This window comes from Ruditapes philippinarum, unplaced genomic scaffold, assembly GCF_026571515.1.
Source record: "Ruditapes philippinarum isolate M1 unplaced genomic scaffold, ASM2657151v2 ctg1717_1_1_1_1, whole genome shotgun sequence".
NCBI lineage: Eukaryota > Metazoa > Mollusca > Bivalvia > Venerida > Veneridae > Ruditapes > Ruditapes philippinarum.
The window spans coordinates 57,320-201,498 of NW_026854300.1; the positions used below are offsets into that span (position 1 = coordinate 57,320).

General features: G+C 32.4%; 4 protein-coding genes and 4 non-coding genes across 9 annotated transcripts; 2 read left to right on the top strand and 6 right to left on the bottom strand.

The window, feature by feature from the left end:
* The first annotated feature begins 1,464 nt into the window (after positions 1–1,464).
* LOC132739735 (monocarboxylate transporter 12-like) lies at positions 1,465–19,020 on the top strand. Its single transcript, XM_060727522.1, has 7 exons — positions 1,465–1,550; positions 7,396–7,702; positions 10,753–10,869; positions 12,363–12,506; positions 13,125–13,389; positions 15,349–16,067; positions 16,650–19,020. The coding sequence occupies exons 2-7, from the start codon at positions 7,453–7,455 to the stop codon at positions 16,811–16,813; spliced, it is 1,659 nt and encodes a 552-aa protein (XP_060583505.1). The 5' UTR covers positions 1,465–1,550; positions 7,396–7,452; the 3' UTR covers positions 16,814–19,020.
* A 5,661-nt stretch (positions 19,021–24,681) lies between these two features.
* Positions 24,682–28,239, bottom strand: LOC132739737 (MORN repeat-containing protein 5-like). The gene is made up of 5 exons (XM_060727524.1): positions 28,124–28,239; positions 27,337–27,484; positions 26,669–26,780; positions 25,981–26,112; positions 24,682–25,089 (listed from the first exon to the last, which is right to left on the bottom strand). The coding sequence occupies exons 1-5, from the start codon at positions 28,168–28,170 to the stop codon at positions 25,004–25,006; spliced, it is 525 nt and encodes a 174-aa protein (XP_060583507.1). The 5' UTR covers positions 28,171–28,239; the 3' UTR covers positions 24,682–25,003.
* On the top strand, positions 28,225–49,450 carry LOC132739736 (mannan endo-1,4-beta-mannosidase-like). Its single transcript, XM_060727523.1, has 7 exons — positions 28,225–28,550; positions 29,440–29,610; positions 30,230–30,379; positions 33,508–33,656; positions 47,023–47,205; positions 48,066–48,216; positions 49,179–49,450. Exons 1-7 carry the CDS (start codon positions 28,304–28,306, stop codon positions 49,358–49,360), a joined length of 1,233 nt encoding a protein of 410 aa, XP_060583506.1. The 5' UTR covers positions 28,225–28,303; the 3' UTR covers positions 49,361–49,450.
* Positions 38,052–38,123, bottom strand: Trnam-cau (transfer RNA methionine (anticodon CAU)). The gene has a single exon. It is a non-coding gene; the product is annotated as a tRNA-Met (tRNA).
* Trnam-cau (transfer RNA methionine (anticodon CAU)) lies at positions 39,417–39,488 on the bottom strand. Its single transcript has one exon. It is a non-coding gene; the product is annotated as a tRNA-Met (tRNA).
* Positions 41,546–41,617, bottom strand: Trnam-cau (transfer RNA methionine (anticodon CAU)). Its single transcript has one exon. It is a non-coding gene; the product is annotated as a tRNA-Met (tRNA).
* On the bottom strand, positions 42,925–42,996 carry Trnam-cau (transfer RNA methionine (anticodon CAU)). The gene has a single exon. It is a non-coding gene; the product is annotated as a tRNA-Met (tRNA).
* A 5,721-nt stretch (positions 49,451–55,171) lies between the features above and the next one.
* On the bottom strand, positions 55,172–102,047 carry LOC132739738 (neurofilament medium polypeptide-like). 2 transcript variants are annotated; one of them, XM_060727526.1, is made up of 13 exons: positions 101,932–102,047; positions 100,949–101,557; positions 83,229–83,415; positions 79,137–79,232; positions 74,221–74,382; positions 73,237–73,362; positions 72,067–72,287; positions 66,867–70,288; positions 62,989–63,140; positions 62,109–62,138; positions 60,770–60,874; positions 58,820–58,936; positions 55,172–58,235 (listed from the first exon to the last, which is right to left on the bottom strand). In XM_060727526.1, the coding sequence occupies exons 2-13, from the start codon at positions 101,518–101,520 to the stop codon at positions 58,197–58,199; spliced, it is 5,229 nt and encodes a 1,742-aa protein (XP_060583509.1). In that variant the 5' UTR covers positions 101,521–101,557; positions 101,932–102,047; the 3' UTR covers positions 55,172–58,196. The 2 variants fall into 2 exon arrangements, with proteins under 2 accessions (XP_060583509.1, XP_060583510.1); XM_060727527.1 differs by lacking the exon at positions 62,109–62,138.
* Between the last annotated feature and the right edge of the window lie 42,132 nt (positions 102,048–144,179).

Consider the following 144,179-nt stretch of genomic DNA (forward strand, 5'->3'; position numbering starts at 1 on the left):
GTGAGTATGGTACCTCTTTAGATGATTTAAAGCCGTAGGCCTACTTAACTTCCTTCTAGGGCAACACTAAATTTATAAAATTGGTTATAAACAGGAGTACAAGTAGAGGAGCCAGATTCAGATTTATCTTAAGAAATTTTCATTGAAAATAGCTTAGTAAAGTTCTAAGAAACAAAATCGTTCATTGTATGCATAAATGTTGCCGATGTTTAATCATCGTTCATTTATAATATCCTTCAGAGCCTATATTATAATTGATTGACAAGTACGTCCATATATACATGATGTTGACGTGCGCTTGATTGATTGTAGCACTTAATTTATGAATTTCAATCTAAACTCCAAACAAAGTTTATTGACTTTGAAACGGGCAATAATTGACAGGACAATTTCACCTGGAATAGACTATATGATGATTTTATGATGCAATAAAATATATGGACTCGGCCGATTGGACGGGGGAGCTATGCTGTTATTGCAGAAAAAATAAAACAACCAAGAATAAAATTTATATTATACTTGAAATAAAATTAATGATGACGAATAACATAATTGCAATTTTGTTACTAAACATTGCTTTGTATGTCCACTGATGAAAAATAAGCTGTTTTATGTCGACTGCTACTAGTTACTTTGTTTAAGGGTATTAATTATCAATGGTGCAAAGGGAAGTTACTCTTGTGATGATAAAATTAATTTCTTCTGAAAATAACAAAAGGGCAACTGGCCCAAGGAAGATACTTTTGGGATTAAAATCTATTTTTTTGTGAGAATTGATGTCTTACATGATCAGTTGTCTCTCCCGGCTGAGTCAGAATTCACGTGAGATTATTTAGTACTTAGTCTATTACTTACAGAGAAAATTACTGAATAGTTATCCAGGGAAAGCTGGTTTGGTGGACTGACAATCGGAATAATTTAAGTTTATCAGGGTTATATGTATTGATTTACCATCATTTATATAATTTGATACAGTAGACTGTGTACACATATTTTCAGCTAATAAAGTTTATGTCTCTATATTTTCCCTATTCCTGTAAACAAAATCCTCACCACCAGTGCAAACAAGAATTAAGAAAAATCAAAAGAGAAACAACAAACACACAAAAGCTAATCTAGCAGGACAACACGCTCGAATATTCTCAGTGATTGATAGTAAAACAAGATTCTTGATAATTTATACTAAGGAATTTTAATACTTTGTAAGACATACTGTATGATTATGACTATGTACAGTACAGTGCAGTATTAGTCATATTTCATTGAAACTCCACGCAGTTCAGAATTATGAGTATTGGAAAGTGACTTTTAATACACGAATACCATCAGTAGCTTTTTTTAAAAAAAAAAAATAGATAGGAATCCAGTAACTTTTTGTACAACATTTACAGTACCAATTCTGGGACTCGACTTACCAAAAGATTGACTTTGAAAGATGGAATGAATTTGGTGGTTTTATGCCTAAAACAGATGAGCACGGATGGATCGCATGTAAACATTTTTTTCTGCAACAACATTATTTTAAATCAAGTTAACATGCATTATATACAGTGAGTAGAATTTTTCATATTATTTAAGTAAGGTAAATTGTTATCATTTAAAATATGTCTACTTTGTCTCCATATAAACCATTTATTTACAATATTCAATAATGATGAAAACCAGGAATTTCAAGGTGATTATTTAGGACATGCAAGAGCGTAGCCAGATGATGTCTGTGTAGGGTCTACAGTAACTATTCATGATTTATGGATGTTATCGCCAGTCATTATTTCATTGATTAAATATAAAGACAAATCTTATCATTTATATACAATTAGAGTCTATTAACAGATTAAGGAAACTACAAATCCAAAGAATTAATCATAAAATGAAAAGTGTATTTATATTATCCAGTTGTCAGAGACATAGATAACAGAGATAGGCAACTACCTAAGTACCACACGTGCTTGCTAAACTTAAAACTTGTAGCAAGTAAAACTAATCAGGGGCGGATACAGAACATGGTTTCCTGGGGGGGCTGACATATGGGTGGAAGAATTTGACAAACATAATGTAACAAACGAAAATTGAAGATTGGGGCTCTTGTTCATGTGAAAAAAAAAGATGTGTTTTATAGCTCATCTTTGTGGTTGGCAATGTACTTTGCCCTGATATATGAGTAAACTAATTTTTTCTTGTAAATATTTAGATGATATATGGAATTAATTAAAGTATATGTAACTGGGGTGGGCCTGGGAGGGGTGTCCCCTCCCATAGACCGAGAAAATTTTGAAAAATATAGGTTGAAAATGGTGTTATTTCCTTGACTTTCTAGTTCTGTTTATGGTTACCTTTAATTTTGGATGGTTTTACAAAACACTGTATTTTGTATAGGTAAGTGTTTGTAGAGTCTTTCAAAAAGAATTCCCCTGGTGTTTTATTTTTGAGTACATGTAGTGAGCATTTACAAAACAACAGCACACTTACCAATGTATGCACAACTGTTTTAAAAAATAAGTTCAAACACTTGATCAATTTACTCATCTAAATAATAGATGATTTTCCAAAGTAAAGAGATATTAAAATACTGCCTTCCTAATGTACAAAAAAATAATTTAAAACAAATTTTAAACACTAGTATTCAATAAGAATTTTTTCCATCAATTAATCCATTTTGGATGCTAAACAGGTCAGTACAATTTAAATTTCATTTAAAAATATATTAAAGTGCCATAAAAAGTTATTAAAAGCTAATGACCAATTATTTCATCTTATACTGTGCTCCTCTTAGCTCACGGTACTTAACACTTTAAAACAGTAAAGAACACAAACAATAAACTTACACTACAAAAACTGTCAGAAACTAAATCATTTAGTCATTTTTCTGCTATATGACACAAGGAAAAAACAATATATTCAATCAAAATAAGTTTTAATTTGTCAGATGTAGACCGTGTGTCGGCCATTTTGAAAACAGTGTGTCATCATTTAACTCGCGGTAATGGTGTTTTATTTCAGTTTTTTCATGTTTCAGTTAAAAAATTTTATGTTATTTTGCATAATTTTAAATAATAAAAGAATTTTTACATTGTAACTCAAAATTTTTTCTTTCAACAAACAAGAACATTTAGAAAATGATGATTGTTTCAGACGTATGCACAAATTTAATGGACTATTGTTGTTTTTTGCAGAAGTTTGAAAATGTTGTTCAGTTTTACGTAAAAATCTATAGATTTAAATTATTTTGCACAAAAACTTTGTTGTTAAGGTGTTTTAATAAAATATGTCAATTCTGACCAATTTTAACACTGGTCACATGAAAATATGCCATTACCGTGAGATAAGTGATGACGCGGAATTAGTGATGTTGAGTATAATAAAAAATCTTAGTAAAACTAGTTATTAAAACGCGATTCATTTAATATAATCTTGAAAAACTCTCCATCTTTTTAATTTACAAATAATAATTTCAATTTCTTAATTATAGGGCTTACACAAACGAAATGGCAAAACAAAGATAGTGAACTATGGTGTACAATATAACACATCTATTTTTGCCACTGTCTGTGACTATTAATTTCATTAGACCTTTGGAAAGTAATAAACCAATCAATTATGCAGTTTAAACATTGAAGTTATTCATTGCATGTTGATAGCCAAGCTCCCAGGCAGGAGATTAACAACTGGATGACAGCAATTAATGTTTTGATAAGGGAGTACATTACAGCCAATAAAGTTTGAAACTGACAAAACTATATTCCAGCCCAGCTGGTAAACGTATCTTTGGGCTGACCTGGGGGGACTGCAGCCCTGAAGCCCGGGCCTGAATCCGCCACTGACTAATTAAACCAGATATCAAAATCAGGAAAATAATACATTTTTTGAAAGCTTATGCATTTGTCTATGGCTGCAGCAGGTAAAAATATAAATTTACAGTTCCCATTTAAATAAATTTAATGATACATCAATTTTTAAAGAGAACTACTTAATAATTTTTGTTACAAAGTTATTCATATGCCGAAAAACTGGCTCATTGGGTATGTTCTGCTATGTTTTCCCAATTGAAAGGCATGGTAAGTTACCAACATTTTAACATGCAGTAATAGATATAAAAGATTTACCTTTTCAAATGGTATATAATAATATTAAAGGATCAAATGTACATCCATTAAGTTTTATTTGCTACAAAATGCCATATTTTTCACTTTTTTTATAGGCATGAGTGATATTTCAATGGAGTATAATAGGAGCTGCTTATGTCTGTTATGTATGTCTCTAATATTATCTAGGATATCATCAAAATTAGCCCAACAAATTGTGCCTCTAGCGTCAAAATTAGCCCTGCCCCGGGGTCATAGGTTTTCCTTTTATGTATGTTACATAAAAACTTAAAAATAGTCTTCTAGAAATTGACAAAGGCTACAGCAGAAGTTAGATATTTTGCATGAAACATTGTGTAGTGAACCTCTAGCAAGATTGTTTAAATTATAGCCCTGGTGTCAAAACTGCCCCCGCCATGGGGGGGGGGGTCATTGATATTCACTATGTACATACAGTACATTAAAAAAATTTAAAAATCTTATTGTCTGAAGGTACAAGACTTAGAGCTTTGACATTTTGTATATAATATCATCTATGGGTCAGCTACCAAAGTTGTTAAAATTATGCCTCTTAGTGTTTTTAAAATTGCCCTGCCCCAGAGGCAATAGTTTTCCTTATACATGTATGCATATAGTAAAAACTTGAAAATCTTCTTCTCCAAATTGACAAAGGCTAGAGGTTAGATATTTGGCCTGAGACTTTGTGTATGAACTCTACCAAGATTGTTCAAATCATAGCCCTGGTGTTAAAATTTGCCCCTCCTCGGGGTCATTGATTTTCACTATGTACATATAGTAAAAATTTAAAAATCATCTTGTCTGAAGGTACAATTTAGGCTTAGAGCTTTGACCTTTGCTTTATTATATTATCCATAGGTCCTCTACCAAAGTTGTTCAGATTTTGCCCCTGGTGTCAAAATTGGCCCTACCTTGGGGCATTGATTTTCATTATGTACACATTGTAAAAACAGAAGCTTAGAAATCAAATGTTTTCTGAATTTGAGAAAAGCTAAAGCTTAGATATTTGACATGAAATGTTGTTTGGTGGACCTGTATCAAGATTGTTTGAATTAAACCCTTTGGTCAAAATATTGCCTTGCCCAAGTGACCTACTTTCTTGTCCTTTGATGTACAGCCATGAAATTTGGACTATGTGCACAGTTTTAGTTGTAAAATTGAACTTTGATAGCAGTTGACCTAGATTTTGATGATGTGACCTACTTTCTTGTCCTTTGATGTGCAGCTATGAAATTTGAACCATGTGCACAGATTAAAATGTAAAGTGACCTTCGATATCAGCTGGCCTAGTAGATTTGGCAAAGTATCTTACTGTGCTGTCCTTTGATGTACAGTCATGGAATTTTGGCCATGTGAAATTTGACCTTCACCAACAAATTCACTGAGACTCAACTGCATTGATAGATTCCTACTCTGATCTTTTATTTGAATATAATAGATTAAACCACTAATTAGATAGGTCAGTGATATATGCATTAATTTATGGCAATCTTCAATTGTATAGAAACAAAAAATTTTGTTCCTACATTGCTATTTAGTTTTGTATTAATGCGGTGGCAATAGTATTTTTCCCAAATACAATCTTGTTCATCCTCATTTTCTGCAGTAAAATCTTTTGAAATAAAAAGTTAATTCAGCTCAACTTGACCATGAAAATCTGAGCATAATGTCACTTCAAGTTTTGAGATGGGTCGTCTCCGGTCAAAAACTATGTCACAAGAGCTAAAAATAGAAAAGGCTTGTTAACACTCTAATGGCTGCAGTTTTGATCCAAATTTCCTGGAAATAAGTCAGAAATGTTGTTTTGATGATTTTTAGGTGAAGTTTGAATATAGGTCATCTGCGGTCAAAAACTAGGTCACAGGAGCTAAAAATAGAAAAAGCTTGTCAATACTCTAGTGGCTGCAGTTTTGATTCAAATATTCTGGAATTTTAATGTCAGGAAGGTTGTTTTGATGATTTCTAGGTCTAGTTTAAAGATGGGTCATGTCAGGTCAAAAACTAGGTCACAGGAGCTAAAAATAGAAAAATCTTGTTAACACTCTAGTGGCTGCAGTTTTGATTCAAATATTCTGGGTTTGTCAGGAAGGTTGTTTTGATGATTTCTAGGTCTAGTGTAAAGATGGGTCATGTCCAGTAAAAAACTAGGTCACAGGAGCTAAAAGTAGAAAAATCTTGTTAATACTCTAGTGGCTGCAGTTTTGATTCCAATATTCTGGAAATTTGTCAAGATATTTTGTTTTGATGATTTCTAGGTCAAGTTTAAAGATGGGTCGTGTCCAGTAAAAAACTAGGTCACAGGAGCTAAAAATAGAAAAATCTTGTTAATACTCTAGTGGCTGCAGTTTTGATTCCAATATTCTGGAAATTTGTCAGGGAGGTTGTTTTGATGATTTCTAGGTTAAAGTGACATGGCCATCCAAGGGTATAAATATAGTGAGTGAACGGTACGTAAAAGTCAAAATAAGTTTTTATTTTGTCATAATTCCTTTTAATTTAATAATGAAGTTTGCATAAACAATGAATAACTCACAGATCCAAATGAAATTTATGTAAATACCAGTAAGAATTTACCTATAACACTTAGTTTCTAAAAAGAGTGGGGCAGTCTTTTTAAATTTTGGACTGATTTTTAATTTTACCATTAACATATTCCAATATCAACTGTTGGTCAATCACCATTTTGACAGTCAATCTTTTGAAATAAAAAGTAAATTCAGCTCAACTTGACCATGAAAATCTGAGCATAATGTCACTTCAAGTTTTGAGATGGGTCGTCTCCGGTCAAAAACTATGTCACAAGAGCTAAAAATAGAAAAGGCTTGTTAACACTCTAATGGCTGCAGTTTTGATCCAAATTTCCTGGAAATAAGTCAGAAATGTTGTTTTGATGATTTTTAGGTGAAGTTTGAATATAGGTCATCTGCGGTCAAAAACTAGGTCACAGGAGCTAAAAATAGACAAATCTTGTTAACACTCTAGTGGCTACAGTTTTGATCCAAATTTCCTGGAAATTGGTCAGGAAGGTTGTTTGATGATTTCTAGGTCAAGTTTGAATATGGGTTGTCTCCAGTCAAAAACTAGGTCACATTGCCGAAATATGGAAAAACCTTTTTAACTCACTAGAGGTCACATTTTTGACTCAATTGTCATTAAACTTGGCTAGGATGCTTGTCTAAGACATTGCTAAATGATTGCTTGGATGGGGTTGATGGGTCAGGGGAGCGATCCAGGGCCATCATGGCCCTCTTGTTTCATGTAATTATAACTATGCATGTATTTTCCTTATTTTCAGGATGATTTTTGCGAGGAATAAATAAATATCATCTCATTGAATGTAAGCGAGGCAAGCATGGTTGAAGGAAACAACTCAATGAATGATGCTGCTACAGATTGTGATGAAACCACATCAAAAGATTTGGATGGCACATCTTTTACAGTGGATGATAAGTCAACCAATCAGCAGTTAAAGGAGGAGTCATGTAACCAAGCCTGTCTTCCAGATCAGCCAATTGTTGTTGAGGAGGAAGTTCAAAAGGCACCAGATGGAGGCTGGGGATGGTTCATTGTTGTTGGGGCCTGTTTAGTTCATTTCATTATGGGTAATTAGTGATTTCTTTTTTGTGTCGCCTCTACAGGGATCACTTCTCCGTCGTCTGTCTGTCTGTCCGTCTGTCTGTCCGTCTGTCCGTCACAAAACTTGTCCGGACTACTCCTCATAAACTACTGGTGCAATTTCATCCAAACTTTACAGGAATGATCAGTACCAAGTCTAGTTGTGCATATTGTCAGCATTTTCCGGTTCAATGATTTTTGTCAGAGTTATGGCCCTTTAATAATTTTTATTTTTAAAGTTTGTCCGGACTACTTCTCTTATACCACTAATGCAATTTCAATGAAACTTTACAGGATTGATCTGTAGCTCAAAGTCCTTGCGCATATTGCACAGGTTTCCGGTTGAATGATTTTTGGCCTAGTTATGGCCCTTTGATAAAAAAGGTGTTTTTTTCTGTGTGTTGCCAGATACACAAAAGCTTGTCTGGACTACTCCTCATGAACTACTGGTGCAATTTCATCCAAACTTTACAGGAATGATCAGTACCAAAACTAGTTGTGCATTTTGTCAGAATTTTCAGGTTCAGTGATTTTTGTCAGAGTTATGGCCCTTTAATAATTTTTATTTTTAAAGTTTGTCCGGACTACTTCTCTTATACCACTAATGCAATTTCAATGAAACTTTACAGGATTGATCTGTAGCTCAAGTCCTTGCGCATATTGCACGGGTTTTCTGGTTGAATGATTTTTGGCAGAGTTATGGCCCTTTGATAAAAAGGTGTTTTTTTCTGTGTGTTGCCAGATACACAAAAGCTTGTCCCCACTACTCCTCATAAACTACTGGTGCAATTTCATCCAAACTTTACAGGAATGATCAGTACCAAGTCTAGTTGTGCACTGTCCGTCTGTCTGTCCGTCTGTCACAAAACTTGTCCCAACATGAAATTGGCCATTATGAGGCGACACATGTGATCACTGATCGCTCTTGTTTTCATTATTTAACATACAATCATGTAACTGTTGTACAAGATAAGAGGGGCTTTTCTTATCACTTGGCATTCAGTAACGCTTGGTTTAGGTACTGGGTATAGCTTATTTCTTTTAAAATTGGCCCCGCCCGGGGGTCATTGATTTTCCTTATTTGTACATAGTAAAAACTTAAAAAATCTTCTTTTAAAAAACCCAAATAGCTAGAGCTTAGCTATTAAGCATGAAACATCTTCTAGTGGGTGTCTACCAAGTTTGTTACCTGGCGTCAAAATTGGCCCCACCCCAGGGGGTCATAGTTTTTCCCTTTATGTATGTAGTAAAAACTTTAAAAAAAATCTTCTTTTAAAAAACCTTTAGAGCTAGAGTTAAGATATTTAGCATGTAACATCCTCTAATGGGTGTCTACTATTTTTGTTCAAATAAGGGCCCTGGGGTTAAAATTGGCCCCACCCGGGATCATTGATTTTTTCTTATATGAATAATTATTATAAGTACATGTATAACTAAAAAAAATCTTCTGTTAAAAAACCCAAAAAGCTAGAGTTTAGGTATTAAGCATGTATTATCTTCTAGTGAGTGTCTAACAAGTTTGTTTAAATAAAAGCCCTGGGGACAAAATTGGCCCCGCCCAGAGGGGCGGGGGTCATTGTTTTTCCCTATATGTGTATAGTAAAAACTTAAAAAATCTTCTTAGAGTTAGAGCTTAGATATTTAGCATGAAACATCTTCTATGGGTGTGTACCAAGTTTGTTCAAATAAAAGCCATTGGGCTAAAATTGGCCCAGCCTGGGGCCTATATACAGGTGAGTGATTTCAGGGCCATCATGGCCCTCTTGTTTTATGACAGCCACAGTTATATGAAGACAGCTTGAATAAAATTAAATAAATTTAGAATTTCCATTTCGGGTTTGTAATCCAGGGGCCCGTCTTATCAACGGTCGTACGACCGTTTTTATCGTACGATTGTCGTACGTCGATCCTACGATTTTGGCGGTGTCTTATCAAACGTATTTTGTTCACGATAAACCTGTTGTTTAACATTGATGTAAATAATTTAACGAAAATCTTCTCAGCAAAACAGTCCAACTAGTATATATTCCACTACTAGACAGTCAGATTTATTTGTGTACTATGCTAATCGACATCGCAAAAAATAGCATTTTCATTGATTAAAATGATATTCATCTGCGTAATTTGGGATTGTGCATTTATTGACAATTCTATAAGCCAACGCTACTTTTAAACTTGAATGTGTTGTAATTTGTTGGATATTTTTAAAAAAATAAAAATATTTCTTTCTTTTACAACGCTAGTTTTAAGCTGTTATGAAACTACTTATTGTAAGGTTTGTCGTGAAATTCTGTGTCAGAGATTGAATGTCAGCATTGTATTTCCTGCGATCAGAAAATACAAAAATAATTTGAGTAAAAACATGAACGCTGCCTTTTGACATCCCTTTTTCTTAAAGTATATATCAGTGTAAGAAATTAGGATTTGAATCAACCTAAGGCTGGTTGGACTACCAGATTGGAATATTCACTAGCCCAAAAGACATTTCACTAGCACGATTCATTTGTTCAAAACAGTTGTTGATATTGCCTCTGAAAATACAGTAAACTGGTCGGGCTTGTTACTGTGAAAAGTTGGTAGCCCGAGGAGAAATTTAGTAGTCAGGGGCTATTGGACTACTGCTAATTTCGAACACTGATATATGCAAATGTCATTAATATAATTAAAGGATGTTTCTTGCAGGTAGAAATTTGGAAAACATACGATCAGTTTGAGATTTTTTTTTTTTATTCTGAAAGCATTTGAGCCGCGTCACGACAAAACCAACATAGTGGGTTTGCGACCAGCATGGATCCAGGCCAGCTTGCACATCCGCGATGTCTGATCAGGATCCATGCTATTCGCTATCAGTTTCTCTACTTATAATAAAGTTGGTTGACTGCGCGGATGCGCAGGCTGGTCTGAATCCATGCTGGTTGCCAACGCATTATGTTGGTTTTGTCATGACGTGGCTCATTTTATGATTTCGGCTTAATGAAACCATAGTGTTTAGGAAACAGACTTTCCTATATTTGATTTCTTTACTTTTTTGTTTCAGGTGGATTTGAACGCTCAAATGGGGTTTTATATCTTCAACTAAAATCAAGGTATGATCACAGTGCTACAGCAACATCCTGGGTACTGTCATTGTTCTCCACTCTCAGGCTAGCCGTGGGTAATTATCTCTAAAAATTACAGTAAAAACCCTCAATTAAGACCACTACCGGGGCTGGACCAAAGTGGTCTTAATTGAGGGTTGGTCTTATTTGTGGATATTCTTATTGCTTACACACTTGACAATTATCTATTTTAGTCATTTTGTATGAACCAACGGTAAGTATCATAACCTGCAAAAACAATATAAAAGAATGTTATAATGTTACCTCTGATGGGAAGAAAACAGATATCTGAAGAAATTTAATATAAAATTCTCTTTGGTCTGATTTCATTATTAATTATTATATTGTGATGTAAATAATTTGCCCATCAAGTAAGAAATTAATTCTTCATTAAAAAATGTGCTTAAAGCAAGATTAAACCTCTCTAAAATTTTATTTTCTCACCTTATTTTATACAATATCCCAATAATAACAGTTTTTCGACACCTTGTAAAATTAAGTGTAATGCCTAAGAGCATTCAAGCAGATAATAACAACCAAACATCTAGGTAGGTGTTGACTTTAATGTCAGTGGTCTCAATAATGGGGTCACATAAAGAACAAAACAAAGAATTGGGACTGAATCTGGTGGTCTTAAAAGTGGATAAGTGAGGTGGTCTTAATTCTGGAACATGTAACCATTGACGTAAAGAACAAAAAATTACGTTCTTTAAAAAAAATGGTCTTAATAGTGAGGTGGTCTTAATTCCAGGGTGGTCTTGAGTAGGGATTCTACTGTATGTGACAGGCCTCAATATGTCATTACTGGCATTACATAACTTTGAATATATAGAGATAGGCCTACAATGTTGGGTTATTATCTCAAAATAGTCAGCCAGAACATACCTTGCTGATATTTCCCTTAAGATGATAAATTGGTTTTGTCCAGATTGAAAGATGGATAAGTCCATTTAAGATTTTTAGTGTGCCAGCAGTTTAAATTAGTACAGATCAGAATATTTAATCATTTTTAAAATTTTCTTGGAATTTATGGAAATCAGCATTTTAAAATGGCTATAAACTATTGTTATCATCATATACATATATTTTAAACACACTTTATTAGATCTATTAATGTTTATTTTATGTTGCTTATATGTTAAAGTGATTTTTTTTAGATGGGAGATTCAGTACACAAGGGGGTCCCTGGCAGAGTGGTTAATAATGTTGGCTTCAAACCACTTGCACCTAACTGCTGTGGATTCGAATCCATAAAGGGACTTTGGATTGCAGATGGCTGCACTAATGTGCTCGTTCCTGCCTGAAATAATGCACGTAAGGGCACCTTAGGTCCGTTCCTTCACCAGTAAAGCTGGAGGGTAGCCATATGATCTATATAGCATTGGTGCAATGTAAAACCCAACAAAAAAACATTACACACACAAAAAAAACATTCAGTACACATTACATAATACAGTTCAAGCTGTAACAACAACATAAGAATAGATATCAAAAGATATTTAGCATTAAAAGAAAGGATAAAATTTACATTGTAATGTTTAAATTTCAGGTCCTATTGCAAGTGCACTTTGTAACAAATATTCTTGTCGGACGGTTGTCATGATGGGAGCAACTATTTCTTCTCTTGGTGTTTTAATCTCGGCTTTTGTTCCTGATTTACCTTACCTATATTTTACCTATGGTGTGCTTGGAGGTAAGTAACATTTTCAGTTTGAGTACTGTAAGCACAGAAATTTCACCAGGGATTAAATTTTGTTAATTTTGCACATTAAAGATTTTGCCAAATAAGTAATCCCTAAGATCTTAGTATCAAAAAAATTCTACAGGACTGAATGAAGAAATTTTGCAAATATTTTTAACTTCAATAATTAGTCGGAAATGTTGAAATTTGAGAATTTTGTGAAATTTTGGCCATCATGAAAATTTCTGATTCTACAGTATTCAAGACAGTATTCAAGTCTTAATGGAATTATTCCACTGTCCCTGGCATTCAAAGTATTGCATTTATAATTGGTTAAAACTTTGTGTGAAATTTCTTCATACTTACATAAAGATTGTGATGTACTTTTGTGTATATGATTATATATATTTTAACATTTAACTTTTGTATTTATTGACAATTGATTTGATTGATTAAACAATAATGCTAAATTTAAAGTAATTTGCCCCACATCTCCTCAATTTATATTAAAACCATAGTTGAATATTTCTATGTCCTTCAGGGTTTGTACTCTCAGTGCCTGAAAGGGCTTGAATGGACCCTCGTTAAGCTTAGAATACATACATTCCATGTCCTTAATTCTTATTTCAGGAGTTGGCCGTGCTTTTACCTACACTCCAAGCTTGATCATTGTTGGATATTATTTCAACAAGAGGCGGGGCATTGCTGTGGGTCTTTCTACCTCAGGCGTTGGCTTTGGTAGTTTTCTGCTTCCACCAATCATGGAGATAATGTTTGACTACTATGGGTTTATTGGCACGTTTATTATACTCTCTGCTGTGATGAGTCATTTCTTTATACCGGGTGCTCTTTTTAGACCGTTAGATCTGCATAGGAGGTTCATGGAAAATGACAGGTTTGTAACAGAATTATCAAATTAATGTACATACATTTAACATTCAAAAAACACAAACATGATTTATATTTAAACCAAGGTAAGATGATATTTGTTAGATTTTGGGGTGAATATGGAAAATATTGCGCTAACAAATGATAATTTTTTAATAATTTAAAAATCAAGAATGAAAAAACATATACGAGGTATGTTCAAAAAGTTCGTGGATTTTTGCTGTCATTTTTTACTTGGTTCATAAAAACACCCTTAGTGGATATGAATCGAAAGAGTGTTTTTATTTTCAAAAGTAAGATTTACTTTTATTGTTAACTTTTATTTCCTTTACGAGTTTTGTGCACTTTAATAACCATGGCAACGCAACATCGGCGCACGCCGAAATTTTCATATAATGTTTAAATATAAACAAATGTTGGAACAAATTAAATGATTGTTTTATGAAGTTAAATACAAGTTATCATCTATTAATATTTAAATGACATAAATCTGACATTTGGCGTTGTTTGAACGTTGAATAGCTGAACAAACAAGTTTTGAGCAGCAGTAGACAGACGGGTAAGTTGGGAAGTTTAAACCCCGTTTAAAAACTAGAAATTCGCTCTTTCGGAAATTTTTACCAATAAATGTGGTATACTCCTTTATATTTTTATAAGGTGATTAAATTAACGAAAAACAATGAGTTGTCGAGCAAGTCTCTTGGTTTCAGGTCGCGCAAGCGATTCAAATACGACAAATACATGCTCACAGACAGAAAGGGCGAATAATTTTAGCGGCAAATTGTCGGGACGTTTGTAACGTTAATTGCAAAAGATCTACAGAAGTTCAGGCATTATGACAGTTTTGCGAGATGTCCGACATGTTTAATTTCTGCATCGGGTCTATGCATTCAATTCTGACAAAACAATTTAATTTAATTAAAATAATATTTTATTTCATTCATCAGGATATATGCGTATTTACAATAAATACTTGTAGTTATTATTTGTATTTCCTGTATTTACCCTGGTCCGTTTGATAATTAATGCTAGCCGGTGTTCAGTAGATTTACCGCATAGAATAATTGTCAGTTGATAAAATATTTTCTTTATCATCGATAATCATATTGTTTAAAGATCGGACGAGGGCGGTTTCAAATTGATACTATCAATCAACAATTGAATTAACTTAATAACACTGTCCGTTTAGTGTCTAAATTACTCAAAAATCCCGATAAAGAGCGGAAAGTATGCGGCACTCGGACCTTTATACGGAGAATGGAGCGAATAGATGACCACTTTATATCTCGGGTCATCATCGCAAACAGAAAAATGGTTTTGGTATATGATCCGCAGATATTGAACACTAAAAAGAGTACTTTCAGAAACAATGACGCTGGTAAAATGTTTCATTTATATTGCGACGTCACGAACGTCATTTTGTTTCATTATCAGCGTGCGCCGGATTGTGCACCCCTTGTGATTTGTAACTGTCACAGAATGATTATTTGTAAACATATTGTATTGATTTTTTCAATGTTTATTAAGGACATATTTTCATATATGTCTCTTGTGAAATCATATACGCAAATTAAAAGATGTGAACAGTAGAGCCGCAGTCCACGTACTTTTTGAACAGCCCTCGTACAAGTACATATAAATTGACCTTACGGTAATAGACCCTCCTCCCCCTTCCATCCCCCAAGAAAGGTAAAGAAAAATAAGAAACAAAAATGCCATAACCTACTTAGATTAGATTTGCCCTGCTTTAAACCATTCCATTCCTAGTTTAATTAATAATCAATGTAAAAATACAAAATTTGAGCTACATTATACCAAAATATTTTTACAGTATTCAGCCTGGTCAGTGTGAACGGACAAAAACAGGCTGCCATTATACTAGCGTCATAGGTTATTCACTTGCTGTTCCTGCAGGTAAATGGTAATTCAGTGAAATAATACTGTTTCTTTTGTTTTTTTCCCCCAGACAAAAAGATGCAAGGACAGAAGAAACTGGAGAAAACTTACTGACAGGTGTCACCCAGGCAACAAGAACGCAAAATCTGCTGTCGTCACAGTCGGCAGCTAAAATGTCTTCATCATTGGAGTTGACGGCAAATGTAAAAATAGAATCACAGAAAACTTCACTTTTTCAAAGAAAATTATCAAAAGTGAAGCTAGCGATAAAAGGAACTGATAGACCGAAAGATAAAAATGGAGAAAAAAGGAAACTTTTGGATTTATCGCTGTTTAGAAATTTTGCATTTAGTGCCTTATGTATACAGTTGTTTTTGTTTACCCTTTCTTTTAATTCGACTTTTGTATTTTTACCTGCCCTCGCAGAGGAAAAGGGTGTCGACAGATTACAAGGTGCTTATTTAATCTCAATATTGGGTATATTTGATGGAATAGCAAGAATAGTGATGTCATCTGTGCTAGATTTAAAACGCGTAAAACCATTCCGTTTAATTATATACAATTGCGTCATGTTTGTTGTGGCGATCGTTTCACTTTTATTGCCTTCGATGACAAGTTTTTGGCAGTTTGCCATAATCAGTGGACTCTATGGTGTACTATCTGGGACATATATTGCCCAGAAGTCAGTGGTAGTGGTGGATATTTTAGGAGTGGAGCATTTATCAAGTGCATTTGGATTGCTTCTGATGTTTCAGGGTCTCAGTGGGCTGGTTGGTCCAACTGTAGGAGGTAAGCAGATAAATCTAAATTAATGTGCTTTTTGTGCTCCATGAAATTTTTCTGTGGATTCGTTCTAGTTTGTATTTAATATTTAATTGTCATTAAGTCTGTGGATAAAATGAGCTTTTTTGAAATGGATCAGAAATTTTAAACCTACAACAGCATTGATTGGTTCTAAGCTTATGACCTTGACTGTTTAACACATATGGGCCATTGAATTTTATTTTGTTTTTGCACAGGGACCTATAGTGATCCCTTGTATGGATAAGATATTTTTAGTAATAAAACAATTATGACGTTAATTTGTTATTCTAGTAAGAGACATACTTATGTATTTAGATTTCATATAGGAATGAAATCAATTAGAAATTTTAACATTTTGATTGCAATCTAATATCCTGCGTATATGTACATGTACTTCCTTAATTGATTGAAAATTTTTGACTTTCAATTTAACAAGATGGAAAAGTAGTTTGACTTGCCTGTAATTCAAGAGCCCTAAGGTTTTGGGTAGCATTTTTGCCATGAGCTGACAAGCAAAGAAATGAAACGAATTTTAAAAAATAATAATAAAGAACAATTTTATTGCAGGTTTACTAAAGGATTTCCTAGGAACGTATGACATGGCGTTTTATTTTGGTTCAATTGGTATTGTGGCAGGGGGATTTACAATGGCAGTAGGAAATATTTGGCTTTATAAACAGAAGAAATTGAAGGAGAAACAAGACAAACAAGAAGCAAATGGAGAACACTGATCAAAGGGAGAAAACTCTGTATTTGATCTCATTATAATCATAATTAGGTCTTGAGTAGTTTCCCTTGATTTTTACAAATTGCAACAATTTTATTAATGATTTGAATTCTGAACATTTTTAGGTTTATTCTTTTATTGGAAAATATGAAATACAGTCAAACATGTAAGATCACCCTAGTATATATACATGGTATATACAACCTATAAATAATGACCATATTTCTGATCTGAAAAAAAACCTGTCTCATTTCTTTCTCATGAACTTTGTCTTGAATTTAAAGGCACTTGAGAAATTATAGAATAGTTATGACAAATAAAGTCTACAAAAATGTTAAACAAAATAGGAAATTTTACATGTATTTATGACTCTTTTGTGATCACTGACACCATACATCCATTTACACATGTGAACATTACTTAATTGGAGACAACCTAGCCAGGAACTTCTTTGAAAAATCAAAACAACAAAAACATTCTTTAAAGCAGAAATTGGGTGGTATCAGCATATAAGTGTATAATTTTTAGCTCGACTATTCGATAAGAATAAGTAGAGCTATTGCAGTCACCCGAGCGTCGGCGTCCGCGTCGGCGTAACCACTTTTGTTAAAGTTTTTGTAATAGTTCAAATATTTTCAAAGTCCATAGACATATGGCTTTGAAACTTTGCACACTTGTTCACCATCATGACTCCAACCTGTAGACAGGAGGAGGTAACTCTATCAAGCATTTTGACAGAATTATGCCCCTTTTTCGACTTAGAATTTACGTTAAAGTTTTTGTAATAGTTCAAATATTTTCAAAGTCCATTGACATATGGCTTTGAAACTTTGCACACTTGTTCACCATCATGACCCAACCTGTAGACAAGAGTAGGTAACTCTATCAAGCATTTTGACAGAATAATGCCCCTTTTTCGACTTAGAATTTACGTTAAAGTTTTTGTAATAGTTCAAATATTTTCAAAGTCCATTGACATATGGCTTTGAAACTTTGCACACTTGTTCAACATCATGACCCCAACCTGTAAACAGGAGGAGGTAACTCTATCAAGCATTTTGACAGAATTATGCCCCTTTTTCGACTTAGAATTTACGTTAAAGTTTTTGTAATAGTTCAAATATTTTCAAAGTCCATTGACATATGGCTTTGAAACTTTGCACACTTGTTCACCATCATGACCCCAACCTGTAAACAGGAGGAGGTAACTGTATCAAGCATTTTTTTTACTATCAAGCACTAAGAATAGTCGAGCATTGCTGTCCTACCGACAGCTCTTGTTTAAAGTCTACTTATTGAAAAATGTTAAGAGTTTGATAAAATTTCAAAGGAATGATCTTTTGGTAATCTACTGAGATTGTTGAAATAATTATCTTTTGTGATATTGGCCACAAGGGCTGTTGGGTTTTTCAAAGAAGACATATACATGTAGCTATCATACTCGCCCTGGTGTCGGTATTGGCACTTGCACTTTGGTTAAGTTTTTGCGTGCAAGTATCTTCCAAAACTACCAAAAGAAATGGGTTGAAACTTCAATCTTATTTTGGAGCAAAAAAGGAGGTCACTGACCAAGGTCCATAATTTTGACATGAATATTGACAAGAATATTGTGGCCCTTTTTGAAGTAATACATGTATAGGACCATCATGACCCTCTTGTTCTTTCTTTAGTTAAAGAAAATCAAGGCAAAATCAGGGTATTTTTTTTATATTATGAGGTTTAAAAGTAGTTTTCTAAGTGTTTATTTTTTGTTTTATTTTTTTGTTTTGTTTTTGTTTTGTAAATGACAAAAGTCAGTGATTAGTGCTATGTTAATTATATATATGTAAAGTGATATTTTTTATGAAATAAAATTGTTACAATAGGTAAAAGCTTCATGCCCCCAGTTGAGCCAACAATGTTTAAAGTGTATTAAAACAATATATCTGCTGCTGTTAATGAAATTAATTGTTTGAATTTTGAAAAAAGAATAATTCCAAAATACCTGTACGAAAGAAATATCTTGATTAACTTCGTTTGAAGCAAATGACGCATGCACTAAATTATTAGGTAAATGAACACACCCCTACTTCTATAGCAATATAACATTTTGTTCTGGATCATTTTATTCTTTTTTTTACGTATAATATCAGTGTTGTGAAATAACAGAGACATTCAATTTCACAATTTTTTTTGCAGAATTCACCATAAAAGTATGAGAGTTGAACAACATAATTTTATCATTAACAAATTTTATGAAAATATTTCATTAGATATAGAAGCACCCATAGCTATGTACCCCTGAAAAGATCATAACTTTAAAAATATGTGATATTTGTATAAGAAATGTACAAATATACATATATTTTATTCACAATGTGTATATTGTTTAACATGTTTTATGCAACTTTGTGCTGAATTTTGACTTTCAAGCACCATATCTGCAACCAGTTACTTTAATACTGAGTGATAGTCATTTTTTGTAAATTTTGACATATTCAGGTATATATGAGCCACGTCATGACAAAACCAACATAATGGTTTTGCGACCAGCATGGATCCAGACCAGCCTGCGCATCCTGCAGTCTGATCAGGATCCATGCTGTTTGCTATCAGTGTCTTTATTGTTATATTGTCTGTAAGCGAACAGCATGGATCCTGATCAGACTGCGCCTGCGCGGACGCGCAGGCTGGTCTGGATCCATGCTGGTCGCAAACCCATTATGTTGGTTTTATCGTGACGCGGCTCATATTTTGTTCAGTGTAAGCGCCTAAATGCTGCCTAAAATGACATTATTTGTTCACTTAACAATAATTGTCTATTGTTTAAAACATTTTTTATAATTTTCATGAAATTTAGCAAAAATCTGGGGGCATGCTGCTTTAGAATTGTTGTAGAATTGAATCAAGTATGTGTTCAGACATTTAAATCTTTGTTAATATTATTAATATGTTATATTATGTATTTAAGATTGATATTGTTCCTCATGATTTATTTCTTATCTGATCTGATTTGTTGAAGATGAATATTATTTTAAGCCTTGTTGTTAATCCTAATAACCTGCCGAATAGATGGATCTGTGGTTTAAGATACATGTTTTAATCTCATACCCGTGCCGCAGTTGCGACTCCGGTAAAAACTGTATTGCAATGACATGCATATATTTTGACATGACATATTTTGCGTTATGTAATATTAATCTGACACTATATGTGAACTTCAATGAAAAAGTGTGCATGCATGTATTTAAATGTGACTTCATTTGCATTGTACAAACTTATCGCAAAAATGCGCTAAATATGAATGTCATGCTATATATGCGCATCAATGAAAAAGAGATTCTTTTTCACTTTAAACAGTTCTTATTTTTGATATGTGATAAACAGAATATTGCATCCGTGTAGCTTCATTACTAAATTTATTGAACTTGTTGGATAAGATAATATTATGCCCGCAAAAAGACTTGCATAAAACAATTTTATTCAACTCCTTCAATAAATGCAGTATTGAATACACTCATTCAATATCCTCTGTTAGTGATAAAAAAATGTTAAAGCATAATCTTATTGTCGTAAATGATTATTGTTTGTTGTTTTTCTAAAATATTGTATTAAGACTTTTTAAAACAGACTATTATATATGTTTTTTATACAAATATGTATTGTATATTTACAAGAACATCTTCCCCCAAAAACATTTAATGATTTTATGATATGCCAAAGACAAAAAAACAAAAACTGTCTCACATTGATCTGTTATGTTTTTTTTTTATATTATTTTACTATAGGGTTATACATAACTTGTAATATTTCACATAGACATGTATTAAACTTATTTAGGCAAGTGCTGTAAAGGGAGCCTAGGAATGACTTTAATGTTAGTCTATATCCAGTGAACACCACTAATTATGATATCGCTTACAACGGTATACCGCTAATAAAGAACCTGTTCCGGCGGTTCAATCTTACTTTCAAATTGGCTGCCTCTAGGATATAATGATATTCAATATATTGATTTTAATTTGGCAGTTACCAGAATATCATTAAAAGCATGTTTACTGTAATATTTTATAGTTTATACAACATTATTTTAGTTAGATTGTGTTGGAAGCTATAAGCATATTTAAACACTTCCAAATCTGTTCCTTGAACCAACCAGTGCCAAGCAATGAGTGTAAAGATTCTTGTTCATGGAACGACTGCTTGATCATAATGGGATTTGAACCCACGAGGCAAAAAACTGGTTTGACTTGTTAAGCACTTGGCCATGCAGCCACTGCGGTCTTTATATGACGATTATGATATAATTTGATATGTACATGCATGGAAAAGCTCTGAAAGAAAGCAAATTTGAATATTAAACGAGCCATTTTTATATTTAATTTCGTAGGTAAAGAAATGCTCATTTAAGAGTATGTTACATTGAAAACAATCACATCTTGTGATTATTGATTATTATTCTATATAATAGAATTGATATTCAAAAAAAGTGCTAGAATTAGGTAAAATAAAGTTGTTGAATAATGCAGTGTATTAAATTATGTAAACGTGAATATACCTGTCTATATGTCCAGTTGTTGCACAGGAGCTTGAAATTCTATTGATAATCACTCTCAAGTCTGATTAAACAAAAAAGCCATACCTATTAATAAAATTTTAATATATAGGCATGGATTTTTTTAAATCGGACTTTTAGAGCTATTATTGATAGAATTTCAAGCTCCTGTGGTTGTAGTAAATTTCATGCATTTTGTGATCTCATTTTTTAAAGTATAAAATATTCTACAAATCTACAAATGTATTTCTCATTCCGACTAGACTTTAGTATTTTTATTTATGTACATGTATACTTTTTTCTGTCGACTTAAAATATCATCATGCTTTTGTATAGGTGTTAATTAATCAAGATGGAGAAACTCAGCAGAGAAAATAAACTCACTGAGAATTTCATTTTGGGCAAAGAAAAATTATTCTGAACCGTGATCCTACTGGAAGAAATAGTTTTTTGGTATATTTTATGAAAAAGTAGCATACAGTGTTTAAGGTACATGTAATTAGATTGACTGTAAGAAAGTAAATATTTATTTTTTTTGTATATTTGAATCTATTTCATTTTATTTACATTAGAGAATTTTAGGATCTTATTTTATTTAATAATAATTATAGTAAACTCCCTACAAGTAATTTCTGGAAATTAAGATAATTGGTTATTTTGCCAGGTGTCCCAAAGGTTTGTACCTACAAATAAAGAGCTAGCAAACTTATTTCCCATTATTTTTCCAACTTCTAGCCAATTTTTTTCAACACCATCATACTTCCATGTATACTTAAGTAATATGACTTAACAGGCCTGTTTGTCAAGCTCATTATTGTGACAAAAGTTTTTTGAAACATATCATGTTATTTTTAAATTTACTTTGATTTTCAGCTCACATGACCAGGGTGAGCTTTTATGATCACAATTTATTGTCTGTTGTCAGTGTGCATGGTGAGTATGTATCCATGTAACTATTTATACTGGTCTTATTATTATATAATGATCATAATAATGTTATTGCAGTAAAACTTGTTCTTGCCATAGCATTAACCAAGTCATCAACTTTTGTTGGAAACAGTAGTTTCCAATGGTACTATTGTCAGTCTTACTGGTGAATAGTTTATTGTATATACAGTTAGTAGAATGATAATAACATAAATTTTCATTATATATTGTATTTGGATTTTACAATTTTTTTTAAAGTGTGAATTGGATTTTAATTATATTTATGATTCACATAGAAATGTTGATTATTTATGATATTTGTTTTACATTTTTTTGGAGAATGAAGCTATTGTTTTAACCCCCTTATCAAAATCTGTATTGATTAAGTTTTTAACTTAACTGAATATAATGTGTTGTATATGTGGTCATGTGTTTTCTAAAAAAAAATTCTAATTTGCTTTACCACTTAGCCAGTGGTAATATTATTATACACAAATAGCTCAAATATTTATGGTCCACTAATCAAAATGACTGTCAGAGCTGTAAAAAGACATTTCTTAAAATGATATTTCCCTGTCTAAGGTTTGCATCATTTTCTGAATAAAAGCAGTACTATAAATAAAGATTTATTATAATGCTTTTACTGAGAAAATGCTTAACTAATGCAATTGTCCTTGACAACTGGACAGATTTTGATCTGTATGTTTAGTTTTATCAGTCACAATACTTGTTCACAATAAAGATAGGTTTTGTTTGTTTGTTTTGGGTTTTACGTCATATCGACACAGTATAGGTCATATAGCGACGTTCCAGCTTTACTGGTGGAGGAAGTCCTCATGTGCTCTTCCGTGCATTATTACAGGCACGAACGGGCACCTGAGTAGAACCACCGACGTTCCGTAAGCTAGTTGGATAGCTTCCTCACATGAAAGAATCCAAAGTCCCTGTCGGGATTTGAACCCACAGCGGTGAGGGGCAAGTGGTTTGAAGTCAACAACCTGTTGAAGTATATATTACCCAGGATATTTTATAAATTACAGAGGGTATACCCTCCAAACTTAACACAATCTAAGATCAATCATTCTAGCATGGCCGTTGACTGTTAATATTGCATTTTCACAAGGTGATGGTACATATTTCACAAACATTTATGTCAAATATACAAATAAAGTGTTGTTATTTTGGTATTGTTATTGCATTATTATAAATCTAGAAAGGAATTGTTTGAAAATATATATTTATATGATATTTACTATACATTTTTTTTTGGTGCAGAATTGAATAAATTTACTTAAAGATTTTCATATGTATTATGTTGTACTAATTAGTGGCACATGAGTAAAACCATTAAACCTTTGTAAGGTAGCTTAAATTTAGATTTGTCAAAGAAAAGGATTAAATGCATTTGAGTGATTCAAACCTTCAGCAGTAAGAGGCAAGTGATTTGAATTCAAGTCAGCCATGTTAACCATTTTGTACTAATGGTACCGGTGTGGAACATGCCACAACTTATGGTTTAGGATTCTAATTTATTTTTCAATTTTATATTCCTGGCTTCAAGGAAAGTAATGATTGGGTAAAGATGGTTTATACATAATTTATTTTAGTTTGTCTAGCAAGCTATAAGCTTGAAGACAAACTTTCGAATCTGTTCCTGGAACCATCCAGTACTGAGCAATGAGTGTAAAGTTTCTTGCTCAAGGAAACAATGACTTGCTCTGGTCGAGATTTGAACCCATGCAGCTAATGATTATTAGATTACTAGTCCAATGTGTTAACAACTCAGTCAAGCCGCCACCTAAGTTAAGGTTAATGTCAAACAATTAACATATTTATCTTAGCTTGATTGCCAAACAAGTTCTTGCAACTTATATTAATCACTTTCTGGAAATAACCAGTACAGGTATCAAATGAGGAATCATGATCGTGACCCAAGTAGGGTTTGAACCCACAATCTCTGGGCTGAGAGCAGACAATTGAATGACTCAAAGTCCCCCTCTCCCCTTTTCAAAGAGTAATGATTAACCCAAAACCTGCAGAATTTCTTGAATGGACTTCGTTGTTTCAGTTTCATTTTTGGAATTGCCCATTATCAATTTTAGGGATACCAAAATGATTATTTAGGAGCCAATAGTGTATAGCCTGAATTCTTGGAAATGTTCATTATCAATTTTGGGATATCAAGATGAAAACTAAACAGGCAATAGTATATAGCCTGGATTTTTGGATTTGTCCATCATCGATTTTGGTGAAATCAAATGGCCAACATTATTGAGCCTGGCCAGACTGCTTGGGTGTGCAAGATGGCATGGCTCTGTACTGATGGCAAAGGCTCGTCACTTGGTTCGAGCAGGTGAAGGGTTAAACAGGCTTATAAATCTCGGAAACTAAAAAGAAAAGCTAAGATAGCGTAGGCATTTCTTACATTTTTATTTACAAAAAAAAAAAGAAAATGAAAACAGTTTATACCACAGGTATGGTAAAATAATATAAAACATGAATTCTTAAATCATATGAATATTTAACCATTTGTAGTCTTGTAAATTACTTAACTGTCTCAAAACGTTTATTTATACATTTAAATTTTTAATATGAAACATTTTTACCATGGAAGATTTGTCTATAATCATTGTAGTGTAATTGGGAGATAGAAATGTTCTGAGGTGTATTCTAACATAATAAAGGGAATGACTGAAAATGAGGATATAAAATAATGATTGCACACAATATCTATCACACTACGGCTTGTTGCTTAAATCCTACGTATTCGTCCCATCCTTTACGGCAAGTTTTTACAATCCAGTTATGTTCATCATCATCTAGAAAAGAACAAATGGAATCATGTGTGTGTGTGTTTCAAAAGATATATTTATATACTTGTAATATGCATAAGGTTTAAAGCATAATGTCTCCAATTTTATGAAATTTTTATGAAAATACAAAAATATTGTTCCACTTTGTAAAAATATTATTAAGCACTGTGATGGAAAAACTGGCCACCTGTGTTTAGCAAATTTTATATCTTTATAATAACAGTATCGATTTTTGCCAAAGTATGACTTCACAATTCAAAATTCAAGGCAATTGTAAATTTACTGGAGGACATTGATTGAAGGACAAATTATTATCAATAAACAGTAAACTTGCCCCCAACCCTGCTGGAACCAAAAGTGATTGGCATGTGTCACCAATATAGAGCCAGGCCAGCGTGCACTTCACTGCAGTCTGACCGGACAATATACTGTTGGTAGCTCAATTTTTGTACTTTGACTTTGAAATAGATAATAGTTCTTATATTTTGAATGTACTGTTACAAATTTAAAGCTGTGCAAATCCAGCAGATTGGGGATAATTAATTAAATAACTGGAAAATGTTTGTTTGTTTAATTGGGTTTTACGTCACACTGACACATTATAGGTCATATGGCGACGTTCCAGCTTTACTGGTGGAGGAAGACCTCAGGTGCATTATTTCAGGCACAAATGGGCACCTGAGTAGAACCACTGACGTTCCGTAAGCTAGCTGGATAGCTTCCTCACATGAAAGAATCCAAAGTCCCTGACGGGATTCAAACCCACAGCGGTGAGGGGCAAGTGGTTTGACTTTGAAGTCAACAACCTTTAAACCACTTGGCCATGGACACCCAAACTGGGAAATGAAATATCCTAAAATAATACAAAATCAAGATAACTGTTCAAGATAAACTAACCTGCATTTCTGAGGAATTTTTGGTTATAATCAACAACAACTCTTGTCTTTGGATCGTAGAAACCATCGCCACAATCATAGCAGCCTTCTGGTATATCACGAGGGGGAACACGATTGGTCAACTGAGAACGACCTAAAAAAAACAAATGTCGTAAATTAAAGAAAACAAAATTAATCTACAACTTGAACAATTTCAAATTTGCAGAAGGGAGATTACTCTTTTAGTTCTTTTGCACCTTGCAAACAAAATTATGGCCCCTGCTACTAAGATTTATTGCTGTTGTTTTTCTCTCCAAATATATATTGTTTCATAAACTCTTGCAGAATTTTCCAGGAAAATGAACATTTTATACTTTAGAAGAATTCTTTGTCAGCATAAGATGTAGAAGTTAACCTTTTTTAATAAAAAGAAGCACCTTGAAAATTAAGTTGATGTTTTTTTTAAACCTGAATCTGCCGAAATTGAAATTATTACTGTTGCAATCAAGCAAACTTCTGAGTTCTTTGTCTCCTGATTAAAGTTAATTTCTCATTTGACCAGGTTTTATTATAACTGTTGATAGCTGAATATTTGTATTTTTGAAATCCCATCAACTTTGAATGTAATGTTCCAAATTCAAAGATTAAGGTGAATCCATTTAAAAAATTCAGCAGATTAATGTTGGATGGTAATAAATTTAAAACTGTACCTGCTGGCTTGAGTCCATTTTTAATCTCTGTGTAAAATCTTCTGTCATAACCATCACAATATTCCCAATTCTCCTCTTCATATGGTAATCCATCAGAAAATGTGTATTTACCCTAGAAAAACATGGATACTATCAGCCTTAGGAAGTTTTAACTTAGCTCATCATTTGATGCATTATTTCATTTATAAATGTATGGCGTTTAATGAAAAAAAATCAATCTTGAATAATAACTTGGTAGATCTAGTAAATACATATTTGAAAGAAATTATTACTTTATTGAAATTAAGTCCTATCTTTATTTAGTAAAAATAATGCACTTATTAACCAGTGATGAGTCTGTTTACTGGAACTTACCAGTACTGGTGTCAAATGAGGGAACATGCTTGTGACAATGTTCAAGACTATTTCTCTTAGTTAAAGTCAGTCTTGATTGCTCGTGAATATCGGGTAGACAGATGTAAGGCTCGAACACATGACACCAGGGTTTAGAAACAGACACCTTAACCAATAGGCCCTCACTCTCTTATCATATTACTATTGTTAATCATTCTTACTGCTCAATATTTAATGCTAATCTGTATAAAAAGGATTAGAAAATGTTCATATTTTAAGACATGATCCATTAAACTTTTATTGTTATATGGTATAAGATATTTTCCTTGAAGTACCTCTATAGCTAATCCTTTTTCCCAAGTTGCCTCGTACTTGCTTCCATTTGGGAAATACAGTGTTCCTTTTCCATGGAACATTCCATCTTTCATTTCTCCTTCATATCTGGTCTCAGTCGGAAAGGTATATTTACTATTTCCTTCCAACCTGAAAAAAAACAATGTAACAGTATTACAATTTGATATGATATTCAATTACATATGGTTACCATCCACTTTAACGGCTGACAGCTTTGCGTGCACATTTTTATGACAATTTTGTCGGAAAATATAATTCACTAGTTCAACAAAGGTCCTAGAGTTAAATTGCACTGGCTTGCACATTGCACAAATTGCACATCAAGTGAGGGAGAAACTGTGGTTCGGGGGAGAAGCCCCAGATATGAAGCAGATTAGCAAAGGAATTAAAAACAAAAATGAATGGCATTACAAATTTGCAAATGATAGCACCCTTGCCTTAAATATTTTTGTCCCAGCCTATATTAACCATGCTAGTAACAGGAATTTCCGGTCTATTAATAAGTCTTTCATTTGAGCATACATATAAAATAATTGTTTTGGAAATGAAAAACAAAAATCATAAATAAATAAATCCTCTCTGAATCATATTAAAAATGACAATAGTTTGATGGTGGGTGGGGAATGAAAACAATGCAACGTTTATGTTTTTATATCAAAATTATGAAACACTTTAAAAGAAATATTTGCATGTTTAATTCTCTATGTATAACTTATTCGAAATTATATAAAATCACTGTTTAAAAAGCTTTGCAGAACGAAAACTAACCTTCCATTTTTACGATCCCCTTCGTAGGAGCTTCCTGTGTACTCCATTTTGGTTTACAGGTTGGCATAGTAACCACGTGACAGATATCACATGACAGCTATTAATAGAAATGGGGAAGTAAACAAACGAACCATGTGCCATTTAAAGTAATTATAGATCTACACTCAAATAGTGATTATAATGGCTAAATTAATTGATTTCTTTTGTTTCCTTTTATTAAACTATAGTGGTAAAATACAAGGACAGAAATATTTATCAGTAAACGGAACAAACCTGATGTTGAATGGCGAAAAGGTGTTTTTATCAGGAATGAACCAAGCTTGGTACAAATATGGGAGCGATTTCGGAAACAAAAGTTACATAAATTCGAAACCACATCTTATTCATACCTTAGATGCATTGAAAGAGAATGGCGGAAACTCGATAAGTATGATTTATAATAATTGTGCAATTAACAATAAAAGAATTTTATTTCTTAATAAATTTGATTACAGTATAATATATAGATCTAGATTAAGATGTTTATTAACGTGGGTAATTAAGAGCAGGGATGTTCAATGTTTGCCAGTGTAAAGAATGTTACTATTGCCATTAAATTTGCAATGAAAACTTGTACAATTTGCAGAATTGTATCAGAAATATTCATCGCCTATCTTTATCCCTGGTTTAATCATTTATATATAAGCAAAGCTTTAACAATGTACGTTGTTCGACTTTGTTTATGAAGTTTTATTTTACTAAGACAGCAAGATAAAACTTGATAACGATTGTTAGATAAGAAATTTATAGACAGTTACAGGAGGTCGACATGGTTTCCATGGTGACCGTGATAGCCCGATAATAGTACGCACCCGTTAGTAATTTTACTCGATCTAGCTAGAGTCACGTACGTATTTTATATCGTTTAAATAGGTCTGGCGCAAGTTCCTCTCTAGAAATTCCACATTTTCCTACATATTTATTCATGAGAAAAAAGACCAAGATACTAGTCTACTTCAAAAAATTTATTCTGAATAAAAATATGCTTTGATGATTTTAGTTTGAGAGTCCAACTCATTCGTACGACTTCTGTGTTTTACGGATGAATATTAGAATTAATACATTTACCAACAAGAAAACTGTCTCTTAGAAGACCTGTTAAACACGTTCTTTGATGGTCGCTGGTCAGTGTTCACGGAAAGCATTTGAATGTACGTTTTTTTTTGTATTTGTACTGGAGAAATAGCCATTCGATGTATATGTATATAATATTCATATAAGTTACCTACATTTAGATGTTAATATTATTAGAATTTATGAAATTTCATTTGTTTAAGGAATGTGGGTTCATACGTCTGGTGGAAACACGCCAGCATTTAACGCAACAGGTCACGTGACGGGACCAGGGCCAAATACAACACGTGACTTGCTCGATTTTGTTCGTGAAGCTCAGAGCAGAAACATTCTTGTAACTTTTTCATTATGGAACGCTGCCGCTCTTTCATCAGGTATGTTCTAATTTCTTATTTTTTACCTACTTTTAAATCGTCGATCATTCTCATATAAAATTATATGTTATTCATTGCTGCTGATTCCAAACGTTGAAAGTTTCGAGTTTTTTTTAAATCGAAATCGACACTTACTGGCACAACTTAACACTTTTCTAGATTTCTTGCCTGCATATAAGCGTATTTTATCTGGGACAAACAGTGACCCTTTGTACCAGATTGGTGGTTGTGTTGGTAGTTTTCACTCCGGATCACGGCAGTAAGCCACTTTGAATTTACCAGAACACAGTTCAACCAACGCATCGTTCCTGTGCAGGCTGTCAAGCAGTTTACCAGTACTAGTTGCCTTCACGTTCACAAGAGATACGATGCAAATGACCTTAGAAAAGATTTCATGATCAATCACAACGAAAGTGACCTGCACCGTCCGGGAATCGAACCTGGGTTGCCCGATTCACAGTCCAATGCTGTACCCGGATTTTATAACGTGATGATTAATATAGATTAATTTATTTTCCTCATTATTATGTTTGTAAATTTTATTTCGTCAGATTTTCCAGCAGTTCACATTTATACATGTATGTGTCTATATAAGGTGTCAAAACTTGAAATTTTACAGGGTCGCCATTGATGGGGTTACTAAAAGACGAGTCTATTTTACAGTCTTACATCACGAACGCTCTGGTTCCCATTGTGCGTGCGCTGAAGCCACAAAGAGGACTGGCTATTTGGGAGATAATTAACGAACCGGAGGGATCCATGCTAATGGGTGGGTTTATTATGATATATAGCGTCCAGGCTTAGATCCTACTCTAAAGCAGTGTTTGTTTGATTTCCTGTTACCCACTAATGCTGCACGCTTAGGCCTTCAGATGAAGAAAATAGGTGATTAAAAAATTAAAATGTAAACGAAAATTTAATGTATTTAGGCTTTAAGAAAAATACAAATATTTATGTTTTTAAATTAGGATTTAATTTACTGTACGATTATCACAAAATTTTCACCCATTGAATTCCAACGGAATCAATTGTATTTTTTTGTTGTTGATATTTTGACACATTTAAGGTAAGTTATATGGAATGTAAGCTTACATGTCTGACAATGTTTTAAGTTATTAAAATTTCTTGTAAATAATAATTATAAATGCAGTTCGAATAATCGGGAGCTGTGCTGCTATAAATTATGACATTATAAACATCACTGGGTGTGGCGCCGTTATATGTTGCAACGCTGCTTAATGTCACACTTGCCGCTAAATGTCGCAACCCTCGCTAAATACCGCAAAATCTTCTGGCAATGAATGACGCAATAGTAAGTTAAATGTCGAACGATTTTCCTTTGCCGTTAAATGTCGCAGCACTGCCGTTAAATGTCGCAAGATGTATAGTCATGGTGCAATTAAGTTAGTTAGTGGTATCAAATTACAATAAACATTGAGAAATTGTTTATATATATATATGTTTAGTAACTCTGGGACATAAAGGAATTTTCTCGATCAATCTGCCGACTCAAGATGAAAAATGCATTTTAAGTGGACTGATCTACAAATGGCACAATTTGAAAACAAATTAAATGTTTCAAGTATTGTTTAAAAAGATAATCGAAACGTTTTCTTATAAAATATTTCTTGAACGAAATATATATGTTTATCACGTTCTACGTGGTTAATATGACATTTATATGATGAATTTCTAATATCTTGTTCTGGAACATCTTCTGATCAACACCTCATGGTTTGTTATCACACATGATGCTTATATTTATGATGTTGCATTCTTTCCATCTTAGACCAATTCTCTTTAAAAGTCCTTTTTTTGTTTGAAAGTAAAATGTAAAAAAAACGAAAACATGGATTAAAGTATATAGTGTGCAACTGATCAACATGCTATGTATATTGCTTTGTTGACTTTTTGCAAGTTTGTAACTTGATTAGTGTCCATCTACTTGCCACTCACCGCTGTGGTTGCACGAATCCCGCTAGGATTCAGGATTGTGAGGATGCTATCCGGCCAGCAAGCTGACAGAACGTCGATGGTTCTACTTTGATTCCAGTTGGAACACTGGGGGGCATCAGAGATCTTCCCCACAAGTAAAGCTTCAAAGTCGCTTTATGACTACTGTGTTGGTGTGACATTTTCATGTCTAAAAATTAAAAGGGACTTTGTAAGTAAGGTTACTAAGTAGAAGTTAAAAAAATTATTAGGAAAAATATATTTGTTCTTTGTATAAAAAATAACAATTAGGAGTTTCACAACAGGTTAATATATAGGTATTTGGAGCTTTTTAAGAAACAAAACACTTAAAGAGAAAGTTGCCATTTTATCAGAGATTTTCGACCATGCGACCACATACATGCATAGAGGTCATGTACGGGAAGTGACCGTGCGACCACATACACGCACCACAGGATTCCCCCTTCTCTTACGAGAAAGGGACAAAGAGCTGTCCGCCCTTTTATTAAGGCAGACTGAAAATATGCCATTTCCTTATTGATAAGGAGGCATAATTTTAATCGATATGTCTTTAATTGGTTTATATACAACATTATATAGTTACGCTTAACAAGTAGGTGATCAGTTTTCGTCCTTTTAAATCAGCTATGAAATTTTAAAAAGATCATATGTGATTTATTAGAAAATTTTGAGTTTACAGATGTTTCTACTTTTCATTTTATGTATGTAAAATAATTATTTTATTTTTTCGAAACATGAACGTTTCAAATACGTTTTAAATGAATTAAATATGGAGATATGTTTCACACTTTGTTGCTAATATTAACCTTGAGGCATTCATTAAAATACTATAGTCTATGGTGGCCGGTTTCTGCCTTTTCGTTTCTATGTGTCTCCGCCCCTCAAAAGTCGAATGCGAAGACAGGAAGACACGGTATTATGCCCACTTACGGAGTCTTCGCCATCGATTTTGAGGACGCCGACACGGAGACACTATACATTTAGGCGAAATAAGGATATTTAATAGACAAAGACACGAAATCGTCTTCTGTAGAAATATCGTGTCGGCGGGAATAAATCTTCGTATTGGCGCCCTATATGTGTTGTATCGTCGTGTTTTCGCCGGCGGAGACAGGATAATTGGCTTATTTATCGAGTCTTCGACATGATGTTATCGCTCGAATCCACGACATTTGGATTGCTAAATGAAAAAAAAACGTACATGTGCGCTCTAGTACCAAGGGGTTCTATGGCATAAATTATGGTCGTCATTTTTTAATACCGATTAAGACGACTTCAATTTCAACCAATTATTTTGTCAATTTTAACCCATTATTTTGTACATCACAGCAAATCCTGTCCTTTCTGATCCAGATCACTTACATAACGTTTATTTATATAATACCAATTGTTAATCATGAAATTAGATATTGCGACATTTGACGAGAGTCTTTTGACATTTAACTGTAAGTGAAATTGGTGCGACATTAAAATTTTAACGTCATCACTGCGACATTTAACGGCAAAATATATTTCGAGCCATTTAGCGGCGGTTGCGACATTTAGCGACAATAACGCGATTTTTAGGGGCAAGTGCGACATTTGGCGCCGTTGCAACAGATAACGGCACCACACACTGGGTATGTAGTAGGTTTTGTAAGGACATGATTGCAATTTTTTGTCTTCGTGCTGGACTAATGTGCTGTGAAGGTGGAAAAAAATGTTCAATTAATATCCCGAAGAAATTAAAGTACCAAGGGCATAAATTGTCGGTCACTGCCTTAATTTGACTTCAACTGCCGTAACTTAACGTTGTTTGCTTATTTACACCTTTGATTTTCGTAATTGAAAAATATATTTCAGTTATGAGTTACTCCATTTACAATAACACAAAGAAGTGCTCCATAAGTACCATGAACTAATCGCGTAAATATTTTTTTTTAGAAAAAGAAGACAAAACAGAACCTTGTTTCGATACATCAACGATACATCTGTTAGACTTTGCTGACTGGACAAAACAAAGCATTCCACTGAAAAACTTTCTTAGATTTATTGGACTCCAGGCTAGTGCAATACACAGCGAAGACACAAAGGTTTGTATGTTTAAATAGAGCGTTCTTATGGTATGGCTTTATGACTATACAAAAAATGAATATATACAATTTAAAGATATAATTATAATATGCTTATCTTTGCGTAATTTGTTGTTGTTTTTTTTGTGCAAAACTTTATTGAAATCTGGGAAATTCTTTCGGAATTTGTCTAATTTGAATAAAAATGCACAAAGTATGTTCAGGAATCCACATTTCCCATGCTAGTAATTTTAAGGACCCGGGACCTTCAAAATACCGTTACGCATGTCTACCGGGCTGTCCGGCCGCTAACACATCTTCACTAAATAGTAAACAGTTCTGAACTTTGACGGATAGTAAAGATGAAGCTTAAAATATTTAAGACAACAACAACAACAACAAAGGTCCCGCGAAGAAATATTTTCAAAATACCCAAAAAGTCTTAGCAGAGCGAGGTTTCGATCCTCGGACCTCTGGGTTATGGGCCCAGCACGCTTCCACTGCGCCATTCTGCTCTTGATACCGTACAGCAAAATCGATAAATTTTATTGATAACTGACCATTATTGATTTTTGATTTGCCTCATAGCTAGTACTGTCAAACAATATGGTATTATGTCAATTTTTATTTATAAGTATAATCGATTATCTTATTGTCCCCCGCCTTTTCGAAGAAAAAAGGGGGATATAGTAATAGGCTCCGTCCGTCTGTCCGTCCGTCACACTTTTGTGTCCAGTCCATAACTTTGTCATTTTTTTAAGGTATTAGCACCATAATATGCACTATAAGGAACTATAAAATTGTCAACATATCATTTCATTTATCAAAGGAATCTGAAATAACTTGGCACAAATGTTTGTTATAATAAGTCGATGTGTCATGCCCAACAACCAGACCCCTATCTCCAGGGTCAAGGTCGCACTTGCTCATTCAAGTCAAGGTCCGGTCCATAACTTTCTTATCTTTGAAGGCATTTTGTAAATACTTGCCACAATTGTTCACAATAATGAGACGATGTGTCATGCGCAACAACCGGTCACCTACTTCCAAGGTCAAGGTCACACTTGGAGGTCAAAGATTAACAAAGTCTATTACAGGGTATATTTTGTGTCCGGTCCATAACTTTTTCATTTATCAATGGAATCTGAAATAACTTGGCACAAATGTTTGTTATAATAAGTCGATGTGTCATGCCCAACAACCAGACCCCTACCTCCAGGGTCAAGGTCGCACTTGCTCATTCAAGGTCAACATTGTCTATTTGAGGATATATGTTGTGTCCGGTCCATAACTTTCTTATCTTTGAAGGCATTTTGTAAATACTTGCCACAATTGTTCACAATAATGAGACAATGTGTCATGCGCAACAACTGGTCAACTACCTCCAAGGTCAAGGTCACACTTGGAGGTCAAAGATAAACATAGTCTATTACAGGGTATATTTTGTGTCCGTTCCATAACTTTTTTATAGATCAAAGGATTTTGTAAATACTTGCCACAAATATTCACTATAGTAAGACAATGTGTCATGCGCAACATCTGCATCCCTACCTCCCAAGTTCACACTTAGAGGTCAAAAGTTTACGTATTCTGTTTTAGGGTATATTTTGTACTTTTTCAGGATTTTGAAAAAACTAGGCACAAATAGTTACAATAATAAGACAAAATGTCAGATACAACACCTGCACCCCTACCTCCTAGGTCAAGGTCAATGTCACACTTAGAGGTCAAAGGTTTACAGAGTCTGTTATATGGTTTATTTTGTGTCCCTTCTATAACTTCTTCATAGATCAAGGGATTTTGAAAATACTTGGCACAAATAGTCACAATGATAAGATAATATGTCATGCATAACGCATGTGTCCTTACCTCCAAGGTCAAGGTCACACATAGAGGTCAAACATTTACATACTCTGTAATGGGCTATATTTTGTGTCCAGTCCATAACCTGGGATTTTAGAAATACCTTGCACAAATAATCACAATAATAAGATGATATGTCAGGTGCAAAACATTGGCCCCCTACCTCCAAGGTCACACTTAGAGGTCAAAGATTGACATAGTCTGTTATAGGGTATATTTTGTGTCCGATCTATAACTTCTACATAGTTCAAGGGATTTTGAAATGACTTAGCACAGATAATAATATTAATTAGATGATATGTCATACACTACACCAGTTCATCACCCCTACCTTTAAGGTCAAGGTCACCCTTAGAGGTCAAAGGTTAACATGATAGAATTTTACATTCCGTGTTTCATTTTAGTTGTATTTCTTTAATAAATTCATTGTTGCATTTGTAGATCTAGCATTGATCATAATTTTTGAATGAAAGTCCTGACAGCCATACCTCAATCTTTTGAAATAGCGCTGCGCAATTTTATGCTTCATATAAAACTTCCCCGAGGCGGGGGACGTTGGTAACTCTGTTACAAATTATTGTTTATATTGCTTTAAACACTAAACAAGTGGTTAGTTTATTCAATTCTAATCATTAATATGATTAAATTCTTAAACTGACTTTTCCACTACCACTACCAAGACATTTGGAGCTCAACTCCAAATGAATTGTATATTTGGTAATATCAGCATAATTATAATCTTATATATATGAATAAAACCTAATGCAAGCCTTTTTGTACAAAAGATGCGAATCGTTGTCCGTAAAATAAATAAATAGATAAATAAATTTATAAATAAATAATTTATTTTTTAAATAAATGAATAAATTGAATGAATGAATGAATGAATGAATGAATGAATAAATTAATTAATTCATTCATTCATTCATTCATTCATTCATTTATTCATTCATTCATTCATTCATTCATTAGTAAAAGCAGAGTGAGAGGACGGTCATGGGTCCAGCAAAGACAAATTAGAGATTTTATCCGCCTAGATATGTATATATGTGTGTATACATGTATATATAATATATACTTTTTAGCTAGCCATTATGATGCTACTTAGATAATAATGTTTTATTTTTTATGTTCTTTAAAGATTTATATAAAGATAGTCTGCTAAGGGTGATTGTTATTTCGTATAATTTTATTCCTGTAAGTTGTATTATTTTCAGTTTATAAACTTTGTGAGCACTGAAGTTCACTTGAGACGGAAATTAAAATTATTGCTCCAGTAAGACCTTGATGGCCCGTGTGCGGAACAAACAAAATATGAAACAGTTTTTTTTTAAATTTTAATTGTACCTGTCATTAAATTTCCTTATTCAACATGTATATTAACAAGTTAGTGTATTAAGCATGTGAATTTACGACTGTGAAAAAACTTAGCAGAGCGAGGTTTCGATCCTCGGTTATGGGCCCAGCACGCTTCCACTGCGCCACTCTGCTCTTGATAACGGATGGTAAAATCGATAAATTTTATTGATAACTGATCATTATTGATTTTTGATTTGCCTCAATGCTAGTATACTGTCTAACAAGATGGTATTATGTCAATTTTTATTTATCAGTATAATCGATTTTCTTATTTATATTGCTTTTAACACTAAACAAGTGGTTAGTTTATTCAATTTTAATCATTAATATGATTAAATTCTTAAACTGACTTTTCCAACTACCACTACCAAGACATTTGGAGCTCAAAACGTCTTAAAATCCAAATGAATTGTATATTTGGTAATATCAGCATATAATCTTATCATATATATCAATAAAACCTAATGCAAGCGTTTTGGAACAAAAGATGCGAATCGTTGACCGTAAAATAAATAAATATAAATAAATAAATAAATAAATAAATAAATAAATAAATAAATGAATGAATGAATGAATGAATGAATGAATGAATGAATGAATGAATGAATGAATGAATGAATAAAAGCAGAGTGATGACTTGAGGGTCATGGGCCCAGCAAAGAAGATCTATTTAATATAAATATACGTCATTTCCCTTGTTTTGTCTGATTTTATTTTTATGAATAATAAATGCTAAAGGCCAAAAACTACGGCAAATACAAATTAGCGTTTTTAATTATATACGACAAATGTAGATTTTACCCACCTAGATACATGTATATACATATATATATTGTATATACATTGTAGCTGGCCATAATGATGCTACTTAAATAATAATGTTTTATTTTTAATTTTCTTTAAAGATTTTTTGATATAGTCTGCTATGGGTGATTGCTATTTCGTTTTATTTCATTCCTGTAAGTTGTATTATTTTAAGTTTGTCAATTTTGTGAGCACTGAAGTTCAGTTGAGACGGAAATTAAAATTATTGCTCCAGTAAGACTTTGATGATCCCCGTGTGCGAACAAACAAGATATGAAACATTATTTTTTTATTTTAATTGTACCTGTCATTAAATTTCCTTATTCAACATTTACTCTAACAAGGTGGTGTGTGTTTTCAGCATGTGAATTTAACGACTGGCAAAAAACTTAGCAGAGCGAGGTTTCGATCCTCGGACCTCTGGGTTATGGGCCCAGCACGCTTCCACTGCGCCACTCTGCTCTTGATACCGGATGGTAAAATCGATAAATTTTATTGATAACTGATCATTATTGATTTTTGATTTGCCTTAAAGCTATCACTGTCAAACAATATACATTATGTCAATTTTTATTTATGAATTGGTTAGTTCATTCAATTTTAAATATCTATATAGTTAAATTCTTAAACTGACTTTTCCAACTACCACTACCAAGACATTTGGAGCTCAAAACGTCTTAAAATCCAAATGAATTGTATATTTGGTAATATCAGCATATAATCTTATCTTATAATACTGCACGTTTGTAACGTCATTTTTCATTGGATAATCGTGACGTTTATATAGTTTTATATACACGGCTGCTGTCGATTCATGAAGAAATCTTCCTTTTTTTCTCTAAAAATGATGCCTGTTGTATTATAAATACGTTATAAAGATTGTTGACAGGTTATATGGCCGTATATAAACGGCTGTTTGTAATATAACCCTCGCCTAACGGCTCAGGTTATATTTACAAATAGCCGTTTATATGGTGCCATATAACCTGTCAACGATCTTTATAACTAATAATATACATGTATATCAATAAAACCTCATGCAGGCCTTTTAAAACAAAAGGTGCGAATCGTTGACCGTAAATATATAAATAAATAAATAAATAAATAATTAATAAATAAATAAATAAATAAATAAATGAATAAATAAATGAATAAATGAATGAATGAATGAATGAATGAATGAAAGCAGAGTGAGGACTTCAGGGTCATGGGCCCAGCAAAGAAGATCTATTTTAGATATATACGTCATTTCCCTTGTTTTGTCTGATTATATTTTTATGAATAATAAACGCGGAAGGCCAAAAACTACGGCAAATACAAATTAGCGTTTTTAATTATATACGACAAATAAGAGATTTTACCCACCTAGATACATGTATGTATATATTGTATATACATTGTAGCTGGCCATAGTGATGCTACTTAAATAATAATGTTTTATTTTGTATTTTCTTTAAAGATTCTTTGATATAGTCTGCTATGGGTGGTTGCTATTTCGTATTATTTCATTCCTGTAAGTTGTATTATTTTCAGTTTATAAATTTTGTGAGCACTGAAGTTCAGTTGAGACGGAAATTAAAATTATTGCTCCAGTAAGACTTTGATGACCCGTGTGCGAACAAACAAGATAATGAAACAGTTTTATTTTTTCATTATAAATGTCCCTGTCATTAAATTTCCTTATTCAACATGTACTCTAACAAGGTGGTGTGTGTATTATATAGGAATGTGAATTTAACGACTGGGAAAAAAACTTAGCAGAGCGAGGTTTCGATCCTCGGACCTCTGGGTTATGGGCCCAGCACGCTTCCACTGCGCCACTCTGCTCTTGATACCAGTTATTAAAATCGATTTATCATATTGATAATTAAAATCGATTTATGATATTGATAACCGATCATATTTATTTTTGACTTGCCTTAAAGCTATATTAAACAATATGTCAATTTTTATTTATCAGTAAAACTTATCTTATTATATATATTGTTTTAAACACTACACATGTAATAAGTTCATAACCCTGCTGAAACTACCACTTTTGTATTATAACTTTCCAACTACCTCTTTTGTTCTATAACTTATCCAACTACCACTTTTGTACTATCCATTAAATAGAGGATATTGAATGAGTGTATGTTCAATACTGAATTTAGTGCACGAGTTGAATAAAATTATTTTCTGCGAGCCTCTGGCGAGCATAATATTATTTTATTCAACGAGTGCAATAAATTCAGTAATGAACTTACACGAATTTAATATTCTATTTATCACAAACCCAAAATAAAGACCGTTTAAAGTGAAATAAGAGTCATTTTTCATTGACGCTCCTATAGTTTAAAGCTAACATATAGCGCGTCTTTACACTATGTTTGTATAACGCTAATGACGTCACGTCAAAATATATGCACGGCCGTGCAATACCATATTTACGGAGTTGCAAAATCGGCACGGGTGTGTGATGAAGGCACATTAAACACATTTTTACTTCTTAAGAAAGGGCAAACATGATTTTTACAACATTTAGATAATGGTTTTAGAGCATGTTAGATGCTTGTTACCAGAAGAATGTAGCTGCAATTCATAAAAGTAACAAAATGTAAACAAAGTAGTAGTTTGACTTCCATGTAAAATATTCAATTACTGTAATTATTTTATAACCCAATAGCAACAGAAGAAAAAAGGTCAGGTAATTGGCCAATCTGTTTGGAAACTAGAAAAGTACAGCAAAAATAAAAAGCTTTTTAGAAATAGAAATAAAACATTTCTGGTGCATAATGGGCCTTTAACAATTTTGGATATATCAAGATGAAAATTTGAAGTTGGTCGGTCAACAGTATAGAGCCTATACTGCACGGATGTTCCGGCTGATCAGGCGCAATGCTGGCAGAAAAATCCTATCATTGTCTGTTTTAGTAGGGATAGGATAATATACTGAATATATAGATTTGATAATTGGTCTTCAATGGTTAGTCGATATATAGATCCCATGTACAAAATAATATGCCTGGGTCTTCAAATATACATATATTTTAAATACCAGGATTATGCGAACATTTTTTAACGAAACAAATGCCGAAAACTTTGCCTTCTTGTCAAAATATTGAATCATGTCACTAATTTTTAGTATTTTCTAACTAGTGCAGTTGTAGAGAATATTTTAAGAATTTGACGAAGCTATGGCGAATGTGAGATAACCATTGGAATCAAACGAGAGCAGCATGACCCATATATTTATCTTAAATAAGCAATATCATAGAAACTCGATAATTTCTTACCACATTATCTTTTTTTTGTTCCTTACCAATTGATGTATCCATCATGTCCATGTGCTCTGCTCGGAGGATCTATAATGAACGATTGGACTTAGTGTACTTGATGGAAGTACATGTACATACATTTTTATGTGGAGCTCAAAATATCTAAATAAATTGTTTAATTTGTTCATTATAGCACATAAACTTCTCACATATATCAATAAAACCTAATACAAGCGTTTTAAAAAAAAACAAACGAAACGTTATAAACCATAAATTATTTAATTAATTAATTAATTAATTAATTAATTAATTAATTAATTAATTAATTAATTAATTAATTAATTAATTAATTTATTTATTTATTTATTTATTTATTTATTTATTTATTAATAGATATTAAAGCTTTTTTAATACAGTCTGCTACGGGTTGTTGCTATTTCATATCATTTCATACCTGTAAGTTGGATTATATTCATTTTACATTTTAAGACCGAAATTTTTAGTCGCAGTGTGCGAACAGACAAAAGATTTAAAACGGCTATTTCAATGATATTCGTCATTTAAAATCCCTTAACTCTTATAGTGATTTGTGTGTTAAGCATGTGAATTTAACGATTGAAAAAAACATAGCAGAGCGAGGTTTCGATCCTCGGACCTCTGGGTTATGGGCCCAGCACGCTTCCACTGCGCCACTCTGCTTTCATACCTTATTTGGGCATGTAGAACTATTTATTGACAATCGTAGTTTGGCCTACTTCACATGAAATCCAATATCGATTTTACTACTAAAATGATCAATGATAACTATGTTTGATGTTTTGCCATAGGCTAAATATAGCTTCAAAGTTACTAAATATGCAGATGTTATGAATGTTAAACGATCTTAAATGTTTTCAAAATTTGTGTAAAGAAATTTTCACTGTCTTTTGTACCTTTAATTCTTTTTCTTTCTTTTTTTTTTTCTCTCTTTTCCCTCTTCAGTTTAATACTGAGCCATTATCTTTTGTTAAATATGTTTTAGGACCACTGTTGAAACATTTAACATAATAGGGGCTTAATTATTAAAAAAAAAAAAAATCAGCAGTTTCTACAGGTATAATAAGGGAGAGAGTGAGGACATGAACGTCAGGCAATACTTAAATTTAATTCTAGCAGTGTTTAAGGAATATCCAAATTATTTTACTTCCTTTAATTTTTGTTTGCAAATAACTGCCAATATCATCAGAATGTTTTTTTTGTTGTTGTTGTTTTTTTTTCGCGCGAAAAGCATCGAGCTACTTGACCTCATCCTTCAAATTCAAATTGTTATCATTATTTTGCGCTTAAAATGTATACATGTACTGATAATTGACTATACATGTAGGACATACTTTCATTGATTTGTTTAAATATTTTTTCACAAGACACACTATTGAAAAAGTGTAATCGAAGTATACGTGGCTGCGAAAATGATTAAAATAAATAAATAAATAAATAAATAAAAGAAAAGAATTAATAAATCACTACAAAATATTAGCAGAGCGAGATTTCGATCCTCGGACCTCTGGGTTATGGGCCAAGCACGCTTCCACAGCGCCACTCTTGTATGTGCGTGCAACTCTTGTTTATTGTTTCTCGTATGCTAATTATTTCTTGTATTAAAAATGAAATTGATTTCAAAATATTCTTCACGCAGGTTCAAACTCAAACCGTGCGCTGACACATTTGTATGATAAAATTCCACTAGTCCAACTTACGAATTCAACATAATAAAAATATTAGCAGAGCGAGGTTTCGCTCCTCGGACCTCTGGGTTATGGGCCCAGCACGATTCCACTGCGCCACTCTGCTTGTATGTGCGTGCAACTCTTGTTTATTGTTTCTCGTATGCTAATTATATCTTGAATTAAATATGAAATTGATTTCAAAATATTCTTTACGCGGGTTCAAACTTAAACCGTGCGCTGACACATTTGTATGATAAAATTCCACTGGTCTAACTAACTAATTAAACAGAATAAAAATATTAGCAGAGCGAGGTTTCGATCCTCGGACCTCTGGGTTATGGGCCCAGCACGCTTCCACTGCGCCACTCTGCTTGTATGCGCTTGCCACTCCTGTTGATTGTTTCTTTTATGGTTATTTTTTTCATTTAAACATGTACAAAAAGAAAATTGATCACAAAATATTCTTCACGCGCACTGAAACTCAAACCGTGCGCTGACACATTTGTATAATAATATTCCACAAACATTAAACAAAGGACCTGCATTTCAAGCCGTCGGGCTCACGCACCCTAGTATTACGTCTTTGTTAACTAACTGCCTTCTTTATAGGGCCACTCTCCTCGGCATTAGTCAGGACAACGGCAGCTGGTCCGCAGTACAAGTTCTGATCTTTTTGCGCCACTTCAAGTCTTCAGATTTTCTGCCTCTGCCGATGCCCCCCCCCCCCCGCCTTCTTAGCGACGTGCACGCTCCAAGGGGAAGTGAAAAGTTGCATGTACAACTTTTTATTGAAACTCATATGTTAGCCGACTTCATATGTACGCAAACTAACATTTTTATATAGAATCGTTGACCTCTCAACTTTATTTAAAATAGCATTATTATTATTATTATTATTATTATTATTATTATTATTATTATTATTATTTCAAAATTTAGATTACCCATTCTACTGTATGGCATGATTTTCTCAACCTGTTTTGTTACCTTTGTATGGTTATATTAACATAAAAATAATCTAGATAGCATTTATGTAACGCTCATTCTCAATTAAACACAGCATTTGATGTTCCACTGGGTAGCTCTTATACGAAGGTTTTTCTTGAGGTCAAAATGTCGTTAGATAGGTGGCTGCCACTTTGTCTAATAGGGACACTCTTAGTTTTACATTTCTATCTGTTATTTTTCTTTTACAAGTACCATTAATGCCCTAAAATGTAACATACGTTACTGTCGCCACCTAGAATTTTCAACTTTGAAATTGTGTTTCAGAAAAATAAGTTCCAGAATAAACGAAACATGTGCAATTAGTCATTGCTGTGTGTATATGCACTTTGATTATTGGTAAACATTATATTTGACTGTTAAAATCTCATTGGTATAATGGATGATCAAATGTCGCAATGAAATTTTTGAGAATGTGAACATGACAAATATTATAAAACAATATTTGAAGATTTCATTTAAATGACTGTACATTTATTAAGATAGCCTCTGTTTAGAAAAACACATAAGTAATCATATTTTACAAAATCTGCTGTTTTCCAAGAGATAAGTAAGACAGGTAACAGCTATGCTGTACATTTTTGTTTTGGAAAAATTTTTACATCATTTTGTAAAACACATTTTTGTCAAAAAAGTAATGTGGAAAGAGGTCATGAAATTTCCATATTTTGATTGCTATGGAAGAGTATTAAAAGTTATAGAAGTAATTTGCTTGCCCCAATCCAAAAATTAAAAAAAAAAAAATAATAATCCTTATTTTATATCTATTTTTATGTGTTTTTTTTAAGTTTCAGAAATCTTGGATGAGGTTTTAGTCAATTGGCTGAAATCAATACATTTTGTGAACAGTTTATTGTTATTTTGTTATCATAATATATGTCTTGAAACATAATAAACACTTACATTGTAGGTAAAAGCTGCAAATTTTTTTTTTCATATATATTCCTTACCCCTACCCCCACTTTTGGGGGGGCAATTTAGTGGGAGGGGGTATTCACATAAAAATGCTTATAATTTGAAAACTTGATGGTAAATGTCTTTGAAAAGTTGCAATTGAATAAGTTAAATAGAGTACTTTGATAAAATATTAAGCTTGATCAGGTTCCTAAATATACCCATTACAGGTATCTTACCTTAATGTGTGTAACTCTGATATATTAACCACAAATTATGGCGGCTTAAACGCTCTTGTGTCATTTTTAACCCATTTTCATTGTAAAAATGAAACATACGTTACAGAAACATACGTTATCAACGTTTTAAAGTAAGTTTATCAAAAGGGAAATTGAAGTCAGAAAGCACGTATTACATCAACATTAACTTCTATTTGACATTAGTAAGTAAATTTTGTTAACTTTGGTCGTGTTTTTACTTGTTTAAGTAACCACAGTGAAACAAACGTTACTTTTATCAAACAGACTTTATATTGTTTACACATGCATATATAAAAACATAAAATCGCATTTTTATGACAATAGAATGATGTGCATTTGATTCCTAAATAAAAAAGTCGATTTTACATGTAAGTTTAAATTCCGTGATAAAGTTCATAAATGAGCGAGTGTGAAACATACGTTACTCCAACTTACAATTCAACAATTTTTGAAAATTAAAGATAAAGTTGGGATTAGCATGCCTGTTAGTAACGGTTACCTTGTATAAGATGTAAGAAGACACAAAATTGTTTTTACAAAGGAAAGATATGTTAATAATATGTTGATGTACCAGCAGAAATGTTAAAAATATAGTACAAGATATTGATGTTCTCAGCAACAACTAATTCGTTTCTTCAAAGAGCTTATTGGCCGTATTTCATTCTAATATATATAATAATGTTAAAATAATATCCATAAATATAAATTATTTTACAAAAAAAAAATTGTTTTCTCAACCTTTACTTGCATTTGAATAAAATGAAACATACGTGACATCCTATATGGGGATAAATATCGAACTGCTTAGAACTAAATTTTCCAAATATTAAGAAAGTGGAAAGTTGAATGTTTTGAAAAAAATTGCTTATACAAAATTTGTGTATGCATTCAACCTCTCATATATTTTATATGATATATATCTTTTGAATGAAGACATAAAATAATCATTTCCAAAATTGACTATTTTTGCTTTCTACGAATATTTAACTTTGAAGAAATTGACTGAAAATCAGCAAGGTACCCAACTTCTTTGAATTTTCCTGGGTTAGAAAGTCCCTCTAGATAGATAATTTACAGATTTTGATATATTTTACAGACATTTGTTATTAATATGCAGCCAATATGTTACATTATTAGATCTGAAATCTACGTTACCGAAAAAATACAGTGTCATTACCGAAATAAATGCCATCCTGTTATATCATAGTTTCTTGTTCAAAATATTTTTGGCAAACTTGCAAAATACCCTAAACTTTTACTTCAGCGATAAAAAATGACACAATTCCAACATCAAATTTTTAATATTTTTCAACCTCAAATGCTTTATTTTATTGAGAATGGGCGTACAAGACAAGACAAATCAAGTCCAAAGATAAATCAAATACCTATGTGCGTTGTTCAAAATATTGTCATTCATTGTATAATTGTATGTTTATCACTTTGAATAGCTGTTCATTATCAAATGTTGTTGATCTTTCATAACCTAAAGTTGATCTTTCATAACCTTAAGATTATTATATGTATTGGTTTTTGAATTAGATCTGAAGATCTGAAATGTCCTTTGTTTCTTTCTGATTTAGCGTGTTTGATGATGTGCCAACTGCTAAATTTTGCTTCAAAGTAACAAAATACAAATTTTATTTCAGAGTAACAAAATACAAATTTTATTTTAGAGTAACATCATACAAATGTATACATTAAATGGTTAAACTGAAACTCCTTAATATTTTACAAAATTCTTACCAAATTTTTACCCCTTCTGTCACTGTATGAAAGTACAGCTTGCTACTTTTGATTTTAATTAGCTTATAGTTTCATGTGCACATGTATACAGAAATGAAATAAGATAGTAAAAAATATTCTTCACGCGGATGGAAATTCTTAAGGTTCTTTGTACCAGTGAAATTCAACAACTTTCACGCTCCTGGTGGAAAAATCACGGTCGTTAATATTTTGATCTTCATTCTGCAGGCAAGAAATATATCCTTCACTGCAAGTTGGACACCCGGCATAGCTTGAATATATTGTTTCATTTCTCGCTCTATCCCCCACTCTCTCAAATACTCTTAAAGATACGCTTAAATTGTAAATTGTGAAGAAATTCACTCTTTCTATAATAGATAAATTGCTTCAGCAAGAGTTTAATCGCCTTGCGTCGGCGTCATTTAAATATCTCAATATCTTATTGAATCCTTTTCAGTGTAAATATACATTTCCGTATATATTTATCTCGTTGCAGGCTCTGGTCACAGTAGGGTCTTGGACCTACAAGTCAATTACAAACGCTCTAGACCGGCGGAACTTCTACTCGGACCACTGTCTGCAGCTAGCGAGTGATGGACAACAGGGAGCCCATCTGGACCTTTATCAAATACACACATACGATACGTTGTTTATATACCTACCTCACGATCCATTTATGGTAAGAGCTTTTGTAAACACTTTCCATCCTAAATATCTTAAATGGACTTGTCCATCTTTCAATCCGGACAAAACCATTCATCATTGTTAGGGAAAGTATGGACCGATTTCAAAATATACATGTACTGACTGAATAGCAAACAGACCATGATCAGACGTCAAAGATGTGTAGGGTATAGATTATAATTTGGTGCATTTATAGAATCTGTTGCCAGCAGCAGGCTAAATGTTAAACAAAATCTTAAAGCATTTTACATGTAATTAAGGCACATATAGATAATGTACGTTTTTTTACGGTTACACTATGTTAAAAGTCTCAGACAGCGAAATCTTGTATGCATCGAGCCCTGCCTTTTAAATCAATAGAAAAAGCCGCAATATTGTCAGCATAATTTTAGGAGTCTGTGAGGTATTAATATTCACAATGTATAAATGCTCAGAAAGCAAATCCCCTTAATTGAGTGTGCGTATTACTTTCTGAAACAAAAATATACTTTGTATGGAATAGAATGGACAACCCAAGAACTGTTTTCCATGTTAACTTACTGACTTGTTTGTATTTCATTTAATAATATATAGATATAAACAGTTTTACAAAAATGTGTTTTATTTTTTAATAATATGTATAATTTAATCAGGTTTGAAAATGAATTTGTAAATTTAGTTGATTTTTCAATGGGTATTAACTTATTTCTTTGGCTATAAATTTAACACATAATCATTCGGAAATAAATACATTTACATGCACATGTATATGTTACAGAAATTTGAAAGTCACATAAAAACTGACCAGAATTCTTCCATCTTCAACTATGATTTTGTGAATAAATAACATAATAACATAATCTAATTATTACACAGGTTAATGCAGACGTTTATAAACTGAATAAACCTGTTATAATTGGTGAATTTAGTCAAAAGAAAGGAGGCATGATGACGTCACCTGAACAATTTACATGGGCTTATAACCACGGGTATAGTGGGGCGTGGTCATGGAGCGCAATAGATTCAGGTATGTTCACCGTCAGAAGTTGAGCAAGTGTCTCAAATAAATAAATAGATTGATTTTCAGATTTTTTTACGTAACTGTCAATTGCAGCCTCGGCCATCGTATCTCCGGTAAAGAACGAGAAAGGAGGCACGGGTGAAATGAGTAATGTTTGTCGTTCATCTGTCTCTCCATACAGCACGATAAATGCGCTCGTTTTTGTTTTGGTGTCAAACGGTCAGACAAACAGCTGGGGAAATTTTCAAATCGCAGCCGATTTTAGCAGCGATTGTATCAAAGCGGTGCATTTACCAGGGCTTTGAAAAACCAAAAGGCCCGCTATCACCAACGATAGAGGGGTCGTACAAATGAAGCTGCAATTGACTAATGCATAAGCAAATATAAAGAGCAGATTATTATGGTGGCTGATTTGGTACGCTTTTGTGCGCCTAGCTGGCGCTAACGACAACACGACAAAACGCCAAACGGCGCGTTGTCGGACTTTGGTCTTGTTTGGACTTTGGTCACTGGCTCCAATCCTTCGATTTGAACTGAGCGACAATGTAACATCGCGACTACACGCCGCACGACAACGTGCAGTTTGGTGTGCATCGTTAGCGACATGACGACAAGACCAAAGTCCGACAACGCGCCGTTTGGCGCTTTGTCGTGTTGTCGCTAGCGCCAACTAGACGCACAAAAGCGTACCAAATCATCCACCATAGATTATCCATGTAGACATCTGATTGGTTCTTTTAATCAAGCCTTTATCAGACACTGTGCGGACAATTTCAAATGTAAATTTTATAGAATTAGTCATTCATTCAAGATGTAGCAATTAGTTAAAATTGTTGCGCACATTAATTATTTAATTTTTACAGGATGCACTAAAATGAATGAAACATCATTATAGTAAATGTTTTTTAATTACTTACATATATACATTTATAAAATTGCCAAATATAAATTACATGTACCTGTTTCAGATTCCGCTGCAGACACATTAGCCGTCCAAGAGACTGGTTTACGTTCGTTAAAAGACAAAAACGACCAGTCTAAAGGTGGGCGTGTCAATATAATCATACAGGAAAAGGAAGTGACGAAAACGTTGCTATATATAGCATTTGGATATATTGCATTGACGTTAGATATTATATTTTGTCTTTAACTCTTTTTATTTATGATGATAAAATTTTAGATATTTTAAGAAAAAATATAAATGCGCTGATACTGATTTTTTTTAAATTAAATATTTTTACGTGATTATATAATTGCATTGATGAAATAAAGATATGTTTTTTAACTAAAATAATATTGGGTTGTCCTTTGATTTTATCATTTAATGAATGAAAGAGTATCATTTATTTACCATAAGCTAATAATAAGGATCATACCAGATAAAATCAGTATACGTTTGCTGACACTATGTTTCACTCACTGAGATATTTCATAGTAAAGTCTGTCAGAGCAAACGATTCTTTCCAATCCAAGAATAATGTGCTTTTTTCTACAGACGATAATCGTACATGTCGAGTCGATACTGCTTCGTCCTGGTTATTTTAAGGAATTAGTAGATTCAGACAAGAGGTGGGCGTTGACTTAGTGGCTATAAGGTGTCGGTCTTGAAATTTGTTCATTTTTAAAAATAGAAGAAATCTACCATATTGAAAAAATGGAACAGGATTAATGTCAAATGTAAATTTAAGAAATCCATGGTTTGTAACCAGTATAAAGAACCTTATTAAAGACATCTTTTAAGGACTCGATAACAAATGTATTTTAAGTAACTCTTTGCTGTGACTATATCAGACATTTAGGGTAAAATATAATTATTATTCATTTGTTGGCAATAAAGAAAAACGTTTATTTATTTATTGGCGAGACATTTGAAATGTTATCTCGAGACATTTGAAATATTACCTCAGTTGATGTATCATAAGTGCCATATAATTTTAAAGATTCTTACCAATGGCTTTTAGTACTGCAGAACCTTTTAGGGTAATGGGTACTAAATTTTATCCAATAATTTTAAACCATAAGAGTATTGTAAATTGGTTTTAGTTTATATGAGCCACGACAAAACCAACATAGTGCGTTTGCGACCAGCATGGATGCAGACCAGCCTGCGCATCCGCGCAGTCTGATCAGGATCCATGCTGTTCGCTTACCAACTCTATTACAGGTGGAGAAACTGACAGCGAACACCATGGATCCTGATCAGACTGCGCGGATGCGCAGTCTTGTCTGGATCCATGCTGGTTGCAAACACACTATGTTGGTTTTGTCGTGACGCGGCTCATTTTATTATTAAGATAGTGTTTGTATTTTAAGTATTTGTATTTTATGCCCACGAAATTTTATAGCAAAATTTTTAAAAGCTTTTTAGGATGTCGGGTTTAATGTCACATGTTAAAATATGTGTATAAAATGGTCTTTTGTGTATGAGATATATTAAATGAGGATCAAATTAAATGTCTTAAGAATTGTAGTCAGCTTGTAAACTCTTTAGATGGAAATTATGCAATGCATAATTTTTTAGGACCCCGCCGCCAAAAAGTGAAGAGTAGGGGATTTTATTACTATCTCTGTCCGTGTACCTTTGGGTGTTAGAAAATATTTACTTTGTGTCAAAAATATTTTCTTAAAGGGACATCACATTAGGTACAATTTTAAGTAGGCGTAATACATCATTATACCCCAGAAACGAAGTTTGGGGATATATAGGAGTCCACGGTGGTCGGTCGCTCGGTCCAGCGGTCCGTTGCATTTTCCTTGTCCGGGGCATAACTTGAAGACTAATGGTTGGGATTCAATACAATTTCATACAATGGTCAAGCACATTGAGAGGATGTGCAGTGCACAAAAACGATAACTATATCTAAAGTAATTACAGAGTTATTGTCCTTTGTTACTTTTTCTTGTTCGATGAATTACTTGAAAACTACTGGTTGGAATTCAAAACAACTTCATACATTAGTCAAGCACAATAAGGGGAAGGAAGTGCAGTGCACAAGAACGGTAACTCTATCTAAAGTAATTTCAGAGTTATTGACCTTTGTTACTTTTCCATTACTTTCTTTTGTCCGAACCATTACTTGAAGTTTAATGGTTGGAATTCAATATAATTTCATAAAATGGTCAAACACATTGAGAGGTAGTGCAATGCACAAGAACCATAACTCCATCTTGACTAATTACATAGTTATTGCCCTTTGTTATTTTTCCTTGTCCAGAGCATAACTTGAAAACTACTTGCTGGAATTCAAAACAACTTCATACAATGGTCAAGCACAATAAGAGAAAGTGCAGTGCACAAGAACGATAACTCCATCTAAAGTAATTACAGAGTTATTACCCTTTGTTACTTTTCCATTGCTTTTTTATCTTTAATTGCCCACAACCATAACTCTGTTTCAGTTATTTTGCAAGGTATTCTGTTACTAGTAACTTCCTCATTTCCGAAGCATCCTTGCGGCGGTATTAATCACATGTAGTGATAGTTCTAGGTTTTGTTTTATAAAAAGATTTTCTTTCGAAAATTTTAAAATCTCTATTTTTTTTTTCTTCAAAAAAATTGGCACAATTATTTAAGCAGTTAACATCCAGTACCAGTATTGCATTATCATGGCGATAAGGGACTTTACTGGAAAAATAGTAAATAATGAAACAATAAGCTTAACAATACAACAATTATCAGAAATATAAACAAATCTGGGTATGAATCGATCAATCTTCTTATACTTGCAGGGTAGTCATATTGTTTCCTGAAACAAGTTTATTGATAACACTTAATGTTTCGGTAAAATTTCCTATTTTGTGAAATTAAATTTACACGTATAGTTTAAGCATCTTGAAAGAACAAAAAAATGTGGAGCTTCCGGGGATGATAAAATGATAAGCAGAACTCAACATGATCGATTTGTCCTGGCTAAGACACGTCCGTGGCCGAGTGGTCAAGTCCTTTACTTCAAACCACCTCACTTTGTTTGAATCCGGTAGAGACTATGAATTCTTTAATGTAAGGAAGCTTTAATTCTAGCTATGCTGGTGGTTCTACTCAGGTGCCCACTTGGGCTCTGTACGTCATGATTTTAGAGTTATTGCTCTTTGTTCATTATAATACTTTATTTTTACCGGACTTATTCTCCTACACTTTAAAAGCTATTACCTTGAAACTTCATAGGATGATAGATCTCGTGGAGAAGAAGAGCAGTGCACAAGAACTTGTACTCTGCACTTCATGATTTTTGAGTTATTGACCTTTGATTATTTTCTTACTTAATAGGCTTGTTCACACTATAACTTTGATTGACTCCAAATTTAGTATGTAAGCTTTTTTCATTGACCTGAAGTGCAGTTAAGAATCCACCACATAGTCCACCATTTGATCTGTCAGTGTAAAAGTTTTCCATTGTATTTTTGATAATATAACAGTTTTATTAATCCTGATGTAACATTGTTACAATCAGTTCAAATGCCTCTAAAGTTAAAGGTACATGGACATTGTAAGAGCAGTGTTTATAAATAACTTATATTTAAGAAGAAAATGCCTAAGTGACAGATAAACTGTTTACAAGGCGACAAATCCGACTCGCGGAGTCCTAGTTTATTCTACTTATAAAATATATTTAATTGTAAGACTATAAACAAAAAATATCTTTTTAATAATGACACTCGTCCGCGCGTAAAATATCAAAACAAAATTAAAAAAAAAACTAAACAAACAAAAAACAAGTTTAATTTCTTTAAATTTCAATGATTTTGGTCATGTGATCAAATGAAACCCACATTCGTTGTCAGTCCAAGAAAATGTTTTAGTGCTCGCCGGAGGCTTGTTTTATTACAATTTCTCGAACTGTCGTTATAAAAGCTTATTTAAGGCAACTCATGTGTGATCCTATATATCACAAGTATCTTTATTTATGTGTCTGATCACTTACGAATAGAAAACACTAACTTTATTTGAGTGTTTTTCATATGTTTAAACATTAAAATACCGGCAAATACCGGTAAATGGAAGGCAAATAGTCCGTGAATTTACCGGAAGTCAATGCGCACGACCGAAAAAGGTCTTCATCAAGTGCGACACGTTTGTTGTTATTTTTCACCAAACATTTTTCGAATGAATTATACCATTGCGGTAAAATTTGCTACGACATGCGTTTTTGATTATGTATAATTACAAATGGTAAAAATACTTCGACCTTTTCATTTTGAGGACTTTTCGCTGATCCATGGTCCAGAACTTATACATGTACATGTAGTTGATTTAACGCTTAACTCATTAAATTCGAACATAATTGTGCTTGGAAATGAAGTTCGACTTCAAATGAATGTTACTGTTGGTGACCTACTCTTTGCATCTTTCAAGTTATTGCCGCCAATTAAGACTTAAGACTTATAAAATTGTGTGGTTTTGACATTGAATATGTAATATTGAATATGTATTGATATGTGCATAGAAAATGTCTTATTGGTTGATGCTTAAATACTAGGTTTCTACTAGGGTTTTTTTTAGATTTTTTTAACACAAGCATTGTTTGAACATATTAATCGGTTTGCTTTTGGAAAGCGTAACACTCAATATTTGTCTCGAAAGCATAAAATGTAGTTCTAAGATTTATTATTGTCAGTTTCTCAATAAAACTATTTCAGATTTCTTTTAATTGTGTAAGATCTAAGGCAAGAATATTTTAAGAGAAAAAATGAAGCATGTTTTACATCGGGATGCATAGTCGTTTCTGTTCACCTACAAATTATCATGCAACATATAGTTTAGTATGTGGTTTCAAGGAAATGCCAATTTTGTGATAGCTGTGTTTAAGGTGTAACAAATTGTTCACACAAGGGTTTGTTTCCCTTTTTTTAATTAAAATGAGCCCACATATTCTTTTACTTTTATTTTTCGCTCTTCAATGCTTTTATTTTTCGCTCTTCAATGAATGTTCCATAATCGCTGCCATATAGTATCCGAGTATGTTGCTTAATGCTAAAGGTACCCTGTCTTAAAATGAAATGCTGGATACTACTTAAACCGGTGCTAGAGGGCGTGAACAGTAGCACGAATTTAGCACTGTCGTCCACGAAAAGGCCCAATATCAGATAAACTTGCGTTTTAGTTAACTAGTGGTTCCTATATTCATAATATGTGTATTAATCCAATATCTTTTATCTGCTTTTATTAATTACTGAAGTAATTGTTTGATTTGCAATATAATATTATATTCTTTAACAAGTACTTGTAACAAAAGTTTTGATGTTCTTTTTTTATGCATTTTTATTTTTATTTCTATATTATACTTCATGAGCAATGTTTGCAATGTAACAAAATCCTTGACGTTCTGTCTATGTACTTTTATTTCTATATTTATACTTCGTGAACGGTGTTCGCCATAATTTTAGGTTATTCTAACATGTTTTATTCATTTACTTGTATGTGTTATATTTGTTATCAAGTTATTTAGTTTATAAGTCAGTTTTGATGTATTGTATACCCGACTTATATATTATTTGACTTCACGAGTCAAGTTTTCCATCCTTTTCCACTTTTAAACTTTACATTTTATCGCAGAGCATAGTTGTTATTTTCATTCCTTATTACTGTGGCTAACCATCTTGAAGTAAATGTGAAATTAGATCTTAAGAACCATTGCGCTATTTTATTAATTGTAAACCTTTAAAGATATATAAATACGCGTATAACAGACGCTGTTAAAAGTCGCAACTTTTCGGCCATTTCCGTCAATCTTCGGATAAGGGCTATGGATAATCGGCGAGTTATTCCGAATGATACTATATGGAATTCTTAGTATGGGATAGAGTATATATGGGATAGAGTATATACATACACTGTTCTGTTCAGTTTCACCTGTTAAGATAATCTGATTTTGTAAAAGTAAATGGATATTTTTTAATTTTTTTATAGTCGGCCATTTTTCCCTGCAAAAACAATAATTCGTAGAAAAAGAAAACACACTGCAACATTTAAAGCATTTTATTACCGTAAAGTTAGGGAAAAATGGTTTTTAAGAAAATGTCAAATTATTCCAAAATGTTTCAGTAAACAGCAGTCAAAGACATTTAGGCTGAGAAGAAAAATATCAAGGAAAGTGAGTGTAAGAAAAGTAGTTTGCTGTTTGTACAGGCAGATAAAATATCACTATCGTCCAAACCATGTAAAGTATATATAGCATTAAATTAATATAAACTCATATATTCTGCCTCGGTTGTTAAAAAAGCAATTAATTGTTAACATAACATTTCTTCAGCTGCTGTTGTCAAATCATGTTTAGTTTTTATACTAATATGTCTCCAAATGTTCTTAGGGCAGACAAAATGTTATTTTTTTATATATATATATATATTACATATATATAATTTTTGTTATTGGTAGGAACATATTTTCAATACATATTGAAATAGATAGGTTGTGCCTTGTAAAAGATAGCTGTGCACACTATATCTAGTAATACAATAAAAGGCGAAGTCTACACCACTTGGGAAATATTCGAATTGAAATTCAAGGTGCATTGACAACATTATCTAACTGCATCTGTCTGTAGCAACCCAATTATTCCCCTTGTGGCTGATGCGACAATGAAAACAACGTAATATTTAATATATCTAACACAAAAAGAACGTCTGCTATGAGACATTAATATCACCAGCAACAGCAACATTAAAAACATATTTTAACAGTACTTAAAGCATAGAAATGGTAAAACTCCGTTTGCATATGCACAACACCACTAAATTGGTTCAATATCACATGGGTTGTTGTAAAAATGTCAGTGCGTCTGTTATCACACAGAATATAATTGAAAGCGTCTGTTGATTCCGACGACCTCCTGTTTTCTTCGCCCGCACTGTAAAACAATTCTAGGGAAAACTAAATATTGAGTTTTTTGTTGTTGATGTTGTTTTTTTCACATCTATTTTTAGATCTGCGTAAGAAGCAACGTTAAGCTACTGTAAAATTTATGGCGGACTACTTTTATACATATACGTCATATAAAACATAAATAAAATACATTTGTAATTTAAAAATCCTAAATTTGTTAAGTGATTTTACTAAATACACACATATATGTTCTTGATTTAAACAACATGTACATAAAAGTCTTTATGGTGAGTATAATGTTGTAATTATCATACTATATTTGAATTTAGAATGTGATATGTAAAACTCGTAAGATGATTGGTAGTTATTTTAAGAATATGATGACGTGCAATAAGATGGTGGAAGTTCGCATCATCTCTGAAATACCGCTGTTTACCCCGAAATCGAAAGAGATCGAAAGACATCATGCACGAGATAATTGATTAGCATATACAATACCATGATGAGTTAAAATTTATAGGGGTAGTGAAATGTAACCATACACTTCCCATATCATGAAAAAAACGGTATATTGTCTAACGTTGTAAAAATATTTTTAAAAAATGGCCGCCGTTTCGAATTTGTTGTCCTTGCAGAATATGTATTTGCCCGTACAATTTCCCACCAAGAATTAATATAGTTTATCTTAAATTCTAAATATTTTTTTTTAAAATATGGACATATTTTTTTAAAATATGGACAGAAACATTAAATATTTTATTATAAAGTTCTGGAGTTCTATTTTTAGAATCGATATATGGTCAGCGTATGGTTAAAAATCATGGTAATGTTTATGGTATAACTCATTTATCTCGTGTATATCTACAGAAATGTCAAAGGACATAAGCTATTTTTAGATCGATGCCAGACGATAAAAAAGCAACGATATTAATAAAAAATATATTTAAACGAAAAATATTAATAATAAGCAAAGCAAAACAATAAATAAACTATATAATACGGAAAAAAATGATAAAGATGTATGAAAAATGAACAAAACTCAAAGCAATGCCTGCTCAAAATATAGTCTCATGTATATGCCTATCACAACCAGTGGTAAAATCTAACAAATACTGGAATTCTGGCATGAATTAACACAGCATGGTTTTCACGGGTTTTCATCTTTACAACCTTGCATAGTTTTCACCTTCCTCTCCTCTCTACTAACACAGATAGATATGTATTTTTTTTGCCATCCCTCAAAAATATGTTATCAGGCCAGTTTTTGACCGATATAGATTACATGTATAGTCAACACAGTTGAACGCGCGAAACCCGTGCAAAATCCATGAGTTGTTAATCAATGACCATTCAGTTTCGTTGCCGTTCTCTCAATGAATAACATGAACGTATGAATAAATGCGTAAACAATTTGAATATCCTCATTAAATATAACAAATAACAAACATTTTAATCTATTCTACTCTAATATCTAACGTGTGGGTAATTTCCAATTATATATACGTATATCTTTTAGAAAAGTGATATATTCAGTTCTAAATTATTTATTTGAAAAAAGAATCACCCTTCAAATATTTACTCCAATAAAACACATTCTAGAACAGGCTTTCTCATTACAGAGTGTAACCTCTGTTACAAACTTGCGTATTTTATGATATATATGTAGGCAATATCATATATCTATATAGAGCATATAATACTCAAGTTTACGAAGCCCATGTGCTATAATTTACTTATCGCATTCATTCTCCTGCAATAATTAATTTATCACATACATAGAACTAGCATGATAATCTCACACGGTGTATTAAACATGTATATATAATGCGTGCACCTTTTGATAAATAAATCATTTGATTAAAATATGTGTATAATAATGTTTAAACCTATGCCGTCACCATTTGTTGTTGTTGTTGTTTCATTTAAGTGACCAAGTTAATTTTCCTCTTTTTCAAAATTCATTTTTATTCCATTATTCCTCTCATTCGTTTAGTCATTAATTGAAGTATCTTTTATATTCAAATTTGTTTTTTTCCATGGATAGATATGATAATATTCTTTGGTATGTTTTTGTAACGTATGTTACGTTTTTTTCCTAAAAAATGCTGTACACGATTTAGAAACAGTTACTATGGCAACAGTCAATTAGTCAGGTTGGACGTTTTTAGTGGTACAATGTCTTCTGGACGTGGCTTGCTTTGTCCTGGAAATTAGAAATAATAAACGTTACTAAAATTACATATATTTTTCAAAGTAACGTATTTTAATGCATTTACACATATAACGAAGGCAACAAAACTGTCACATAGTGCAAGAATACTGTTTAGCCCAAAACTGTAAATCATAATATTTCATCGGTTAACGATATTTTTTAAAAGCATCAACATTGTTTAAAAGTAACGTATTTCATTGCATTGACACATATAATGGAGGTAACAAAACTGTCACAAAGGGCAAGAATAATGTTAAAACCCGAGAACTGGAAACCACTCAGAAATCGTTTGACCTTCATAAAATACATTAATAAAATATTTTAACGGATAAAGATATTTTTTTCAAAATTCTCATATTATGTTACGTACAAGGATATTTAAAATTAAAGAGCGTTACCGATAAAGCGAGTGAATAAAGAAAACCCATTCATTTCAGAATTTTTTTTAGAAAATGGACAAGAAGCTCCAAAAGTCGAAACTCTACATTAAAATAGTCGTAATATACTATAAGACTAATAAAGTATATATTTGTTTATGATGTTAGATTTATTTTGCATAAGTAAACAAAAGTTACCTCGTCTTTGTCATTGATGATAGTTGTTGTTACTTGTGAACCCTCTCCCCAGTTGTCTTCATCTCTGAACACAAGGTCATTAAGTCCTGCCTCTGATGCAGAGCCGCGGGCCAAGATCTGAAACAACAAGGTGGAATACAGGCTTATGTACGAAATGCATAGAATAGAAATATTATGAATGGAATAGAATAGAGTTGAATAAATAGTATAATTAGAATGAATAGAATATCATATCATAATATGAATGGAATAGAATAGAATAATATGAATAGAATATCATATAATAAATATGAATAGAATAGAATAGACATTGTAATCAAAATAAACCCATTGCATCAGAATACATCCTTTAAGGGCCATATTTTGTCACTCATATTATGATATTCTGATATTCATTGTAAACCTTGATATAATGGTCACCTATTAATAGCAGTATATACGAATTATCTTGTAACGAACACGTTACTATCATTTTTAAATGAAAAGTAGATTTTAAGATATAACAGGAAATGTTGATCAAATCTTATTACCTAAATATTTGCGAGTAAATCATAGGGACAATATTTCTACATCTTTTTATTTATAACCGAAATATCAATTCATTTTGTAAATTTTGCTTCCTTTTGAAATTTATAGACAGACTTCTCACAATGATTACCTCCCTTGACATATTGTACTGTAATGATAAGGGGAGATCACTGCGTAGGGCATTGTTTATCAAGGTAGAGTTACGTTTATTTTGTCATTGTTACTCCTGAACGTTTTAATTCCCGGCATGCTGCATTTTCACTAACTTCTAACAGACGGAGAACAAAACTTAGTGTTTTGTATAAGATATTCTGAAGATTTTGTTTAAAATTTTCACAGAAAATATGAAGCAAGTATGAAACAAGAATGAAAAGAACAACGTTCAAGGAACCCCCTTTAATATGTTCATGGAACCCCCTTTAATACGTTCATTGAACCCCCTAAAATATTAAGACAAATACAACCCTCGGTACATGAACAATAAAACAAATGTCACCATCTAAAGGATTTCACATCTAAATGCATTATAACTATTTAACCGAAATATGATATTTAAAAAATATGATCTGCAAATGTCAAAATCTGAAACAGTTCGTAGTCTTGGTGTATTTATATATCTTGCAGACGTGAAAACAGAAGCACTTTTACGTTCCATTTTATGATTTACGAGACACCTTGACATTATTAAAGTGAAGGTCACTTCGTTTGATCAGATTAAAATACCTCAAGAGTTCTCTATAGCCAGATATGAAATGAGTTTGAGAAATAAAGAAAATAAAGAAAACTTCTAGCAGATGAGAAAACGTGGGCGACTTATCAAACTATCTCTGAATTGTACATATTTGATAGCAAGCTAATGGCATCCATGCAGCTGGGGGAAAATGTTATTTCTATGGAAATACGTAAATTTCGTAACAGTAATCGATATTAGGTGTCTATCAGAGTAACTTGATGTTTTACTGCACAATATGGAAAGATGGAAAGATGTCCCCCCCCCCCTAAAAATAAATAAATAAAAAAAAAAAAAAAAATAAATAAAAAATAAATAAATAAAAAAAATGGACAAATGTAAAGTAAAAAAAGTTTGACACAGCGACAAATCTTTCAAATATAAATTACAAAGAAAACAAATAAACGAAAAAGAGTACAGTCATGCCGTTAGGAGAAGAAACAAGTGGTTTATAGTCAATGTGCCGATAGGTTATGGACACAGCATCGACGATTTTGGACATAGATCATTCAGATGTTTCCCCTTTTTAAATCTTATATGACTGAAGTCATTTTTGGACAAACATTTACATCACTCAGATATTTTCCCAGTCAATTTATCTTTTTGAATTATATTGTTTTAAAGTCATTGATATAATAGAAATATATAAAATATCTGCATCTCCGGAAATGTTCGTAAATGCTCGTACATACCTTTACTTTCTTTCCAGCCTTCAAGGTAAAGTTACGGAAGTTGTATGTGTACGACCTGTTGCCATCAACAACACGTTTCAGTTTCCATCCGTCGAGGTTGACGTCCTGTAAATAACAAAATGTCGTCTGTTAATTGTCGTCTGCATAATTCAGTCTGCTTAATCTCAAAGAGTAACGAACGCGCAGATATTTGTTTCAATGTGTTCAATTATTAACAAAAAGAATTTATATGCAATTTTAACAACTTGGTGGAGACAAATTTTCCTTTGTTTTCAAACTTTATGGATCATTTACATGACCGACATATGTATTTAACTGTCTGTATGGGTAGCGAGCTGGTCTGAAATACACGGAACGTACCCAGAGAAACAATAATTAACGAAATATTTCTATACCAGTAAATCAAATTGCAAATATGAATTGGTTTGGAAAACAATTTTGCATGTTATTAAGATTATTTGGTGTTTTATGGTTGCTCGTAAAAAGAAATCTATCAAAATGCATGGAACATGTGATGAAGTGGTGATCATTTGTTTGTCCCATATGGAACCTGTATAACCACGAGACAGATATGGTATTTTTTAGGATAACATCAAAGTAGTTCAAATAGTTCGCATTGTGTAAATATTTTATCACTAAAATACATGTTTTTGTTTCATCTTTTAATCAATATTAATACAAATAAGGAATCTTCCAGTACATGTGTTAGTTTTATTGAATTACAGTCGATAATACGTCAAAATGATGGTGAAATATTCATGCGATGATTTTTGCTGAATCGGCAGTTATATTTTAAGAGAAGACAGTGAATTACTCTTGTATTTATTGATTAGAATTAACATGAGCTACCACAAGTGCCGACGGCCCTTTACCGAGTCATGACCATGTTATACTTGATTTATATTAAGAATAAATATAGAATTGAATAAATCAAACGAACAAAAATAATGAAATAAAGTTCGCTTGTTTTTCTTTCAACATCTTGAGAGCATGATCGGGCATAAGCCCAATATTATGAATTTATAGATTTAAATTTATATTAACATTTCATTCTCAAACAAACGAGATGCATTTTGCCGTATTGGCGACTTAAATACAACCACCAATTTTAATTTTTATAATTAATAAGCACTTTTTCAAAAACTGATATGCACAAATTACAAGCTTAGAAAAAAAACGTTGTCAAACATTGCAGGAAAAAAACAACAACGCCTTTTATATTAGCTAATGATACTTTTTTTTCACTAGTTAAATGATATTTAGTATGATAACGGGTGAAATGAGCTATGTCACGTGTTGATTTAAGATGAAAGCACTCGTTAATAACACCAAATCTCACCACGCCCTCGGACTTTTTCCCTTTAGCATCCTATAATCATGATAAATAATGCGAAAGATGTGAAACTATTATTATATCCGAAATCTAATGACATTTCGTGAAATAGTGATAATATTTTCGGACAAGTTATTGGTCACTAGCTCTCGTTTTGATAGGGAAATATATCAATATTACGACTTGTAAAGAAGTAGGGAGGGTGGCAGGGGAGACTGCGGTGCTTGCCATTTGATAAAAAAAGAATAAAATAAACTGCATTGTTTGCCACTTGGCCAAAACGAGTAATAAAACTGCATTGTTTGTCATTTGATCAAAAAAGTATATAAAAAAACTGAATCGTTTTTCATTCGACCAAAAATACGTTGCTTGTCAATTTGCCGAAAAAAACTGTGTTGCTATTTGGTCAAAAATAAAGCAAAAGAAGAAAAGAGAACGCTTGTCTTTTTTGAAAAAAAGCGTTTTTGAAAGTAAATTTCATTTATTCCTCAGATAAAGGAATTGTATTGTGTTTTACATGAACAATATTTACAACATTTTTCCAAATTCAGATTTCCTTGTTAAATATTCATCTTTTCACATAGCATGGATTATCTCCCCTGACTGCCATTTTAGGGTCATATTACTCGACAAAAATCTCACGCATTAGAAATGATAAAAAATCAGTTTTAAAATATTGGCCAAAGACATTTATGAATGATACTTGCTTTCAGGGATAGACTTCAAAATTCATTATAATCGCTTTAAAAATGTAAATGGCACCGGTTTCTAAAGAAAACTTCAAACGAACTTTAATACGATTTGTGTCTAAAAATAGAGTTATCTAAAAAATAGACTTATCTAAAAATAGAATTATTTAAAAATAGAATTAATCAATTCCACCTACCCGTCTGTTTGGTCCGGATGATGTGTTTTCAAGCATGATAAATTTGCCTTTGGGATCGACTTCACTGATGGCAATGGGGCCAGTTGACGTCCTCTGGTAGGTGGTTTTGGCAGATACTTCGCCTCTCATCATTTTCATGCTAACTTGGGAATCTATAAACAGACATAAAATTTTAATTCAATCTAATAATATTTCTCCTTTTTAAGGAGTTTTTTTTTAATATATACCATAATTTGTTATAGAGAACAAGAACAATTATTAAAGATGTTGAAAGAATTAAAGAAAAATGTTCAAACAAGTGTGTATTCAGATGGACAGACGGTCGAAATATAAAATATAATCAAATGTAATTAACGAACTGATAAAATATTTAAATAATCATTGTATTCCGTTAATGACAGGCAAAACTAAATTTAACGTTAAAAATATATATCTTCAAAACAAAAAGGAAAAACAACTTTTATTCTCATCTAACAGCAGTATTAAACTTCATTTGCGTGTTTTCTCAGATATCTGAAAATGTCCTCACAAAAATTGTAATGTTAACTAAACAAAATGGCATTTATAATACTTTAGTTGTTGTTGTTTTTGTCAGAATAATACGGGAATTTACTAGCAATGCATTTATTTTAAATATTAATATTATTACGATATGTAATTTAATATATAACGATATTCAACTTAAGGTTTCTCATCTATCAATTCTTCTTTAAAATTTGACAATAAATCGTCACTTTCCGTTGCTAAAAACTATTCTTTTCGCAATTTTTTTCTTTTCTTTTTTTTAAAGCTTTATCAGACTCGCTGAAAAAGATGTCAAATTTTCACAAAATTATGATGGTATATAACATTTGAATAAAAATGTGGCCATTTTTAATGTAACTAGTTTTAATAATAAAAAAACATGCATATAATTATTTACTGCACTTCCTGTACAAACAATATACAATGTATATATGAAGGTATAATGTAATAAGTAAATCACATGCAAATATCAGGTTTTTTTTAACTTTTGTTATATTCAAGTAATACTGTTACAATTTGTTAGGGTTAATTAGGAGTTTTAGTTTTGTTTAATTTTTAGTTCACAGACCAATCTGACTCAACTTCAGATCTACTACTTTTTTTTATGTAGATCTGATGACGACCGTATATGTTTCGCCGGATTTCCCGAGAAAACTATATTTAGCCATGCAATCAAACCGACTTTTACACAGGAATTAGAAGTATCAAAATACCGTTATCTGTGAAAGTTAAACAAATTGTTATTTTTTGTTAGAAAAAAATGTTTGAAGTTATTTGTAATAAATTAACTTGAAATAATAGAGTCAATCTTAATGGACAAGATTGTTTTGCCAGTTTATCTGTCGGCTATATGGACAATGCCATGTTTGTTCTCGAAATCATGAAATTTACCTACTAAGTACTGGTTTTCCTAGGGTTAAAATTAATAACCACATCGTTCAAAAATTATGAAAGCTCGCCGATGATTAGCTGTGTGAAAAGTCACCAGAAATAATTTCGTATTTGGTCACGGTCAGATCTAAAAGCGGAGCGTTATTTAGAGCTGATTTTAATCAGATTGTTCACTTGCATAGGTAGAAAACAAAGAACATGAAGATCATGATTTTTTATCAACACTCTTTCTTCATTAGCGAAAGGTTTGTATTAAAAACACCACACTTTAGAAAATAAAATAAAATACAGTTAAAATGATGTATTTTTGCAAGTTTATCAGAATAGTCCCTAATCTTGCAAAAATAACGTAAAAAGTTTGTTTAGAAATGTTAAAAAAATACAACTCAGTCCCTTACATGTTTACCTTTTCCAAACTTGTTATATCTTAATATTATAAAGTCTATGAAACATGGTCAAATTAAAAGAATATTGTTCGCCAATTTTTATAAAAAAAGAACTCCTAGAAATTGTAATCAATCCGACCTGATTTTTCTCCTCGCCCAATTGACGGGCTTGGACTCGATATTTCCGAAGCAAAGGTAAACATACAATGTTGGACTATTTTGAAATGAAAGCATGTTATTTTAAGATGCCGTGACAGTGATTCGTGTATCCTACCAGGTTTAGACGGTGGTTCTTGCTCAATTTCTACTTCTGTAAAATTTAAATTTGTTTTGATAACATGACAACTTTTACTTCTTTTGAAGCAATTGCAATTCACGTAAAACCCATGCATTTTAATAGCATTGTAACCTCACAAACATAACAAAGAATTCAGCATGCACGATCTTGGAATAAATAAATTCTTTAACCAAAACTAAATGACGATGTCTCTAAAAAATTCTATTGAAATATGGTTTCTGATATATATTTTTCTTCCGGATTATATGAAATAATGACGTATACAATGACGTCATATGTACGCACCCCCTCTGCTCTCGTAACCACTGACAACTTCAGAGAGCATTTCTCCGCCGTGACTTTGAGTATTGACAACTTGTTCTACAACTTTCTTCAACCCAACCCTGTATGATCGATGAAAGAGAAAAGAAAAGAAGCGGAAATAAATAAAATGATGAAACAGAACAGATACGAACAAACAATAAAATGATAAAGGCAGTTTCTGCATAAAGGGATGGCCACAGTTTCATTTTTCAGTTTGTCGTCTTCGTTGGATGACCAGGCAAGCATGCGTAAAACCAAATGCATAAAAATGAAATATGCTTTTCATAAAAATGGAATATGCGTCAGCTAATGTATTCCCTTATACAACTATTTATATTAGGTCAATGAACTGGAATCAGAAGCCGCTATTTGCACACACAAACAAGTCAAACAATCTGTAAAAATGATAAAAATAAAAGTATTTGAAACGATGTAATCAGTAAAATAGATGATCAGCTTAAAAACGCATGGTTTCGGAAAACAGTATAGGAGAAGTTTTCATTTTCCGCGCTTAACTAGCAGTTATAGACCTAGGATTTTTCTATTCAAGGAAACAAATTTTTGTAAACCACGCTATACTTGGTACATGTATTTTTCTTTCCAAAATAGCCCACGGCAAATATATCTAGGTATATTTCATATAACATCACATCATAAAGAACATTCAGAAAATATACTTCTGCAGAATTTGGTCTAGGTATTGTGTTGGTTTTTTTTTATTTTGTCAAGAAAAAGAGAGAAAACTAATTTCTAGGTTGAGAAGAAACTATAAACAAATAGAAAACAAACTAAAATACTAACAATATAAAACAAACAACATACATGTATTGAATGGAGCAGCATATCACGATAATGTAAACTTTACCCAAAAATTCATTTTTTATTTAAACACATCTTGGTGTAATTTTAATAAATAAAGAAATATAAATATTTATCTTTCTTTTACAGAGATCTGTAACCGTAAGGATCTTTCGTGGGTGTGAAATAGCTACTCCAGTCAAGTTTATAATCAAACTAACAAAACAAAACAATCCAGAAAACAAAAGAAAATATTGTGATGAATAAATAAATAAGATTTAAATTTGTCATGGAACTGACAATAAAATAGTAGCTTGAGGAAAACGTGAAATTGAAATCGCAAAATTGAAAGTTTGTAGTTTATTTAAATTACCTAATACAAAATCAAAATTCATCCATTTTCATTTGTTTTCTTTTCTAACCTTAGCAACTTAAACAAAAAAATATCATAACAATATGATACAAAATACTATACTATGACATAATATATCAAAACAAAATATAACGTAAAACGTTGACAGTTTGACAAAATGAAAAATAAACGGAATGTGTACACTTTTTCAAATAAACGAAAAAAATACAATGTGGCGCAACAATAAGCCATTCAAACAGCAGACGACAGCAAGATTTGTAGGCAGAACAACATCCATACGACAACCAACAATATCGACACGTACCGTCACCGTTTAGAAGTGCTTTCTCAATTTTCTCAACGGTTGTTTCAGTCTTAGAATCAACGTCGGTTTTTTCTTCTTCCACGCCATTGATCTTTGGCTCTTCTGTCTGCTTTGGCACAGTCTTATCGTCTGCATCTTCACTGACTTCTTTTGATTCTGGCTTCACATCAATATCTGTGCCTTCTGATTCACCGTTAACTAATTTTGAGCCTTCCTTACCAGAATCTTTTGATTGTTCGGTATCAATTATTTTACTGTCTGATTTTAAATCTGCAGTTTCCTTCATTTCGCTATCACTTGAACTAATTTCTGTTTGTTTTATATCTTCCACACTTTTTGACATTGATTGTTCGTCTTGCTTAACATCTTTATCACTTTTTACCGATTCTGTTTCAGATTTTTCAGACTGAATTTTGGAATCAATTTTTGACTCATCCGATTTCGGGCTACTTACATCTTTATTTTCTGGAATATCAGATGTTGGTGATGGCGATGGTGCCTTCTCTTTTGAAATTTCTTCGACTGTTATTTCATCGTCTTTTTTAACAACAGTTTCCACATTCACAGAATGTGATTCACTTAGCTCAGAATAAGATTTTTCCTCTGAAATTTCCTTAACAACTTTTTCTTGTGTTTCATCTGTTTCTGTTTTACTTTCAATTTCAGGTTCTTTATCTGATACAGATGAAGATACGGACACAGGTTCCTCTTTAGAAGATACTTGTTCTTTATATTCGTCTTTTATGTCTGTTGTATCTGATTTCAAAGAATCTGGTTCGTGTACTTTTAAAGATACAGCTTCTTTAGATTCATCGCTTTCAGTTTTACTCAACGACTCACTAATTTCGTCTTTTTTATTTTCATCTACGACTTCAGACTTTTCATTTGTTTCATGAGAAACTGCCTCTGTAGTTTCTTTGGTAGTTTCAATAGTGTCCGATTTTACAGATTCTGTCTTACTCTCTTTGGTGGAAACGATTTCTTCGTCAACTTTTGAGTCTGATTCACTTTTGTCAGTTTTAGTTTCAGTTATATCAGCTTCTTGTTTATCGGTAGGCGTTTCGGATATTGGTAAAATGGATTCTTGTTTTGAACTTTCAGCGGGAATTTCTTTTATATCGTCAGTTTTTTCAATAGTGTCTGGTCTTACAGATTCTGATTCACTTTGTTTAGAAGAAACTTCTTCAGAAATTTCTTTTATATCTATCTTTTCTGGTTCATTTTCGGTAGTTTTATTTTCATCTTCTGGTTTGTCTATCTTTTCAATTATGGTTTCATTGACAACGGTTGAGCTCGATTCATTAAGACTTGATTCAGTTTTAATATCTTTTGTATCAATATTAGTCTCGGCACTTACTTGTTGCTCTACAGGCTGTACATCTTTTATGTCTGACTGTTTCTGCTCCCCCTGCGTCACTTCTTCTATGGGACTCTGCATTTCTACAGGAGGATCTAAAGGGCTTTGTTGCTTGCTTTCTGGTTGTTCTCCAGCTGTTTCTTCTTGTAAGTTCTCCTCTTTTTGCTCTGCAAGCTGTGCATCTCCTGTATCGGATTCCTTCTGTGAAAGCTCTTCTTGAACTGTTTCGGAGGATATTTGGTCTTCCGATGCAACGCCTAAAGGGGTATCCTGTGAGCCTTTAGTTTCATCTGTTGCTGACTCAGAAACAGTTATTTGCTCTTCACTTTTTGTCGAATCTGTGATAACAGTAATACTTTCCTCTTTTTGTTCCATGACATCTTCTTCAGCTATAGGCCTTTCAGGCAGTTCCTTGGTAGGAGATGTCTCAACAATGGCAGTATCAGTTTTATCAGGCTTTTCAATAACTTCTGATTTTACTACGGTTTCTAAAAGTTTATCTTCAGTTTTTTCTGTAATAATTTCAGTTTTTTCATTTGTTAAGGGAATGTCAGTGGGTGTTTTAACTTTATCGTCAGATTTTGTATCTAATTTCGATTCAGTTTTGTCCTCAGAAGCACTTGTTGTAATACTTTGATCAGTTAATTCAATTTGTGTATCTTTTTTATCTGATGTTTCATCAGTGTCCTTTGAGGATAACGATTCGTCTTGTAATGCCGATTCACACTTTACATCTGTAGCCTTTTCATCAACGTGAGATTTTTGTGCTGTCTCTGAAGATTCGGTCGACTGTTTTTCATCTTTCTTGTCCTCAGATGCAGGGATTGACTCAGATACACTTTCGGTAGACTTAAGTTCAGTTTCAATTTTAACTTGATCATCATTTTTAATAGTTTCTTCTGTTTTATTGCTAGATTTATCTTCTTCAATAGTTTTCTTCTCTTCTTCAGATTTTTCAATTTCTTCTTTAGGAGGTACAGATTCTTCACCTTTATCTAATACCGGTTGTTCATCTGACTCGATTTCTTTTATGTCTTTCTCTTTACTTACATCCGCTTCAGTTCTTATTTCTTCTATATCTTTTTCAGGCTCGCTCTGTAACTGAACACTTTCTTCTACTTTTGAAACTTCAGATTCAATAACTTGTTCCTCAATTACAGTTTTATCTAACACAGGTTGCTCATCTGATTTAATTTCTTCAATGTCTTTATCTTTACTTACATCATCAGTCTTAATTTCTTTGATATCTTTCTCAGATTCGCTTTCTACTTTAACACTCTCTTCTACTTTTGAAACTTCAGATACAATGATTTGTTCCTCAACTTCACTTACCGATTGAACAGGTTTTGAATCAGTTTTTAGTTCAGTTGGTTCGCTTTTAATTTCTTCTTTAACTTCAGTTTCTAACTCAGATGATATGCTTTTATAATCTGAAGGAAGTTTTTCATCGTCACTCTTACCTGTATGAGCATCGATTTCAGTTTTGCTATCTTCTTCTTTTGATGTTTCTTTTTCTGGTGATTGTATTTCATCATCATCAGGGGACTTAACAGCACTGTCTATTTGATCATTTGCCATTTTTTCGATTTTCTTAATTTCTTCCTTAACAATAACTACGTGATCAACAGGGGGGTCAATTTCAACATTATCGGTATCAGGTTTTGATTCTGATTCTTTAACGTCTTCGATTTGCTCATTACTTGTTGTGTCTAGTTTTTTAACGGTTTCTAATTCAGGTTTAGTGTCATTAGTGTCGGGTTTACTGTCTGAAGTCACTTTAATTTCGCTATCGTCTGCAACCTCAGTAAGGACTTCACCTTCTGGTGACTCCTCGTGATCTGACATTGTTATAGAGCTTGCAGCATCAGTGTCAGGACTAGCTTCCCGAGGTTCAGGAACGCTAGACACAGGTCGAACAATTTCACATGATGTTACTGGTTCTTCAACTTTCGATACGACCTCATCTTTTGTTGCTTTTTCTGATTTTTCTTGGTCAGTACGCCCATATGAAGGCCTGAATGCATCTCGGTACATTATCAAACTTGCACGAGACCTCCAATCCACCCTGTTAACAAACAGCTGACTTATTTTTAACACTTTATGACTCTGACAAAACTAAACATTTCTGCGTTTAGAGAGGATATCAATTAGTTTCATGTCGTAAGAGTCGTCTAACAGATCTTCAAAGTCATGCTTGTGACGTAATCTTAAGACATATTGTATGAAGGGCACCGTGATATCATTAATCTTTGAGGTATTTAAACATACAGTTTACATGTGAGACTATCATGTTTGTTTCTTTAGATCTACAAACTTAAAATCTACAGTACACTTTACAGAAGGATAAACCATGTAGTGACATATACAACGATTTTGAAAGTTTTTGATAAAAATTCATTTGAAATGGAAATTTCATCTTGAAGTTGAATAATCTATACATGGTTTCTCCACTGAGCAAACTATAACGTTTGAAAGCATTCATAGATCCGTATTTGGCTTCAAATTGAAGATAAATTATATGAAGTGCTCATGAACTGGGCATTTCCGTCTTGGCTTAACTTTTTTTTGTTGGAAATTTAAAAATTCTGTGAATCATCATTTTTTCATATGGAATTTGTTTTTTTATAATTCGTTTAATCCAAAGCAAATGAACTTAATTTCTTAACATGAATTTAAAATAAACGTGATTTATACGAAGCCAAATATAGGTCTTGAACACTTTCATTGCATCCTGAAAAGGAAAGAATCTTTAGAAATGATAACATTTCGTGCTGACCTGAAAACAGTGGTTGAATTTTACAATGACCTATGACGAACAATAAATATTCGAGTTAAGAGTAAATATAAAATTCAGACAAAGAAGCTTTGAAGAGAGCGGACGTAAAGAATTAAAGAAAACTAAATAAATTGCTATCTAAGTATTACTACACCAGAAAGAAGTGCGATTCGGGGATTCAGCAGTGTTATTATGGGGGTAATTATTTTAGCAGTTTTGACGCCGGAAAGTAATGAGATTAATTATATGTACGGGAAACAGTATGATCGTTATTAGATAACTTAACAGCACATTTACAACACTGAAGACACAATGGACCGCGGCAGTATCACATTAGGTAAAACAATGTACCAAAATTGATCAGGATCTAGCCAGATTGTGTGAAATTCTATTACTGGCCAAAATATATTGCGCAGATCAATGACCGCGGAGAATCGGGTCTAATGTTATTCATTTGATACTTCACGCTTTTAAAGTATGGTGTTATGTTATTATAGGTTTATACTAAAGATCGTTTTATTTTTTGTTAATACTATGTACAGCATCCCTAGAGAGTTACCGTTCTTGGCGTGTTTTTACTGTAAAAGCGTATCAATACAGATATTGATTAAACTTCAACCAATTCTTAGATTACGAAATTGTAATAAATAAATGCTTTGCTTATTTAAGCGTAAAACAAAATATATTGTATTTGCTAAACAGACTTTTAGACGAATTTGTCAATTTTGGTAGATTGTTAACCTTTAAAATAGGCATTGAACCCTGTTTTGCCGCGAAAACATGTTTATATTACCATAAATATTTACGCAATACATCAAAATGTTTTTGTTTTGTTTGTATGGCAAGGGTGTAAAACTTATTGCGAATGTAAGCGCACAACTTATAAAATTTGAATAGTCTAGCTAGAATTACAATAAAAACCTATCTGGTATTTTAATTATTTCGCCTCTTTATCGGCATCTTCGCTTTCCTTTTTAGGATTATCTTTTGGCTCTTCTTTAGCCGTATCTTTAATTTCTACGGGCCTATCGCGAATCACGGTTTTTTCTTCAATTCTTCGAACCGACCTGTTTTCCTCGCCTTCCAGCAGCTTCCTGTATGCGCAGATCTCGAGTTCCAACGAGAGTTTGGCATCCATGAGCGTTTGAAGTTCGGTAAGGATGCCTTCCATTTCTGTTCGTAGTTTGGAAATCTCTTCTCTAAGTTGGGTACACTCCATCATATGGTCAGTATCCTTGGTTTCGAGCTCGCGCAATACTTCACTGTACTGCTTCTCGAGTTGTGCATTCTGGGGGAAAAAGTAAATGTGTGCTAAAATTAGATTTTTATTCACAGACATTGCATTATGGGGAAAATAAAATAAACGCGCGAAAAGCAGTAATCTAAACTGATCTTTTATCTTTTGCTGCCTAGCAAAACGGAATATTTGTGTTTGTCACTAAATATAGATTTCAAACATTTCAAATGACAGACATTGCGTGAAAAGCATTCTGCACGTATCTCGGATGTTAAGAAACGAGCTCTCTCCATTATAAAATCAATAGACGACAAAGTATTCAGTTTGCAGACGACATTTTAAGTAAATGTTACATTTATCAGAATAAAGAACTATAATTCTGATCAAAATGTCAGCACTGTTCAATCAATCTGTAAAGCACAGTAATACTTGTCATAGATATTGGGAATTATTTGCTTTTCCAAATACAAGAACGTTGAATAATGATCCCGAGGCAATAATAGAATTCAATAAGAAACTGATTTTCTTATTAGATATACACATTGTCTGTAAATAACATAGAACAATTGTTCCTTCTGTGATTATTTGTATGTTTTACAAGTCTTGTATCTAAAAGCAAAATTTGAAAAGACTTGATATATCCAAAAAGACAGCAAAGGGTATGGCAAGTTTTTAAACTTATTTTTGTTGATCGATTTTAAATTACATGTATGTGAGTTTCGGGCTTATCAGTTAACTCTCAAGCCCCCGTAAAGGTCTAATCATGCAGTTCTTATGTCATTTAAGGAACAGTTGTCACCACCTCAGTAAAACTCAAAACCACGATTCTTAGGACGAAAGACATTTGCAAATAAACAAATGCAGGCAGATCTATTGCCCGTTTCTATGCAGAACGGTAAGTCATAAAATACGGACAGGTACTTTAATACGGACAGGTACGGCGCATATCACTTTCAGTATTTTGAATTTCTATGATGATATTATATGATCTTTTACTTACCCTAGCCTCGAGGTCGGCAAGTTTTCCTCGCATGTCTGACATTTGTTTTGTTAATTTCTTGTTCTCTTCTCGCACGTGGGTCACTTCCATGTTCTGCTTGGTGGCCCCAGTTCTGAATTCTTGTATCTATTTGTTAAAGAATAAATATTTTTATTTTATTATATTTTTCTCCTCGCCAGTTTGGTTCAGGTAACTTCAACAAGAATGTCAGTTAGATGTAACTTTTGTTGTTTTTGTTTTTTTGTTTTTTTTGCCTATCTCAATATGGTTTAAGATAACTCATAGAAATCTCGTTTTAAACCTCGTGTTTGTTTGTTTGTTGTTTTTTCGGAATATGTCTGATGATTAATTGACATTCTTGTTACTGTTTCTATAGTAACAAATTTCAGTAAAAAAAAGAAAAATGATAATCTGGCGAGTGTTTCATATTTTGGAGAAGTAATGTTACAAGTGATTAGGAAAAATATATTTCTTTATGTCAGTGGCAGACGATATTTTAAAGCAAACATATTGCCCTGTCATTGACGTGTGTAGGCCTGTTACCAGTGATACGGTTTAAGTAACGGTTCATCTTTTTAGATACGGAAAGCCAAGGATAATGTTTCTATTATTTCTTTTATAACAAATCTGTTTAAAAACCGAGTTTTATTTCAAATGTTATCGCTTAGAAGGCCTCTGAGGAAATAGAGCTTTAGTTTTATGTTTAAGTGGAATTAACTTAATGTATGGTCGTTAGTATTTAGTTCAATCCTCTTTTTGATTTAATTTGTTTATTGTCTGTGACCTCACATATAAAGTTTTAAAAAACACCTTGATGTTTTAGAGATGTCTACAGATGAAAGATTCAGTTTAAACAAAGTATGATGCAGAGATTATAATAGTTGAAAATCATGACGTCATACCTTGGAACTCAGATAATTGAATAATGGCGTCATGCTTTGAAATTTCAAAGAAGTATATAGATAAAAAGTTATGACGTCATACCTTGAGGTTGTAGAAACCTTCCATGTCTCCTCTAAGTTGGTCGACCTTGGAGTCGTATTCTTGTTGGATGTCACGGATGGCCTGGGCAAGTTCACTCTTCCAGAATTCACGGTTCTCGGCGGTTGTGTCTCTGTAAGCGAGGGCGGCAAGTTCTTTAAGTTCCTACAGGAAAAACAAAGGCAAATAAAACACTTTGTTAGAAATGTTATTATTAAATATTCAGTACTAAATTGGCAATTTCTTTCTGAACAATTAAATATTTCTAGAGTGTGTTTAGAATGACAATAGTCTAACATGAGACGGCTGTAGATGGTAGATGGTATCATAATAGAGTAGATCTATAGATCTATCTTTTTCTTGCAGAAACAATATTTTTCTTGTAAAGTAAATTTAATTATATTGTTAGTTCAAAATGGCATGTGTCATTTCTGACTATATTTTGTGGTACATTGTATATACATGTATGTATTTGTAAAAAAAAATCTAGACGCTCTAGCCTGATGGATAACGCGTCTGCTTTAGTGCTTCATGGCAATGTCGTCTGCTTCCTAACATTTTAGTATGATAGTTAAGAGACTAATGCGTCACATAATTGTTTAATACTAGTAGGTTTAATTAAAATAATGAAAGTTAAATGTAAGTTTCCATAGAAAATTATTACACCATCTGCGAAGTAATGGTAACTGTATTATTAGAAAGTTTCTTTGTCCTCAAAAATAAAACGTCAAGTTTTCCCAATTGGACCAAAGAACAACTGTTCTGTTTATTAAAAAAAATCAAAAAGTCTTGCTGAATTGGCTGGAACTATTTTCATCGCGCAAGGTTATTCAATCTCAGAGGAAATAAAATTCACCGTTATGATTGCCTTTATCACTTCATGCAGATAAGCTGAAGGCAAAATAATTGCAATAATAACATCGTCTGCAGCAAATGCATAATTTAAAACAAAGATAATTTATATATGTATTTAAGTAGTCCATTATTTTCCGCAACGCAAATTTTGTACTTCACAAGTCTATAATTATTAGGAGTGGTAACAGTGTCGTCTGCAAGTGACCTTACGTAATTTCATTCAGCAGACGAGACTTTTGTTAATCTAAAAATAGTTCCTTTCAGAGAATCTATTTCTGATATATTTTCTAGAATTCCTAAGGACACTCTCCTTGATTTTGTCACGTTGCTATTGGTCACCAAATGAATTCGTGTTGAGTATCTGAATAAATATAGCAGATTTGAAAATGTCAAATCTAAATATGAATTCACTGCTAATAAAACGTCTGTATACTATGACATATTTCATATTTAATTTCATTTCCGAAAAACACAAATACATTTGTGAAATACTGGCTTTTTTCTGCCATAGATTGCAAGCATTGTGAGAATCAAAACCTCTAGTACAGTAATTATCTACACGAAAAACAGTTTTTGACATATAAATTCTTCTTGCGATCATACAAGTACAAAATGACAAAGCGCAAAATCATGTCTGCAGAAAGAAATTTAAAAAAAATAGATGAGTTATATGATAGTGCCTATATATAACCCTTATGTACGTTTTACTAGCAGTAGATATTTAACTTTGTTCAAACGTATTCAACATTTTCCTTATAGAAGAGCATGCATAAAAAAGTACTTTAAATATTCATCCGAACTCGGCACCACAAATTTTAATTCGTCTGCTTGCGTGCAATGTTATAACATTTGCAAACTCAAATGTTCGTCTGCTATTAAGTCGGCCGTAAAATTCGACAAGCAAACGCTCAATATCATTAATGTTTGAGTTAATATTGCAGCCATTGAATGTCGTAATACATTTTCAGCTTCTTTGCGGATAGCAATGTTATCAAGTCACGCACAACGCCAATATAAAATTGTCCCAAAGAATCATTTATTAATTAGTATAAGCGTACGTAATGAGCTTTTTGCTTGTTAAGAGTTGTCACCCTTGATGATCTATTTTTAGTATCATTTGTAAAAGAACGATAACCGTATTACTGCAGTGACTATAAATGACTATAATGACATATCGGTAGTACAAACGTTAATTTTAATCAAACTAATAGTGAGTTAGAATAATATGCAAACATTTTGAATTGCTTGTGATGTTACAAAAAAAAATTTGACATATTCCTATTGAGATTATGACGTCATTTTAAGCTATCATTCTAAATCTTTGAGTTCGAAGTAAGTACCAGCATTACTGAAAGCGTCTCATATTCATGAGTGTATATGATTTTGAAATTCGGTTTTAGTTGGTAGAAAAATATGCAAATATGCAATTTTGCATTTTCCATGTTCTTGCCTCACAGATAAGGTGAAAAATATGCCAATATTTCTTCAATTTGTCTTGCAGCCTGTTATCACGGTGATAAATTATGTGAGCCGTGTTACATTGTGATTAATACACGACAATTCTACTGAGGTTTATTTGTTATAAATCACGTTCGAAGATCAAACGTTGCGTTTATTGCCAATTCATTCAGTTTCCGCTTTGCGATTTGTCTGGCATACGCATCTAATTATGCAGTCTGATAATATACCAAGTCAGAATTGGTTCCCCGCACAATTATTGCACATTGTCAGGATGTGGCAAATATGTATCATTTTGAAGACAAATGCAGAAGGCGTAGAATACACAAACAAAAATGGACTTCTTTAAAAATACTTGATGAAATTGAATAATTTTACGAACTATTTCTGAAATAAACGGCTACGTACGGGAACGGTCGATGGAAATTTTTTTCCTATACCCGGATGCCTGTCATAGGAACGCAAGAACATGAAGATAATTCAAAGTTTGAAGACATTATTGCAACATAGTACCACAATACCCAAAAAGTAGTGCGGGTGTTAAATGTAATTATCTTAAGGTGTAGAGAAGCTTTATCCTAGATAACAGGATTCGGTGAATCATTGGTGCTAATGTTCGTCTGCCTATTACCATTGTCATTCCGAAACGCATTTTAATTTAGAATAATGTAACGCTCTAATGATATTTTTCGTCTGTTCCTTAATTCGTCTAACACGTGGTTTCGCGAGAATCAATATGGTGCTGATGCTATTTCGTCTGCCTACAAAATTATGACTGACTCTTATCGTCTGCAAACAAACGCGCTTCATTTGGAAAAAAAATAACACAAAAGGTACCACAGATAGAAGTGTATTCCTACAAATTGACAATAAAAGAAACACTAAGATATCTGTGTTTTACAATGTCAGACGAATTCTTTAATAAAACTGTCTGGAATAAGATTATTGACGTAGCAAAAAGACCATACTGTACAGAGCTTGTTTATGTCTTAACGTGGGCGTTCTCTTCTCTTGTTAAATAAAGTTACTTAGTAAATTTATTCTAAATTATGAAGCTATCTTTGCTTAGAAAGAAAACTAAATGTCAATATATTTTCTTGTAAAATATCGTGTTGAATTTTAACAAGATTAAACAAGTGTGTAAGATACGGCATTGTTTGGCATAAGCACATACATGATTGCAAAGCGTTTGACTGAGTTAGATCTCATACTTCCGGTAGATCTCATACTTCCGGTTAAAATGACATAGATTGCTTTTCTACTTATCGCCTCTAATTAAGTTTATTTTTTAATAAGAAAAGGAAGACACCACAGTAAAACAGATGAAAAGCCCAGAAATCTGGAATCAATCAAATTGCCGGACTACAAAAAATAATCTTGTCTGATTAATCAGTATGTATACATGTATTACTATGCATGTATCCACCCAAATTATTAAAGTTTTTTTCAAAGAAAGAGTTCATTTTAGAAATTCCATTCATGTATGATATCCTATTCCAGAATAATTAAATTCGTTCTGTAATCAATAATCTATACATCCTAATAAAGTAATGATCCGGGTATTGACCTTGAAAGACATCAAGCGTCTGCATGACACAGAATCAATCAGTGAGAAACCTCTGATTCACGCGACGTTTGCAATATTGAGTGGATGTAATGTCACGAAACGAATAAAAATGATAGCGACATTTCTACTCATGTATACAGCTATAATTATGACAAGCCGCTGAATACTGAATGAATCGATTCCAGAAATACGGCGAAAAAAAACATTCAACAAGTTTCCAACATAATAAATAAACTCCCGTCGGGGTTTTACTTCTGGATTATTCAATAGGGATCGATCATGCAATGAACCCATAAATCGAATGAAAAGCACTTTTACAAGCTCAAATGACTGTACATAGATTGTAAAAGTGCCGAAGCGTTTCGCTCTCTGAATTATAAAAGAGGCAAAAGTAATGAAAACTAAAACAAGAGCGTTGCCATAGCATTTGCATACAGGACGTTATTTTCTAGATAATGAATTACGTTTTAAAACTGCCACAGTCTTATCCTGGATGTCTGGTAAAGACGTTAATAAAAGGAAAGTCTACCAGACAGTCGCCAATCCGGCATTAAATAATTTTTGTTGTGAATTGTATCTACGACATTTAAAGTATACTATAGTAATTGGTTTGATCGATTCTGTCGCAAATGCGGTCTCGTAGTTTTTCAAAAAAAAAATCTTCTAAGATCAAAGCATAAAAGAAACAGAGCTAAGAAAATTTAGCAAGAAATGAACTGCTGAAAACACATTTTTACAGTATGATGTAGTCCCATAGCAACGGAAATTGTTTTAGCGCATGCGCAATCCGCGTGGTGTCAAGCGGTTCCAATATGTGTTAGTAAAAGAATCAGTTTACTGTACAAATAAACGGCGTGGTGTATCTATCGCGGCACATGTGTTTTGTATTATGGACATTCTTTAAAGGAAAATTGAATTTCATGTCATTTGGTTTATAACCAAAATCCAAATTCTCAAAACGGTCGCCGTTTGACATTCAAAAACTTTGGTAGCGAGGCTATGGAACGCTATATACGTCATGTTACTTAATATAACTCACCTGTTCATGGACCTTCTTCATGAATTCCATCTCCTCTTCAAGAGTTTGTCGGCGGTTTTCGGCATCAAGATGAGCCAGTGTTTCATTGTTCAAGTCCTGAAAAGACAAACGTGTGTTATTTTACGTCATAATGTACATGTATATTCAAATGATCTGACAATGTACGGTTGATGCTGAAAACAGTAACAAGATATGAATTCATGAAATCGTATAAAGCGCATATCTTGTTTTTTAATAGTAATGATATGCTAAGGTTTTTAAGTTCGATTCTTTTTCTCGACTAATCCTAAAACTCTTTCCCTCCTAGAAAACAAAACAAGATTATTTCTACAATCTGAAATTTTCTTTTCCTGGAAATTTACATTTTTCCTAGAATAAGGTATAAAATATTTTACAAAATCAATTTCTAGCTTTTGAATATTGTTTATCTTGTTTTGAAATAAACGCTTGACAAATTCTGTCTAATTGCCAATTTATGGGGAAAATTTAGAAAAAAAAAAAAATTAAAAAATGTCTAGTCCTGGGGAAATTAATTTCGGACAATTCCAGACGTACTTTGGAAAGGTAATGAAACGAGGCTGCCTTTCACCAATAATTGTGTTTTTCCTAAAGGCAAATGTATACATTGCAATAGTTATTGGTGCAACTAATTTGACAGTATACTATTTACAAAGTGCTTTAGAAATTTTTAACGATGCTGTGAATCAATTTATCTTAAATTAGTCAAGTAGCCACTATGATTTCATGTAACATAATTAAAACAAAAAGAAAAAGAAAAAAAGAAAACAGCAATTTACGCCTTAATGAATGTGATAAATTAAACTAATTATTATTCTAATTGGTCTTTTAAGTTTATTTCACCCTCTTTTATTTTAACCTAACAATCAATTTAGTTCCTTAAACGCCCCGTTTTTTATTCAATAAAAGACTAATTAGTTAGACTTATTTAGCAACAACCAGAAAGAAAATAAATGAGAAATTGTTCGGTTTTCCTATCACATTAAAATCAAGTGAATTTATTTAAAATCTGATACAACTCTTGTTTGGCGGTGTTTATTGATCATGTTCATTTCATTTAAAGCAAAAGTTCATTTACATGTCCCCAGTGCAATCAGAAGAAAGTACATAGGCAGATACATAAAACGTGGAGTACATGACTTTTGTCAAAGCGTATACTTCTCAACAATGTCTGGAAAAGTGCTAATTTATATGTTATTACTATAAATTGCTTATCTTAAATATTTCATAACTAATAAATTTTCGCTGTATTTGTCTCAAGGGACAGTACTCTGAGCGATTTTGAAGTAAATAAGCGCAGTTATAAGTCGCATGGGTACAACAGAGTAAGTAATTGATATGGACTTATACACGAAAATAGACTATGATATAATCAATATACATTTGGTAAAATAAATTTATAAAATCCTTTTTTTATTGTATCTCATGAAAATGTCATATAACTTGGTATTGAACAAAAATATTCCTACATGGATATTACAATTTCATGTAAATTCCCCAGAAAAAAATACACCAGAAGATACAAATGACTTTTGTCTACCAAAATTTAAATAATTATATTCCAAGACCTCTTTGTCTAATGTCAGGATAAAAACCGAGGCATTACGAAACTACGACAATGCGGGGATTTAAATCGTCTCTTTATTATGTAGATCTTAAAAGATTTGTAAGCTTGTGCTCTAGACAGAAATATTTATAACAGTACATCATAATTTGCAAGTCTAAATATCCTTAATCGCCTGACGAACAATTTTGGCTGGATAGATTCCTGAATAACAACTAGAACTGTGTATCTGAGAGAAAAAAATGAAGACCCTTGAGATGAAGATTACAATGGTAAAAAAGTATGGTATTATATCAGAGACTCTGTAAAGCATGACCTAAATTGGTTTGTCGAGATGAAATAAAGGTGAATAGTAATAAAGCCACTCCAAGAAACTGTTTTAAATGCATTGTTACAAAAAATAAAATGCATTAAGTATTTTTTTGAATTTTATTTATTATTATTATTTTATTTATTATTTTTATTTTTTGGCGTGTTCATCAACTTAAGTTAATGATAATCTAGGCAACTGTGTATAATATCGGAAAAAAATACTTTCTTAGAATTAAATAATATAAAAATTAAATTTGATTTTCTTTAATTCTTTTAATCACGTACTTTCCATTTATTATATTTTCATTTACCTGCAAGCTTAACGCGCACGCTATAACATTAAATTTTCTGAAAGGAAGAACGAAAATGAGAAAAATCTTAACAACTGCTGACTGTAGCATTTAATAGTCTCCCACCCCGCACCACATCCGACCGGAAGTTTGCACACCGGAAATCTGTACTCTCAAATCATCTGAACAATTTCCATGATGCTATTCCTATCTTGGAAAAATTCCAAAAGGAAATGGACTCATAATTTGTTATGTAACTGATATTTTCATTATAATGAACGAGATTCTCGTGTTTTATCTGTTAATTGTAATGGAATGTACTGCACGTGCAGTAAATATCTCCCCGTAAATCTGAATTAAAGCATCAGTCTTTTCTTGGAAAAAACCTTTTCGGACGATCTTAAGAAATTGAAACAACTGCTATAAGTTTCACTTAAACGACTTGTCAGCCAGAATAATTATTAACTTAATTAAATAGTTTCCTAAAGTAAATTATGTATTTATTGAAGATTATATTTAATATAAACTGCAATGATTTGATAACAGTTTTTGACAAGATTGTTTGATATACATCGCCTCTTTTGGAGATGAAATATCAAAGTCTCTACTATCCCAGATAGAGGCAATAATTTCGACAGCAAGATGCCACGTATGTACATTGTATGAGAATCAGCTAGACAATCCAATAACGGTTGAATCAATATTGTGCAGCAAGTCTCGCAATTGTGCATCATTTCTCGCGAGAGTTTTGCATTACTTCTCTTAATATTCTTATCGATCTTGCAGAGAATGAGAAGGAAATGTTTCAAGAGAATCGATCTTGGAGGCAACCCGAGACGTCTGTGTATGCACTAAAATAAATCACCCCTGCAGACCCGGCAAAAACCTTTACCGTCAGTTCAAATGAAATGTTAATATCCATCACGCGGGCGTCTGCTGTTTGCCGTAATGTTCCGCCGTGTCCAGAGTTTATTGAGACCAGAAATATTGCCAAAGCATTATCCGTCTGTCGGCTGAATTACTGATATTATTAAGTGATAAATAATGCACTGTCTCAGCTATAATATAAGACATTTACAGGAAACAGATAGTTTGGTTCCTGGCTGGATTATGGGCGATTTACAATATGCATGGGCATGGTAATGAAGTACGTGACATTCGTGCAATATGTAATTTGGCCTGTAACTGTAATATAGACTGAATGATTAATTTTCAGATGCAAGAAAAATGTAGAAATTACGAATTCCATTATTGTTTATGGTAATAATTCGGTTAAGACCAATCTATCAATAAAGGTCAAACAAATATCAAGGATTATCAAAGAAGGTCTACGGAACGTATCCCTCGACAATATCTGGCCACTCGGGACCTTGGGAGACGCACCCAGTAGAGCGCAAAACAAGAAAGATTAGTTTCATTATGTTGTTTAAATAGTTCAGTAAGTTAAAAATGATGGTTAAACTACACTTGTAAAAAATACCTACTTATGATTTTATGCCTTGTTAGTTGGTACAGTGCATCTAGTGAACAAAGTTATTTTTTTTTTCAAAATCACCTGGTTTCCGTTTTTTTTCGATTAAATATTTTCGTGTCCAAATGACCTTTAAGACTTTTTTCTCTATGATTATAATTCTCCTGATAAAACTAAATTCTGGTTCCCTTGACGTAATAATAAGTACTTAAAAATATCTATACCAAATCTTCTTATAAACATCCAATAACGCTTAAATGTTAAGATGAATTCAGTTTCTTAAACGGTGTATCCCTTATGTATTTTTGTAAACATAAAATAACCTTTTAGATTGTTTTATGTGAAGTTTTCTAAAAAATATATCGAGCAGATGATTTAACGCCCGCCTTTAATTCAATCACGTGACTGGAAAAAAGAGCCAATGATTTTGAACTTACAATTCTAAGTTTGTCAACTTCCTGTTGGAGTCTGTTGATGGTTGATTTGTCCCTCTGTCTCTCGGTTTCCAGGGATTCCATTGATCTGCGGAGCATGTTGCACTCACTCTCAAGGTCGGCAATTTGCTGGTTAAGTTTGTTGATCGTGTCCCGATCGAGCTGTCGGTATTTCTTGGACTCATCGAGTCTGAAAAAGCAGAGGAATAGATTTTATTTTCATGAACTATAAATAGAATTTTATGTTTTTGTTGTATCTATAAATAGATTTAAAAGTTTTCTTGTTTGTGGTTGCTATAATTACAATTTTAAGAATATTTTGTGTACAATAAGAAAAGAAGTTCAATTTTTTACCAATTTAAGAATAGTAACTCAAGTTTTGTATTTTATAGCAATTAAGTTCATTAACAAATATACCCAGAAATGAATTGAAAAATAGTATTTGTGTGCTATTCTTGTATCCAATTTCAGTAAAAAGTGTTGCAATGCTTTTCAATTTTTGGTAATTTGTCAGAATTAGAAAAATTATTTTTGAAAAATAATCTAAAAAAAATTGCACACACATTTTTGGTCTAGACGTACATCAAATGGAACATTAATCTTAAAATATTATTTCCAGTCCCATCATGTCAAAAAATAACCCCCAGTGTACTACTCCCAGTAAGAACAAAGTTTGTAAAATTTAGAAGTATAAATATCTCGTCTGTCTGGTTATATATGTATATCTTATTCTATGTTCTTTTTTCTTTGCTTTCTACAATCAAAAGCCTTTGACTGCAAGTTTGATTGTATTTAGATTTATGACTTAAATTAAACAACGTTGCTATGTGGACGTTTCTAAGAATGTGCTTTATTCATTTTCTCTTTTAGTCTGCCCTTTCAAGTAAACTTGAAACTCAAGAAATGTCTACTTTGTAAGCATGATGTTGCAGAAATGTTGCAAACTAATCATTTGTTATTAAAATAATCTTGAAAGTTTTTTTTAGAAACTTAAGGCTAAATATTATACTAGTATTTTGCAAGATTTGCGCTAGTAGACAAAACATTAAAGGGGTGGGGGAGTTGAGAATAACGGTGGGGGCGGGGTCAATGTCTATAGCTCGTTTGTTTAGATTGTTTACGCGATTTGGCGGAGTTTTAAATGAATGGGTGGAGTTTTGCAAACTTTGCTTAGTCATTAGAATCGTATGCAACAGTGTATAGTATTTCTAGAAAATTGTGAAATATAATGTTGTCATCAAAATAGATGCAGTTTGAAACATATCATTTAATTCAACCATAAAGAAAAAATAAATAAGAATTCAAGCTAGCATTGTCATACAATAATTTCTTTGTTTCCTGGCCTGATGATCAGACGTTATTATTTCGATTAAGACAATTTCGACATATCAGTACAATGTCAGTTCTTTTTTTCTAAAGCAATTGAGCACTGAATATAAGCAGTTGATGACGAATCCTCGGGAGTTCTGAAAAGTGATGCACATTAAAAGCTAAATTACTACAACACGTCTTTTAGAATCCGGCAATCAAACAATGCAATTACTACACGGATGGATGATCTTGTATTTAAAACGTAAGGTTTCTAAGTTTATTTCTGTAATAAAAACAAAAAATTATTTATGACCAAACTTGTTCGTGTATAAAAGTAGGCTCTAGAGAACTACTTTATTTGTATATAAAATACTGTCAGTAAGGCTCTTTGTAGACTTTACTTAATTGCAAGCGTCTGTGCGAATCACAGACGCTTAGTTTTAACATCTATATGGTCCGTAGACGCTTGATTAACAAAACAATTTTCTTGGCGCAATTTCGTAACGTAGCATTTTATTTGTGCCCACGAATGGCCACAGTGGAATAGTGTACAAACAATCATTAATAACGTAATGCAATTGTATCGTGAAAGTAAACTTTTAAGTAACAAGCGTAATGCCCAAAGGATTCCAAGTAATGTTTCCAAGGAGTTGCTAACCAATAAATATTATCGCCTGCTTTCTGGAGTTGGCAGACGTATATAGCTGAACTGGCTGTCAAAGAATTCACCCGGCCAGACAATAATATGTATGCAGTGCAAAGAAAAATTCCTGAAAGATGCGACTTTCAAACAAATGAGCAGATGCAAAAATGTAAAAGGCCCTTTATTCCTCGGAAATTATTTTATTTTGAGTTCTTTTATGTCCAGTTATAGTTTCCAAAAAGTTACTCACTGGCCTTTTACCGTAACCATCATTTGTTAGGCAATTAGTCCAGTTATTAGTAGTGATTAAGTATTTTGTATGGAAGTCAAAATACTACTTTGTTTACATTTTGCTACATTTACATTGTATAACAAATAACTTCACATTTAACGCTACCATCTTCAGGTGACAACCATCTAACATTCTTTTAACTTATAAAACTCGTATTTGGCCTTTCTAAAGAAGGGGAAAATCGTTTCTGAGGTATAATATTCCTTTAACATCGAAGACTTCTCAGATATGCGCATTGAGTTTGTTCATTTTTTTCAGAAGGGGCATTATGGAAATCGCATTCAATTAAAAATACAGAATGACGAAACATAGGCAACTGCAACGTCAGTAATAATGTCTGATACGAAAAATTTACTTTATGTTCCTAATTAACTCAAAGATAAGAAATATACTTAATGTTTCAAATGAACCCAAAGAACAGAATTCTACTCTATCATAGATGACACTAATATTACGTCCATTTTTCAACAAAAAAAAATGTGCATCTAATAGTAAAATCCCCCGAGGTGAACAAGAAATTAGCATACGTGTCAATAAAGTTCACACCCTGTCCCTCTACATATATTTTTGTTGGACAGAAATAAATTTGTAACAAAAGTCAAAAGACCGGACCTTTTATCCATAAGCGCTAGATAAATGAGAAAAAATATCCAGTATCTTAAATGCATTTCAACCTACACGCCTCCAAGTGAATATGCATGTAAAGTTTAAATTAATCATAAAAATAATTGACCTTATTAGTACATGTTAACGTTGCCATTATTTCTAGTCCGTACAAAAGCGTTGCTAACGCAAAAATCAATTGCAAAGTTGAACACTTTATTTGTATTTTAGCATGTGATAAATTTGTAATTTGCATCAAGCTGTCAGTCACTATATTTGTACACTTGACTATCAACTTGTCATAAAATATAGCTTGAATCTAAAATATTTTCAATGTCCGTTAATAGATTGTTATTGTTTTTAATCTTAAACTTATAATAGTATCGTGGATTTTAACCGTTTTAATATAAATTATGGGAACATCTTCTAAACTCATACGATCAGTACATATAATATATGGTTTGACAATTTAATCTATGTATTTAATCTAATGAAAATAGCAGATTTGACCCTCTTAAAATTATCGCCAAACTTGTATACACCTGGGAACATAACCCCCAAGATCATGACCTACCTGAACGGTTCGACCATAAAAATTCTATATGCAAACAAAAGCTCTCTGTTATTTCAACCGTTTTATTGCGGTCCCATTAAATATCTTCTTGATATAAAATGCAAATAAATCACATAGTATCAACTTAAATTAAACACAATTTGACGCCTAAATCGAAGCTTTCTTTATCAAATTTCAAAATATGTTAACATTTAACATACACCATTAAGCTAATCTGTTTACAATATTAATGTTCAAATTGCATCAATACTTAAACAGTTATTTTTTAACGCTAAAACTGGCCCTTATTTAGTATCATGGACGAAATAATGTGAACTAATATAAAATTACCGACGGTGAATTCAAAACAGTTAGGACATATAAACTGATTGTCTGTACAAAAGGAAACTTCACCATAAAAATCAACAAAATTGCAATATACTGATTTAACTGTAAAAGTTAATCTAGAATGAATGTTATTTTCTCAGCAAATTGTCTGCTTTTCAAGAGAAACCTGTGCAAAAAAATGTGCGAACATTGCAATATTGCGGCGATTCCATCAAGTGTGCAAACACATATCCGACAAAGGCACTACATAATTTGCGAGAAGTTGTGGACACAGACCTTTTATCTCCGCATCTGCCGTTTGATATATTTGGATAAGATCTTATATGTTTACAACGTCTTTGGCACCAACAGTTAATTATTTGCAGGCTAAATAGTTCTTAGACGGTCTTAATTGTGTAATCCTGCATGCGCCTGATGCCATTTAACTCCAGACATTTATGATGCAAACTTAACTCTTAGCTTGCTTCCGGCAACGGAATATACCAGTGCAAACAGTGCAGACCAAGATCAGCCGGCATGTACGTGTCATCTGATCATTGTCTGCACTCACTAATAGATTATGCTCAATACCGGAAGCATAAATTTAATTTCGCGCATGCGCAAATAAAAACATATCAACCGACAAATGAAAAAGGGCAATACAAGGGCTTGTAAATTCATCGGCTGTTACTCACGAACCTTTTCACATCAGTTATGTATAGAAAATTACTAATCAACTGCTCCCAACAATGAAAGATCTTATTAAATTATGGCTTCTGTGAACTGACTTGTCTTCAGTAATATTGATTACAGAATAGTAAATGAAATATTCGATTCCTTCATGATATCGCAATAATGGGCTTACGCATGAAAGTTGTTAAACAATTTATTACTATAGGGACATGAATAATTCAACGTAATTAGTTTCGTGCATATGAAGCCACGGTTCAAAAAGCATTTTTATTCTTCTTAAGTTACAGTGAAAAATAAATATATCGCCTTTTAATTTCCATTACGAAAGCAAACTTTATTGTAATTAATGAATGATTATAGATAAAAGAAACTAGAAAATCCTTCAAAACAAAACGTGCTGGAGAAAACAGAACGTCAACTTTGACGTCATTGACAACGTATTTTTCAAAACGTTCTCGTAACTTGAGGTCTACTTGTAAGATTTTTAAAATCTAGTCTTAGAAAACCATTCCTAAGATTTTTATACACTGCAAACAATATACACTCAAAGTGTTGACATAATAAAAAAAAATCAAAAATTATTAAAAATCGGTTCGAGTACAAACGTATATGTAAAAGAATAAAGTAAGTAAAAGCTGTTTATTTGTACATTTCAGTGGATACCGGCAAATTTTATCTCGAGGGAGTAATGATTTCCACCTTCAGTCTTTTCCCATCTTTAAATGTTTGAATCTTGTTTATTCATTCCTTATGAAAATATTATAAAATCTTATTCTTACTCTCATTAATCAAATGTCTTTTTATTTCTACCATCTGCAGAAGTTTTTATATTTTTATTACTTTAAATCTAAATTAATTATTCAAATTCCAACATCATGTTTTTCCTACGCTTAAACACACGTTTTTTACTATTTAATCATCTCTCAAAATCGACAAAGAACAAACGAAAATAATCAGAAAAAAAAAATCAAATTCAGTCAAAATCCATAGAGGTTCAAAATAAACATCGTTAACTTTAACGCAAACTTATTTCTCAAGTTATCCAATGGGATTCCAATGCAGTAAGACAAAAAACGAAAATCTTCAGATAGAGCGGACCATTTCGCTGACATTTAATTTGCAAAGAAAGAAATCATGCCTAGAACTGGCTACTCAATCGGTTGTATAAAATTGATTAAAACAAGTATTTTCAAAAGTTGAAAAAATAAAGAATCAAGCAGCGCTATGATTGAAAGGTCGCTTATGTATACAACAAAATGCCGCTTATATATACAACAAAAAGTAAGAAAAAAAAGTTGCAAACGAGATGACCATAGGGAATGTACTATAAATGATGAAGTTCACCAGGGTTATGAAGAGGAAGGCATATATGGATATCGGTTTATCACTATCTTCTCGGTGGATATTGGAACAGTTCCAATAGGAACAGAGGAAAAAAATGCTGAATTGCAAATTTATATTATTCTTCCAGGCGCGCTTGATTGTAATAAAGAAAATGTAGTATCGCAAATTTAGGAGTGTTGCCGGATTTTCACTCTGCACCAATAATGCGCATATAAAGAACGCTTCAAACGCCATGAAAATGGGAATTTCCTAATAGCGAAAATGATAAGTTATTGTTTCGACCATTTTTGACAGGGAATCAATCGCAAACTTGTATTGTTTTAGAATCAGCAAAACATGAAAACCATCCTTAGAGAATTTCTTGCTTTTCTTGCTGACTGGAAAATTAAATTGATACAGAATGAATCAATAATTTACCAAGAACTCTATCTCTCTCCGAAAACATCGTGTGCAGTAAACGGCGCCATATCAAAGAGCATTTGCTTCCAAAAAAGAAAGACGCTGCATAAAGTATTCTTTCCACTTAATTTAACATCTAATTACGGTATAAAAATCGAGCAACATATAATTTTTCAGTTCATTAGAGGCAAGTTTGATATTTTAGCTCATAAAATCCCCTTGGGGTGAGCTCACATAGTATTTTTGCCCTTTTTTCTTAATTTTGGAGAGAAAAAAAAACAACAACAACATACTGTTGTTAGATATAAGAGTAAAAACAAACACTAGAAATATGACGGTCCAACCATTCTACATAATGTCAGAAGAATTGTCCGAATCCAAGTTTCCATGAAAGAAAACGCGTGAAAACCGTGAGAAAAATTTTATGATAGTACATAAATTCATGAATGTGATAAATCTGTTTAGGGGAGTAACCTTCTCTAATCTGTTCAGATTATTGAGTGGGTGCCATCATTTTATATACAATACTATCTTTGGAATTTGAATAAAGACAATTCGAAACCACTAAATGTTTATACTATCTTTACATGATTATGAATGGTTGAGTATAAGCAAGATTTTATGCCAACTTCTAATTAATGCTTACTCAGATACTTTGACAGAATGCACCTATCACTGCGGAGACAAATATGCGGCTATCCTCACGTTACCGCGGCTATCCCCCCGTTAATCGTCTCCCGGTGGTTTATAGAAACTCCGGTAGACAAATTAATGCCTCCATAAAAAGGAATGATACATTAAGTTCCCGTATGTATCTAGTGCATACAAGAAATGTTTGCACTGCAAAATAATATAAAAAATCTTGGTATTTTCAACATAGCAACATAAATAGATAGAACTATTCAGTTAATTTACTCGCCCTAAAAAAAGATGTGACAACATTTAATATGTTTTGATAATTGCAATTATTTTGGACAATTAAAATAACACGATGCTGTAGAATTTACGACAAATGTTAAACAAATTTGAAATTATTTTGTCCGGCATATTTCGAGATCAGACTTTATTTGGCATTGCTCATTTCAAAATATACAGGGAAGTATTGTCTGCTTCTTATTTATACGATTTTGTTTTTGAGAAATCAACGGGTCTCTGCGTCTTCATTCTAAAGATTGTGTTAAGATAGGGAAATGGCAAGTAAGTCGGCTCTTTCTCCTTTCATAATAACGCATGGCTAAGTTTTCGGCCAAAGACAATTAAGACCCGTCACTTATAGTAAATGATACAGATGTAGCCGCCCAAACTATAACAAATTAAGTGACCGTCTGTGACTGTGACGATAGCCTGCGGTCAATAAAAAGAATTTGTCCACCATTTGAAGGTTAGCTGCAACGCCTTGATGAGCCAGGAGAGATTAATGACCTTGAAATGACTGCGAGCGAAATGAAGGTGAAAAAGTTACATATATTATAGCATTAAGCTCATTTATATTGTCAGCGAAATTACCTTTGTAATTCGTGACTGTCGTAATGGCGTTAGTCATTTTTTACAAACATCTTGCAAAGTTTACTTATTTTGTATGATCAACCGTACTTTTCACCTTGAAGCTTCCAAATTATACATATAACGAAACGAAACTGTTTCAGCAAATAAAGAAATACAGAAAAATAATTTAAAGATAAGATAAGGTCTAAAACGGAAAAGAAATGAATAAATTAAAAAAACATACAATTTTGTCGTATTTCAATTACTTTGTGGTAGTTACAGATCAACTTTTGGTAGTTCAAAGTGAGCAACAGTTAAAAACTTTCTGTTATCAATCAGACACCATTTTGACAGGTGAATCACTCGAAAAGTGACAATAGCATTTTCTTATCTGTTAACTTACGTGTTTAACATATATGGTTAATTAATATACATGTGCATTACTATCGACATGTGAACAGTTGTTTTTGTCATTTGTATTTGTTACAGCTGTCGTACGTTTTTGTCCACTTTTTAAAGAAAAGTTGGAAATATGGTTTAACCCACTGGTTAAACCTGTTGTTTCAGTTTTGGTTTATGGTTACCAACTTCAATTCCAACAACGCTCTAATTAGTTACAAGTTACTGAAAATTGGAGTGCGCTCCCCTTAAGACAGCTCCTGTTATATAATAAGCAGAAAAAATGTAACCTTAAGCCTTAAAAACTGTAATAGCTGGCGTAAACAATAATAATGTTGCGATCATGTATTTTCTCGTTAAACATTACATACCTATAATAGTTTGCATGTTTCCTTTACTTGAAACCATATAAAATATTTATATACCTTATAAAACATGTTATTGCTTACTTGACAGAAAACGAATTTCTTACTGTAATTAAACACCAAAATCACGAACTGTGTCCGCCTTTCGGCAGGTATACGATTACATAAGCCTTCAATATATTCGTATTTAAGGTGTTTTTTCTTTAACAGTACCTCATATATACAGAATCATTCAGCGGAATTTAATTAAACACATGTAAAATTAAGCAATATTTATCAATATATTGCAGTATTTTCATTTGTAAAGTTTAACACTTCATTATAAACCGGTCAAAAATAGGTTTAAAAGCAAATTGATATGTAATCTTTCATCACCTTAATGTTTATTTTTGAAGTTTGATATAGGTCAACGATACGGTACATTATTTGCCGAGTTTAAAATCAATTAATCGTTGGTGTACAACAAAAGGTCAAAACAACTTTACTTAAAGCGTTTAAATGATGTAAGTATACATTATTAATATTTTGTCTGTGCATCGATCTTTTAGAATTCATCGTAATGCAATGGGATATTCTTGAATTCGAAATGCCTTACCATCTAAACTGAAGGATTTTAATCAATATTTGGTTTCAAAAAGATGCGAAATTTGATCATGAAAAATGCAGAAATTTAAATAATTCATTACAATAATAGTATAGAATCAATATGAAACCTGAACTTTGAAGAAATCTGACATCTGTAAGAGGTTGCGTATGAATTTATTTAGTTAAAACAAAAAGAACTGGAATAACAAAAAGAAATTAAGATCAAACCGTATAAAATTAATTGACAAACATTCAATACAGATATAGTAAAAAAATTGATAACTACCTGATAATTACCTATTTTAACTAACTGATAATTACCTATTTTAACTAACTGATAATTACCTATTTTAAATTTACACCCCAGCTATAATTCATAACAAACAAAGCATTGTGTTATCTATTGGATAAAGTGAGAAGAAATGCATTTGAAATTACATCTGTTTTTATTCGCCTTTCTTATCTGGAGGAAAACTAAATTAATTCAAAGGTGCGCCAATTCACAAATCATTTCCCTTAACTAAAGTGATACTTAAACTTTCCGTAACGAGCGTATATGTTTATCACATCAATGGTTAAATCATCTTTTAAAAGTTGCTTAGAGGTATGAAATAAACTTTTTGATCGTCGTAGTAGTAATTTTGAGCCATGAACTGTAACGTGTTATATGTATATCAAATAGAATATGAATTGAAAATTACATTATCGTCATGTCTAAACTTCTTTTCCCCATATGATAATTTTACATCCCTCAATGCCCATTTCCCATCATTAGCATTTTAATACATACACAAGAAAAGCATTGATGCAAAGCATCAAAGGGCGACGCCAAAAGAATTTGATCCAGGTTTGCACCTAAATACTTAACAAAAGATGTGTACTTTATAGCAGTACCATTTCATGTGACCTGGAGGCTTGGCCCAGTTTATGTTGAAACTTAAACCAAAAAGAATAGACTCTGTCTTGCCAAGATGCAAAGACAATTTATAGTCAATAAACCAATCTTAAGATTTACTTTACCAGATACAAGGATACCTGAGTCATCATCATATAATGACAGGCACAAGTATCACACCTGGGAAGAAAAAATATGACCAGATTAATAAAAAATCTGTGTTCATCTTAAAAGTGTCAAAAACCAAAAAAAAAATGTAAATAATGACCCCCTTTAAAAATATACTATTATCTTAAAGTATATTTTTAAAGGGGGTCATCATTTACATTTTTTTTTTTTGGTTTGTGACACTTTTAAGATGAACACAGATTTTTTTATCAATCTGGTAATATTTTTTCTTCCCAGGTCTGATACTTGTGCCTGTGCATATAATAAAAGCTTATTGCTTAGGGTTGCAGACATGTCATACATAAAAGAGGACCTAAAATGAACATCAGGGGGACACCATAGGTATTCAGAGAGAAGGAGTACCAGCCCAATCACCAGCTGCTATCCGAGATAAGACTTGAACCATGCAAGAATGTCATTACATATGGCAGATGCTTGAAGAGATGAAGAAGAAGAAAAAAGAACTTCTTCCTGTGCAGTTTAGTGTGATCAACTGTACCAAATGCTTTTTGTAGATTTAAAAGTATCACACAATACTGCCTTTGTCCATTTCAAATTAAATGCAATCTATTAAATGAATCAAACATGTGTCAGTTGAAAAACCACTTCTAAACCCTGACTGAAACTGCCTGACCATGACTCGAACCCATGACTTTCAGAAGACCAACTGAGCTATCCGGCTACACATTTTCTCTTTAATAATGAAACAGTTCTAAACCTAAACCTTTTTCCCCACTATATTGATTCATGTACTTGAATTTCTGATGTTTACAGAGCATAGTGAATTAAACTCATGGTTATTTGCAGTAACAGGATGAGAAAAACTTTCAGCTTGACCAGAACTCAAACCTGTGACCCACAGAATAATGTACCGCGGCTGTAGCGATTGAGCTACCTGGCCGCTTACACATTTTCTCCCCTAAAAAGTGAACAGTTCTAAACCGTGACAGATATTTAGATTTTTAAATTAACAGATAATTAATTCTTAATTAATAAATAAGAAAAAAAAACCTTACATACTCATAGTCTTAATTAAAATAACAATTTACATCATTATTATTGTATAATTGTTTTTACTAAAAAGGGCTAAGACAGTTATTGGTTGTGCCATTATTTATAACAGGTCAATTTGAAAGAGAATATAACTGTGCTAATACATGTACAATATCTATGATAAGAAATTTTATGAAGGCTGATTTGTATTTTACATCAAGGGCACCGGGCGAAAACATGAAAATGCAACAACGAACCACTTTGTGGTAGATTGTATTTTCATGTTTTCATCTGGCGCCCGGTTACTTTTTGTACTTTGTTGGTTTTCATGACTGGCACAAATCACCCACTATAAAATTTAGTGTACAAATTTATTCAAGGAGAAGTATCAATCTACTCTATGAAAAGTCTGTTGTCGGGTTGACTCAGGAGACCAGATTGAAGATTGGAGATTGAGACTGGTGTCCCTCCATTACAAATAGATAAGGCAGAAGCTGTCCTTTTCAAACTATGCACATGTTAGAAAAAAATTAGAATAACTATTCAGAACATGATTTTTTGAGGCTTTATCAATTACATTGCTTGATCCAAGTTTCAGGACATTTTCAATCAATACATGTATTATCATTTATAACTTTAAATGAAAGTCTCATCTCTTTAATAATAATGACATAACTGCAACTCTTTAAATTCAGAAATATTATAAGTCTCATCATACCAATATACTAAGATATAAATGTATGCACATAACATTAATAATTCCAAGTTTCTATCAAATAAATATGAAATATTGGGTATATAAAGCCAGTAAAAGTATACTGGCATGCGAGCAGTTCCCGTACAGAAGCAGTACCCGTATTTTTCATTTAAACGCTTGATTTTTACATGCATTCTTCAAAAATTCATTTCAAATCAAGCAGATACATAAACGAGACAAAATCTAAGTGTCAGTTCGGCAGTACGTATAAAAAGTCTCATTTTAAATCACTTTCACCTGTGCGTTGTCAAAACGTGACCTTGTTTTATCTGGGGGAATTCCGTCTTTGCGCGCATGCGCAAACATACTTACACGTGAGGCATGTTAAAGGGTTTTCCACTAATACCACCTGTTTACAGATAAGAGGGCAATGTGATGAAAACTTGACCAATATTACTATATAAAATAATGTTATGGCTTTGATGCGTAAAATATCATGCATACAAGCATGCCATCGCATGTGAATGCGTTGGGGGTAACGGTACCGGGTAATAGATACACGCGTTTAGTCTACTTTCTATTTTCTGAATTACATCTATTTATCTCTTAGAAAATGGTCTGTTCAACAATTATAAATGAAAAATAGGTCCGATATAATAAAATTGTATAATTATAATGGGTTAAATTTTATGTACGGGAACTACTTCTCTTCATACAAAATAATGGATAATTTCGGTACCCCATATGAGGCCTCATAACTAAGGGTTATTCTATGTTTAGAACATGATGGAATTTCCATGATTTGTGTGACGAGCCGAATATTGATGTGTAACATTCAAATTTTGGTGAGTGAGCGTAATAAAAAATAATGATTAAGTAACTACGATTTTTGTACGGAAACTGCTCGCATGCCAGTATATATGTATCAATATTCACTCATCAGGGCCTCTATGCTTTTGATGACCTTGCAACTGGTAAATTTTATAAAACAAAAATTGTAAGTAATACCTAAGACAGACAGAAAAGAACAAATAATTTAGTAAACATGAGTTACTTCCCCTTGAAATAAAGAAAACATGAAACCCAAAAGAACACCCTAAACATCAAAATTAAGAAATGTTGCAGGCTCATTTTAATTATGCCATACAAATTAATGGTAAAGTATTCATAAAAAAGTAGATGGCGATGTGACAGCAGTAATTGCAGAAAATCGGATAGCTGTCAACATCCGGATACTGGTACACTTTGTAAAAACAACCATTCTGTTCAACAGATAAACGTAATATGGATAAAATCAATAGGATAATCGTTTACAACAGTCCATTACCTATCCTAATACTCATTTGCGGGTGAACTTTCTTCTTGTAGGAAAGTTTTGAAAATATATAAATGAATGAGCATCAATGTAGACCACAACGATATTCGAAATCCGGGTTTTAGTATTGTCAATAAAACAAAGGGACAAGCTGTTAATCTGAGCCTGCAATTTCGTGAAAATAATATCACAATGCACATGCTTTTTATATAAAGTTATTAAATACAAATATAATAACATATTTGTTTACTTGATTTTTACGAATCAAAATAAAACTAATTAACACAACATGAAATTAACTGCTAATAATAACAGCTCCTTCCATAGGCCAAAATAAAAAGCATTCCATATAAGACGACGCCGCTCACCGGCGTCGCCAATAACAGATGATTCTTATATGAGTAGGTGGGACGTATTAAAACAGCGGGCAAGTGTAAAAGTATTGTGTGATCATCCAAAATCGAGTGTACGGAAATGGAACGGTAAGCACGGAAATTTCAACTTTTCGAAGAAAAATATAAATATACAATGAAGCTACATATAGCTTCCTCGCATTTTAATATTTCAGACACACAGAACACGGTGGCATGGAAACATGTATGATAATCTCCTATATACATCAAACGTGTGTGTTGTGTAACATCATCAATCATTTAAATGAACAGTTTCAGAAACATCTGCCATGCTTCCAGGATAAATGTTTTTTCTGATGTATGAATCAGCGATCACATTCAATATTAATCAGCTACCGATATAATCTTAATATAAAGAAGTGTAATCTTAATATAAATTAGTACGTACAGAAAACCAACCAAATATTTCTTATAACTCTCCCCTTTGTGATTGAGGAGTTGCTTTTACGGGTTGAGACATCAGAATTGCAGCTACCGTTTAACCCTACGTGATTGTAAGAGGCCGCTTAATTGGTTCGAATTTTTGGAGTCTATGCATCTCTTAGCATCTACAGGTGAGGTGATTTTGACCCTCCAGTGTTGCTTAAAGTTTGTAAGCCTTTCCGCTATTCCGAATTTTCGAGCATTTGACTTAAGGAACCAAAAAAGACTGTTGTAATATAAGGAGCATCGTTATATAACTATAGACCGAAACAGCATAAAAAGTACAATCTTTAATTGTAACAGAGAAATGCATTATTATTCTAAACATGAACATTTTAACATTTTATATGGACACACTCCATAACTACAGAATCCTCTGATAAAAAAACCAACTCATTTCTGGAAAACTGAACTTTACATCTGACATTAAACATCGTTTCTGAACGCAAATTATGTAATATTACCATTCCAGTGAATCACTGACTTCAAATTTGCATATTTCATTTCCCCACAGATACTGATATTTGACCTTTTGCTGCGTAGCTTTGCTAGAAGATTTTGAAGTACAGAAAAAATATTCCAAAGGAACATTCTATTATTTATCTCGTAGCGTAATCAATATTATTGATAAAATATTATCATGTATTATTACTATTATTGCATTGTACTTTATTTGTTACCCGATGAACCATTCTGCATGCAAACAATCGCTTATTTCATTAACTGTTCATAAAAGATAAACCATATACGGTAGCGATATGACCCGTAACCGTGACAAATCCGTATAATAATTATTCTTCGATGGTACGGTAATAATTTATTATGTCCATTCATTAAGGCATCTGGGAGATAAAAGATATATTATATCTGTCTATCTAGCTATAGAATAATCTATCGATCAATAAAATCGCTGATTATGATCACGACGATAGTCAGGGGTATTCATCTTCAGAAATCTTGAAGTTTATTAATCATATACAAATGTACCGTATAAAATGAATGAGACAATTAGGAATATTTATGTAGGGATAAATGTATGCCATATCGCGATTCATTACATTCTTTTACGAAGCTTACATATATGGTCAATAATTTGTTGCATATTTGTATCATTTTTTTCTGAAGACGCTCTGAAATGTTTTAAAGTTCGACCTTGTTTTATTATTGTTATCATTATTATTTGCTAAGTGATTCCATCAAAGACTCTACTGAACTTTACTTTAACATGACACCATTGAGGCACCGGACAAGAAATAGAACTGACATTTTACTATAATAATTATCTCATCCAATTTCAGAAAGGCAGTCACGCCCGAGGGATTTGCTTCTGTTACTCTTTACATCATAAGTTGGACTGCCGTCTCCGTTTACATGATGTAATAATCTTGGAGTACGTTATTTTTTAAGAACATGAACACGTAATAGTGCTGAGCTGGAGATCAAAGAATTACTCTATTGATCAACTTGTTACATGCCTTTATGGCATCACGTTTAAGCCAGCCAGCGAGCATTATGGGATTGATGCTTGTTAATGCCTGTTTGATTCACGCAGGATGAAAAAGTGGAAAAGTCTGGAATCGATCGAGGCTCGATTGATTAGCGCGCGTCTCAGAACTTGCGGACACTAGTTGCTCCAGCCGTATCTATCTATAAATGTTTTATATTTTATCTCCCCCCCCCACTCAGTATTAGCTTGAATAACTTGATATAGATTTAACTGGTGTGGTAATATATCTATGATATATAATGTGTCAAAATTTGTTCTTCCTAAGTGCTGGAATGGTAAGCGATTGATAGCTCTATGAATTATAGAGTAGAACGTTGTATTTTGGGAACTTTCCAATTTTGCAACAAGTAACAGAAAAGCGAGGCTTAGGGTTCCCTAGAGATACTTTTTATATACATTTATTGGTTGTGTAACGGCAATATACGTATGTTAACCTTGTTCAGATCATTATCTATATAAGATCATTATATGTTTATCTGAAAAATCAAATATTTATAAAAACTCAATGTTTATAACCCTTTCTACCCTAAACATCTTAAATGGACTTCAGTCTGAACAAAATCTTTAATATTTTTAGAACATTTTCAAAATAACAACTGACTGATAGCAAACAGCGCAGACCGTGATCACACGGCACCGGTTTCCGGTCTTTGCTAGTCGCATGGGTAGGTGCTTAGAAAATTATAAAAGTTTGAATCCCAAAACGATATTGAATATGATATACCCTGACCTACTCAATGGCATTTCGTTAAGTTTAATTGAACTGCTATTCAGTTAAAAAAAATGAACAGAGCAACATTTTTCCGTATATTAAAATTTAAAAAAATGAACAGAGCAACATTTTTCCGTATATTAAAATAAGACTAAAATATTAACAGAATTTTTCAATTGCTGCCATCAAAGTACGTTTAATCTCAGCTAGAATAATTTACGAAGTGATTCATATTCAGCCACTAGTTTATCTAAATATATCCCCTCCCTTGGAATAAGCAGAAAAATCAAAGTGAAAAATAACAATGCGATAAAAGTGATATTATAACTGCTTTTAACATAATACATAGGACCTAAGTTAATATATTCATTAAAACATTCCTAATGAAGTAGGCGGTGGTGCATTAATTTTATTATTTTCGTTTATTTGTAATTGAATTATTTAAGTAAACAATTTATTTTTTACAAAGATAATAGAGGCGTTGACTAACAATCAGACATACTATGTCTTCTATTCCTATTTTTGACTTCCGATATTTCTTTATATGTCTTATAAAGGTTTTTATCTAATTCTTTTTGAGTTGAAATCGAATCCGAGTAATCATGCATGTTAAAAAAAGACAATATATATTTATAAATAGTCTAACTGATATTTATCAATGAGATTTTGGAAAAAAAAATGGCATTATTCAAGAGGAAGATAAGATCTAAACTTCGATAAAAATAACTCGAAAGAAGAAAAAATTGCATTACTCCCATGAATTAAAGTACATAACGGACCTAGCTATACCCGGGTTAGTGCTATTTGTAAACAAAATAATGTAGGACCAAAATATTTGTTAAATTGTTTTGTTTGAAGTTCAGACATTTCAGAAGATATCTGTGTAGTCAAAATGATATTGTTTTTCGTGTGGGCGATATTTGCAGGCTTAAAAGCAGATAAAATACCAAAGAAACAATGTGATTATTAAGTTTTCATTAACTTATTTTTGTCAAAAGATATGCACATTTTGCTCTTTTAAATACAGTTAAATAAGTGCATGGGAATGTGTTACCTGGCAAAAGGTAGTATTATTTAAGATAAAACACATATTTTGCACCTGATACGAGTATAAGATGATACATGCAGTTTTATCGTGAAGAGTAAAAGTGTAATCCCACACAAAATAAGCCTACCATAACAAACAGGGTTTAACCTTGATAAAAATCAACTCTTAATGCAAATTTATTCCTCGGGTTAAATTAAACTTTATACATATATACAAATAGTTGATGTATCTCATTTATCGTCTGCTAAATCACAGGCGATTGCTATGTAGAGCATGTAGGACAAAACGCACCTTATTTACTATTAAAGTAAACAATCAAAAGTACATGAAAACGAATTCTTCCAAAAAAATCACACGTCACCGTCGACTGGTTTAAAAGAGACATGTCTCGTTCGATTTGCAAGTTTCCTAACTTCCTAAGTAAGGTTTATGGATTGCGCATTAGGCAAATAATGAGATCCAATTTACTTTAGTGCATATAGATGTAAACCTTCAAAAATTAGCTCATGCATATTCATGAAGATGTAAATATAAAGATAGAAAATGAACTTACTGTCTGTTAAGGTCGGCATTCTGCTCGGAGATGCTGCTCAGTTTAATCTCAAGAGCCGCTTTATCCTTGCTGAGGTCATCAATGAGTCGTCGGGCTTCGGTCATTTCTGCCTCGTACATTTGCTTGATGTGGCTTGTCTCTTTGCCCCATTTTGACCTCAGTTCGTCCAGCTCCGAACCCAGCTTTCTATTTTGAGCCTCGAGAAATCTAACTTTTTCGATATAGTTTGCAAATCTTTCATTAAGGTCCTGTAAGTCTCTCTTTTCTTTTTCTCTGTTGGTCTTCACGGATGTTACACCAGTGTTCGAGACATTGGCATACCCGCCCGGTCCCATGCCTCCCATGCCACCCATGTGGGACCCATAACCGTATTCAACGGTGCGAACGATGGAAGAGCCGCCACCGCTGCTGGATCTTAGCGGAAGTGATGATCGGCTTAGGATGTTGGAAGATGCTCGAGATCCAAAGTTTGACTTGTATGGTATGTCTTCAAGCGACTCATACCCACCGCCACCACCGCTTGAGCTAGAGGTGATCACCGTCCTTTTTTCTGTTACAGTTGACTGAGACATTATAAAGGTTTAAGACTCCGGTCTGCGAAAATAAGCACTGAAAAAAATGAATAAAGTCCAAAAATTTCATAAAATTTTAACCTGAAAAAAGCAAAAACTTCCCAAAACGAGTTAAATGTATTAAATACACTTTCACTGCAGGTAGTGTATAATGTAGATTGTAACTTAAGCTATGAATTTACTACCGATACGGTAATGGTAAAATGAAAGTAACGATTACGTTTAAGACAGCTTAAGTAAAAATAATATATAAATATATCTATCACACACTCTGCTGCTTTAACAAGTAAGTCCATATTAGGTTTAACAACGATATTTTCCAATACAAAGATAGCCAAACAGTGAATTTGTTTCAAAAATACGCATGCATATTTACTAAACAAATATCGTTGAGGTTTAATAAAATCCTACCTTCGACAAGTGTGTAAAACACAAGCTTGCTCGCTCTTTATATACTTTATAAGGCGACCATTAATGATATTTCAACCGTAGCGTTTCTATTGGCTCGCGCGGTCACGTGACGCCGATAGCTTCATGATTCAACAGGCGGATTTGAAATATCGGACAGACTGCCATAAATTAAGAAATAATTAGTTTGACAAATATTTCTGTCTTGGCAACTTATCTTTGCCAAGCCATCCTCTTAAGTAGCCGAATTTCTCGCGAGGAGAATAGCATGTTTATGAATTCTATTTGCACTTAGTCATTTTTACACAGTACGTTAGTAAGAATACGCGCCTCTGTTGACGCCCAAAAACGTATGCAAAAATGACAGTTCATCAAAAATGCGACGAGAAACAATAACACAAAACAACAACAACATTTTTATTATACTAATAATGCACTCGTGGGTTTATTTTATGCATCTGAATAAAAAAATATACAAATAAAAAACGACTTATTCTGCAGTTTTATACTTGTGCTTTCAACGTGCTGACTAAGATAAGAACGATTCTGTTTTTCTGTTTGTTTGAAAGCAATAAAACTATTTCTGGGTTTAATTCAATTCTTCAAGTATCGACTGTAAAGGAATAAATGTTTTGCAATTAGAAATGGTTTGAAGGTGTTGTAATATTGTAGGAATTGGTTTCTATTCTTCACATACATGTATTATATGTACAATCAATGTCGCCATATTTCTTAAAATTTCTAATTTCAAATGTATAAATTCCATATAACATTTTTATGTAACGTGTTTTTCTGATGATGAATAAGTATGTAAACATGCATATTTATTTACGTTTAAAACAGTTTATCCCCAACACTATAATATCAATTTTGTTGCTTTGAAATAACGTTCTAGAATAATTACTAACGTCATTAAAATGTAACGCGACATTGTCTTTAATTAATATTGAAAATTAGTATTGAAAATGTATTGTTTATGCATTTTTATTAATGTATAATCACACTATGTATGTTTATGTACTATGTACAAGTCAAAATAAAATAATGTTCTGTTCTGTTCTAAAATTTATACCAGAGATGTAGATTACATGTTATCTTTGTTTCTGTTTATAATTACTTATTTATGTGCTATATGAAAGTTTGATAAGACAAATAAGACGTAATTAGGTAAAGGACTGGGTAGTCCTATTGCCCGCACTCTTTTGAATATATGTAATTTTGCTTATAGCATAATGATGAATTTGTTTTTAAGTTATATGTAAAGTAGCTGCAATAATTATTATCAAAACTGCTAAAAGAAAAATAAATAATATAATAACTATTTTTTTTTACTTTTGAGTAAATCAGGTTTTCTTCTTGCTGTAATAAGTGAATATGTGGTTAAGGAATATGGATTTAACTGCAGCAAATATGTTTTTATATTCAATCACAATTTTGTATGTAAATGTGAATGATTGAATTAGCATGTTTTTGAAATATAGAACAAATGAAAAATTGAATAAATAAATAAAATAAATAAATAAATAAATAAATGATTGAATGAATGAATGAATGAATGAATGAATGAATGAATAAAATAAATAAATAAATAAATAAATAAATGAAACCTTAGCATGTAAAAACTGTTGAGACAATGAAGACGATGTAAAGTTACATTTTATTTAAGTCGTTTTGTTTTGTAAAATTGAAAAGACAAATACGGCCTATGCTATAAAATGTAGATGCATCACATGTTGTTATTAATTAATTTATATTAAATGTATTGATTAATTGATTGTAAATGTAATTTAACTGTTAGTTTAAACGGCGGCCACGCGTTCGTCATATAAGACCAGTGCAGACTGCCCTTTTGATATTCAATCGGTTCAAATTTTAAAAATTTACCAGAAAGGATAGAAATTGAAACAAAAAATGGACAAGCCTGTGTAAAATACTGAGCGTTGTAAAGGTGGAAAACTATTTTAAACCAACATCGATTTTATCTCAATTATTTGCTGCCTATAAAGACATAACATATAAAACCTATTTATAGAGAAGTTAAGTTAAAGAAACTTCTATGTTGTAAGGGAAAACAGAGTTTTATTGAACCATAGGAACAAAACAATTAGAAAGGACATTAAAAAATCCATCATATATGATGAAAAATGTTTTTTTGTTACTTTTTGTTACAAATAAAAGCACCTTCACAAATTATCATATACATGTGACTGCATTTACTTAAGGTTGTTTTACTATTATTCATATATCATATATACTCATAACACGTATTTGGACGGGTAATATTTCACTGTCTTTGACGTCATCTGTATAACAAAAAACAAACTAAGGCAAGCCGCGGTTAAAACACTTCAGGCAATATTTGCGTTTTTTTTTCATTCTTACTAACATAATATTTCAGAGAAAAGTAACACCCATTTGATGTTATATGATAATTCCTGTGTTTCATAAAATATAACTATGACTTATACATCAATAATTTAATGTTTTTTGTGCTTTTTGTTTAGACCATATATATTGTCATATATATAGTAACGTGCTGGCAAGATGTTAAAATGACCAGTTAGTATGACTATATCTATGTTGTTTTCAGCTTTCATAATTATATACAAGCGTACAACAAAATCTAATTAACCAGATGACGTCTGTGCGAAAACGAGTATTTATCTGTTGTTTATACTAAATACAATGTCGCCAAGTTTTCTGAACAAATGAAATTAAATTAGATCAACTAACTTGAGCTTGATTTAAGTTTTTTTGTCATAAAACAATTATTGTGAAAACATTACAGCTTCAATCATTTTTTTCCATTATTTGATTATGGAGGATTATCAAGATAAGTGCCCATCAACACTGATGTCCCGTTCACAGATCCTGAAATAAAATGGAACCGATGCGTAATGTTGAATTTTGTATGACACGTTGAGTAGCTGTGAATAACTGCTAAACAACCCTAAACGTCAACGTGCCAACCGGAGAACATCCCGAGCACTTTTTGACTTACAGGCGACAAACGAACGAACGAAAGAACCAACCAACCAGCCGACCGACCGACCAACCAACCAACCAACCAACCAACCAACCAAACAAACAAACAAACACACTGACCAAACAAGAATTTCCTTTTCACAATGGATCAATGGATCATCTACAATTTTAAGGAAATGTTCTCAGCACAATCTTGGCACCTGAAATGCATCGATTGCTGTTATAAATATCCTATTTACCAATAACCTTAAAGACTTAATCGAGCGTGGGCGTAAATGAACATTACTTAAAATAGCTAAATTGAAGATGCTAGGCTATCATCAGAGATAAAAAACAACTTTTGAAAGCCTTAAATACAGGAGGATCTTAAAATAACTGATATCGCATAATTCGGTGTTTCCATCTATGAAGTTTGTACATAAATACCAGTTATGTCTTGCGGGAAATTTCCTCAAGGAGCTTGCAGACATCGTACGCCTTAGTAAACTGTCAGAACCAGAAGAAGAAAAAATCGTGTCCAGACAAATTATTTTGGGGCAACAATGTACCTTCTTTGTCAAATACATTGAAACAGTTGTCAATTCAATTTAATTATATGGACTATTTATTTGTATAGACGAGTTCAGAAAGTATATGTACCTTTAGGAGCTTACTAGGGTATTGGCAAAAAATACCAAATAGATACGGGTACCGAATTCTATATATTAATTTTTTTAGGACAAATTCCTGCATTTAACTGCTTACTTCTTAATGTTTTCTACTATCCAGGTACCCCCTCCGTGGTCGAAGGGTTAAGAGTCGATGACTTATAATTCAGTTACCTCTCTGGCGTGGGTTCGATCCCTGGGAGATGCTTTGGTAGTTTAGCGCGGAGGAACGTAGTCTTGTACTGGTGTAACTCTCCAGGAACGATGGTTTTATGACTGAAATACTGTTGGGAAAAGACGTAAAATGAAACAAACAGACTAAAATACACTGCTCATAAAGTGAACAATATGTTATATTAATTATGTTTCTTCCCGCTCTTGGAATCAAGTTGATCTGTTAGTCGTCAAAAGCATTTAAAAATTGCATTTTCCATTTAATCTATTTACACAAAAGCTGTATATTTAAGATATATTCCAGTGAATTACTTCAATAATTCAGTTCATCTTGTAACATGGAGAAAAAAATACATATATACTTTGGTCAGAGTAGAAGACGTTCTCGCATGTTATTGATAAATCAATCACTATAATTATTCACGGTTCCATGATATTATATCTACATGTACATAAATTAGCCTCTAGGAAATCGATTACACCATACCTTTTGTAGAAGTATCGCTTGCTGAACTGGAATTAATTGTTGTTTCTTTTTTTTCTTTAATTGCTTCTAATACTCTATATCTCAATATAAATTGAATAGAAGAAGCTTATAAAATTGTAAAAGTGCCGATCAATAATTGTTATAATGCTTTGAAAAGTGCAATATGACATTTACTGGTTCTGAATATTGTTTAATTAAGCATTTAATGTCACGTGAGAAATACTGCAATATATCTAATTATTTTGAAATACTTTGTCCGTTGAGCATTTCGTTGTAGAAACATTGCAAATAAGGAATTTTGCAATTTTCAAAGATTAAATTAGATGTAGCATAAGCAAGATTAATAACAATATGCATTGGTGCAGATGACAAATGCAATAATACTTTGTCATTCGGTTGTGAATTTTATATAAAGCAACCGAAACTAACTTTTGACTATTGCTTTCGGCGCCAGAGCATTGCGTTTTAACAAAAAATGATTACATTTGTGGTTGTACAGTTGTATATCTTCGAAATCCTAAGGAAACACGTTAAAAGTTATAGATAACAATAGTTTATTAATAAAATAATTTATAAAAACTTGATATGATCATATAAGAACATTATCTGAGCGTGTGTTTTCTTTAAATGATTGCGATAGTAACAGAGAAAAGAACGTGACATGAATCAAATAAACGTTTGATGAGTTATTTACTACATTACTACATTAAATATACGTAACGAGCTCATTATCATAGTTTAAATATTATAAAAAGGTGTACTATCAATTAAGGAGATAGCCCTATAGCTAAACAAAATATCTCTTTTTTCCAAAACAAATGAGTCGTATACCCTTTGGTAAAATAAGCTTGTTTCGCAAAGGTGAAACTGTCATTTCATTGACTAAAGATATTGTGGGACAATCATGCTAAGTGCATTTACAGTACAACAATACAGGTAAAGCAAGTAGCAAGAAGACGTTTGAAATTGCTAAATAGTCTTTTTTTCATTTGATCAACATAGAAAATAATTTTAATAGAAAAACAATTAAAATAATGCATCATGAAATTTTATAACAGAGCCTAGCAAATTAGTATTTAAACTGTTCTTTCTTTCCAAATCATCTTCAAATAATAGGTCAGTCACAGCAAATAATGGCACAGAGACTTATTTTCCTTCGTAAATGCATCTTTTAAAGATAGAAATGTTTACTGCTTATTATTATCAATGTTTCACATACTTAAGCCTCTCATTAGATATTAAAAAATATTTTGAACTAACAAACAGATGGATGGCTCGTAAAACACTCATGTAAATTGATTGCTCAAAATCGTCCATTAAACCGTTTTAAACTTTAATCCCATCAATGACATAAGGACATTTCATGTAAGGAAGAATCTATTATGTTAGCATACAGAATGCTGAGCTGGTTCTACTTGGGTGCCCGTAGGTGCCTGAAAAAATCCCATGGATCATTCTCCGCCAGTAAAGCTGGGAATAGGCAATATGACCTTCAAACTGTTGGTGTGGCTTAAAACCCAACTAAACAAAACAAACAAACACACATATTTATCTTGAGTGGATGAATGCTTAGAGCTTATTTGAGGAGCTCCATAATCCGCATTACATGCTAATTAAGCCCAAGGACAGTTCAAATACGTTATTATTGTTCTAGATGCAGGCGCTAATAATTTAGCTTATTCCCCCTGCAATGATATTTCTTCAGTTTGTTGGTCCATAAATAACTGCCAATCAATCAATAAATCCGCACTTATTTTAATACAATCTGGGGTTATAAATGATTGTTAATTAACTGTCTGTTTTCTTCAGCGGTTTGGTCGAGGGGTTAGAGTCGATGACTTCTAATCCAGTTACCTCTCTGGCGTGGGTTCGATCCCCGGGAGATGCTTTGGTAGTTTAGCGCGGAGGAAGGTAGTCTAGTACTGGTGTAACTCTTCAGGAACGATGGTTAGGAAACTACCCGCCTATATGACTGAAATACTGTTGAAAAAGGCGTAAAATGAAACAAACAAACAAACAAACAAACAATCTTCAGCGGTTGCTTTTATTTCTAGATGTAGATTAGTCACTTTGTATGTCTGGCCTTGAAACATATCGACCGACCACTAGAGTTTCTGATATGAGCTGCAGCAGTTAAGTCAAACATGTCTGTCAAGAAAGTGTACGTTTATATACGAGTACAACCGACGTATACTTGCCACTTCACCAGAAAAGTGTTTGAACCATCTGACGGCATACAGAGAAAGTTACAATCCTGGACCATTAGTACATTGACCATCAGTCTGTTATATCTTACTACAATAATTCAAGAGATATGATTATAAAGCTTTGGTACACTTCTTGTTCGTGAGTCTTGTACATTAGCCAATATTAGTTCTTATCATTTTATTTATTACACACCCCTTTAATTCCTTTCACCGCCATTGTGTTCACTCCCTATTTTTAGTTCGGTGCCTTCTAGGTGCCCTGCTAATTTGACTGGATTGTGTCGTGGTTGCGTTCTGTGAACGTTGCATTGGCTTGTTGATCTTATTTTCATTGTTTTTCTTCTATTGGTTGGTACATTGTAGTAGTCTGACGCTTACGTCACTGAAGTCATTGACGTAAATATGCCAAAAACAAATTCCATTACGCAAATTCAGCGACGTATAATTTATTTACATACTCATTCAAGCTTTAAAGACGTGACATCGGTTTAGAGGTCCAATCTATAGACTATTTTAACTTCCAGAAGGGCCAATGAAAGAAGTACCATCTTTTTTAAAAATATATTTTGGCAAATATAATTTTTATAATAAGGTGTCATTTTGACATTGTAAAGAAAATATATGTGGATTTTTATTTGTATATATGACGAAATATGCGAATTGGTGCCTATTTATTTTCTTATTTTGACAAGATACATTAAACTTCCTTTATTTGTTCAGCTAAAAATCTGAAAAAGAAGAGATCGCTCGAAACCAAGGAAAACAAGTAGGTGCAACATATTTCATGCCCCCTAGCACCGTCTTAAGCAATATTCAATTTTTAACAAAATAAAGTAATGGAGTCAAAGATCCCGAATGACCAGAAAAATAAAACGACACTGATACGAAGCGCACATTTTCGCACCTTTACATTAATTGTGTTCATTAAATTCTACTATTTATCATAGAGTACCAATTATATGTTCTTTTTATATTGCTGACATTTATAACGACATGTCTATGTGATCAGTATAGAACCAATCAAGTCGATAACGATAATGAACGCCTTTTTTGGTTGGGTTTTAAGTCGCACCGTCACTGTAATGCATATGGTCACCCTAGCGTTATTCAAAGCAAAGCTGTAAGGGGTAAGTGATATATAGTCAACCAATTAGGGCATACCACTTTGACCGCACTTGCAATATAGTCGCATTTTTCATTATCTATTAATTGCAAAGCAGAAAAGCATATAATTGCAAAGAAAATAGTATAATAATTACCTTTCCCGCAACCAGACAGACAAATTGAAGCAGCATCATAAGAAATTGCGTGTGCAATGTTAATATACCGTGTAAAACTGTAATAAACAACATTTCTTTAGGAAATGTGCAAAGCATGATAAAGTTAACAAGAGAGTTGACGTTTTCAAAAATAACAGTTAAGTGTTGTTATTTCATTCCGGTATTTCGGGATAATTTATTCCAATACTTCATGGTAGTATAGATTGAATACTGTTTTAGACGGTGCTAGAGGGCGTACAAAATGTTGCATCTTTTAATATCCCGTCATAATAAGACATTAACGAGCTTTCGTTTGCGATGTCCTAGGTCGTTATATCATTCCTGTATTTCGGGATCATTTATTTTAATACTTCATAGTGTTAATGATTTAACACTGTTTTAGCCGGTGCTAGCGGGTGTGTAAAATGTAGCATCTTTTATATCCCCCATAAACACACATACGAGAGCTTTTTTGCGGTGTCTAAGGTCAAAGATATAATCGGCTTTTTGTTATTTGTAAAAAGTTACTTTTCAAAAAGATATATTCGCTTGAATTACTGATTTCGCTGATAAAATAATGAAAGACAATGTCATTACTATTTTCAAATAATTTTTAAAGGTACATTTTTGTCGCACCATTGTATATGCAATCATGAAAGGAAAGGATTTTCCCAAAGGCAATGGACACGTCAAGATAACAAAGTGAGTTATGTCCACATAGTCTAATGACCCGCATAGATCACCAGAGCTAGTTTACATTTGCACACCTGACAGAGAACGCTTACTGCTTATCCATAATGTTATCTGAAGAGTATAGACGTGTTTTATTAATTATTATAAACAGACAGATATCATTGAGTCGTATTTATAAAGATATTCTTTTATTTTATGAAAGATGACGTCATCTAATACTTCAAATAAACGTCAAACGTTAATATCTAGCAACGCAATCTGATTGATCGGTTTGTTGTCATTTTATCAAAGTCAATATTGTTTCCCAAAGCAATATGTTTATATCAAATGACTGTGTTACTATGATTAATAAGCCCTTCAACTGTTAACATAATAATAAGAACTGTTACAGTATCCGTTCTTAGATACAGTAATATCATCAACAACAACAACAACAATAACCTGAACGTTATGATACCATGTTGTTCAACATTATAACCTCATATCAAAAAATAAAGTTTTAAGCATATTTCATTTCAAATCGAGGATGTAACAAATATTACTTATTAAATAGTGTTTGCTCATTCGTTTCTGAGGCATAATGTGCTGTTAATTAGTTAATGCCCTTCCAAATTAGCTCAGTGGAGAACACAAGCTCTACGGTCCTTGGATTTTTTATGTACCATGTGGAAACCTTGGCACTTATTCATGACGATTCGATTGACTATAGTATATAAAACGCCGATCATCTTTGTCATTATCACCAAACATACACAATGATACAAAAGGAAAGGAAATGAAACGAAGTTATTTGATACGTGACTATCATCTGATATACAGGATTTGATTTTCACTGCAAAGAATCAGTTTAGAATATTGCTTAGAACTTTTCGGCATTATTTTGGCGGCTATTGCCTGGCATGTGCTTCCATTTTAAACCTTTCTTGCCAAAAATTTTTGTTTTAATGAGAAGATCATTTTCCTTACGTAGTCAATGGCAAAACATAAAATCAGCTAAAAAGATAAATCAAGACATAATTGAATAGGTAAAAATGCAGACTTGGATTGATTAAGTGGGTTCATAGGAAAAATGTTCCAAATCTCTCAAAGCCAACCACCTAGCACTGACTCAAAATGTTTTCATCAAAGGTTTACCTAAAATATTTGTAACATTTCATAAATCCAGTATGATAATAAGGCATAAACGTGAGAGCAAGGATTGACAAAGCAAAGGCAACGTTAACAGGACGCAGCCAGCCCCACCCTCCCGACACAAATCAGCCATAACAGCAGGGCACCCAGAAGGCACCAGAAAAGTTAAATTCGAAATTCTTGCACTTGCTTCGTGAAATGAGTTCTCCAAATACAAAATATTGCAATAATCCATGCTTAGTCCTGGAATTAATCTTTGGGACAACTACAGTCTGAACCTTTCCTGAAAAATTGAAAAGAAATAACGAATAGAAATCTAGCTTTTGCATGAAATCACCCAATTAATCTTGTTATATCGATTACAGTATGACATTGTGCTTATAATTTCATTGTTAAATCGATTACAGTATGACATTGTGCTCATAGTTTCAATGTCAAGTTAAGCTGAATTGATAATATATATATCAAAAGATTGACTTTTACAATGGTGATTGACCAACAGCTGTTGATGCAGAAAAATGTTTAGAATAAATTATAGATATAATTAAATATTAAAAGACTGCCCGACTTTTTTTTTTATAAAATGAACGTCTCTTTAAATCTATGGTTTTAAGTCGATATACAAAGTTGCTCTATCACTTTTCCTCCTTGCATTTCTATCTATAGGTAACTGAAACCATCCCTAATCAATCGATAACATCTTTGAAATTAGCTGTGCCAGCTGAAAATGATATTAATAAATAAATGACATGTTATTTCCGGAAATAACTTCATTTTAATGAAATAAATTAATAACAAATATCATGTGCTGGTCAGCAGTGCGCGTTTCTAATTGTGGCGACATGACATTTATAGGTAGTCGGTATGGTTCAATCAGTAAGCATCAGTGCATTTAAACAATGACTTTTTTAAAATTGTTTTCAAAAGAGATGTCCTTTGGGTGTTTCGTTCGTGAAGCTGCACGGCTAATGTCAATTATTTTGAAAGATGAAATCAAATGATCCTAACAAACAATGTACACATTTCAAACCAGTTTTGAAAACGTGCAATCACACTTTAGTTACCCTGTTAGTTAAAATATAAGTAAACTGAGCAGCTTTGTAAATTTTGCATTGGTATATGCTTTGAACATTGAAGCATTGCGTCTGAATTATGAAATATCCATCACATTTGCATGTGCGATGGTCAACGTATTGTAATGTGTAAAAAGAGGAATACAAACTTTGTAGTAAATGTAAAATGAGAACAAATTAGAGAGAAACGGAACCCTAAAGAACGCCTAATTCTGCAACATTTTAAATATTAAACGCTCGGTTTGACTGAGTCTGTTCATCGACGGTAGTCGTAATTGCAATCTATTGTCCATGTCCTCCTAGCACCGACTTAACTATAGTCAACATTCTAATATGAAATTGTTAAATTTTGAAGTGAGAATCATCACAACAGCTTTTAATAAAGTATTACATATTAAATTGTTGACCTCAAACTGAAATGTGCAATGTTGTTTTCCTCTCCTTTAATTTTGTACCTATTTAGAAAAGTGAAAAAAAAACAATTATAGTAATGATTGTTTAAATAACAATAATGATTAAAATTGTTTTAAGTCATGCAATATTACGATATTAAGTCATCAAAGAGAATAACAAATTTGCTTTAACTCCCAGAGATAACAAACGTTTTGTCATAACCACGGATACATGGCAAAAAAAAAAAAAAAAAAAAACAACGTCAAAAATGAATCTAAACTTTCATATAAAGGTGAAATATATTGCGTTATATTCACGCGTCTGCGCATTGTACTAAAAGGGTTAAATCAATCGTTAACGAGCTTTAATGAAAAAAAAATATAAAAAGACGATTTTGACAAATGAGATCTCTTTAGAACAAACCGGGTAATAAAAAAATTGTTCTGTCCAACAAAGAAAACAAACACACAAAACAAATATTGAGAATATATTTAAACAGCACATTGTCTCATTTGCAACAAGTAAATAGCTATATCTTAGGAAATTTATGTTACAACAGTGTGGACTGTCACATGGTTTGTGACGTCATGACTGTCCTATCGCTGGCAGACAAAAAGGTAAACAAAGCGGAAAATTTGAAGATTTTTACATTTAACTTTTATCAGAAGTATTTCTGCCTAGTGCGCGTCCTTGTACCTCTAAATATTCCTTCATTTACTCAACAACTAAATTTTGCTATCGTAGCTGTGGTATCATTACCTAAAAGTTATTTCTTCACAATTCACGAATGCAGCAAAGTGTTACTCATTGTAAGAAAATATAAAAACAATATCTGAAGCGATATTTTATCAATCTTTCATAGGACCAAATCGCATATTATACTTTTCCCAAAATATGTTTTGTTTCATTTTTAACGGAGAACTTATATGATGACTGATATAAAACTATTTTGGGCCTATGTGAGACAGGAAGGTTACATTCATTATTGACATATTATGCAAGGAAATATATCTCAAATATATCTCAAATTGAACTGTAAGTTACTAAAATTGATTTTAGATTGTCAGTCAATCGATAAGTCACTGATGCTACAGGCTGAAATTACTGGCTTTTTTATTCTCTAGGACTTTAATCATTTGATGTATTGATTTGAATGCCGCTCTCAGTTTCTGCTTTTGAACTCCTGTAATAGGTGATGGCCTGCTTCAGTCATTAAATCCAATATGGCTCATCTGAGCTTATCAAAATGAAAATATGGAGTAATATTTCGCCGTAAATAATGCAACTTACATAAGTACGCAAAACTATTACACGTTCTTTTAATATGAAGAAAATATTAAAATGACAACATGCATTGAATGGCATTATATAACGCTTACAGACTGAAATTGATGGTGGCTGATTTGTGCCATGTTATATTTTGCTCCGCGACATGCCACCATGAATTTTTTTGGTATAATCACCATGTCGTAATTTTGTGTTTTTGCCTGGCGTCCTGCGTGGCAAAAGTGGAAGGATAAAGGGGTCACTTTGCCATTTTTTCGTGTTGTTTTTCTCTGGCGCCCAACGGAGTAAATACGAAATCAGCTACCATAGAAAGTATACTTGTGAATGATAGATACTATAAAAGTAAATCTATTTATTATTATTTTCAACGCCCTCGATTGCTTATCCCATTCCGAGAATTGTTTACCAAGGTGAAAAGTAAGACAAAGTAAGAATAACATATATATTTTAAAAGTTCATGAAAGCAGATATAAGCTTTATGACATTTACGTTAGGAACAATTATCTTTTATATACATCAGGTGAAATCGTGCTGTTATGTAATATTTCCAATCAAGCGCGGAGATGCAAATTATAAATGCCAGACGACATATTCTATATCAAAAAACAGAGCACGGAGATAATCAGTGCATTTTCTTTTGTTCTTTTTCCACAACATGTACAAATCTAGGACACTCAAGCTTTGGTCTTTTATTTTCAAAGAATGCTTAGATTCCCTGGGCACTTGGACTCAAAACAGGAGAAAACATCATAAACGAAACCCGATACGTTATACATGTACATGTTGTATCTAAAGATAAAGGGTATGTAGAAAGAATGTATCAAATTATGTAAACATGTCCTAAAACTCGGACTAAAACCTTTCGTTTTGTAATATTGCATGTATTCTCTATTCGTTTGGACTCTAAGATTAAACAGCCAAAATGGTAAATTCCAAAAAGTTATAAAGTGAATAATATTTTGGCTGATAATTAATAAATACTTGCTATTTGAGTCTAGAAATTAACTACATAAAGAGGCATCTTGTCATTGTGAATAGTTTTATCAGATGGATAATTTTGTTTACAAAGGTATGTTTTATACATACTGTGACACCATGACCGAATGGTTATCGCTGCGGACTAAATAAGCTATCTAAGGATTGCCAGCCGCGTGGGTTCAAAACCCGAAAATAGCAAGAAATGTTAAACTCATTGCTCCATATTAGTTTGTTCAAGGAACAGATTCAAGAATATGTCTTTAAGCTTATAGCTTCCCATGCAATCGAACTTAAATTCAGAATAATCTAAGGTTCGCTAGCCACAACAGTTCAAACCCTATAAAGAGCAAAACGCTTAACTATCATTTGTTAGCACTGGTTGGCTCCAGGAACTAATTTAAAAGAATGTCTTTAAGCTTATAGCTTCCTTCACAATCGACTAAAATAATTTATGTATCTATTGAAAAGTATGTTTTGCCGAGGCTTATCATATCATAAGAAATCTTGCATGTGACTCTAAATAGTGACCTGGTATGATAACAGTCTACCAAATAGATCGTTTACAATTCCTGTTCGTAAAATAGAAAAAAACGGAGTTCTTAAAGAAGGCCCGAAACACACCAAAAGTCAACATCGTATTTCCTAGTAAGCAGTGTTCACTAGACTAACCGACAGAGATCAAAATGCTATAATAGAAAATAGAATATTTCAAAGCAAACCTTTATCACAACAAGAGTATACAAAGTGATATGTTAAACATTTACTAATTTAAACGATAAAATCTTTTGAGTCTGTAAAACAAAATTGCAATAATAATAAGCTTGCAGAATGTAAGAAGTATATATGGAAAAGGTTCTGGTCTAGACAGCAATTAATCAAATTTAGAATTTATTCTTCGATAACGGAATGCAGTTTTATCTAGGAGAATGATTTATTGACGCCTGTTGTACATTCGCAACCTTTGCATGTATGTTTGGATACCAAACATGTATAACTATAGCAAAACTATTGCCATGCCACTGAAGCTACGGTGTTAATTTACTCTGTCACAGTTCCATGCAACATGTATACTATATACAACCCGCTTAATCGATATTTCACTTATTACACGTGAATCGCCTGTTGAAAGTTATCCGATTGTTGGTTCATCACAACATTGGATTTTATTCAAAAGATAAGACTACTTAACCTTGAAAATTATCGATTTAACCTAAAGTGCTGCTCTAAATGGTGCCTAATGATATTACTTCATTGGATAAGGACAGGTTTTAGCGCTTTAACATCATTTCAAGTACACATTTCTGCAGCCAATATTTAAGGAGAAATGACAATGTTAAAGTCTTTTGTTGTCCTGTATGGTTCTTTAATGACAAACGACTTTTAAATAGTTTTACCTACTGACATAATTAACATCAAACGCCTTATATGAACATTTGACATCGCAACGGAATGAAATAAGGTGAGATCGGCTACAGCCCAAACATTTATGTATATAAAATTTATTATATATGAACCGAAGAATATAGTGTTGGCAATTTTTGTTTGATGTTCTTAACGTTTGACATCTGTTTGTTTTCTCTCTATTCTTAGCATGCTGGCGACGATTGAATTTACTTACACTACAAGTGCAGGTCAAGATCAGACGGCATATTGCTATCCCGTCAGTTCTAATTTGAAAATTTTCCGTAAAATAATGAATGATTTGTCCAAATAGAAAGATGGGTAAAATCAGTTATGATATTTAGCGGGATAAGATAAAAGTATTTCGAATCTTTATGGGTAAAACAAGGCACGAATGGGCACTTGCGTAGAATCAGCAAATATGTAAAACATATTCTTATCTTAAAGATTCGTGCCTGAAATAATGCACGGACGGGCACCTGAGGTTTACCTTCGTCAGTAAAGTTTGAAAGTCACCATATGACCATATGACAGTGTTAACGCAACGTTAAAGCTTACAACATAAAAATAGAAGAAATGTCTTTCTTCTGGATGCGACAAAATGACTTCCACTGTTATAGAATAATGTGACCAATACATAACACAACTTTTTAATTTAATAGTGATAACTAACGATAAAAGTTGTTGAAAAAATGACTTTATTTGAAACATATTCTTAATTATATTGCTACAAATTCAATGCTCCGAAATAACCAATGAATCGAAATAAGCAATTTATCGAAATAAGCATTGTGTCGAAATAACAAAAAACACATCAAACATGTCTAGACGCTAGACAGATCAAGGGTGTTGCATAATTGTGCCTTCGCGTGCGCAATTCTTATATTGCATGTACAGATGAGAAAATATGGTTTCTCACATTAGGCGTGTGCATATAGCTATGGTATATATATATTTCCTAATAAAAGCTAACGTTTTGAAAGCGGCTTATAATATAACTGGGAGACTCAGTGCAAAAATGCCAATACGTTTGCATAATTGATTATTGCTGAATTTGCATTTTTGATATTGTAGATAAATTGTTATATCCAACGACACAATCTCAAATATGCATTCGTGTGAATTCGAGTTTGCAAAAATGTTTCACATTACGGCAATGCTGGCAGATCTTGGTCTTCACTGGTCACATGGGTAGAAATCAGTTACCTCCAACAGGTTAAAGGTTCATTCGACTATTTTCTTGTTATTATTACTTCTATTTATGTTGTTGTTGTTTGCCGTTGTTGTTCATTTGAAAACTTTACTGTGTATAAATTTTCATTTATGGAAGAGAATAATTCGCACATTACATAAACATGTATATTGCTTTATATATAAAGGAAGACAATTTTGCAAACTTGACACTGCATGACAAAGTTTAACCTCAATCAAGACAGGAAGCCAAGTAAAATAATAAACCATTAAGTTTCTTGATGAAATTGCATTAAAAATTGTTTAAACATGATGTTGCCATAAATGTTGATGAAATCTAATTGGTGGAATAATGTGTCCCTGTGCATGTCCAATAGGAAAATTTAAAATACCCCATGCGAAATTATGAAACACGCTTAAAGAGACTCCATTGACGATTTTTTTTAACATTAAAGAATTTTTCGATTTTTGTATACTATTTGATGCAGGTATGGTCCAATCATTCGTCCACTCTGTTTTTTGCAGAATAGTCATTTAAATGATCTAGTAATTAAAAAACGTATAACATTTTTAACTCGTATCAATCGGGTTACAAAAACCACAGAAAAAATGATCAGGGGATATTTTTTTATTGCTTATTGCCTCCGTTGATCTATATTAGAGTTCCGAATATTATGGACCTCAGTGAAGTTCTTTTAAAAGAAGCAACGGATAAGCCAGTTTTTGAAGAGTTTATGAACAGACTTGGAACAATAAAAGAACATTTTGATACAGCTTTACAAAGACGTGAAACAAGTTGTAGAATCTATCTTACAATCATGATAAAACACCATCGATTTTATTTTCATTATCTTGCAAATAAGATTATCATCATGTCTTGTAATTGATTGAAAGCATTCTCCATTTCATCGCAATTACTTTATATTCCATCAAAGGGAATTACATAAATGATGCATTTGCTGCAACTTGCCAGACAGATAAAGTAAAGCCTAATGGTTCATTGGCGTGTTAATATGATTATCATTGTGCATATGCCATTGTGTTAAAAGCTTCTGCATAGAAATGTGTACCGATCACGGGTGTTTTCTAAAGACAGTAAGGATGCATGCCAAAATGACTTTTGTTCAGGCTCAAGTTTATCAATGTTTCCATAGAGAAAAAGTGCAGCAACGTCATCGCATCTGTTTTATTGACTCTTGAAATGTGCAGCAATAATTGCAAGACAAAGCCAATATAAAGTAAATATGAGCGTCATTTTATAACTTAATCTTTATCGCTTTGAAAAACTTGATACGTCGTAAAATGGAAACCTTGGTAGCAAAATTCATTATGTCAATATAATTTAATCACATGGCTCTGTTCAAAGTTTGCATTTAAATGTTCCATTATGTTATAAAGTGGCTGAATGTAGGCAGTGTGCAATTTGATGTTCATTTTTGTCGCACCATTCGGTATGTTATCATGAAAGGAAAGGATTTTAAAGGCAATGGACACGTCAAGATAACAAAGTGAGTTATGTCCACATAGTCTAATGACCCGCATAGATCACCAGAGCTAGCTTACATTTGCACACCTAAGTTTTAATGACAGAGAACGCTTACTGCTTATCCATAATGTTATGTGATGAGTATAGAAGTATTAATGTTATTGATTATTATAAACAGACAGTTATGCTTGAGACATATCTATGAAGATATTTTTTTAAAGATGACGTCATCTGTGACTTCAAACAAACTTCAAACATTTATATTTAGCTTGATCTGTTTGTTATCATTTTATCAAATAAATTAATAATAAATACCATGTACTGATCAGCAGTGCGTGTTTCTAATTGTGGCGACATGACATTTATAGGTAGTCGGTATGGTTCAATCAGTAAGCATGCATTTAAACAATGACTTTTAAAATTGTTTTCAAAAGAGATGTCCTTTGGATGTTTCGTTACAGAAGTTGCACGGCTAATGTCATTTTTTTTGAAAGATGAAAAAAAAATCTTGTACACATTACAAACCAGGTTTGAGAACGTGCACTCACAGTTTGGTTGCCCTGTTAGTTAAAATATAAGTAAACTGAGCAGCTATGTACATTTTTCATTGGTATATGCTTTGAACATTGAAGCATTGCGTCTTAATTATGAAATATCCATCACATTTGCAAGTGCAATGATCAACGTATGGTAATGTGTAAAAAGAGGAATACAAACTTAGTAGCAAATGTAAAATGAGAACAAATAAGAGAGAAACCGAACACTTAAGAACGCCTAATTCTGCAACATTTAAAATATTAAACGCTCGGTTTGACTGAGTCTGTTCATCGACGGTAGTCGTAATTGCAATCTATTGTTCATGTCCTCCTAGCACCGACTTAACTATAGTCAACATTCTAATATGAAATTGTTAAATTTTGAAGTGAGAATCACACACAACAGCTTTTAATAAAGTATTACATATTAAATTGTTGACCTCAAACTGAAATGTTCAATGTTGTTTTCCTCTCTTTTAATTGTGTACCATTTAGAAAAGTGAAATAAAACCAATTATAGTAATAATTGTATACATAACAATAATAATTAAAATTGTTTAAAGTCATGCAATATTACGATATTAGATCACCAAAGAGAATAGCAAATTTGCCTTAATTCCCGGAGATAAACAAACGTTTTGTCATTACCACGGATACATGGCAAAAAGCTACTAAATTGAATCTAAACCTTCATATATTTAAGATGAAAAATAATGCGAGATATTCACGCGTCCGTGTATTGTACTACAAAGGTAAATGAAACAATTAATAGCTTTAATGAAAAAAAAAATGAAAAAGATGATTTTTGTTAAGACAAACCGTGTAAGAATATAATGTTTCTGCTCAAATAAAGAAAAAAATACTGTGAACAGAACTGAACAGCACATTGTCTGAAATGCAAAAAGTAAAACGATATATCTTTTGGAAATTTATGTTCATTAAAAAATTATGATCTTTGGAAGTTATCACGTGACAAATATAAATCTATCAAAACAGTAAGGAAATAAAAAGAACTGCATTTTCCATCAAAATATGTTTGGTTTCTTTTTTAACGGAGAACTCATGATGACTGATATAAAACTATTTTACATCTATGTAAGACAAGACGGGCACCTTCATTATTGCCACATATAGCTAGGAAATATGTCGCAAATATATCTCAAATTGAACTGTAAGTTTCTAAAATTCTATATCAAAAACAGAGCACGGAGATAATCAGTGTATTTTCTTTTGTTTTTCTTCCACAACATGTACAAATCTAGGACACTCAAGCTTTGATCTTTTATTTTTCAAAGTCTGCATACATTCCCTGGGCACTTGAACTTAATATTTTTAATCAAAACAAGGAGAAAAAAAATCATTAACGAAACCCGATACGTTATACATGTACGTGCTGTATCTTAATAGAAAAAATGTATCAGATGATGTAACATGTCCTAAAACGCAGGCTATAACATTTCAGTTTCTATATATTGCATGTTTTCCCATAAGATCAAACAGCCAAAAGATAAAATTCTAAACAGTTACTACCCTTGAACAATATTTTGACTGATATATAATTAATAAATACTCGATATTTGAGTCTAGAAATTAACTACAAAAAGAGGCATCTTGTCATTGTGAATAGTTTTGTCAGATGGATAATTTTGTTTACAAAAAGTATGTTTTATACATACAGTGGCACTAGGACCGATCTGGTTAACGCGTCGGACCAAATAAGCTATCTAAAGATTGCTAGCAACGTGGGTTCAAAACCAGAAAATAGCAAGAAATGTTACACTCATTGCTCCGTATTGGTTAGATTTAGGAATGATTCGAGACTGTGTATGTAAGCTTATAGCTTCAAAAACAATAGAATTTGAATATATTCTGTATAATCTAAGGTTCGCTTGCCACAATTGTTCAAACCCCATAAGGAGCAAAACGCTTTACTATCATTTCTTAGTACTGGTTAGCTTCAAGAACGCATTTGAGACAGTGTCTATAAACTTATAGTTTCCTACCCGAACGAAAATAATTTCTGTATATATTGATAAGTATGTTATTTTTTATATGAAATCTTGGATTTGACTCTAAATAGTAACCTGGTATGATAAAAGTCTAACGAAAAGCGTTTACAATTTCTGTTAAAATAGAGAAGAAACAGAATCCGTAAAGAACGCCCAAAACGCGCCCGAACGCCAACACCGCATTTCCTAGTAAGCAGTGTTCACTAGACTAACCGCCAAAGATTAAAATGCTTAAATAAGAATTAGAATGTAGCAAAGAGTACATTTATCACAACTAGAGTATACAAAGTCATATATAAAACATATTCTAATTTAAATGATAAAATCTTCTGAGTCTGTAAAACAAAATTGCAATTACATTAAGCTTGCAGAATGTTAGAAGTAGATCTATATATGGAAAAGGTTTTGGTCTAGACAGCAATTAATCAAATTTAGAATTTATTCTTTGATAACGGAATGCAGTATTGTCCTGGAGAATGATTTATTGACGCCTGTTGTACATTCACATTGGAAACCAAACATGTATAACTATAGCAAAACTATTGCCATGTCACTGAAGTTTTGATGTTAATTTACTCTCTCACAGTTCCATGCAACATGTATACTATATATCACCCCCCTTTATCGATATTTCACTTAATACACGTAAATCGCCTGTTGAATGTTCTTCTATCGTCGCTTCATCACAACATTGGATTTTATTCAAAAGATAAGACTACTTAACCTTGAAATTTATCGATTTAACATGAAGTTCTGCTCTAAATGGTGCCTAATGATATTTAGTAATTGGATAAGGACACATTTTAGCGCTTTAACATCATTTTAAGAACACATTCCTGCAGACAATCTTTGAAGATAAATGTCAATGTCATAGTATTTTGTTATCCTGTTGGGTTCTATAATGACAAACGACCTTTTTAAAAGTTTACCCACTAACATAATTTACATCAAACGCCTTATATGTACATTGGACATCGCAACGGAATAAAATAAGGTGAGATCGACTGCAGCCCAAACATTTATTGTATATTAAATTTATTATAACTGAAAAGAAGAATATAGTGTTGGAAATTTTGTTTGATGTTCTAAACGTTTGACATTTTAAATATATTCTCTCTTTATTCTTATCATGCTGGCGACGAATGAATTTACGTATACGACAAGTGCAGATCAAAATCAGACGGCATATCGCTATTCAGTCTGTTTTTGTTTGAAAATTCTCTGTAAAACAATGAATAATTCGTCCAAATTGAACGCTGGGCAAGATCATTTATGATATTTAGCGGAGTATGATAAAAGTATTTCGAAATTTAATCTCTAAAGCTAGCAATACAAGTCAACATCATATGGTTGTAAGAATGATTCATATTTTGTATGCAAGTTAGAAGACAATAATAGTCTCAAAAAAAAAAATCAACATTTGTAGCAAAATTGTCAAACATTTTTCACGACAAATGAAACCTTTTCACATTTCTGAGCTTAACCATGTCGTCGCTGAGAATTTTAGATAGACAATCCATTTAGCAATTTTGGGATTATTTAAAAAAACAAAAAGTACTGACCAAAAAGCGAACAGTGCAGACCATGATTAAACGACTGATCTTGGTCTGCACTGATGGAATGTGATATGGTAGTTAGTTCCCACCAGCACATATATAGTTAAATTAACTTCCAAAGATACACTTATGTTATATTGATAAGGTTGATTGCGTGAAATATAAACTACATTCCTGAAAATGCATGTTAAATAAAAGAATTCTTTAGAGCGCAAAGTAAAAATTTAAATAGCAAGCAATTAAGCTTACAGCCATGATTTACTGTATATGTATTTATAAGACCTGGCTCAATATTGTATTTAATCTCAATTAGTTTGGTTGCAACCAATAAGAAAAGGTAACGTTCATTTTACTTTTAAATGGTTAAGTTTGAGAACCTTCACTGGACATATATTACTTATATGTTATATATGTATGAAAAAAATGAAAAGAACAATTGTGCATAGTTAAATTATGAATGACAAAGCCCTACATATTGGAGTTTGATTCCTGGTTTCTTTGGTTACTTCATCTTCTGTAGCAAGAACATTATTCTACTCAAGTGCCCGTTCGTGCCTGAAATAATGCATGGAGGGGCAACTGAGGTTTACCTCCATCTGTAAAGTTTGAAAGTCGCCATATAACCTTTGCAGTGTTGGCGCGCCGTAAAAAATTTGACAATAGAAGATATGGTTGCCTTCTGGATGCGACAAGAAGATCTGCACTGTCATAGAATAATGTGGCCAATACATTACACAACTTTTTAATTTAATAGTGATAACTAACAATAAAGTTGATGACTTTATTTGAAACATATTCTTAATTATATTGCTACAAATTCAATGTTTCGAAATAAACAATGAATCGAAATAAGCATTGTGTCGAAATAAGCATTGTGTCGAAATATAAAAAAAACACGTCAAACATTTCTAGACGCTAGACAGATCAAAGGTGTTGCATAAGTGTGCCTTCGCGTGCGCAATTCTTTTATGGCATGTACAGATGAGAAAATATGATTTCTCACATTAGGCGTGTGCATATATAGCTATGGGATATATATTTCCTAATAAAAGCTAACGTTTTGAAAGCGGCTTATGATATAACTGGGAGACTCAGTGCAAAAATGCCAATACGTTTGCATAATTGATTATTGCTGAATTTGCACTTTTTGTAGATAAATTGTGATATCCAATGACACAGTGTCAAATATGCATTCGTGTGAATTCGAGTTTACAAAAATGTTTCACATTATGGCAATACAGGCTGATCTTGGTCTTCACTGGTCACATGGGTAGAATCAGTTACCTCCAAAGCAGATTAAAGGTTCATTCAACTATTTTCTTGTTATTATTGCTTCTATTTTTTGTTGTTGTTGCCGTTGTTGTTCATTTGAAAACTTTACTATGTATAAATTTTCATTTATGGAAGAGAATAATTCGCACATTACATAAACATGTATATGGCTTTATATAAAGGAAGACAATTTTGCAACTTGACACTGCATGACAAAGTTTAACCTTAATCAAGACAGGAAGCCAAGTAAAATAATAAACCATTAAGTTTCTTGATGAAATTGCAGTAAAAAATGTTTAAACATGATGTTGCCATAAATGTTGATGAAATCTAATTGGTGGAATAATGTGTCCCTGTGCATGTCCAATAGGAAAATTTGAAATACCCTGCGAATTTATGAAACACGCTTAAAGAGACTCCATTGAAGAATTTTTCTACATTAAAGAATTTTTCGAGATTTGTGTACTATTTGATGCAGGTATGGTTCAATCATTCTTCCACTCCGTTTTTTGCAGAATAGTCATTTAAATGATCTAGTAAATAAAAAACGTATAACGTTTTTAACTCGTATCAATCGGGTTACAAATACCACAGAAAATCGATCAGGGGATATTTTTTTATTGCTTATTGCCTCCGTTGATCTATGTTAGAGTTCCGAATATTATGGACCTCAGTGAAGTTCTTTCAAAAGAAGCAACGGATAAGCCAGTTTTTGAAGAGTTTATGAACAGACTTGGACCAATAAAAGAACATTTTGATACAGCTTTACAAAGACGTGAAACAAGTTGTAGAATCTATCTAACAATCATGATAAAACACAATCGATTTTATTTTCATTATCTTGCAAATAAGATTATCATCATGTCTTGTAATTGATTGAAAGCATTCTCCATTTCATCGCAATTACTTTATATTCCATCAAAGGGAATTGCATAAATGATGCATTTGTTGCAACTTGCCAGACAGATAAAGTAAAGCCTAATGGTTCATTGGCGTGTTAATATGATTATCATTGTGCATATGCCATTGTGTTAAAAGCTTCTGCATAGAAATGTGTACCGATCACGGGTGTTTTCTAAAGACAGTAAGGATGCATGCCAAAATGACTTTTGTTCAGGCTCAAGTTTATCAATGTTTCCATAGAGAAAACAGTGCAGCAACGTCATCGCATCTGTTTTATTGACTCTTGAAATGTGCAGCAATAATTGCAAGACAAAACCAATATAAAGTTAATATGAGCGTCATTTTATAACTTAATCTGTATCGCTTTGAAATACTTGATACGTCGTAAAATGGAAACCTTGGTAGCAAAATTCATTATGTCAATATGATTTAATCACATGGCTCTGTTCAAAGTTTGCATTTAAGTGTTCCATTATGTTATTAAGTGGGTGAATGAGTGCAATATACAATTTGATGTTCACCAGTAAAGCTAGATAATTGAAAGAGGGTATGCAAAATGTTGCATCTTTTATATCCCCCATAAACACACATACGAGAGCTTTTTTGCGGTGTCTAAGGTCAAAAATAGAATCGGCTTTTCTTATTTGTAAAAAAATTACTTTTCAAAAAGATATATATGCTTTAATTATTGATTTCGCTGATAAAATAATTAAAGACAATGTTATTTCTATTTTCAAGTAATTTTCAAAGGTTCATTTTTGTCGCACCATTCGGTATAATATCATGAAAGGAAAGGATTTTAAAGGCAATGGACACATCAAGATAACAAAGTGAGTTATGTCCACATAGTCTAATGGCACGCATAGATCACCAGAGCTAGCTTACATGAATTTTGCACACCTAAGTTTTAGATGACAATGAACGCTAACTACCTATCCATAATGTTATGTGATGAGTATAGAAGTGTTTTTATTAATTATTATAAACAGACAATTATGCTTGAGTCATATCTATGAAGACATTTTTTTAAAGATGACGTCATCTGTGACTTCAAACAAACTCCAAACATTAATATTTAGCTTGATCTGTTTGTTATCATTTTATCAAAGTAAATATTGTCTCCCGAAGCAATATGTTTATATAAAATGATTGTGTTACTATGATTGATGAGCATTTCAACTGTTTACATAATAATTAGGACTGTCACAGCATCAATACTGACTCTTAGATACTGTTATATCCATACATATTAATAAACAACAACAACAACAACAACGGAAAGTTTTGATACCAGGTTGTGCAACATTATAACCTCAGATTGAAAAAGTAAAGTAAAGTTTTAAGCATATTTCATTTAAAATCGAGGATGTAACAAATATTACTTATTGAATGATGTTTGCTCAATCTCAAGATGGTAAAAAATTATTAGTTTCAGAGGCATAATGTGCTGTTAATTAGTTAATGCCCTACCAAATTTGCACAGTTGAGGAGAACACAAGCTCTACGGTCCTTGGATTTTTTATGTACCATGTGGAAACCTTGGTGCTTATTCATGACGATTTGATCGACTACAGTATATCGAAAGCCAATCATCTCTGTCACCGTCACCAAACATACACACGTAAAGGAAATGAAACGAAGTTATTTGATACGTGACTATCATCTGATATACAGGATTTGTATTTGACTGCAAAAAAATCAGTTTAGAATATTGCTTAGAACTTTTCGGCATTATTTTGGCAGCTTTTGCCTGGCATGTTCTACCATTTTAAACCTTCCATGCCAAAGGTTTTTGTTTTAAATTAGAATATCATTTCCTTTACGTAGTCAATTTCAAAACACCATATAATAATCGGCTAAAAAGATAAATCAAGACATAATTGAATAGGTAAAAATGCAGAGTTGGATTGTTTAAGTTGGTTCATAGAAAAAATGTTCCAAATCTCACACACCCAACCACCTAGCACTGACTTAAAAAATATCAAAGGTTTACCTAAAATGTTTGTAACATTTCACAAATCCAGTATGATAATAAGGCATAAGAGCAAGGATCAACAAGGCAAACGCAACGTTAACAGGACGCAGCCATCCCCCCCCACCCCGACACAAACCAGCTATACAGCAGGGCACCCAGAAGGCACCAGCAAAACTTTAATTCTACATGGCACTTGCTATTTATAGTCCTGGAATTAATCTTTGGGACAACTTTCCTGAAATTGAAAAGAAAGAAAGAGGAATAGAAATATATCCTTTGCATGAACTCACCCAGTTAATCTTGTTATATCGATTACAGTATGACATTGTGCTTATAGTTTCATGGTTAAGCTAAACTGAATTGATAATATATATTTCAAAAGATTGACTTTTACAATGGTGATCGACCAACAGCAGTTGATGTTGAAAAATGTTTAGAATAAATTACATGTATAGATATAATTAAATATTAAAAGACTGCCCGACTTTTTTTTATAAAATGAACGTTACAGGTAAACTGTAATGTATATTTACAGAAAAATCCCTGGACCACGTGAGTTATGTATCGTTCTTGTCAAGTAAATCATATAGTGAGCGTAATTGAAAGAAATTATGGCAAAATGTTCACCCATATTGACTTTCACCTGTTGACTTTCTTTATACCATTAATAAATGGATGGGCATAATATCTCTTTAAACCAGTTCATTATATCTATCGTTTTAAATCGATATACAAAGCTAGTGATCTATTACATTTTCTCCTTGCATTTCTATCTATATGTAACCGAAACCATCCCTAATCAATCGATAACATCTTTGAAATTAGCTGTGCCAGCTGAAAATGATATTAATAAATAAATGGCATGTTATTTACGGAAATAACTTCATTTTAATGAAATAAGTTAATAATAAATACCATGTACTGATCAGCAGTGCGCGTTTCTCATTGTGGCGACATGACATTTACTGGAAGTCGGCATGGTTCAATTGGTAAGCAAAAGAGATGTCCTTTGGGTGTTTCGTTCGTGAAACTGGCTAAAAAAGATGAAATCAAATGATCCAAACAAACAATGTACAATTTCAAACCAGATTTGAAAACGTGCAATCACCTATTAGTTACCCTGTTAGTTAAAATTTAAGTAAACTGAGCAGCTATGTAAATTTTTCATTTGTATATGCTTTGAACATTGAAGCATTGCGTCTGATTTATGAAATATTCATCACATTTGCAAGTGCAATGATCAACGTATTGTAATGTGTAAAAAGATGACTACAAACGTTGTAGCAAATGCAAAATGAGAACAAATGAGAGAGAAACCGAACCCTAAAGAACGCCTAATACTGCAACATTTAAAATGTTAAATGCTCGGTTTGACTGAGTCTGTTCATCGACGGTAGTCGTAATTGCAATCTATTGTTCATGTCCTCCTAGCACCGACCTAACTATAGTCAACATTCTAATATGAAATTGTTAAATTTTGAAGTGAAATCAGACACAACAGCTTTTAATAAAGTAATACTATATTTACTTGTTGACCTCAAACTGAAATGTTCAATGTTGATTTCCTCTCTTTTAATTGTGTAACTATTTGGAAAAGTGAAATAAAACCATTTATAGTAATGATTGTATAAATAACAATAATGATTAAAATTGTTTTAAGTCATGCAATATTACGATATTAAGTCAAAGAGAATAACAAATTTGCCTTAACTCCCAGAGATAAACAAACGTTTTGTCATTACCACGGATACATGGCAAAAAGCTACTAAATTTAGTCTAAACCTTCATATAAAGATGAAATATAATGCAAGATATTCACGCGTCCGTGTATTGTACTACAAAGGTAAATGAAACATTTACGAGCTTTAATGAAAACAAAATGAGAAAAGATGATTTTTTTTTAAAACAAACCGTGTAAGAATATAATGTTTCTGCTCAAATAAAAAAAAATACTGAGAACAGAACTGAACAGCACATTGTCTGATATGCAACAAATAAAACGATATTTGGAAATTTATGTTCATTAAAAATGTATGATCTTTGGAAGTTATCACGTGACACATAAAAATCTATCAAAACAGCAAGAGAAAAAACCCGTATTTTTCATTTATCAAAACCAATATCTTGTTCATATAAGTTGAAATGGTATTTTCAACACGATGGCCTTTCATGTGGTTCGTTACGTCATGGCTTTCCTATCGCGGGCAGACCAAAGGGTGAACAAAGCGGAACATTTTAGAGTTATTTACATTTTCTTTCAACAGAAATATTCCCGTAAATAGACACCTGCCTGGTGCAAGTCCTTATACCTCTCGCAAAAATTCGTTTCATTTACTCTTTACAATCATCAAAACAAAACTAGATTTTCAAATTTTTTACTTATAAAGTTTAAACTCAAACGGCTTTTCCCATAAATTTACAGCAAAAAGGGGTTTTTTATCGGGGAAAAAAAAAAAGGTTTCTAAAGCGATATTATAGCGAGCTTTCTCATGAGACGCAGGTCCGTGTTGGATATTGCACTATTCTAAAATATGTTTGGTTTCTTTTTTAACGGAGAACTTATGATGACTGATATAAAGCTATTTACGCCTATGTCAGACAGGACGGGTACCTTAATTATTGCCACATATAGCCATGAAATATATCGCAAATATATCTCAAATTGAATTGTAAGTTTCTAAAATTGATTTTAGATTGTCATTCAATCGATAAGTCACTGATGCTACAGGCTGAAATTACTGGCTTTTTTATTCTCTATGACTTTAATCATTTGATGTATTGATTTGAATGTCGCCTTTTGAACTCCTGTAATAGGTACTGGCCTGCTTCAGTCATTAGATCCGATATGGCTCATCTGAGTTTATCAAAATGAAAATATGGAGTAATATTTTGCCGTAAATGATGCAACTAACAAAAGTACGCAAAACTATTACACGTTCTTTTAATATGAAGAAAATATTAAAATGACAACATGCATTGAATGGCATTATATAACGCTAACAGACTGAAATTGATGGTGGCTGATTTATGCCATGTTATATTTTTCTCCGCGAGATGCCACCATGAATTTTTTCGTATAATCACCATGTCTTAATTTCGTGTTTTTGCCGGGCGTCCTGCGTGGCAAAAGTGGTAGGATAAAGGGGTCACTTTGCCATTTTTTCGTGTTTCTCTGGCGACCAACTGAGTAAATACGAAATCAGCTACCATAGAAAGTATACTTGTGGATGATAGATACTATAAAAGTAAATCTATTTATTATTACTTTCAATGCCCTCGATTGCTTATCCCATTCCGAGAATTGTTTACCAAGGTGAAAAGAAAGACAAAGTAAGAATAACATATATATTTTAAAAGTTCATGAAAGCAGAAATAAGCTTTATGACATTTACGTTAGGAACCATTATCTTTTATGTACATCAGGTGAAATCGTGATGTTATGTAATATTTCCAATCAAGCGCGAGGATGCAAATTATTAATGCCAGACGACATATTCTATATCAAAAAACAGAGCACGGAGATAATCAGTGCATTTTCTTTTGTTCTTTTTCCACAACATGTACAAATCTAGGACACTCAAGCTTTGATCTTTTATTTTTAAAGATTGCTTAGATTCCCTGGGCACTTGGACTTAATATTTTCAGTCAAAATAGGAGAAAACATCTTAAACGAAACCCGATACATATAACATGTTGCATATTAATATAAAAAGAATGTAGAAAGAATGTATCAAATGATGTACATGTCCTAAAACGAAGGCTATAACCTTTTACTTTGTAATATTACATGTATTCTCCATTCGTTTGAACTCTAAGATCAAACAGCCAAACGGTTAATTCTAAACAGTAACTAAGCTTAAACAAAATTTTGTCTGATAATTAATAAATACTTGATATTTGAGTCTATAATTCAACTACAAAAAGGCATCTTGTCAGTGAATATAGTTCTGCCAGATGGATAATTTTGTTTACAAAAAATATGTTATATACATACAGTGGCATCATGACCGAGTGGTTAACGCGTCGGACTACTAAATAAGCTATTTAAGAATTGCTAACTACGTGGGTTCAAAACCCGAAAATGGCAAGAAATATTATACTGATTGCTCCGTATTGGTTAGTTCCATCAACAGATTCGAGAATGTGTCTGTCAGTTTATAGCTACAAACACAATCGAACATAGATTCATTATAGTCTTAGGTTCGCTAGCCACAACAGTTCAAACCCCATAAAGAGCAAAACCCTTTACTATCATTTCTTAGCACTGGTTGGCTCCATGAACTAATTTAAAAGAATGTCTATAAGCTTATAGCTTCCTTCACAATCGACTAAAATAATTTATGTATCTATTGAAAAGCATGTTTTGCCGAGGCTTAACATATCATAAGAAATCTTGCATTTGACTTTTAATAGTCACCTGGTATGATAAGTCTACCAAATAGATCGTTAACAATTCCTGTTCGTAAAATAAAAAAAAACGGAATTCTTAAAGAAGGCCCGAAACACACCAAAAGTCAACACCGTTTTTCCTAGCAAGCAGTGTTCACTAGACTAACCGACAAACATCAAAATGCTTAAAAAGGAAATAGGATGTTTCAAAGCGTACATTTATCACAACAAGAGTATACAAAGTCATATATAAAACATATTCTAATTTAAAAGATAAAATCTTCTGATTTTGTAAAACAAAATTGCAATAATATTACGCTTGCAGGATGTAAGAAGTATATATGGAAAAGGTTCTGGTCTAGACAGCAATTAATCAAATTTAGAATTTATTCTTCGATAACGGAATGCAGTATTGTCCCGGAGAATGATTTATTGACGCCTGTTGTACATTCACATTGGAAACCAAACATGTAGAACTATAGCAAAACTATTGCCATGCCACTGAAGGTATGGTGTTAATTTACTCAATCACAGTTCCATGCAACATATATACTATATATCACCCCGCTTAATCGATATTTCACTTATTACACGTAAATCACATGCTGAATGTTCTCTATCGTCGCTTCATTACAAAATTGCATTTTATTCAAAAGATAAGATAAGATAAGATATAACCTTGAAAATGATCGATTTAACCTGAAGTTCTGCTCTAAATGGTGCCTAATGACATTTACAAATTGGTAAGGACACATTTAAGCGCTTTAACATCATTTTAAGAACACATTCCTGCAGCCAATCTTAAGGTGAATTGTTAGTGTCATAGTATTTTGTTGTCCTGTTCTATAATGACAAACGACTTTTTTAATAGATTTACCAACTGACATTTACATCAAACGCCTTATATGTTCATTGAACATCGCAACGGAATGAAATAAGGTGACATCAACTGCAGCCCAAAACATTTGTTATTTAATATATTTATCATAACTGAACAGAAGATTATAGTGTTAGCAATTTTTGTTTGACGTTCTTAACGTTTGACATCTGATTGTTTTCTCTCTCTATTCTTAGCATGCTGGCGACGATTGAATTTACTTATACTACAAGTGCAGATCTAGATCAGACGGCATATTGCTATCCCGTCAGTCTTTATGGGTAAAACAATGCACGAATGGGCACTTGCGTAGAATCAGCACATATGTAAAACACATTCTAATCTAAAAGATTCGTGCCTGAAATAATGCACGGACGGGCACCTGAGGTTAACCTTCGTCAGTAAAGTTTGAAAGTCACCATATGACCTTTACAGTGTTAACGCGACGTAAAAGCTTACAACTTGAAAATAGAAGAGTATCTTTCTTATAGATGCGACAAAATGACTTCCACTGTCATAGAATAATGTGACCAATACATCACACAACTTTTTAATTTAATAGTGATAACTAACAATAAAAGTTGTTGAAAAAATGACTTTATTTGAAATATATTCCTAATGATATTGCTACAAATCCAATGCTTCGAAATAACCAATGAATCGAAATAAGCAATTTATCGAAATAAGCATTGTGTCGAAATAACAAAAACACATCAAACATGTCTAGACGCTAGACAGATCAAGGGTGTTGCATTATTGTGCCTTCGCGTGCGCAATTCTAATACTGCGTGTACAGATGAGAAAACATGTTATCTCACATTAGGCGTGTGCATGTATTAGTATGATATATATATTTCCTAATAAAGGCTTACGTTTTGAAAGCGACTTATGATATAACTGAGAGACTCAGTGCAAAATGCCAATATGTTTGCATAATTGATTATCGCTGAGTTTGCACTTTTTGATTTTGTAGATAAATTGTGTTTTCAAACAACACAGTGCCAAATATGCATTCGTGTGAATTTGAGTTAGCAAAAATGTTCACATTACGGTTATGCTGGCTTATCTTGGTCTCCACTGGTCACATGAGTAGAATCAGTTGTTTCCAGCAGGTTAAAGATTCATTCTTTTTTTTTTCTTGTTATCATTACTTCTACTTTTGTTGTTGATGGTATTGTTGTTGTTCATATAATGAGTACTTTTGAAGATTGTTACTGTGCATAAATTTCATTTATACAAGAGGATAATTCGAATATAACATATAATTATATGATTTTATATAGCGGAAAAAAGAATGAAGCGATGTGTTTTGCCATTTACATTTTAATTATTCATTAGGAAAAACTTTCAAAATAATTGAAGAAAATATCTATAGGTTTCACCCATTAAAGAAATATTTATATATAGGAAGACAATTTTGCAACCTTGACACTGCATGACAAAGTTTGACCTCAATCATGACAAGAAGGCAAGTAAAATAATAAACCATTAAGTTTCTAGATAAAATTGAAGTAAAAATTGTTTAATTATGATGTTGCCATAAATGTTGATGAAATCTAATTTGTGGAATAATGTGTTCGTGCGCATGCCTTACATGAAAATTTGAAATATCCTCAAAATTACGAAAACACGTTAAAGAGACTCCATTGAAGATTTTTTTTTACGTGAAGGATTTTTCGAAATTTGTGTACTATTTGATGTTGGTATGGGCCAATCATTCGAGTAGTTATTTTAATAATCTAGTAAAAAACAAGCGTATAGCGCTTTTAATCCGCGTCAATCGGATTAAAAATAGCACAGAAAATCGATCTGGGGATATTTATTCTATTGCTTAGTGCCTTGGTTGATCTATGTCAGAGTTCCGAATATTATGGACCTCAGTGAAGTTCTTTTGAAAGAAGCAATAAATAAGCCAGTTTTTGGAGGGTTTATGAACATACTTGAAACAATAAAAGATCATTTTGATACGGCTTTACAAAGAAGTGAAACAAGTTGTAGAATCTATCTTTCCATCATGATAAAACACAATCGATTTTGTTTTCATTATCTTGCAAATAAGACTATCATCATGTCTTGTATTTGATTGAAAGCATTCTTCTTTGCACCGCAATTACTTTATATTCCATCAAAGGGAATTACATAAATGATGCATTCGCTGCAACTTGCCAGACAGATAAAGTAAAGCCTAATGGTTCATTGGCGTGTTAATATGATTATCGAGCATACGCTATATATTGTGTTAAAAGCTTCTGCATAGAAATGTGTACCGATCACGGGTGTTTTCTAAAGACAGGACTGACGTATGCCAAAATGACTTTAGTTCAGGTTCAAAGTTATCGTATTTGTACGAAAGGCAGGTGGGGACATTTCAACTTCACGATTTCAGATTAGTAAAGTGAATTAAGTTGATTTCATGAAGCTGAAATCGTGAATTCATGAGGTTAGATCATAAATTCCTGAAGTTGAAATCATGAATTCATAAAGTTGAAATCGTGAATTCATGAAGCTGAAATCATGAATTCATAAATTCCGTATGTTCACGAAGTTAAAATTGTGAATTCACGAAGATGTAATCGGAAATTCATGGAGTTGAAATGTTCACAACGGTCTTTCGTACATCTGTTTATCGACATTTGCATTGTGCAGCAATTTCTTGCAATACAAAGCCAATATAAAGTTAATATGAGCGTCATTTTATAACTAAATCTTTATCACTTTGTTTAAACATGAAACATCGTTTAATAGAAACCTTGATAGCAAAATTCATTATACCAATACAATTTAATCACTTGACTTTATTCAAAGTTTGCATTTAAGTGTTCCATTATGTAATAAAGTGGGTGAATGTAGGCAATATACAATTTGATGTTCACCAGTAAAGCTAGATAATTGATAGGAAATTATAGACCAAGTGAGCCCAATGCGAATAATACATTTCTCAGCACTTATACGCAATAAATCATTAAATTTACAATATGCCTCAAAACAAAAACGAATAATTTACTTCTTAAGAAGGGGAAAACATAACTTATTATGTAATAAAGTGGCTGAATGTAGGCAAGGTACAATTTGGTTCCAACAGTGAAATTAGATAGAAATTTCTAAGTTCTGTAAACCCACGTTGCAGAATACAATTATCAGCTCTCTTGCCCAACAAATAAAAAAAATTCTTCTTAAGAACGCACAAACATAATTCCATAACATTTAAATTATGGATTAAGAGCATGTTAGATGATTGTAACTCGAAAATAAGACATAATTCTGAAATGATTTGTCATAAGAGTAGCAAATAAACAAAGTTGTGTTTTGACTTCTGTACACAATACATATTAATTAACAAAAATGAAGAGATGGAAAAGATGTTTCAAATAATTAGCCAATCAGTAACATTTTGGTCGGAAACTATTGAAGTACACATAAAATAAAAAGCATTTGCGGAATAAGAACAGAAGCATTTCTGAGGCATAATGGGCCTCAAAGTTAAGTGATTTGTAAGCATAAAGTGACTACAATAAACGTTTAGCCACATTTTCAACAAATGTACATAAATAATAGGTTCACATGATGTAAAAGAAAAGAATTGAACACGGTTATGCAAGTAATAACAAAATAAAATGTCGCTCAAAACAATTGTATATAGTTAAATGTGTTTATTTCAAGGCATGTCCCTGCTATGAAACTACAAGTGATTTCTGTTGACGAAAGAGTTCAAGGCCATTTGTGACAACAATATATTTTATCCATCTTTCAGAAAGGCCTTTTAGGATGGCACACATTTATGAAAACCTTTGAAACTTTTCTTAGTACATATCAATTTGTAAATACCAGACAAATTTATCTACAGCAAGACGTTGTATAACTAACACTCAGTCAATCGATGGGGAGAAAGCACTGTAAGCTGATGTCAGGCCATTTTCTGTTTCTCGTGACATTCATCTCTTGTATCGATTTGTAACTATGTAATTATAAAATTCTTTTTTATTGAATACCTGTACAGTGATATAACAAGTTGATTAGCTACATGCCATTTAATATTATTGATCATGTGATAATATTGTAATGAAAGCTATTGGGCTATTTTATGAAACAATCAAAATTGTGGCAGCTAATTGCGAGTTCTTAACCCTACCGATAAGCAAAGCAAAATTGGCAGCAAAGCATAATCACCTTATCAGTATGCCTAAGTTCTACAAAAAATAAAATTATGAGATTGTGTGCCTAAGTTCTACATAAAAATGGGGAAATTTGATTTTTCCGACTGAAGCCGATAAGCAAGAACACGAATTTTAGAAACTATTTTTTGTGCGGCGGCATGGCCGAGTGGTTTACGCGTCGGACTAGTAATCTAAGGATTGCTTACCGCGTGGATTGCAAGCTGTCAGGAGCAAACCGTTTTTTTCCTTGAGCAAAATACGTTATACTCATTGCTTCGCACTGGTTAGTTTAAGATTATTACAATAAGCTTATAGTCTCCAACACAATCGAACTAAAATAAATTATTATAAACTTAACTAAAACTTTAATATATTTTAAACAATAAAAAAAGTGGCTTATCTGTGACAGGTTTGATATTTGATATTCGGTTATTTTCTTCTAATTTCGCAATACTTCTTGAACGTTCAAAGCATTTATAAACTAAAACAACTTACATTATTCGCAAGAGTCAAGTTCTAAATAGTTGTAATAGACGAATCTATAAAGCAATAATGTCAAATGTGATTTCATATAAAACTTCAAAGGAATTTTTCATCGTCGTTTCATGTTAATATATAATTCTCGCCGAAGGTCATACGTCTGTGACCTAGTGGTTGCGGTCGTTGACTCCAACCACTTGCCCCTCACCGATCTGTCATGTGAGAAAGTTATCCAGCTAACTTACGGACGTCGGGACGTGTTGCTACTAAGATGCCCGTTTGAGCCTGAAACAATGCACGGAGGGGCTCCTGATGTCTATTACCAATAGTTGGGCTGAAAAGTCGCCACATGACATTTACTCTGTATGATCGCAAAACCCAACACTACAAGAGAGAATAAGTTTATAAAATACATAAAAAAAGAGTATGGAAACTGTTTTCCCAATATACTTATTAACATTGAGTATTTGCAGACGACAATTTATTTTTCTGTACAAATTTACTTTTATGTAGTATAGCCAGTCCAAAAGATTTGACTTTAGATTGTCAGTAAGGAAGCTTATTTAATGTAAATAAACCAATATCACCAGCATACCTTATGTAGGCTTTAGGCCAGACAATAGTTGATTGAATTCAGTCTTGGAACAAATACTCTACCAGTTCTGACAGAATTCCAACGATTACCAATGCAGTGCAAAAAAGTAACTTTAAGGTTCGAATATTTCGCAGTTTTAAATGATATCAACAAACATAATTCTATAAAATTTATGAAATTAGTGACTTTCAGAAGGACAAACTGAGTTGAAACATCGTCAGATTAACAAATTGCATATAAGTATACAACATAAGAAAATCAACTAAAAACGAAAGGTTTAATTGTAAATTTACCCTTTCTTGCATGTTAAATGTAGGGATTGTGGTTAAGGCCCAGTAAGCTATATGCGGAGAATACAATTCTTAGCATTCATGCGAAATAAAAAAATGAAGGCATATTATGCCCAACAAACAAAAAAAATTCTTATTAAGAAGCGGAAAATACAATTTAAATAACATTTAAATAATGGTTTAAGAGCATGTTAGATGCTTGTAACTCGAAGAAAGACATTGTGAAATGGTTTATCATAAATTAAGCAAATAAACGAAGTAGTTTTTTGATTTCTATACAAACGACTAAATCAATATAACTGTACTAATTGCCGAAAAGCAACAGAAGGAAGAGGTGTTACAAATAATTAGTTATGAGTAAGATATTGGGAAATATTTAAGAACACAAAAAAATAAAAAGCTAATGAGGAATAGAGTAGAAGCATTTCTGAGGCATAATGGGCCTTAAGGTAAATTATTTTTAAAAACTAAATAACTACTTTTGATAAATTATGATTTTGCAGAATATACCACTTACAAACCGACGTCGGATGTGGCTAAATATTAATATGTTAGATGTTCTTATACCAGAAACATATAATGTCACTCTGTAAAATAAATCATAAATTTCTAATCTAAGAATTTAAGTAAATGTATGTTAAAAGTAATAAAAATGACATATACTTTGAGGAATAAAGAATTGTATCTATAAACAGCAATTAAACACTTGCATTTCACATGTAATTTTCAACTGTTTAGCCAGATATTTATATGCATCAGATGAACATGGTGATATAAAGAATCATGCAATTTTTTAAAGTGTTTTAATTGCGACATGTACACTTCTTAAGAAAAGGCTAAATGTATATGAAACAAAGGTTAAGTGCATATCATTACCCTTTTGTAGACTGTTATATTGCGGAACTTATTATGCCGAAGATGTATTTGTATTTTATACATTTCATTACATTACAAATGTCACAGCCTATGTTCATATCATACCTCTATGAGATATATTTTATTCCTTATTTCAAATGGCATTAAATATAAAATATAAGCTTATTTATACTTTTATTTATGTTAAGTAAATGTAATACTTTGGTGAGAAAGCATTCTCTAAAAACAGCTAAAATGGTATTGTATGAATATATTCTAAAAGATACATTGTTTCAAAAAATGCAAATCTATAATCTATACTACTGCATAACTTCCTGACAAAATGAGATGAATATGTGCCAAATGACTTCAGTTGCAGACGAAAATCCTCCCAGGGCAAAACATTGTTATTTACATATACTATAGACTGGCTTGCATAAAAAGGATGTCTTTGTAATTTTTTGTTTAGCATATATCTCTTTAACTGTATTTATGTCTTGAACAGGTGTTCATGTAAATGATATTTAAACTCATGCATCCGTGCTATTTGTACATATTTATTTAAGAGGTGAATATTATCAAAGGTCATAAAAATATCATATAGAAAATAATTTGCAAACAAAAATTGACGGATAATATCAAGCAATTGCCAATATTCTTATATGATATATACCATCTACAAATATACACACTGACTGACCGGTCAAGTTGAGGACAAGGCATTACAGTCTCAAATATTGTCATCAAATTGTACACAAATGGAAACACCTTGCAACAACATATAGATATTAAACATTGGCAAGATTCAGGACACCATTGTTTTCTAAGGGAGAAAAATGTCTAGAAAACTACCTCATTACATTATTCTCAAAGTGAAATATTTGCTTCCAGAAAAGGCAATTAAGGACATAACCCTGTCTTTTAATCAATATTCTAGTTGGTTATATGTAAAGTTAATTCGGATTTTATTATGACTACATGATTCAAGTCAAGAGTATTTTGGGTAGAGAACATTTATTTGGATTGATACCAAATTACGCTTTCACAGACTTCATCGGAGTCCTCAGTGTACGTGTTTATCTGTGTGTGGAGATAGGATGAGCCCTCACTATGTCGGTCCGAGAAGATTTTGCCGAAAATTTCATAATCATTAAAATATATATTTATATAACGTAAAAGAATCAATATCTTTTTACAAATGAATGTCAAGTATTAAGTTGCAAGCAGCGTTTATTACCAGGGAAGAATACCATGGGAATATATTTCCTGTCCTAATATTGTTTATTATTCAATCGTATGGTCAAAGGAAATGAAAATATGCTGCCAAATTGTTTATAATACGGCAGAAAATACCCAAGTTGTCCATTGTGAAAAAAAAATGCTTGTAATTTTGTCTGACAATATGTTGCAAGCTTTGCAAAATTATTTACCAGATAAAGCCCATGTGTTTTGATTCTTTATAGTGAAACTCTATGTATTATGTCAGATATCACAAACTGTTGTGAATTTCCACAAAGGCTGGAAAGGTCATCGATTAATTTAAATACAATTAAGAAACAAAAATTGACTGTATAACATAAAATTTGATTTTGTATAAGATTTGTTCTGTTAAGTAAAACAGTTAATTCTGTCAATGTAAGAAAACTTAAATGGTGCATTTATAATGTTTACGTGTAAATTATGGTCCTAAATTACCAATACATTTGTATATCTTTTTAGAATAAAACCGTTAATATTGCGTTTGCAATTCTGATGAGTGTTACCGCTCAGGTATATTATGTCAAGCTGTGTAATAGGTAAGGTTATATTCAATAAAATACTGTGGCAGTACTTTTTTTCATTATGGTTGTTTTTTTATTGTCAACCATTTTGTGGTTATCAATTATTGGTCAACCATAACTCTTATAGTCAATATTTTGAAATATAATTCACCGCAACTCAAACGCTAACATATGAGCATAATATCACTTTAGGTGCCCATTTGCCATCACATATGATGAACAAATTCAATAAAACAAACTCTGAGTCTACGAGTTTCACCGAATGCTTTGTTATCACATCTTTTAAAGGATGTTCCTATTTCATCGTCCTTATTAGGCATTAACTAAAGAATTCCGAATTTTAATCAAGGAATAAGACACAGACAGTTGTATGCAAAAATGTATGAAGTCACATATATAAAGAATGTTAGATTCATACTTTTTTGCCAAAGTGTCCCATACCTATGATTGTGTTATTCGCTTAGAAGCAAGACAATTCGACATTTTTGATAGTGTAATGGTAATGCTGACGACAAGTTAACAGATATCATTATATAAAATCTCGAAAGACCAAACCTCTGGATGACTTCTTAAGAAAGACAATATATGCGATATTATATATTGAGATGTTATGCCTATTTTGATTACTAGTATTTAGTCTTTAAAATACAACCTTTACACAGTTACAAAGGTTTTATGGCCACACTGATCTTCCATAGACTTGCTGCAGCATAAATGTAGGATTTATAATTCTTAACCTTTGCCAGCATTTTAGGTCTGTAATACTTGTCTTACTTATTCCAAATTATAGACAGTTTAACAACTGATTATCCCTACATAACAGCTTTTGAAAATGGTAATGGACCAAATGATAGACAAAATGGGAAGTGTAAAATAAATGTTATATATTATGCAAGACGGAACTTCGTTACAGACAAAATCAATCAAGACATTTATTTCTTAGTGGATAAAGTTGCAACCTTGTCTTTAAATGTGTTTCATTGATTGTGATAAGTGACACTTTAGAGAATTTCAGTACTGGAAATATGTATCTAACCAGTTCCGACGTAGTTACAACGGTTACCAATGCAATGCCTAATACAGTTTCCACTTCTATTAACAACTGTTCACAATCAGTCTGTATCTTTTATAGACATTTAAAAGACTATAACAAACCAGCTAGGAAATATTACGATCATATGTACTGTTATCATAATGGTTTCGCAAAGATAACATCATAAAATACGTCATTCAAAGTTTTTTTAACCAATTCAGAGAAGCTTTGGAACTCTTTGCTTCAAGATAACGTAAGGTGGCGGGCCAGTTGCCTTAAATGTCTGCCGATATCGTGCTTCGTCGTACAGTGCTTCGATAACATAGTCTCATGAGCACAGATAAAGACGTAAATTTACTCGTAATAGCCATTTAGAAATGAACATTGGCATGTTTATTTTGTCTGTTACCGTTTTCCATCTTCATAATTTGGAAACTATTTTGGAATGTACTTTTCAACGAGTCAAGGAAAAGTGTTTTGATAAAGCGTACCAGATGATATCTTTTCTACACGCCATACATGTACACATGTGCATAAAATTCATAAAAGTTAACGGAATTTTTTTTTACAAAAGCATTTGACTTATTTCCGCTACACATTGGTACGTCGAATTAACATTTGTTAGTGAATAAAAAAACTCGTAAGACTCTGAAACCAGGCATTATGTTTCCTAGGTAACCATAACACATCATGATCCATGGATCAGACAATATCAATAAATATTTAAAGCTCACGATATGTTTATATGTCCAAAAGGATTTTTGGAAATAAAATTCACAGTAAGACAACATCAAAGGGAACCTTAAAGTAGGAGACTGGACTAATTAGTACATGAGGCAAACTTGTAAATTATTTATAAAACTTTGCAAGTCGTCTCGAATAAAGTAATTTGTTAATGAAACGGTAAGACATATAAATTGCAATTTTATTTTTTATGTTTTTATGCTGATTTTAATACAAATTTTGTTCATATCTCGGCGGTCGATCCAACTAACAGACTTTTCTTGATAATGTGCCATTTGTTACCATTTTCACCTCAAGTAAATGACTGCTAATCCTTAACGATTGGTAAGAAAATGACCACTATACTAAATGGCCGAGATCAACTATCTTGAGAAATTGCGCATTATCAGAGAATGTTTACAGAAAGGTGTCTGTAGGTCAACTAGGGTGCATGGATTTGAAACATACTGGAAGTATGACTATTAAGACGCCGTACAGATTAATGAATTCAAAACTGTAGATAATCTGTAGACAGATGACTACTTCTGTTGTATTTTTCTGTATATCGACATCATTGACTTTATAATTATTTTGTGTTGAAGATTAAATACTGCTAAAGGCGGTGCTAGTGGGCGTGAGAGATGATGCACTTTACACAGTCTCTACTGAACAGACTCAATCAACGCAAACCGTCAGCATTTGTCACTTTTAAACTTTGTTGTTTTGCTCTATTTTTATATAAAGGTTTATTTTTTATCAAAATAGAACCTTTTTTCAATCTAAGTTGACAACTTATTTTCTATGAGCAACTTCACAAGCGATTATATAAGCAACCTTAAAATAAAGCTCTTGTGGCAATTAGCTCCAATAATACATTTGTATAAGAAAATATTAATGTTTATGAAACATGGGTCAATATTTGGAATAATTAGTCCTAATGAGAGATAAAATTCTATAAAACTAGCCTATTGGATTATATATGTGTTGTGACAAGAGACATTTAAGGACACCATCCAGCATTTGAATCAATTTTGGCAATACCTATCTGTGAGGTAGGGTAATGCGAGTGTACATGGTTTAAAAACTGCAACTGATTCTAAGGTGTAAAATCGCAGAAATGGTGATATATCTGTACATGTTTTTCTTCTCGAAAAATGTTTAATATATAAATTTGTTCGCAGTAAATTGTGACTCATATATAGTAGTTATTCAGACAGTGTCACTTGAATTAAAAATCTAGTGTTCTGTCTCACGGTCGCTGTTACAGTATAGGACATTTATTAAAGAATTGTTAAAAATGTTTGTTTTTTGTTGTTGTTATTTTTTATTATTCTTGTTGTTGTTGTTTTGTTGTTGTATATTTTTTAACGTATTGACCTTTTTTGCATAATTATTTCAGAAATAACGATTTTGTGTATGTTTTTACCGCAC

Excerpts from the sequence above, each read along its gene's own strand:
- LOC132739738 (XM_060727526.1), bottom strand. The coding sequence starts at position 101,520 with ATGTCTCAGTCAACTGTAACAGAAAAAAGGACGGTGATCACCTCTAGC. Across the intron at positions 83,416-100,948 it reads AATGCCGACCTTAACAGACA|ACTCGATGAGTCCAAGAAAT; the intron begins GTAAGTTCATTT and ends CTGCTTTTTCAG. Across the intron at positions 79,233-83,228 it reads AAGTTGACAAACTTAGAATT|GACTTGAACAATGAAACACT; the intron begins GTAAGTTCAAAA and ends TTGTCTTTTCAG.
- LOC132739735 (XM_060727522.1), top strand. The coding sequence starts at position 7,453 with ATGGTTGAAGGAAACAACTCAATGAATGATGCTGCTACAGATTGTGAT. Across the intron at positions 10,870-12,362 it reads CACTCTCAGGCTAGCCGTGG|GTCCTATTGCAAGTGCACTT; the intron begins GTAATTATCTCT and ends TTTAAATTTCAG. Across the intron at positions 13,390-15,348 it reads AGGTTCATGGAAAATGACAG|ACAAAAAGATGCAAGGACAG; the intron begins GTTTGTAACAGA and ends TTTTTCCCCCAG.
- LOC132739736 (XM_060727523.1), top strand. The coding sequence starts at position 28,304 with ATGGCTAAATTAATTGATTTCTTTTGTTTCCTTTTATTAAACTATAGT. Across the intron at positions 47,206-48,065 it reads TACCTCACGATCCATTTATG|GTTAATGCAGACGTTTATAA; the intron begins GTAAGAGCTTTT and ends ATTATTACACAG. Across the intron at positions 48,217-49,178 it reads ATGGAGCGCAATAGATTCAG|ATTCCGCTGCAGACACATTA; the intron begins GTATGTTCACCG and ends TACCTGTTTCAG.
- LOC132739737 (XM_060727524.1), bottom strand. The coding sequence starts at position 28,170 with ATGGAGTACACAGGAAGCTCCTACGAAGGGGATCGTAAAAATGGAAG. Across the intron at positions 26,113-26,668 it reads AAATGGACTCAAGCCAGCAG|GTCGTTCTCAGTTGACCAAT; the intron begins GTACAGTTTTAA and ends TGTTTTTTTTAG. Across the intron at positions 25,090-25,980 it reads AAAATTCCTCAGAAATGCAG|ATGATGATGAACATAACTGG; the intron begins GTTAGTTTATCT and ends GTTCTTTTCTAG.